The sequence below is a fragment of the Cuculus canorus genome, chromosome 1, assembly GCF_017976375.1.
Source record: "Cuculus canorus isolate bCucCan1 chromosome 1, bCucCan1.pri, whole genome shotgun sequence".
NCBI lineage: Eukaryota > Metazoa > Chordata > Aves > Cuculiformes > Cuculidae > Cuculus > Cuculus canorus.
Genome location: NC_071401.1, coordinates 51,872,585 through 52,004,811, shown reverse-complemented (window position 1 = coordinate 52,004,811; position 132,227 = coordinate 51,872,585). Strand labels below are relative to the sequence as shown.

Sequence of the window (132,227 nt, the reverse complement as noted above, 5' to 3'; positions counted from 1 at the left end):
TAGGGTAAACCATGCAAAATATGTTCTCCCATATATGAGCTGTCAAAAAGTTCAGCTCTTACTCAATGACAAATTATTTTATGCTAAAGCTTATGAACTACACATAAAACATCAAGATGGAATATACATACCATTGGTTAATTCAGCCTAGGGAACATTTGCTGGATAGTTTGTAAGAAAAGAAATAAGTGACAGACTTCAAGAAGGGTTGTTCTCTTTCTAAAACTTCTTAATGCAGTATGCCCTGCTTCTTGACAAAGAATAGTTAATTGTCACTCTAGAAATTACTCTGTTGTTCATGTTTTATGTATTTCTGATTAGAATCTCATTACACTCTGCTTATGTAAACATGCAATCCACCAATATTCATCTATGAAACTCTAAAAGAGCTAATTACCCAAAGCTTAGACTAATTGTCAGCATAAAGAACACAGAACACGGCTTTGAAGTAGGAAGCATTAAGAAAAACTGCCAGTTGTTCAAAGATAGCCGGTTGGATATGTAGGTAGCCTTGATTTCATCAGCATGTAAAGCTTTTACTGGGCAGAAAGTCGCTGAGGTTAAAAAACTTAAATGAGGGAATGACAAAATAGAAAATAGTTTGTAAAGACTGAGCTGGGAAACAAACAAACTAATGACAGGGATTAAAAGGAACAAAATAAAAAGTTTATTGTTGGAGTACTAGCAGGCAGCTGGATTAAATGCAGTAAAGAGTGGTGTAGTTGCCACACCAGAAGGACAGGATGTCATCCAGAGGGACCTGGACAGGCTGGAGAAGTGGGCCTCTGAGAACCTCATGAGGTTCAACAAGGCCAAGTGCAAGGTCCTACACCTGGGTCGGGGCAATCCCCATTTTCAGCACATGATGGGGGATGATGTGCTTGAGAGCAGCCCTGCAGAGAAGGACTCGGCGGTGCTGGTCAATGAGAAGCTTGACATGAGCCGGCAATGTGCGCTCGCAGCCCAGAAGGCCAAACATATCCTGGGCTGCACCAAAAGAAGTGTGGCCAGCAGGTCAAGGGAGGTGATTCTGCCCCTCGATTCCTCTCTTATGAGACCTCATCTGGAGTATTGTGTCCAGTTCTGGAATCCTCAACATAAGAAGGACATGGAGCTGTTGGAACAGGTCCAGAGGAGGACCACAAATATGATCAGAGGGCTGGAGCACCTTCCCTACGAGGATAGGCTGAGAGAGTTGGGTCTGTTGGGCCTGTTCAGCCTGGAGAAGAGAAGGCTGTGAGGATATCTTATAGCTATCTTCCAGTACCTGAAGAGGCTACAGGAAAGCTGGAGAGGGGTTATTCATAAAAGCTTGTGGGGATAGGATCGGGGAAATAGATATAAACTGGAGAGGGGCAGATTTAGACTGAACATTAGGAAGAATTTCTTCACCATGAGAGTGGTGAGACACTGGAACAGGTTGTCCAGAGAGGTTGTGGATGCCCCATCCCTGGAGGTGTTCAAGGCCAGGTTGGATGGGGCCTTGGGCAGCCTGATCTAGCGGGATGTCCCTGCCCACGGCAGGGATTTGGAACTAGATGATCTTTAAGGTCCCTTCCAACCCTAATTATAATATGATACTATGAAGAGCACTTTTAATAAGCATTAGGAGGAAAAGAAGGGAAGAATCCTACATTAAGTGTACGTGGAGTATGATAAATAAACAGTACAAGAGAATTCTGTTTGGTATTTGGAGCAAAGGGATTATATATCCATGTGAAAAAGACACAAAAGAATAAATACTACCTGCAAGAAAGCAAGCAGGCCAGGATCTGTTCCAACTAAATTTCAGTCCTAATAGAGCTAGATGAGTACCTGTCTTCAGCTGCTAATAAAGTGTTTCCCTAGGTTGTGGGTAATTCCAAAAGTGCATTATAAAAGTTGCATTGGTTTCGAAAAGCTTGAAAGGACCTGTTGAATAACTAATGATGTCCTTCCTAACCATAGCAGAGAGATTGCTCATTTGAGATCTTATTAACAAAAATCAGAGGTTAAAATAGAATTAAAATCAGTCAACACAGCATCCCAGGAGGTAGATCTTGCTCCTGTTCTGCCAGGGAAGGTGTCTGTGCCCCTTTGCTGGCTTTGAATAGTATGTAATTCTGTGCACTGAAGAGGACTGTGTTCACATAACAGCCATTGATTTCTTCAAAGCTTTTTAGTCAATACCACAATAACACTGTGATTTAGAAGAACTTCCACGATATGAAATTAACATTACATGGATTAAAAGCTGACTCACTTGTTGATTTTCAGATGTCACTGTTAATGAAAAGACATAAACAAAATTACTGTGAAGAGGATTTTTTGCCAGAGACACATTTTTTTTGCCTAACACTTTTATTGGTCATTTAGACAACATAAAATGCGATAGTAAAGTTTGCAAATTATAGTCAATACTGGAGAGAGTGTACTACTTTTCCCTGTGGGGCTGAATCATCTCACTGAGAGTCACAATCCAAGAAACAGGCAAATTAAAGGGCCAGATACAGTGTACTACGCATGGGAAGTGACAGCTCTAGCTGTATGTACAGGGTAGGAGACTTGGGATCAGAAGAGTTTTACAATGTGAGGTTTGACAAATGCTGTGTGTGTGACAAAAAGTGAAGAGAATTACATTGACCAGTAGGTACAGCAACAAGGTCATGGCTCTTCAACCTGGATATCAAAGGTTCAGTGCTATTTGGTGGCTGGAAATTTGAAGTTGGCTAAAAACAAACTTGAAATGAGAGACAGTGTGCTAGTAGGAAACATAACTGACAGAAATGGTTACTGGGGAAAGTGAGGACTCACTAAGTGGGTGAAAGCCTAATCAGAATTCTTGTCCACACATATAGTTTAGCTTACTTTCAGGATGGATTGTCATAGTACTGAACATTCAGTTTTTAAGAGAACTCTATGAGGTTATGCGTATACAAATAAACTGCACAGGGCAAGGGTATGGGCTCAGCATAGGCAACTTGGTCCATACTGTTTAATGGCTACCTAATTCATGCTATAGTTATGCAACAGCTAACACGCTTTCAGACAATATTGAACATGCAGACACCACTATCCCTTAAGCACAGACAATAACTCCTTTGCATCTGTGCTGGAGGACATGAGCACTGTGCTGCCCTGAGCATGTTCCTTACATTCACAGCTCTTCATTAAGAAAATGAATGTATTAAAACGTGGTATGTCTGGACTTTAGCCGGTTGGCTGTCACGGTAAGGAAAGGCTCCTCTCTTGTGCACAATAACTCAATTATGTCTTGAGCACAGGGGGTTATCACCCTCTGATGCACTGGAAATCACTCTCTCCTAGAGCTAGAACATCAGTGGGAAATAACTTGTTTTCTGAGATTGTGTAGAGACCCTTCCTAGATGCTTGTCTTCTACGGCTTTTCTGCACCATGAACAAAATGCCAAAGTGTTCAACAAATCTATAAATAGGAAAGGATGTGCTTCCAAGTCAGGAGGATTCTATCTTCTATTGGAGCACAGGGCATGGATCACCTGGAGATATGGCACCACTGCAAATTAAAGATGCCAGCCCTTACCAGGCACTTGGTCAACCTTAGTTTCTCCTTTTCTTTGAGTATAGCATGCAAAGCACATCTGCTGTGGAATAAGACAGCTTCTGCTGTGGCTGCTGAAGATGAATAACAAAGTCATTGGACTGGCTCTCTGTGGCTGTCTTGAGAAAATGTAATAGCATGTGGTACATGGTGTCTGCAATATACTGACCCACTATGGCCTTAAGTGCTGAAAAAATGAAAGCCTATGAATCATTGAATCATAGAATACTTTGAGTTGGAAGGCACCTTTACAGGTCATCTAGTCCAGCCCCCCAGCAGGTGCAGGGACACATTTAACTAGATCAGGTCACTCAGAGCCCCATCCAATCTGACCTTGAATGTTTTCAGGGATGGGGCCTCCACTACTTCCCTGGGCAACCTGTTCCAGTGTTTCACTACTCTCATTGTAAAAAACTTCTTCCTTATATCCAGCCTAAATCTACCCTCCCTTAGTTTTAAACTTCCTAATAAATATATTGTGAAGATATTTGAAGTATTATTTCCAAAAATCATACTGAACAGATGGAGCAGATGCCCAAATCATCTTATGAACAAATTTAGTGTTGAACACACGAAAAAAAGCATTGCAAAACTTGTGCAGAAGCAGCAGCTTACAGATTTAGTTTCTTTGGATGATGGCATTGCACAAATTTGGAGGAAATTCTTTGTAGAAACCTGATGCTCCAGCATTAAATATTTGTTCAATTAACTTGCATGAGTTCACAGGTTAAGTTTCATGCTCTCTCTTTACTATATGAAAAAAAAGGGAAACACAAGAACAAGTTTTAGCACTGGCCATGAATCCTAATGGCCTCTGTATGTACACATAGGTGTCCACATATACAAAAACTTCATACTTACCTAAATTTTTCTGTGCTTTAAAAAAATGAGATAGAGCCGAACTGACTTGACTGCCTTCAAACAACAATTTAATCTCAACTTGTGTAGACAGGCATAAGGCAGTGAAAGCATGCCAACTTTCCCCAGCTGCAGCATGCAAACATATAGATACTAAAAAGGATCTTTATCAAAGTTACCCTTTGCTGGTAGCCTTGCATGTTAAGGGGCAAAGAGGATCCATGTCTGAACTTAAGAGTTTGCCACGATCTAAACCAAGTCATTGGATTTTATTGGCACAGACATTTTTTTGGACAGGATGTAATCCAGAGGGACCTGGACAGGCTGGAGAAGTGGGCCTCTGAGAACCTCATGAGGTTCAACAAGGCCAGGTGCAAGGTCCTACACCTGAGCCAGGGCAATCCCTGATTTCAGTACAGGATGGGGGATGACGTGCTTGAGAGCAGCCCTGCAGAGAAGGACTTGGGGGTGCTGGTTGATGAGAGGCTCAGCATGAGCCAGCAACGTGCACTCGCAGCCCAGAAGGCCAAACGTATTCCGGGCTGCATCAAAAGAAGCGTGGCCAGCAGGTTGAGGGAAGTGATCCTGCCCCTCTATTCCTCTCTTGTGAGACCTCATCTGGAGTATTGTGTCCAGTTTTGGAATCGTCAACATAAGAAGGATATGGAACGGTTGGAACAGGTCCAGAGGAGGGCTACAAACTGGAGCACCTTCCCTATGAGGACAGGCTGAGAGAGTTGGGCTTGTTCAGCCTGGAGAAGAGAAGGCTCTGACAAGACCTCATAGGAACCTTCCAGTACCTGAAGGAAGCCTACAAGAAAGCTGGGGCGGGACTGTTTACAAAGGCTTACAGTGACAGGACGAGGAGTAATGGCTATAAACTGGAGAGGAGCAGACTTAGAGTAGACATAAGGAAGAATTTTTTCACAATGAGCGTGGTGAGGCACTGGCACAGATTGCCCAGGGAATTTGTGGATGCCCCATCCCTGGAAGCGTTCAAGGCCAGGTTGGATGGGGCCTTGGGCAGCCTGATCTAGCAGGTGGTGTCCCTGCCCATGTCAGTGGGGTTGGAACTAGATGATCTTTAAGGTCCCTTCCAACCCAAACTATTCTGTGATTCTATGATGAAAAGCACAGTTTATGACAGTACGGGCTCAAGTTATTTGACTTGATATATCTTCCCTTGTATGACATTCCCAAATTGAGACTCCAGAGAAAGGGACTGCACAGTGTACAGATGGGTTACACCAGATTTCCCATGTCATGTAAAAAATGGAACAAATTCCTGGAATCCAAATGTTTGAAATTCACATGTGGAGACACATGAGGGCACCACTGGGTGGTGGACAGCTACTGGTGGAAAATTGATGTCTATGGGTACCTTCTGCAGACTAGCCCATATGACCTACGACACTCCTGTACTTCAGGCAGGGGAAAGGCTGATGGCCTCAGGGCAAGCCTCTGAGGCAGGTGGTGCTGTAGGGGAGCACAGAGTGGAGATGCCAAGAATAGGGTCTTAGGCTCTTTTAAAAGATTTGACAGATTGATTTAAGTGTACCCAAAATTTCTGATTTTTTTTCTGAAATTTCTGATCATGTTATCTTTTTGTAAATTATGAACAGTCCTACTCATAGAGCTTGTTTTACTGGCAAGATGCCTTGAGTCTTTGTGGCATGCTCTTAGTAAAAAGCAATAGTACAGATAAGCCAAGCAACTCTGCATATATTAAAGAGTTAATGGTATTTAACTTCATCTTGCTTTCTTATCAGTTTTTCTAGGTTGCACCTTTCAAAGTAGGATAATATTGACTAAGCCTCATTAAACTAATTTAGAAATTATTTTTTAAAGAAAAATGCAAAATTAACGATCCATGTTCTAACATCAACATGCCACTTCAGAACATACATTGATAAACTACTGCTACTAAAAAATACTCTCCACTGAAGGAGAGTATCCAAAATTAATAAGATGAGGACAAGTGCTGGGTAGACACTCAGGAAGGCATGAAATTCATACAGGGAATAGCTGGTGAAGAACGGGTGCTGTTGGCACTGACCCTCTATTCCAAGAGTCAATATGAAGTTGCCACTGAAACAAACCCAAATCTAATTAAGGGATTTATTGGGAAATAAGCTATACATAAGACTGTTAATTATTGTACTTTTTTCATTACTGGTGAGGCTTGGCTGGTCTGCAGTGTCCTACTGTGGATGTTACATTCAAGTGTCCTGAGGAGAGCAAAAAAATGATAAAAGTTTTGGGGAAAATAGAAGTTTGGGAAAATATCATGATTTTAATCAAAAAGTGAGGTTTGAATGGGACATACACCTCGTATTACATTTACACTTACATGTAGAAGAGTGTCGTAAACAGGATAACACTAGCTGTCTTCCACAACCACAAGAAGAAGAAAAAAATTAATCGGATTAATTTGCAGAAAGAGGGGTTGTGCAAAATAGAGTTAATGGGAACAAGAAGCTGCCTGAAGAGAACAGGAACTTCACTTGAGGTTCTTAAAAGCAAGTTAAAAAAACATCCTGGATTTGGCGTGAAATATATTTAATCCTGCTTCACTATGAGTAGATGCTTAATAGAAGGCCTCAGGAGATCCTGCATGATATCAGCTGTGTATTAAAGCTTTATTGATGGAACATCCTGTTGAGGCGTTTTGCATATTTAACAAAGTATTTTTCAGTTCTACCTTCTCTCACTTAATGAAGATTTAAAAACAATGTGTCAGGATTTTTTTCCACAATCTCACTTATTTTCCCTCACAGAACTGCCGTTCACCAAGGCCAGAATTGTATACAGGGAGGGAAGGAATAGGTAGAGATGTGCTGCTGCTATTCCTGGTTGCCTGGGGACTACTGTCTTCAGCGGTGGGTTAAGCTGGAGCAGAAACAGCTGATTTTATTATTATTATTATTTTTGCATCTTTTCAAAGCCATCCTCTCCTCCTACGAACTGGGGAAGGGTGCTTATTGTACCTGGTGGCATACTCAGCTAGGCTTTGGCTGGGCTTTGTATTTATTCCATTTACTATATTTCCCTTTCAGAGTAGAGGAACATTAACATACTTCTCATTGGTTATATTCAAACACCTTTATGCCCAGGGTCGCCTTGAACAGACCGGTTAGAACTGGTTTCCAATTAGTCTTAAAATATTAATTCATGACTTTCCTCATTTCTTTAGAGCAAAAAGGATTTTCTTTTTATGCCTTTTTAGTCTCTGAAGGCCAAAGGAGGTGGCTAAGTTGAAAAGCTCACCCTTTTTCTCAAAACATAACACATTTTGTGGTAGCAGAAATCTGAAAGTTCAGTTACAGATTGTTGCAGAAGACCTCAGGTGTAGACTAAAGGAATTTAGTTAAAACTGAAGTGCAGATGCTTTCTGATTTATCATGCACACGCACCCCTTATACTGTGATTCTGTAGCAATTTAGGTCCACTAAGGCTGAGGCAGCTGTGGCCTTCCTCCCTCCTGGTGGTGTCTGACCATCTCCTTGTTGCCTGCCTTTCTGGAGAGCCTGCTCAAGGACCTAAATTGCCTGGAAATTAATTGTGGGCTTTGTCAGACGATGCTTCATCCCTTCCAGCCAATAGAGCAGAGGTGAGCTGAGATTATGGGGAGCAAAGGGGATGCCAAGGGACGCACAGCTGGAGCCAGCAACGCCACTGAAGTCCACTTTTAGCTTCATCTGGCACAGAAGAAGAGCAGTTTGATGGCAAATTTGGAACAATTACAGCTTCCCCTTCTCTCTGGCTGGGGGTATTTGGTGAGGCTTTAGGGAAAGGTACCGACCCCGGCTCACAGGGAGCTGGTTGCTGGAGGACTGAGCGGCACCACGGGGCGGCGCTGGCTGCTGCGGCCGGTGGGGAGGCTCGTTCGCCCGTGAATGTCACTTACGGGGCACAGAAACTATTCAGGGTTTCAGGTCAAATCTAGGAAGAATGAGCTCTGGGAGCCAAACCACGAGTTCCTTTCCTCCAGAAAAAAAACCACCTACAGCAATGGTGTTGACATGCCGTGGCTCCAGCAATAGAATCATAGAATCACCAGGTTGTAAAAGATCTCTTGGATCATCAAGTCCAACCATTCCTGTCTGCCACTAAACCATATCCCTGAGCACCTCATCTACCCATCCTTTAAATACCTTCAGTGACAGTGACTCAATCACCTCGCTGGAGCAGCCTCTACCAGTACCTGACGCTACCTCCTTTCAGGTAGTTTTAGAGGGCAATAAGGTCTCTCCTCAGCCTCCTCTTCTCAAGGCTAAACAACCCCAGTTCGCTCAGCAGTTTCTCATAAGACTTGTTCTCCAGCCCCCTCACCAGCTTTGTTGCTCTTTTCTGGACACACTCCAGAGCCTCAACATCCTTCTTGTAGCGAGTGGCCCAGAACTGAACACAGTATTGGAGTTGCAGGCTCACCAATGCCAAGTACAGGGGCAGAATAACCTCCCTAGACCTGCTGGCCACACCGTTTCTCTTACAAGCCAAATGCCATTGGTCTTCTTGGCCACCTGGGCACACTGCTGGCTCGTGTTCAGTCGGCTGCCAACCAACACCCCCAGGCCCTTCTCTGCCAGGCAGTTTTCCAGCCACTCTTCCCCTAGTCTGTGGCACTGCATAGGGTTCTTGTACCCCATGTGCAGGACCTGGCATTCGGCCGTGTTAAGCCTCATACCATTGGTTTCAGCCCATTGGTCCAGCCTGTTTAGATCCCTTTGAAGAGCCTCCCTACCACCCAGATCGACACTTCCACTCAGCTTAGCGTCATCCGCAAACTTAGGGTGCATTCTATCCCCTCATCCAGGTCATTGATAAAGACATTGAATAGGGCTGGACCCAGCACTGAGCCTTGAGGAACACCACTCATGCTCACTCGGCTGTCAATCAAAAATAAAAAGGAATAAAAGGGAAGCAGAACATCATGCCACAAATCCCGGTATTTTGCCCCCTCCACAGCACCCCTGCTGCCTGCTGTTTTGCGGAGTAAACACTCCCATTTGTCCCCAGGCTGGGATTTCATCAAAACACCTTGATACGGGTAAACTGACGGATGTGATCTACATAGACTGCTGTAAAGCCTTTGACATGGTCCCCCACAAAATCCTTCTCTCTAAATCGGACAGATATGGATTTGATGGGTGGACAGTACGGCAGATAAGAAACTGGTTGGATGGTCGTATTTGAAGAGTAGTGGTCAATGGCTCAAAGTCCAGATGGAGATCCGAGACAAATGGTGTCCCTCAGGGGTCTGTACTGGGACTGGTGCTGTTTAGTATCTTCATCAATGATATTGACAGAGAGATTGAGTGCACCCTCAGCAAGTTTGCAGATGATACCAAGCTGAGTGGTGTAGTTGCTACACCAGGAGGATGGGATGTCATCCAAAGGGACCTGGACAGGCTGGAGAAGTGGGCCTCTGAGAACCTCATGAGGTTCAACAAGGCCAGGTGCAAGGTCCTACACCTGAGCCAGGGCAATCCCTGATTTCAGTACAGGATGGGGGATGACGTGCTTGAGAGCAGCCCTGCAGAGAAAGACTTGGGGGTGCTGGTCGGTGAGAAGCTCAACATGAGCCGGCAATGTGCGCTCACAGCCCAGAAGGCCAAACGTATTCTGGGCTGCATCAAAAGAAGTGTGGCCAGCAGGTTGAGGGATGTGATCCTGCCCCTCTATTTCTCTCTTGTGAGACCTCATCTGGAGTATTGTGTCCTGTTCTGGAATCCTCAACGTCAGAAGGATATGGAGCTGTTGGAATGGTTCCAGAGGAGGGCTACAAATATGATCAGAGGGCTGGAGCACCTTCTCTACGAGGACAGGCTGAGAGAGTTGGGCCTGTTCAACCTGGAGAAGAGAAGGCTGTGAGGATATCTTACAGCAACCTTCCAGTACGTGAAAGGGGCCTGCAGGAAAGCTGGAGAGGGGCTATTCATAAAGGCTTGTGGAGATAGGACCAGGGGGAATGGGTATAAACTGGAGAGGGGCAGATTTAAACTAGACATTAGGAAGAATTTCTTCACCATGAGGGTAGTGAGACACTGGAACAAGTTGCCCAGGGAAGCTGTGGCAGCCCCATCCCTGGAGGTGTTCAAGGCCAGGTTGGATGGGGCCTTGGGCAGCCTGGTCTAGTAGGATGTCCCTGCCTATGGCAGCGGGGTTGGAACTAGTACGATCTTTCATCTCCCTTCCAACGCACACCCCACGCCAACCCCGCTCCCAGCGCCGATGGGCGGTGCCGGGTGGGCGGAGCAGGAGAAGACCCGGGGCGGTGCTCTGCGGGGCTCAGCCCCGGCAGGGAGGGGTCGCCCCGCCCCTACGGGACCCGCAGCCGCCGCCGCCGTCGCCGCGATCGCGGCGGGAGAGGTGAGAAAGCAGCTGCGCGGAGCCGCCCCTGCCCGTGGGGGGAGCAGCCGGCGTCCCGCGCGTTCCCCCGCCGTCCCGCTCCCGCTCCCAGGTAAGGCGGCTGCCCCCGCCGGGCGCGGCGAGGGGGGGACACACGACAGCGGGTCCCGCGGCGGCTCCGTGTCGCCTTTCCCGAACCGCGGAGCCGGGCGGGAACGCTGCGGGGGGAGGCCTGTTTCCTCGCCGCCCCGGGGAGGAGCCGCGGCGGTGCCGGCGGAGCCTGGAGGCGGCGGCGGCGGCTCCCGCAGCGCCGCCCTGCGCGGAGAGTTCTCGGGGCAGCCGCTGCCCGTCCCGTCCCCCCGAGCCCCCCCTCGGCCTCTTCTGCTCCCGAGACTGCTGCCCCGAGCCCCTTCCCTCCCTCCTCTGCTCCCGAGGCTGCTGCCCCGAGCCCCTTCGCTCCCCCATCCTTCTCGTCCCGATGCTCCTGCCCCGAGCCCGGCGCTTGTTCGGGTTCCCTTCCTTCCCTCCCCCCACTTCTCTTCTTCCCCTCGATCCCCCTCCTTCCTTTCTCCTCCCACTGCTGCTGTCCTTAGCCTGGCACTGTTTCGGGTGTCCCGTCCCCTCGTCTCCCCGTTTTCTCCTCCCGATGCTGCTGCCCTGAGCCCAGCACTTGTTCGGGTGCCTTCCTCCCTCCTCCTTTCTTTCTTCTGCTTCCCACCAATGCCCTGAACTCGGCTCTTGTTCGGGGTTCGGGTTTCCCTGCTCTCCTCCTGATGCGGCTGCCCGAGCCTGGCACTTGTTTGGATCACCCCCTTACCTCCCTTCCCTCCTTCTTCTCTCGATGCTGCTACCCCGAGCCTGGTACTTCTTCACCCTCCTCGTCCCTCTTTCTTGCCCCCCTCCCCTCTTTCTTACTTCCCCCCTCCCCTCCTTCTTTCTTACTTCCCCCCTCCCCTCCTTCTTTCTTACTTCCCCCCTCCCCTCCTTCTTTCTTCCTTCCCCCCTCCTCTCCTTCTTTCTTCCTTCCCCCCTCCCCTCCTTCTTTCTTCCTTCCCCCCTCCCCTCCTTCTTTCTTCCTTTCCCCCTCCCCTCCTTCTTTCTTCCTTCCCCCTCCCCTCCTTCTTTCTTCCTTCCCCCTCCCCTCCTTCTTTCTTCCTTCCCCCTCCCCTCCTTCTTTCTTCCTTCCCCCTCCCCTCCTTCTTTCTTCCTTCCCCATCGCCTCCTTCTTTCTTCCTTCCCCATCCCCTCCTTCTTTCTTCCTTCCCCATCCCCTCCTTCTTTCTTCCTTCCCCATCCCCTCCTTCTTTCTTCCTTCCCCATCCCCTCCTTCTTTCTTCCTTCCCCATCCCCTCCTTCTTTCTTCCCCCCATCCCCTCCTTCTTTCTTCCCCCCCCATCCCCTCCTTCTTTCTTCCCCCCCCATCCCCTCCTTCTTCTTCCCTCCCCCCTTCTTCTCCCCCGATGCTGCCCCGAGCCTGGCACTTGTTCGGGTTCCCCCCCTCGCCCCGCTTGTTTCCCCATGGCTTTTCGGGGGAAGCCGGCGTGGGACGGGGCAGGAGGAGGCGCTGGTGCCGCTGCCCCTTTGCCTCTGGTTCAGCGGTGATTTATGGTTTTGTTAACTCAGCGTTTGGCATGGCGCGCTCGCGGGGAGCAGCCGCGAGCCGGAGTCCTAAGTTTCTGTGACTTCTGGAAGGGAGAAGGAAAAAGGGCTCCCTGGGGCTCCCCAGCGGGTTCCTCCCAATCCCTCCCTCTCCACACCCCCGCCGTGTTCTCCCCACTTCAGCGCTGCTGCCGGGGGCTCCTGTGGCATGCGGGGTTTGCCACAAGTAGAGGTCAGCATGGGAAACCAGTAGGTCCAGGGAGGTGATCCTTGCCCTCTCCTCTGCTCTGTTGAGACCTCGCTTGGAGTCCTGTGTTCAGTTCTGGAGTCCTCAGTGCAGGAGAGACATGGATCTGTTAGAGCGAGTCCAGAGGGGGCCACGAAGATGATCAGAGGACCGGAGAAACCTCCCTTAGGAAGAAAAGTTGATACAGTTGGGCTTCTTCAGCCTAGAGAAGGCTCTGGGGAGACCTTATAGCAGCCTTCCAGTACTGAAAGGGGTCTACAGGAAAGTCTTTTTATCAGGGATGTCTTTTTACCAGGGATAGGGTGAGAGGTAGTGGTTTTTAGCCAAAAGACGGGAGGTTTAGATTAGACATTAGGAATAATTTTCAGGTTCTTAGATTTAGATGAGATATTAGGAAGAATTTTTTCCTGTGAGAGTGGTGAAGCATTGGAACAGGTTGCCTGGAGAAGTGGTGGATGCCCCATCCCTGGAGGTGTTCAAGGCCAGGCTGGATGTTGCTTTGAGCAACCTGATCTAGAGGAAGGCGTTGCTGCACGTGGCAGGGGGGTTAGAACTGGATGATCTTTAAGGTCCCTAGGTTTGTGCAAAAACCCTGTGTATTTTTTTCCTTGTATGTATATGTGTGGATATTTATATGTACTTGGAAAATAGAAAAGTATGTTCTGAGCTACAAGAACATTGCCTATAGGCTTCTGTTTCCAAGTGTTTTGTTTTCTGTTTCTTTTAGGCATATTTGCATTTCTACTGGGAGGAGAATGGGCAGCAGTAACATTGCTGAATATGTATTTGAACAGTAGCATGGAACAACTTGTGTGCCTTTAATTCGGCAGCAGAGGATATCCATGTGGGATTAATGTACTTCAGTGATCATGTCATGCTGACGTATCTTGTTCAGACTTGCAGATTTTTAAAGCAGTGTGCACTTCTAGGTAGTAGCGGAAGTGTAATTAATTTTAAGTATGTGACTTGGCCTAGTGCTTTATGATTTTAATGTGGTATTCATACCTTGATAAATAGGCATATACTTAGTCATCTGTCCTCCCTCTTCCCTTTGTGTGTGCATAATACTACACCGCACAAATGGAAATGGTACCTGTAGTAAGCTTTAGGACCAAGTATTTATTTAAACCCTTCTGGGAAGTGCTCTAAAGTTACTGTCAAAGACTAGTTGGAAGTTTCTTTAGTATAGCTTTTGAATGTAGTTTTTAAAAAGAAAGTTGTTTCAGCATCAATGATGCCAATTTGTAACCTGTATTTGGAATTAATGCTATTTGCATACATATCCAGTACAGCTGATACTGCTGCTGAGAGGCATGTAATTCTTCCTGCTGTGGACAAGGCCCTTTTGTATAGTGTCAACTTTGTATGCTTTTAGAGGGTGTATGAACTCTGGGTAGAGCCCTGTGGTTTCTCTCCCCTGTGGTGAGGTTGTTGGGGGGTGCAGATGATATTGCTCCTTGGAGATACTAGCAACAAAACTTCTGACACAGGCTGGAGCTCTGAGTTGGGGCATGTCAGTCTTTGGTACTTGACGTAGTTACTGGTGTGTGCTATGGCTTGTGCCTACCTGTGAGTGGAGTTTGGAATAGCAGCAGATTACAGTAGTGATTTGCACTAGTGGAAGGATCTGCCTGTCTGTCCAAGATAACTTGCAGGACAGTGGCTATACGGTAATGTTTTCCTTCAGCCAAAGAGATGGGCTGTTTTGTGGTGGTATCCCTGCTGTCACCACAGGAGTGGTACTTTGGTATCATGCAGGTAGGTGAGTGGATGACAAGTGCCACCTCAGCATACTTATCCCTTTGAAACCAATCTCTGTAATCATTTATGACCCTTTCTCGGCAGAAATGGCCTGGTTTTTTAGTCATGAGCAGACCTGCCAAAATCTCAAATCTTTGGCATTAGTATGCCTGTGATTGTGAGTCTGAAATCTTCATTTGAGCATCACTTTCTTAAATTTGGCTTTTCCAAAACAGCAGTTGTCATAAGAAGATTAAAAATAAAATCTACTTTCTGCTCACACTTGGTTGGTAAAATTTTCATCTCTTCTATTACAGCTCTTCTGTAGTTTCTCTGCTGGTTGTAGAGTCTCTGGAATTGTAGTGTGCAGTACTAAATAGACTATTTTTTCTACTAACCTAGGGATTCTGAAACTGTGGTATACTTACCTTAGCAAAAGTGGTATGTAAATCTTGCCACCAGTGGCATGTGGCTTCCACTTTGGGACTTTCTCAGTTAGTCTTCCTTTTTATTGGGTTAATAACTCGGCTGCAAGACACTGTAAAAAGTTCTGTTAAAAATTTATGTCAGGAAGAAGAAAAAGCTTATTAAATCGGTATTCCCATTGCTGCCTGATGGTGTTAGATGTTTTTGCATCCTCTGGGTAGCTCTTGGAAACTCAGCAACACTGCATGAGTATTTTACTCCTTGCACTGCTGAGTAAAATTATACAGCCTAATTTATTTAGGTTTGGCATGTTCTCACTGAAGCACACGCCACTCTAGGTGAATGAACAATCTGCTTATTTATATTGCCTTTCCCCCCCCACTTTTAATAGGCCCTCGGAGGTCTTATTGTGGTCCTACTGGAAGGTTTCAGAATTTGGTCCAACCTGCCAGTAAAAACAGAAATAAAGAAATATGAACCATGTTAAATCTGTTAATGAAGAAAGTATTTTCAAACTGTTGATTATCAGGGTAGAAATCTCACTTCAAATGGCTCCAGCCAGTCCTACAATCACATTTACTGCTCTTCTATAAATTTTTTTCTGGCAGTTTATTGTTGACTGTCTGGGGCTAAAGTACTCAGGGTAGATGTGAATGCCCTACCTTCATCTTTGCAGAATTACAAAGTAACCTAATTGGCTTCCAGATCTCACTGTACTTTCTTCATGTCCCTCTGTCATAATTCAGACTCTTTCTGTCTACTTATTGTCTTTCCAGATGTCTTTTACAGTCAAATGTTTGCTGGATCACTTTCCCACAGATGAACTGCTATTCATTTTCTTAGAGGTATCCAAGATATAAAATACCTGATGGAATTTCCTTCTCCCCACTTCCCCCCCCCCCCTTACCTTTCTTCAGTATTCTCCCACATTCATTTGCAACTTTACATAAGTAGAGCTTGTTAGAAGGTGTTCATTAGAATGTCATTGGAGTGAAAGTCAGGAAAAGCGTTGATCAAAAATACTTTTCAGTTTTGAGTCATTCATTTCTGGTGACTAAACCTTTAAAACAAAAAACAGTCTCCTTTTCTGCTACTGGTGATATTTCCTCTGCGCTTTTTGTAGTTGGATTATTTCTGATAACTGGGTTTGACACCATAGATTCGCTTACGGCTTCAGAGAAACGCAATACTGAAATGATCTACTAAATTTGGAATAAAAATGTACTCGGTATGGCTCAGTAAACTACAGGTATGAAGGAAAAGTTGACTTCTTCAAAGAGCTTCAAGTATTGACTAACTCAACAGTTTGTCCTGACTTGCTCCACACTGACATTTTTGGCTCTCGTGTGTCTGATGATGATTGTCAGGGACTGTTCCTCTGCAGAACCCAAGCTAGAGCTTTTGCTGCCCCAGGCTGAGGCCAAAGAGAGCAGGCAGGTGTTTGAGCACTGTGAGCATGCAGCATGGAAGATGAAGAATGATGGTATGCAGATGTATTACCAAGGAAAGACATAGCATGTTCTGGAGTAATCAAATTTTCTAAACTGTATGAGCTGTCTGCAGTGTACTGGAGACGCAGGTCACTTTTTGCCTTCATAGAGCTGAGACAGCAGCGCTGCCATTGAGTAATGTTTCAGTACGAAAGTATAATGTCAGTTCAAAGTCCAGAAATACTTCTGACCTATGACCAGTTGGGATCATGTATCTTAAAGCAACAAAACCATGGCATGTCTGAGGCTGCAAACTCTTCATGGTTTTTCTCTGCTCACCATTGAATTCCAGGTTTAGATTTAACTTCAGCTACTCCTTCTTGTTTAGATGGCGCTTCAGCTGTTTGTGCTGAAGGATAAATAGATATGTTGTATCTCCTCGTTGAGAGAATTTGAGACTTTCACCTGGTGGTTTGACACTGACGATAGAAAGCAGTGTAGAAGGAGTTGAGCTTCGTAGGTCTTTAGAGGGGAAGGATTGAGTGACAGGGGAGCACCTTCCCACTGTGACTTAGATTGTAGTGCTGCTTGTTTCCCCACTGCTCCTAGTTTATCCAGGAAGCCCTCAGACTGTTAACCATATTTTTGTGGGCCCTTATGAAGTGTCCCTGCCGCCCCCAGTGAGAGACAAATATTTCATGGCCGATGGTATGAAAAAGGAGTCTGGAAGGAGAGAAAAAAAACCAACCCCACACCTGTTTTACTATACAGGGGTGTCTAAATGTACTCAGCTTAAGTTTGTGTAAGGCTGCTGGTGGTGCATTCTTCTTCTTAAGTGAGAAGGCTTTCTGAGCGCACAAGGTTTTCACAAAGCAGAACATTTCCATGCAGTGCAGTATGTCTGTATGGACGTTATAAGCTCTGAGCATTGAAGGTCTTGGCAAAGGTTTTGATGCATTAATTATTTTGGCTTTCATTTACCATTCTCAAATATGGAATTAGTATTGTGTGTGTGTGTACGGAGAAATGTGAAAATATCAAGGTGATTTTGAAGTGTATTACTGGAGCAGTGGTTGTTAGGAGCTGACTGTATTTTTGGTCATTGCTGATGGTACCAGTTAGTGGTTCCCTGAGCCTCAGCCTCCTGTCTGTGAGCTGGAAAAGATTGTTGAAATTCCTCAAATTTATTATACTAAGATATTTTACTGTCATCCCCTAAAAGGTATTAGTGCTAACCTTTCTAAATCCATTTGTTAATTGTTGTCTTTAAGTGAATAAATGTTAGCTTTAGCTTTTCAAATGAATGAAATCTAATAAAGATGCCTTACTAGAGGTACCTTAGATTTCATGTTTGCAGAATAGGTGAACAGGATTCTTCCTGCCATCTGCTTACGCCAGAATCTTTGACTCAGTATGGATGGGAGGGGGAAGTGTGGGCAGGGAAAGACATGGGATTTAGATCTCATCTAGACAGCTTTGGGTGATGCAATGCATATCAGGTATTTCACTCTTGGGATTGTCTGTTGCCTGTTGGCAGTTAGAGGTAGGCCTTATGTTACTCAATTCATTCACCTAATTTCATAACACTTTATGCTTTCTGCTTCCTGTTTGTGGTGGAGCGTATTTCTCCTGCTACTTGCAGCTTTTAGAGGGTATTTAATTTCTCTGTTTCTTTTCCTAATTCACTGAACAGCCCATTCCCATTTATACGATGGCAGATGAAGTGGGCTGTGCCATTTGGATTGCTAGATGCTGCAGGAGAGGCATGGACACCCTGTGCTTCTTTGTGGAGGTGCAAGCTGTTGAATCCTGGGAATGGTTAGAGCTGGTTGTGCATCCTGTGGGGGCAGTGGTGAGTGTGGACAGGAAGGGTGAAAGCATAATAGTAAGATTAGGGTGCATTCCACGAGAAGGTGGTGTTGATGGAGGCTTCAGTTAGTAATTTTCTTGAAATAACTTGTCATTGCTGTTGTGAATTAGAGGAAGGGGTAAGAAAAATCAATACACTTTCTGAGCTGCAAAGAGGCCTTGTGACTAATATTGTGGCAATAACCTGAGGGCAGAGCCGGGTGGAGCCCAGTACTCCTCCCTCATGAAGCAGCACAGCAGTTTGGTCATCTGAATTGTGGCAATGGCCCTAGGGTTGGCAGGAGGATTATTATAGCATTGTTCTTGCTTTCTAGAAAGCTTACTTCATTCTTATTTACACATTTCAAAGGTGATTGAAGCACTTTTTCTTATGTGGTACCAACAGTGCCAAACCTGCTAGAGCTGGTCCCTGCTGCTGCCGAGTCCCTCGTGGAGTCTGCTGCTGGAAACAAACCAGAAAGGGGAAGAATGTCTGTTTGTGTAGAACTCTACAGAAGGCTTTTAGGATTGAGATGATGAGTTTTCTAAACGAGAGGAATGATTGAAGCTGTTGTAGTTTCACTTTGCTTACTTCAGCAGGATTTTGTCAGCGGGTTCATAGTCATTTGTTGCTTTCTGCATAATAGACTGAATAAAAGAAGCAGGAAGAATGGGGTATTATTAAAGACTGTGAGTTTTTTTGGAGCTGCCAATACACTTGGAAGTTACATTGTCTTAAAAATAAATAGTTTGAGATGGCCTTAATTGAAAGCATCTGTGTCAAATTTTGGACTTTGAAGGATCTTCTCTTCTAGAAAGGAAGCACTGGTAACTTCATTTTTGTTGTTAGGTGGATTGGTCATAGATATGTTTGTAAAATGGAAGTGCATTCAGTACGCAAAATATCCAAGAGAACTGAAATAGTAAGGTCTAAAATTCTGTGAAAGATCCAGACCTTTTAAGTTATCCCTTCTGTCATCAGTTCAAAGAAAAACCAAAAGAAACAAATGCAAAACATCTGAGTGATATTCCTTTGTATATGTTTCCAATAGTAAAGGGAAGAGATAAAACTAGAAATGTCTAGTTCATCCATGGGGAACTGAGCACATAGTCACTACTTTTGTAAAAGCAGTGCTTCTAGCTCTGACAAAGTCATGTTGTCGTGTGTAGACCCAGTGAAGAGCTACTGTTATGAATACAGTTCTAGGTTGAGAGATCTGGGCTTCTTCAGCTGGATGAAAAGGAGGCTAAGGGACAACTCAGTAGCTGTTCACAGCTACTAGAGGATAGCTATGAAGATAAATGGGGCCAAACTCTGCTTAGTAGTGCCAGACAGTGGGGGGACAATGACAATAAATTGTTGCTTTGAAGATTGAGGTTGGACTTCGGGAAAAATCCTGTTAGTAGAAGGGTAGTGCAGCACTGCAGTGGATCATCCAGAGAAGCTTTTCAAGACTCATCAAGGCAGAGCTATAACTGGTCTGATCTGCTGGTGGTGATAGTCTTGTTTTCAGTCAGAGGCTGGAGTGGGTAATCTCCTGAGGTTTTTTTTGGTCTTTTCTTTTTTGTTTGTTTGTTTGTTGGTTTTTTTTTTTTAAAAAGTTTATAGGCCACTGGCTCATATCCCTCTAAAATGAACTTCGAACAGAGCTGACCAGCTGCTGTGGGATGCTTTGTGGTAAACTCAGTTTTGTGTCCTCAATACAGCTTTTGTAGTTCATACAATAATGATTCAGTGACCAATACTGAGATCAGGTTTGTTGGCCTAAGTATTTATAACCAGAGGACCTGCAGGTTGTTTTTGTCAACAGGTTTCTTTTGGTCTCACCTGGCTCAGAGGGAAGGGGCATAACTCTCTGGTTAATACCGCCCAAACAGGCAAACCCTTCCTTGGGGACCTGCCAAAGATGGCTTTGAGGGATGAGATGGCATTACAGTTGCCAAGAGGGCAGGTGGACTGCAGTGAAATGGCCTTATGATCTCAAGTTTATGAATTGTGTAACCCACAGCAAAGGATCTGCATAATCTTCATCTTGTACTTTTCCTCTGCGGTCCCATTTGCCTAGTACAAGCTTTAAGTAAGCAAAAAGTAGCAGTCAGGATGCCTTCCGATCTTCTTTTTTTTGCTCTACTAATATATATTAGTGCTCATAGTTCATCTTCATTAGAGTTATATTATATGGAGGGAATAGCCAAATGAATGGTTTTATCGATTTTATAACACTTTTTTTTTTTCGAGAGAAAGAGAGGAAGGGAGAGGAGAGTCAGAGGAAAATACAGAAGATGTGAAGTATGCCATGTTAGAAAGCTGTATGCTATCCCGTTACAGACTTTTTCTCTACAAATAAACTCTCTGTTCTATCTTTGGACCTCTGGTGAATGAAGACCTGTGTGCATTTTATTTTTGAGACATTCTTTCTATAATTTACTTAATCTTTGAGGTGATGGGATTAAATCTTGATGTGCACTGCTTGAAACATGCTGTTTGTTGTAAGAGATCAGGCTTTTGGATGCCATTTTTTCCCACACTTGGTGCTTCTGCTAGAGCACCATGTTTCTTGCCCTACATTACTCTTACTTGTTTGCTTATTTTTCTGGAGTGAAACCCATCCTTGTTTCTTTCTGCATATACAGCTACTTATTTTTTTGGTTTTGTTACATGACATTAGGAAAAATAAAGGTTAATGATCCTGTTTATAGTGTTATGTGGCAGAGTGATGGAATAAAGATCCACATGTAATGTTTAAAAACATTATAAAGATAAAAGTATTTTTGACACTTCACGGTCATCAGAGAGCAAACTGAAACAAAACAACTTTTTTTGAGGTGAAGATGGAAATTTGATGCAAAACTCATGCCTATTTGAATGCATGTAAGGCTGATGTTTAAAGAAAAGCCTGCCTATGCGAACGCAATCTCATAGACTTCACAAAACAGAGCTGCCGGCTAACCAGCGGACTAGTTGCTTGCCAGCAGTTCACTTGGCATAGCTTTGTCCTACCTGTCATCTGTCCTTCACTGAAAGAAATAAAACCCTGTAGTTACATACTCCAGGCCTTCCCTACTTGCCAAAGTAATGCTTTGTTAATTATATGGAGTCCTCTGCTCTTACATGTGCAGGTTCTTAATTGCTGTAAAAGGGCGAGAGATTGAATCCTACTCTTACTGATTTTAAAAAACAAAAATTATCCAATTGGCTTTCCTTTTCTGTGAAGTCTCCTGGAGCCTATTTTCTCTGCTTACAGTGGAGAGTGCTGATTTTGCTGCATACCCGTGAGCATCTACCCTGAAGACTCAGGCTGTTAAGTAGCAGCTTGTAGGAAAGCAGCAACTAGTGTTACCTGTTAAATAGCAATGGGATGTTTTACACCTGTATTGCAGTGGTGTGCAAAACCAACCGGATAATTTTAATGGACTTGAAAGACTGAGTTGGATTATTTTTTTGTTAATTGAAGGTAGGAAAGCTCAAACGGTAGCTTAGTTTCGGTGGCATCTTTTTCCTGTTGGCTTTATAACAAAGCAATGAAATAAAGCTTTTTGATTTAAGGCATAATTAGAGAGTCCTCATTACATCACAGGTCAGAAGATTCATTATTTGCAACCATTGCTTGAATTACATGCAGGACTTGGGATACATTAGAGACTGATAACTGAAGCTTCGTAGGAGATTAAAAAATATTTGGTTTACCTGCGGAAAGCATAGTTGGAATACTTTTCTCATGCAGTTATGTCAAATATTGTTGTGGTAGTTTAGGAACTTTTTAAGGGACAAATATGCTCCCCGAAACACAAGAATTTTCCTATGCCCACGTGGCTTTGTGGCTGAGGTTAGTAGGTTCTCTGACAAGGTGATTTATCAGATGGTTTCCTCCTGTTGTGCTTTGAATAGGAGCTACTCCAAGTCTGAGGCCAGAACAATAGCTATGGAGGAAATTAGTCATGGAGGGATCTGAGGAGGAAGGAGCATGTTTTTATCAGCGATGGAAGAACTTCCCAATACACAGGGATCTCACTGGAGATAATTTAGGCATTAGTGAGTGCTGGTGGTTTGTAACTTTGCAGTGGATATTAAAGACTTTTCTTCTTAATTTGACACATTTTGGAAGTATTCTTCATAACCGCATGGATTCAAAATACGTTTTTATGGAGGTTTAAGCAATTGGTCTTTATTTCAGCTGGAATGAGGGACTTGGGAGACTTCCATCAGAAAATTCCCTGGTTGTGGTGGGTGCTGTACAAAATAGGGGACATGAAGTTGGGTAGCAAAGAGAAGGATTTATCTGGAATTCATTATATATGTTTCTGGCTTAAAATAGTGCTTGTGCTTTTTACCCCATGATTCCTCATGATTCATAAAACATCTATTCTGAGTTGGACTCAGCAGCTGAAGAGAAAGAGTTTGTTTTCCATGTAACCTCCTTACATTCTACTAAAAGAGTTGGGAAGATCTATACTGATACGTATCAACGAAGTAATTTACATTTTTGGATGGGTACAGGTACCCAAATATATGGCATCTAAAATGACACTAGATCACTGTATATCTGGGACATCTCCACAGGGCTGGCAGATGTAAGTAAGGACATACCTGTAACACAGTCTTTCTAGCAGTGGCCACTGGAGGACAACAGGAGTTCTGTAGAGCATCTAAGAAGGCACTGAATATCTGTATTTGGATGGCTAACATTTACATGTTAATATTTTTAATACCTCTGTGATCTGGTATTTCAGATCAGCGAACTGCAAACAGCTTTTCTTTTTTTTTTTCCTAGCTCTCATGAAGAAAAATAGAATCACTTTCCTGAAAAAAAAAAACTTTTGCATAAATCTGTGTTCTAAGAGAAAGGCAATACAGGTGGTTTGCCAGTTTATTTTACCTAGTTTATTATTTTGCCAGTTTATATAACCTAGCTTATATAGACAGAGTTAGCAGGATATCGGTTGTTTTACCAACCTTCTCTTCCCCCAGAACTGCTCTGCTCCAAAACCAAAAAAGGAAATCAGGAGGAAGATCCCAGTCCAATTCCTCTTAGGTTAATTTGGTGTCAATCAGTTGTTCAGAGGAAGAAAGCGTGAGTGAGTGCAAGCATTGATGTTCGGTCAGGGGAAAAAAAAAAGCCCCTGGAACATGTTCAGCATAGCTTAGAGAACAAGCTTATGTAGCTTATATAGCAACATAGCTGGAACATGCTTATGGCTTATGGCATGGATTTACACCAAAGCTATAACTGTGCATTGTCAAAGTACAGATGTTCTTTAGCAATATGTTAAAGTCTGCAGTTATTGTAAATTATTTTGAAAATGAAAAGTTCAGTGCATGTAACTTAAGTGTCTAAGTATTTATGTTCCTAATAAAGCTTCTTCTGTAGTAATGTTTCACCTCTTATATGTTTAATGAAAGACATGATAGAAGGATCCTGAGGGTGATCATCTCAAGTAACCAACAGAGAAACGCAGATGCTTTTAGGATATGATAGAATCTCTTAGAATAGCTACTTTGGGAGAGGATGAATCACAGCCCACAAATGCCTATTTCTCTTCAGTGACTATGAAGAGAGAGGGGGAGTAGAGTGACTCAGTGAGATGTGGTTGTTTATATTTGGTCAAATATATTTCAAGCTAAGTGCATAAGGCTACAATCCAGAGGCAGCTCAGCTCTCTGTGGCACCCAAGATGTGTCTCAAACGTTCAGCTACAAAGTCTGTTTGGAAGGTACTGAGCTCTCCTCTGCTGGTGCTTTCATCACCCTTCCCAAATGGAACCACCCCATGAAGGAACAGTGCACGTGTACTCAGTTGTCATCCTGATGGGGAATTGGTGTCATCCCAAAATAAAGTCAGGATGCAAACTGGATGTGTGCCTGAACCCATGTGTTCGGATCTCACAATTTAGACATGGCTTAAATTCCTTGTGCAACCAGTGGAAGAAGAGTGGGGATTTGGAAGGCCTCCAGAAACCACCTTAATATTGGTAAGATTGAATCCTTTCATGTAACTTGAATATATGCTTGCTTCTGTGGTGTTTTCATATTTCTCTCAGCATATATCATGAAAATAGAGTAGTCTTGTTTTCATGTCTGTGCACAGTCAGTCTCAACTTTTCCTAGGTTAGGGAGATGCTGGGTGCATGGAAGTTTAAAAAAGCTGAAATCCTGGACTTATGAGTTCTTCTGATAAGCATATTTTTATAAGCAAAATTTAGACCTAGCAGTGTCCTTTCAGAGCAGCATACCTACTTCCAGTTAGTAACTTGGATTTTGGCATTCCTTTTTTTTTTTTGTAACTTAATGATTTCTACCATCACTTCAGCCCCAATAGAGGGAGAAAGTGAGGTATTTTGCAAAGCCTGGCATCAGTGGTGTTATGCATGAATACTGGCAATCTTGGCAGCTGCCGTCACTTTTCTTTATGCTGTTACTCAGAGCATAGCTACCAAGGTTGGATTGCTGCTAGTAGCAGTTGTGGGAAGTTCCTAAAGGGAGAGTCTATTACTGACACAAGAAATAGTTTTGAAATTGTTCTTGCCATTGCTGAACTTACCAAAATGTCACTGTTGCCATAGGTCATCTATACAAGGCTCAAAATCATCCTTCTGCTGTAGTGAATGTCACATAAGTTGCTTGGTGTCTTCAGTGTTAGTGTTACATATATTCCATGCTTCTTGCAAAACTCCCTTCAAATTGAGAAGTTTTGTTGTTTCTGTGATTAAACTTAATCACTGTGATTCAGGATCAAAGCGGAAAAGCAACTGTGCAGGTTCTGCCTGTTCTAGTTCTCCTCCTCTTTCTTTCCAAAGCAGTGTACTTTTGGAGAAAAGTTGTATCTATACCCTTCAGGAAATTGTGTGTGATAGTCTCTTTAGCAGCATTTTTCCATTGATTCCTTAACTATAGAGCATGTCAGGAGTGCAGATGACGTTTTTTGAGTTGGGAATTTACCTTTATTTGTTATTCTTAGTTGTGTTTGACATCTGAATTTCTCTGTGTCTATAAGATGATGTCACTTTGCAATTAAATATATAATACGATTGTATAAATTGGCCTGAAATTACAGAAAGGGTCGTTGGGCACTGGAACAGGGAGGTGGTTGACTCACTTTCCCTGGAGGTGTTTAAGGGACGGGTGGACGAGGTGCTGAGGGGTATGGTTTAGGGAGTGTTGGGAATGGTTGGACTCGATGACCCAGTGGGTCCGTTCCAGCCTAGTCATTCTATGATTCTATGATTCTATGAAATTTGAAATCCTGGCCTTTTTTCTTTGTAACTGGTATGAAAAATGAATGGGCTCACGGGCACATCTCAATTTGAGATCTTTCATTTTGGAACCCCTCACTTCTCAGTGTACAGAGCAGATATTCTTTAAAATAGCTTTTTCTTCAGTCCATGAACTCATGCTTTATTTGCTGCACGCTATTCAAGCACCATTTTTGAGAAAGATCATGTGTTTTCTCTGGAGCGTCTTGATGGGGCCCAGCTGAAGGGTTCACAAATGTGACATGATTTATTTTTGGCATGTCTTCTTGAGTTGAGTGATTTCTGGTCCTTTGGCAAGGGAGGAACTAAAATGTGATAACCCGCATGAGGAGCTGGGTGGGCACATGGTTGCTGGTTTTATGTTCCAGATTTGCAAGTCCTAGGAATGAAGTCTGGGAGCACCTTAACCCTGTTTGAGTGCAGTTAAAGCTCTGCAGTGGTTGAAGACTGGCATACGCATGGTGAAGCGGTGATGCTGAAATAGGGTTGTGCTGACAGTGCTGAACCGTCTCCTTTTAGGGGATTGTGTTAGTGACTTGTCTTGGGTTTGTGGAGATTTCTCTGAGGTAACTTGCAAGTTTCTTCACCCTTTAGAAGCAAACTAACTGACCACAAAAGCCAGTTGGGGTTAGGCCATGATAGCCAGCTCTCAGCATGTGTTGTCATATGAATGTGCATATGGTCTGTGGGGAGGGTAGCTGGCTCCTGTTGACTGGTGATGCCTGTGCCGCTTACTCTCTCCAGTTCCTCCTCCGGCTTTGGCACTATTTTCTTCCCTGTTGTAACCTTCTGCTCGACGAGACCCAGGATTTCCAAACTCTGGCTGTTGTCTCTTCTCCCCTCTCCCTCTCATTGCCTTCTCTCCCTCTTCTGCCCAGCTCTGTGTCACGTTTTGGTCCACCTGACCTTTCTCGCACCCACTCTGCAGTGCACTCTTGAGGGCTTGTCTCCTGCACGTCCATGAGGCACCATCCGAAGGGTCATGGAAGCAACAGGCGAGTTTGTCTTCCTGCTGTCAGCTCCAATGTCTGGTCTCTGGCAGATGGGAGCAGCAGTTACAGGGGAAATCCTGCTAATCTCCTGTAACTTGAGCCCATTACATGCTCAGTCGCACTGTAGGGTTGGTGCCTTTCCAGCCGCATACGGATGGATGGCTGGAGGAGGCGGTGTCCACTGACTGCAGAACATTTTCAGGTTTGCACTGTAGGGATCAGAAAACAAATTAAAAAGATGGTATCTATCAGCTGAACTCCAGCAGGTTTTAAAGCTTTGTCAAAAAGGAACGTATTTTCATAAGTATAGCAAAAAATGTAGCCTTGATTTAACAAAAAAAGCGACTGAAAAAGCAAAAGATCAGCCCTCTGCCAAGTTTCAAGACTGCCCCAACATGGGCAGGGGAGCCAGTGCCCTGGTGAGTGAGTTACAAGAGTGGCAGAGCAAGATGGTTTTGTCTAGGCTATCTCAAAAATGGGCAAACTGCATTTTGGCAGGGAAGTAAATAAATCCTGTAGCAGATGTCCAGCATGGAAAATTTTAACACAGGCAGCTCTAGTTTGGCAAAGTCAAAAGAATGTGGAAAATACTGTCTGATGCACCAGGCCGCTTTAATAACAGATGAAGTTACCACCTCTGTCCCCGGAGTCTCCCCAAACCCACCAGAACCACCTATTTAGGGTTTTTTTTGGAGTGTGTGTGTTTTTATTTCTTAGATAGGACAGAATAGAGCGTAGCGGAGGGGCTGACTGAGCAGAGAGTGAGGGCTGGTTGGCAGGAGGCTCCTCTGCAGGAGAGCATTTCAACCATGCCAGGGAGGGGAGGGTTTTCACAAATTGGATGGGAGATGGTGGAGCCCAAAGGAGAGTTTTTGCTTGCAAGGTAGAGGAATAATGGATTTTTGGGAAGCTGCATTTGTAATATGCAAAGCAGTCCATAAGAAACAATGGGGCCTTGGGACAGAGCTGCCAGTGAATGAGAGCTTTGTTTATCTCTTGTCTATTCATATTTCTAAACTTTTAGTGGCATTTAAAATACACTTTACACATTTTTCTGTAATGGCTGTCTAAAGGAGTATTGCACTGTGATCTTTATCGCTTTCTAGGTAAAGATTGACTTTCAGATTAAGCTCCTTTTTGTATTTTTCTTAATTGCAATTTGTGTTCAATAATCCTTGGCAGCTTTATTCTCTTGTTTTAAAACTCCAGCAAAATTTTGGGGAAAACTGATTGACAGAGCCTTGTGTACCCAGCATATCGAGCTGCTCTGACATGAAAACGGAAACTGGTTATTATAATCCTTATGCCAGAACCTTGGTACAAATGAACATCAGTTCTGAGCTAATCACAGGAACCACAGCTTGGATGCTGCTGAAGTGATCTGTGTGCCAAGGATATTAAAACACCATCATACAGATTGTTTTCATCAAGAAGCATCCCATACCTGCAGTCCCTAACAACTGGTTTCAAATATTTGGGAAGACATTATGTGTGTATTGCTGTTAAATGCAAATGCTGCACGATAAGATTATGCGGTATTAAAATGAGATCATTACTGCCTGAATCCGAGTGTGTTTCGGCTGTGTGTGTGTTGAAATAAAGGATGGATCGTTTGGTCTAGGGTACACAGCTCACCTCTGCAACCAAAACGGCATCATTGCAGTTCAACAGTTTTGGAAATGTTGTTTGTGCAAGCATTTATGATTAGCAAAAGCTTCAAAAAATCTTGTGCAAGAAATGATGTGGCTGCTGTTGCAGTGGAGGGGAAGGGGGTTGTTTGCTTTTACTGCATATCTTAATTCATGGAGGTATCGCTTTACCTCATCAGGAAAATTACTTCCCTGCGCGAGGGAAATTCCTAGTTCATCGTTATGGATGCATTGTTTTTACACATTAGAAGTGCCGTGTTGCCATGTCAATCATCCTGTTAGGATCAGTTTAAGAGCAGTAGGGCTGACGAAGCTGGGTGTGATTGGTTGCCATATGCTGGGAGGGCTCTGAGAGAAGGAAGGGCTGCAGTCAGCAACAGAGTTTAGGCTGTGTCTTTGCTTCATCATCTGAGGAAAAATCCCCAGATAAGGCACAAGGCTTTCCGTGCACCAAAAAAAAAAATACTGGCTGTTCATTGTTTCATGTGAAAATCACTTACCATGATGCGATGGGGAAGATATGGCTGTTTGTTTATACTGGATGTTCCCTTTTACATTGGGAATGTGCCGAATAGACAGAGCTAAACAAGGTAGGAGGTTCGTTGTCTTTTATTGAACGTTTAAAGAGTTTGCTGCAGTGTGCTGCATACCGTATGTGTTGCTCTGGGGAGTCAGGGAAACAATTTTTCTCTGGTGAATATATTCTGTTTGGGAGCAGTAGGTGGATTTTATGGTAACTTATCAAAGGAAACTAATTCCCAACATAAATAGCTCTCTTCAGAAATAGAATGTGAGTATACACGTATTAAAATAACGCAAGTTAAAAAAAGAAATAGGTCAGTGTGTTTCAGAAGTGCTGTTACCCTAATTGGATTTTTAGCTGGGTTGTTGTCTGGTAGTGCTTCCTCGCTTTAAAAAAGAGAAGGAGTCAACCTGGAGATCTGTGAAATTTAGAGATATTTGAAGATTTAGGTGAATTAAACTGGCTGATCTAAATAATTCCCTATTGGAGGCTTTAAAGCAAGGGCTGCCTGTCTTAGACTTGTAGGAGCCATGCAATGAAGTTACGATATTTTACCCCACTATTAAAGTATGGGCAATTTTGACTGCACCATGATTCCTTGTGCTCTTGAAAGCAAGTCAGAAGAGTTTTTTGTATTGTAATTTAGCTGAGCGTTTCCCCTGCTCTTTCCAGGTCTTTGTCTTGGTAGCAAAATAGAATCCTTACACAAACCCAAGGCAAACAAGGTTAATAATATGTGCTGCAATTATCTGATCTTTATATTTTTTTAATGAGAGAACACACAGCTAGCAGAATAATTTAATGAGCAGTCTGGCTTTTAGAGCTATGACTTCACTATGCTGAGACTCATCAACTTTCTTGCTGAGGAAAAGCCTCAGGAAGGAATGGAGGAGAATTATGTCGAATGCTCTGTAGAGAAGAGAAAGGGTTATTTAGGCAAAAGCGTGTAGAATTCTGGAAGAATAGAGGAGTTATTAATTATTGTTATTTATTAGATTGGAAGCAAACTGTATCATCATATGGAAGGGGGATGGTCTGAGGACATTGCCTCATCCTGTGACGTGATGAAGCCTTTTCAACTTTCTTAGACTGCCATATATATTGATGGTGCTTAATACCTTTCAGGATCCCACCCAATTAGCAACTGAAATTAGCATGCTATCTTCTGTTGTGTGATAGCAGCATTGTGTGTATGTGCAGTATATAATATAGCTTTCTTTCTTCTCTTTTTCAAGACTAACAGTGAAACAGCCAGAAAATGTTATTATCTTATTTCTCCTATAATAGCCATGAACATTGTATGTAAATATGTGTATTCAGATAGGATGTGGGTAGAAAAGCTATGTATATGAGCTGAGGAGGACTAAAGATCAATGTCTTAAAGGAGAAATTAGGTAAAAGAAACTTTCACTGCCTAGAAAAGCGTTCAATGGTGTAATTTTGGGGAATGTTTTAAGACTTCCTCTCTTTCTGCTCCCCCCAGGAACAAGTTATGCTAGTTTAAAAAGTATTGCATTAAATAGGCCCTCTTAGACCAACCGGCCTTCTGCATTTCTGAGGAGGAATACAGGGCATAGGCTCAAAACTCCCAATGTCACCTACTGGCTCCTTGCAGGTAATTCTGCTCAGAAGAGGTTGATTCAGATTTCCTCCTCCCCTGGCTGAATATTTTCTGAAGACCTGTGGCTGAGTTGTTGGCACATCTTCAGTTTACGAACCAGTTATTTTTAAAAGCTATGCTTTACTCAGTAAAATCAACCTCATGTCTTCTGAGAATCTCAGGCTCTGCTAACAAGTTAAAATAAACATGTCCCTGTATAGAGCATTATTATTAAAAAATCCTTGGGTTATGTATGTTTAAATCCTAGATATGTATGTTTAAATATCTGTCACTGTTAATGTTTAAATGTGGTGTTAAAATTCAAAATAATCTTTTTCCAACCTATAAATTGTGAGCTCAATTTTTAACGTTTGCAAATAAAATCATTTTCATGCGCAACTTACAGAGGAAACTTTTCCATCTCATGTTTGGAGACTTGTCTCTTCTTCCTTGCGGGTAATTAAAGTGAGATTGTTGATCTAGTCATACGGACCATAAAGCTATACATTTCGAAGTGAAAATCTGCATTCATCACTCAATCAAATAGTTTGTCTCCAACTATTGACAGACAAATCAAGTGACAAAGGGATTAAAAAGGTTTTCTTTCTTGAGGAATGCTTTCTATAGATTGGTAGGTGCGCTTTTGTTTTGGAGGGCAGAGGTGTCAGTAAATATCCTGTATTTACAGTTGTTATATAAGTAGTTGGAAATAAATGTATTTTGGACTAGATTCTGGTACCTCTTTTCTTGTAGTAGTATCTTTTCCTCTTAATTGCTCTGTGGATTTCTTTAGAGCTATTAGTGCCGTAAGGTCTTGCTGTGTGCAGTCTGTCCATTTTTAAGGAATAATTACTCTGTTTAGAATTAATTTTTGTATTTTCCTAAGGTAGGATTTACTAATGAGTTACTTATCCTGAAGTATAGTGTTGTGCCTACAGAGTGTTTGTAAAGCAAAATCAATTTCTTTATTTGGAAGTGTATATTTTACAGAAATATAGAATAATCATGTGCTACTTTTTTAAAAAAATATTTTTCTGCTGTGCTTACAAGTATGTTAGGAATAATCTGTACTGTGTTCGTTAAAAGCTTCAGACTGTTCAGTTTTTATAGTATTGAGAGATTAGAAAAAGACTGTGTTCAAATGAAATTCCTCATTAATGATATCACATATGTTTTTAATTTCCTAAATAATTAATTAGACATATTGCAAAGATTTAAATTTCACATAATAGCTATTAATGATACTTTGTTTTCTAGTGTTACTAGAAAATTCTGACTTGGAGGGCTTTTTGCACTTTCAGGGAAGACACGCTATTTTTTTTAAGCCGTATTTTTTTTCCCCCCCTTTTTGTGGATAAAAACACATGGCTGTTACAAAATTGTAGCAAAAGAGAACAAAATCACTTGCTTTAGAATTTATTAGTATATATTTTCTTTTTAAAACCATTTTCCAGCCTTTTATTTTGAAGCTAATTCAATATGATTATTACAATGTGTTACGGCTAACTAATGTGAACCAGTCCTAGGAAACTAGTCTGTAAACAAGCTGAAATTATAGCCTGAAGAAAATAAAACTAATTTCAAGAGGATGTCAGTGCTGAAAACTAGTTCAAATAATAGTAGTATTAACTGCTTGACTAATTAAACTAATCTTCTTATACATTATTAGCAAATGCAGTGACAGTTGTTGGTTATTGATATACAAAGTCCAAAGTTGTCTTTGAAAAACAAACTTTTCAGCTGTATTTGGGATAGAGGGTGAGTCAGGAGAAAGAAATCATGCATCCTTGTTCTAGAATCTGCCAAATTCTTAATCTCTCCGTTTTGAAAAAATTATTAATAAGGCCATTAAAATGCAGCGCTCTCTCTTACAACGGTGGTGATATAATGTTCTTGTTTTAGTATTTTGGGCACACTAAGAAAAGGAAAACTTTGAGGCTTTGAAAACTGAAGAGGGTACACAACAGGAGGTTAAATGGAAAATCCTTATATCTAATACAAAGAAATACAAATTATGTACAAGTCTTTTCGTGCTAGTGATGGTTATTAAAGCTGTTGAGAATTGCCAGCATGCAGCTTGCTGCTTCTGCAGAAGACCTGTAGGATTCCTGGAGCTGTAAGTCTGGCAAAGGAGCTGATGGGCTTGTGAAACCCTAAACTTTGCAAGTTAGAAGAGCTCAGCTGTAGTTCTGGTCAACAAAGTGGATAAACACACAGGTACATGCTCTTTCTTCCCTCACCTCATTTTTACGCCTTGATGTATGTCCACAAATGCATACACACATGTAATATACACACACAAAAATATCTTTTCAGTTTTGTGATTTTTGTAATACAAACCCAATAGCTAATAAAGACTGTAAGAGGGATTTAGTGGTACAGTTGCTGCATAAAGAAACGGATCAAGAAATAAGAACAGATGGTCTTCATAATACCAGTCTATTATGTTTTTCTGTTTTAGATCAATTTTTTTTTTTCTGAGTGGATGATAAACAGTGTTTCAGGAAGGTCTGGGTGTTGCATGTTGCTGAACTTGCAGAGACAAGGTCAATCTGAAGGTTCAGGTGCTGTAAAACTTCTCTCCTGCAAAGAGTACAGCGCCTCTGATAGAGGACAGAATTAGATAATACAGTTGGGGAAAAATACAGAAGTGTTTTTGCTCTGTCGTTTTAGGGAAGGAAGCTAGGACTCAGAAATGCCTTTTAAAATTCTTTTTCTGAATTCTGAAGGCAGTTTTTCAGTATGCATTTATCTATGATCACTTTTTAGAGATAGGCCTAGCCAATATTTCTATTTATTTATTTATTTATTTTAACCCTCTAGTGTTCTCTCCTGTCCAGGCTGAATACTTTTTTTTTTTTCCTTCATTTTTTTTCCTGGGGTTTCTGAGGATTTTTGTCATGGTTTTTGTTGTCTTTTTTGGTTCCCAAACATTCTTTTATATGTGCTTCGGGTATTCTAAATGGCCTAGCCCCCGTTTTTTGATTGTCATGATTTTTGTACTTTATAGATATTATGTGCAGCGTTCTGAACTTGGTCTAAAGCAACCTTAAATTGTGAAGTAGCAAGACTTCGGTTTATTTTCAGTATGTTTCGTTTTTCAGTGTTGAGTTTCAACATGTTAGATTTATGCCTCAATGCTCTCTTCCAGCAGCTCTCTGCGGGGCATTTATCCCGATATCGAGGTGGGGCAAGTGGCTGCCTTGTAGAATATCATATCCTAGTTTTAATCCATATTTATCCTTTTTTGGGTACTCCTTCCCATTTTTCAGGTGGCCTATTTTGCCATTACCAAGCGGCTACATGCCCATTTCAGCCCTACAGCCACACTGGTTTGTCAGCAAACACCTCTGACTGTGCCTTTGGCATCCCATTGCTGGAAGGAGCATGCCTCTGTGCCCAGTTAATGATTCAGGACCTCAGCACTGCCTCACTTTTATTTATTTAAGAGGCTGTGATAACATGTACGGGATTTCCTTGATGTCTGTGTTGCCCGTGCCACAGCACCCCCAGCTAACAGCGTCTTGACGGTTGTAAAGAGACCAACACTGGCTTTCTCGCTTTCCCCTCCGCACTCCGCAGCCCAGAAGCAGTGGGCTTGGGGTCACCTCCTCCGTCCAGCTGGGGTCACCTCCTCTGTGAGGCTTTCAGAGGCTTTTGCGGAAGAGGAGGACGCTGGTGTGTGGGCAGCCTGTGCTAGGGATCGCAGTGCTGCAGTCCTTATTGGCATGCTGAACATGCGCCAGCAGCACGGCGCGCCGCTCTCCTAGAGCTCCAGCACTTGCGTTTCAAAACTTTTTCTCTCGATGTGTATTTTATTATTCATTTTTTTTTTTTTACAGTTCCCTTGTGTATTTTAGTCCCTCTCTGCTAATCCTGGGACATGCTTTGGGGCTGGATTGCTTTATTGCCGTAATTTTCAGGAGGTGGGGGGAAGCTGAAAAACCCTAAGATTATCTTTGCAGCAGTGGGAAAGGCATGAAAGGCTTTGAAAGTAGCTGCACTGATGTGTTATATAAAGCCAGTGCAGGGAGGTTTTTGCCCTCCTGCCTTTTTCTTTTAAAGATCTCATTTAATCCTCATGACTTCGTGTGGCTTTAGTATCCACGGTAGCAGCTCTTTGAAGTGGAAACACTAGCAAAGGACAAGCCCATGGCTTAATCGTTGGTGTAAATGGTCCTGAGGGTAAGAAGCCCACAACATCCATCTCAAGGAGTGAAGATGGAGAGCAATACCTCGAACTAAATTAATCTCCTGGACCTGAACCTCACCCTCACCTGTGGAGATGGAAGGGGTTGGACATTGCTGTAAGATGTGAGGGATCCAGTCCCCCTCTTCTCTCTCTGATTTCTCAGTCTCTTTCTGTCCCCACTTCTCTCCCTAGTATCTTGAGGAGCAGTACACAACCACTGAAGGGCAAGGGAGTGAGGCCTGAGAACAAACACATGTTTCTGCAAGGGTTATTTTGCCTTCTTAAGTTGGCAAATCGTTCCTCCAGAGTGTAGAGCAGGTGACACAGCCGCTTGTGTGATCTGCCGGTCCTTATGGGCCTGTGTCTGTCCAGGTAGGTTGATGGCTTTGTTGGTGGCCTCAGAAGATAAAGCTGTGCCTTCATGTTCTGGAGGTGCCTGTCTCCTCTTTGGCATGATGAAGATTGTGCTTTTTGGTTGCCAGTGACAAATTTGAGTGCCTGAAGATAGCTGGACCGAGTCTGCCATCTCTGAAATCTGTTTGTTTGAAATACGAGATGAAAGTGTTGAGTTTCTTATGGGGAGGGCTTGAGGATCAGTGTGTCCCTATGGATCTGTAGTTAGCTTGTAAGGAGCTGCTGTCTCGAGGCAGAGAAGGCAAAAGGGTAAGCTGAGGACATGAGTACATGCCTTGACTGGCGCGTGACTCTAGCTGTTAATCGCCAGGAGTGAGAGGCTTTCTGATGAGGACTTTCCTTCTCAACCATTGAATTTAGTAAGCTCTGTTGACTTAATGACTATTTTTGTTGTATGCAAAGATAACTTTGTCGTATGGCTTCCCAACTGGTAATTCACCGAGTGTCCCCTGCCTCCATGTCAAAATTTACTGGTCCTCGTCATCAGTCTGTATGAATGTTATATCTTTCTGTTGTCAAAAGCCTTGCCGTAAGCCTTTCTGTAGCACTGATGGTGCTGCTGGTTTCTCTCTCTTTTCTAGCTCTGCAGTGATCCCTTTGAAATAGGGGGATTGATCTAGCATTCAGTAATTAACACGCTCCATGACTGTACGTAGTAATTCCTTTCTGTTTTCCTTCGATATTGCTAGATGTTCTCTTTGCTTTATCAGCTCATCAGCTGCTGAGTGTTTGTCTGGAATTTTCATCAAATTGTCCATAATGTCCACAAGATCTTTCCCTCTGTAGCAGTATCTTGTTTGAACCTAGTGTTTTGTCTGTACTGTTTATTACTTTTGTTTTTTCCCCCCCTCATCTGTGTTATTTTGCCTGGTTTTGTGTTAAACTCTTAGGTCATTTTATCATCGAGTGTACTCCTTATCAGTCATAAGATCTTTTTTGTAAGTCTTTACAGTTAGCTTCAGATATGACTTGACAAAAATTTTTCTCTTAGCTGTGAACTATCTTTTATTGTTTATGGCTCTGCTGCAAAGTGGAGGATGACAACTTTGTTGGTAAACTTGATTACGAATATTACAGCAGATTATTAGAAGTAAAGGCATGACATTTTACCGTGTGAGTTTGGGTTTGGGGGGCTTTTGTAGAATTTGTTGACCCTGAACTTGTGCTCTGATATCAGTCTATGCCATCTGCAAATGCTTAGCCCTTTTAGCTATCCTTTTAAATTAAATGTAACATCCATAAGACTTGTCATTACGAGAACTAGGTCCCACAAAAACCATCAGCTTGCAAAGGTGAGATGTTTCATTTGCTTTTATTTCACTTAATTTTGAGCTTGTAGGCTTTGTATTTTATAGCTCTTCTCTATCGTTGGCAGGATTGTAGTCAATGAAAACTGACAGTTCCTTGTAAACATACTTGTAAATAAGGCTTTATGAAATGCACTTGATGTTTTCAGACTGCCAGTAAAATGGGTGGAGGTGCTGCAGTAGAATTTTGTAGTGGGACCTTTAACTTGAAGTTTCATGTTACAGGAATCAATGTAAGTGTTTTTTGTTTTTTTTTTTTCTTGGAGAGAAATGAAATTAAAACTGACATAGTAGTAATGGTCTGCTTTGGTAAAGATAACCATCTGTATCTCAGCACTCTTGACCTTCAGACACCAAAACATCAGCAAACTTCACTTAGGGGATAGGTAAAGTGTTCACCTTTGGAGTGCTTCACTGCAATGCAAAACTTACTGCCCTGGAATAGGACTTTACAAACAGCAGGCCATTATCTATTTTTCTGATTTAAAAATACTGAACTTTATCTGTGCCTGTATTAACTCTACTTCTGCAGTTACGAAATTTAGATTGCATTGTGCCTTCTGCATCAGCAGGATTCTTCTTTAAAATTTTCTTGATGGGCCTTGCATGTCTGGTGAATTATGATAATGAAGCCACAAAAAATCTGGAACCCTAAATTGTGGCTTTCCATCCAGCTTTACAGAACCATAATAATTAAATTTAAAAAAACCCCAAACCTCTCTTAATATGTAAATTAAGTGAACTTTTGTTTGTAAGAAATCCTGAATGCATAAAACTCTAATATCATTGCATTTTTTATTCTATTTTAATTCTATCTTCTTTTTTCTTTTTCTTCTCCTAGCTTTTTCAGAGCATAATAGTGCTTTTTTTTCGTAGTGGACAGGCAGTTCTGTTCAGTTGCTGTAAAGTGGTACCATAGTTACTACTATTTCAGATGATGGCAGAGAGTGATAAATATGGAGAAGAGTCTTTGAAGTAGGTTTTCTAGAGTCTGTGTTTTGGATCTCTCTGTGAAAGCCAAATATTGGTCATGTATACTTTGCAGCCCATAAAGTTGCAGAGGATTACTGGAGGGTGTAACTTTGGCTGAGAGAAAGTTAGTTAATTTGTTTGAGGTTTTGGGGTTTTTTTCTGGTCTGATTTGTTTTGTTTTTTTTTTTCTCTCCCCTGCTGTGTTCTTGAAATGCTGTATGTAATGGAGAAGTCCTATCAGATGTCAGGGGCCAGTGTGTGTACCTGGGCTAAAGATTAGGAGATTTAAAATCTTTTAACTACAAGCTAAGCAAATATTGCATTAAAACGAGACACATTCAACACAGGAGTTCAAGTTCTGCAAAGTTGTTTTTTGGAGTAGAAATATGGGTAAGCATAACAGCAGCAGTCTACTTATGTTTATACATGGATATCTTTTTATCTCTGAATCTTGTTGTTGATGTTATTTATTTGGCCAAATCCAAAATTTTTTTGTGCTGTTTATTGACTTTGTAACACAGCCACAAATTAACACAAATATGTAACACAAATTTGACATTATTTTTCAAGGTGAGATTTATCGAGGGTTAAAAGAAGTTTTTGAATTACGATTTAGCACAGAAGTTGTGCAAGACAATATAAATCCTACAATGCCAAACAAAATGTGGCTTTTAATACCCATTTGAGACTAAGCCTGAAGTACAACAAATGAATTAAACCTTTGAAAAGGACAAAACTGTCGAGACTTATTTTGACCAGTCTAATTTTTTTCCACTGCAATGTGAGCAGAAAACTCTCTCTTGCCAAAAGCCAGTTGCTCGTGCTTAGTGTCACAAGCATATCCATTGCTTTGGAAGCGCTGGTGAACGCCAGTCTGTGCTTAGCAGTACTGCTGTCCCCAGCAGGAGGGAGAAATCTCTGTGGTTACAGGTAAGCAGAGATATTAGAAAAAGGTCTGGAAGAGCGCTCTGTCAAAACATTTCTAGGAAATGTATTCATTTTTCACTGCAAAACGTACTACAATTCATTGTGTCAAAGGATGAAAGAATGCTTTTTCAGCTTTCCTATCAGAACACAATTTACAGCGTGTTTCTGACTGTGACTGCGTGCTTATCCATGATATTTAAGTTATGATCAAATGATTCAGCCATATGAAAATAAAGTATTGAGGCAGAATTGTTTTAGTATTCCTAAAATACTTCTACTTTTCCCCCTAATAGTTTCACTTTTTAGTCAGTGGAGACATTGAGGTACTGAAATTTCTTCCAGGAAAGTTTTCAACAATACCTAGTGGGAACAGGAAAGACTTCTCTTTCCTATTGCTCTCTTTTGATATTAAATAGCTGAGTTGAAATAGAGAGGGATTGTCATTTAAGTATTGAGGAAATTTTTTATTTAAGGCAGGGATGTGCCTAGGTCTGGGATGTGGAAGTACTAGACCAATGCTGCCGAATCAGTCAGTATTGCTGCCCAAATCCATTCCCTTTTCAGCTTTTAATCTAAAAGAAATGGGGAGGAGGGCTCTGTATGTTAAAATTGCTTTGGCAAGATAATGAGCGTGTTTGGTTTTATTCCTTCGAGAAATCTTAATTTAGTTTATGTCCTATTTTACTGTTGCAGACGAACTGAACTATGCACATGGCAGAAAAAATGAGTATGAACTCTATTGATGTCCTTCCCATAGGCGGATAAAACTTCTGTTTATTTCTGTGTATCCTCTCTGTGCCTTATTTTAAGTACTTTGTCTCCTGTTACTTATTTTCCAAAGTGAAATTGGGTTAAAAAGTGACTTTTTTCAAGTGGCAACAGGTGGTGATCTTTTTGGACCAGGGGAGACAGGTTGCACAAATTAAAACAACAGATCAATATGTCCCATTTTTATTGGGTCACTGCTTCTTAATCGGAGCTCCAGCAGAAGGGAAAGTCGGTAGCAGTACTGCACACCAAACCCAGTCCCAGTGATCACAAAAAAAAAAAAAAATTAAGTGTTTACTCTAGCAGGAAGTATCTGTGGACAGTTACTGTGCTTTCCGTCCAGTTGTAACTCCATTACTTCTCTCAGGATTAAATAGAAGTTTTCAAGATTTTCAAGAAAGCAGAAATTTACCAGAACTTGCGAGTACTCTGAGAAAAGCTCGTCCATGTTTCTCTGCCACCAGCTGCAAAAACAATTTTAGCTGAAAAGCATTCTCTTTCTCAACTCGTGATATGTATTTGACAACAGAATAGTGGTCCACTAAATGCAAGTTTATTTTGTTCCAGGGACAAAAATAATCCTTTATGTATTGTCAAACACAACACAGGTAGCCTCTGAAGTTTTAAGTGTTGGTTGGTTTGGAGTTTGGGGGTTTGGGTTTTTTATGACAGAAAAGTGGTGTGAGTTTTGAAAAGAAAATCTTTTACTGTCATCTCCACATTAAGCTTGATTAGATGTTTTCATTTACCTTGGATCTCCACATTAAGCTTGATTAGATGTTTTCATTTACCTTGGAGGATCAAAGATAATCGGGCAGGAAGCAATACCTGTCCAAAACACAACAAAGCAACCTACCTTCAGAAGAGACCAAAAACCTCTTGAATACTACCTTGTTTCTTTTTCTCCAGAGCTGTACAAAAAAAAAAAAAATAAATTACTGGTTTCTTCTTGGCTGGGGAAGGGTCTTTGAAAAATGACTTTTAATGAAAGAAATCAGCTTCTGTTACATAAAACACTGCTGTCTGAATGTTAGGTTAAAAACATTATTTAAAGAAAAAATTCCTTTGAAGGTAGTTGATAACAATCTGCTATTTCATAGATGACTTTATATCTTACAGGAGTTAAAGTTAGGTGGACATTCTGTCCTTTTATATTCTGACATACATGCTTAATCTGGCTTTGCAGTATGTCCCGTGAGATGCATAAGTAGTAAAGCACTTGCATATGTTCTGCTTCATGAGGATTTCTTTAGCTCTGGATGTAAATAAAATTGGTGTTGTGTGTTACGTGTGCACTACTAACTGAGGAAAAGAAAGGGGAATTGAATCTGTGCAATAAAATGGATGCTGATGAAGGCTCGCTTGGGCAACCCTCTGAGAAGTAAAGAAACTATCAGAGTTTTTTCTGCCCTTTTGGAAGCACTTTCCCATTGTGATGAGTTGCTACTTCCAAAATGTGTTGGAGATGCCTGTGAAGTGCTCTGGGTGTGGCAGAACGTGATCGGATTGCCTTAAGAAGCCTCTTTTGGGCACAGTCTTGGGTTTTCCTCCTTCTTCGTTGGATTGCTAAGAAAGCATTGCTTCTAGGAACACTCCTGGGTGATGCAGCTTGGGGTGCAGAAGAGGTTGTGGTGTTTCTCCCTCTTCTGATAGGTTTTAAAAGTTTGTTTTCCAAGTTCTGCTTTTGCTGGAAGGAAAAGGTATGTTTTCTCTTCTAGTAAACCATTCAAGGATAATAAAAAGACAGTAACAACACAGATTTACTTAAGGGGTTTATAATCAGTCGTCTTGCTCCCCAGCTCCATTTACTGGTTTCAGATTTTTGCAGATCTCCAAAGTCCTGAAGTGTTTCTTTCCATATCCACACTCCTCTCCTGAGAGTCCAGGCTTTTGTCAATGATGTGAAAACCATTCAGGCTCCCTTTCGGTATCTTACTTTCTATGCACATGTTGAAAGACACTTCTGACAGAGCAGCGTTCAGAAAGGAGAGTGGATGAATCCATGGAAGAAAAATCCAGTGAGGCATATTAAATACAAAGACATCAGTTACAGGTTGCTGGGAGAAGATTCATGGAAATTATCATGCTCTTCCTGCCCTGGGTTTGCACTCTTCTGCAGACATCTGGTATTGGCTGTGATTGGAGACTGGATATTGGGTGAAGTGGACTTTTTAGGTGACCTGCTAAAACCATCCTTGTGTACTTTGGTGTCCTGTTCTCAAGTAAAATGCAAGTGGAGAGGACAGCACAGAAATGCAGCTATTTTATCTCGGAACAAACAGCAATGCTGCTTGGATTTTGTGCAGAGAATCTGTTCAGAGAATGGATTTAGTGCTTAAGAGGCGGTCGGAGTTAATAGCATTAGGTACTGCTCTTGCTGCCCTCGCCTCAGGAGCTTTGTTTGGATGTGTGTGCAACTTCCCACAGCTGGGTAATATGTTGGAGTATATTATCAACAATGCTCTTGGCAGTCTTAAACACGCTTTCAGCTTGCAAGTTCATCATATCTTAATTTACGTGGAGTCCTTGGTTTATTCACACCTATCTTTGTCATTCACTGCAGAGGGACACTGTTTGTTACATAAACAAGTACCTTGGTATGATTTCTGCCTCCTTGGCTTAGTGCAAAACCAGAGTACAGAAAAAAAGAAAACTGACAACAGCCTGAGCTCATTTAAGTTGTGCTCCTGTGTAACAGCATGTTATCGGTCCTTTGGCAGGTGAGAACAGTTGTTTGATCACGTGTTCCCTCCATACTGGTCTATAAAAATTTCACAGTACGTAAGCACGCTTTTCTATAAATATTTTACAGCACTAAAACCACCATAAATACAAAACATGTCTGCAGCTGAATGTGAGTAGAAGCTCCTAATGCAGTGGGGTACCCTTCCCTGGGGAAATGGGTTTGATTAATAGCTCTTACGTGGTGCCCTCTGCCAACAGCAAAACATTTGTGTCCACAAGAGGCCAAGTGATAACGTCATTGCTGCTGGGGATGATTAACTCTGCTTGCAGAGGCACAGAAATTGCTTTCATCCTCTTGTCAAGGTGAGAACAGAATTTCGTTTACGAAATTCATACACCTAGAGGGTAAATTCAGTTTTCTTTGGACTTAGAAACAAGAGGTGTTTCAGTTACAAACTATGAGAGAAGGTACAGACCAAGAGGGGAGGAGAAGGTTCAGTGGAGTGGGATCAAAATAATTGTTTGGTTTTGTAAAAAAAAAAAGTTTGCTGAAAGAAAAACTGTTTTCTGCAATTGCATTTTAACTGAAGCATGAGCATTAGCTTAATCAGCATGACTTTGAAGCACTTTGATGTTAGAAAATACTCTTATGGGCCTCAGTCATCTACAGTCTAAAAAAGTTCAGCAGAAATATTTCATGGTCCATTAGCATAGTACAGTGGATCACTGAAATGGTCCCAAGCTGTGCCTGTTGTTTTGCAGTTGGCAGTACACCTTCGTCCTCACTCCTCACCTGCTTCCCCGAGGACAAAGGACATAAGCATTATGATATTGTAAAGCCAGTTTCAAAGTCAGATAGTAGGTTTTAATAAGAAGCTCATTGCCATACTGTAAATAGGCTTTTTAGTATGTCCCATGCTGAATCTGGCACTTAGTGATCTTGACAAGGAGAATATGGCTCTTTCAGCAAAACTGATTCTTGGAGGTCATGCTCAGTTTAAATGAAACAGACCAGTGTTTTCTAACCTGTCCTTGGACTTCTTTCATCTTAGCTAAAATAGTTAGGATTGACTGTGTGTAAAGTGGTCATCTGAATTACAGTTGACAAGTGTTCATCTCTGGTTGTATAACAGGCAAAGAGAGATGTTGCAATAGTTATCTCCAAGTCAAGCAAATAAAATAAATAATCTTTCTCTTGTAAGTTGGGACACTTTTCAATTCAGTAGGGTTCAGGTTGAATTATAATTCAGGAACTGGAATTAGAATTTTAGTATTTTTGGCTCCTGGCCGCCTGGTCAGAGCTAGTGGGCTGCTTCTCTGATAGGGCAGTTCTGAATTTTTTCCTTGTTTGAGCAGTACTGGTTTGCTTGATGCAAAAGAGAAGCTGCTTAACACCTTAAAGTGAAACAAACCCTCAAAATGATTAAAGAAGTTCACAAGTTTCACTTGATATTTGTGGGAGAAAATTCCATTTGTCTACTTTAATTGATTTTTTTTAATCTTAATGTTATGGTGGTAGAAAGGTTTTTCCATTCTTGTTTGCTATCAAAGAATGGATAGTGTTTCATGGGAAGGAAGTCTGTCGCTTTCCTCTTGTTTCTTGAATACAAGGAATATTATATTTTGTAGCTTCACAACAGTTTAGAAAAGAGCCAAAAGCCTGATTCTGGGTTTGATGGCATAATTTTGCTGAACTACACAAACACATTACTATACTGTACATTGTTTAGTCTTATCAGATATCTAGTTTTAGGTTGCATATCAGAAATACGAATGAGATGTTAGAAATTGGTACAAGAGAAGATGGTGAAATTGGTATAGTACTTACTGATGAATGGTACCTCTGTGCTGTTGCATCACTTTCTGGTCTTGTTTCTTAATTTGGTGGGCTGGTGGAGTGAGAAAAGCCTATCCACCACACAAAAATCTCTTGCATTATTCTCTCTTAATGATATTTGAATAAATTACATTCTTAAACAGACTGTCATATTTTTTGTCTGTAAAACTAATTTTTTTTCTCATTCATGCTAGCAATACTTGAAATAAGATCATCTCTGTATTGGTTACCTGGAGATTCTGCATGATGAGGCTTAAGTTAGCGTGCAATGACTGGGTCAGCCATGCTTTCCAAGGACAGGGAGCATGTACCATGGGATACAGCCTTGTAATTACAGGTGATTGCAACAAGGAGCTAGGCTGGCTGCAGATGAAATGCAGGGGAGGGAGTGGGGCTGCAGCCTGTGCTGTCATCCCCTGTCACACCTGACTGCTTTTTACTCTGTCAGGTGTGGGGTGCAGACACATGGGTACATCTCGGTTGAGTTGGCCAGCACATGTGATGTAGGGTGCTTTATGCTGCTGTGTTGGCTTTATTCTGCACCCAGGGAGGCAGATCATAACGGATCCAGCTTTAGCCTAGGATTAAGCTGTAGCCTTGCTTTCCTCGGCAGGGAGTCTGGAGGAGGGCGAGAGAAAACAGTGTGGGGGAGTCAAGGAAACGCAGGTAGCTGGGATTGAAAATGATGCTGGGGTGTGCTTGTGGGGTCGTGGTAGACCTTTGGTGTGCAGCTTCTCTTTGTTTTGGAGGCCTTGAATACTATTTAAAGCACAAACAATGAGGAAAAATGACACTCGAAAGCTTGTAACGGTGAGGTTTTGTTGAAAGACTGAAGCAAAGTCACGACATCTTTGGATTAAAGCAACTGTGTGTTTGTGTTCTGAGGACTTTGAAAGTGGAGTCCACTTTGCAACTCCAAACAAGAAGTATGACCTGGTGGAATTTGGATACCTTCTTCTGGCCTTAAGGCTTGAGGGTTCAGTAGTTGTCAGTCTTCAAATATCTGTATTTCCATAGCGAATGTTCAAGGTATTTGATCTCGTTATAGAAGGATTCCTATGTATCAGGCTAATACTGGGAAGCTTTCCACTAGGATTTGGCTATAAACGTAGTAAACTGCAAAGCAGGTTTCCTTTGCACATGTGGTAGCGGCTGAAGGAGCAGCAGCTTTTTGAAGGAACACAGTCCTTGTGAATAGTCTGAAGCTGCATCTGTAGAGTGGGGCACACTTGTTAATCTTTGTTCTTGGAATGTCCTGGAATATCTGGGAATGGCTGTATTTTGTCCCATGTTTTGTGTCTAAGGTAAAATCACTGACTCAAAACTAGTAAGTCAAGGCTGAAGGAAGTGGCTAAACCGAGGGTATTATAGGTGGGTGTCTCTCCTGGACAAATAGAAACATCACGAGAACCTGAGTTAAGGTACAATGTCGTTAAGATATTGCTGGTTTGTGAACTTGTATTTGTGAACTTGTATCACGGATGCTTATGGTCAACCGTGTCTAAGGGTAGAGAGCTCGTTTCCCGTTGTTTACAATTTCCAGACAGAGCTTAAAATTTCAAGCTGAAATTCTTTGGGCCTGGTGTCTGCTCCAGGATCGTTGTTTTGTTTCTTTGCTAAAAGATTCTCAAAGTGAATTTAAGACCAGGGACATGATTTTTTGGAAGAAAGCAATGTTAATGTGTTTACATGTAAATGTATAAAGCAATGTGAATGTGTTTACGTGTAAGTGGATAAAAGTTGCAGTAGCAACTTAGTCAAGGGCTTAAAATAGGCTAGTGCCATTTCCCTGGCATTAGAGATGTGACTTTGGTCCTCTTGAAAGTCTTCCCACATTTCTCTCTGAAGAGTTGCAGTATATGCATATCAGATTTAAAATATAAGTTCTCAAAATGTTCTCTTGACATTAAAGTATCAAGCAGGCAATTTTTGGTAACTGTAGCTGGTTCCTGAAGGTGAGTTTGAACTTACCAGAACTCAGGTGTTTAACTGAATCTGGGCAGCAATCTATTCTGACAGTCAGTAGGATTCTGCCCTGCTAGTGACCTAAAGGAGGAACACACCGCTTCCACAGCATAGCAAGTCTTTGTATTTTTTTATATTTTTTTGTATAATTCCTTATTTTTAAAACAGACCATTATAATGATCAAACTTGTAAAGTTGTGTATATTTAGTACATCTCTTCTGGCTTGCTGGGAAAGAAGAGTTTGTCTACTTTAAACTGCAGTCCCTTTTAGTACAGCTGAGGGTTTTCTCAGTTCTTGAGTTGCTGGTGTATATGTAGAAGAAAAGTGGATCATTTTGATAAGTTTTGACGGTAGGAGCAACAAATTGAGCCCCTCTCTTGACATCTTCTACTGGAGATTTTAATGTGATGAATAATTCAGAGTGCTTAACTCTTTAGGAGTAAAGTGAAAAAAACATTTTATCACCTTTTGAGTTATCTTAGTGGTTCCACTAGAGCTCTCCGTTGGGACCATGTAGAGGACTCTGCTTCCTTACTGGAAGTCACTACCTGTGGAATTGACTTGTTGAATTGCGGTCTTTGCTTATTACTACTTGTTATCTACTGAAGCATAAAAACATCCTGTTCAGTAAGCCTCAGCTTCTCCATTAGACAGATACTACAGAATTCATTGCCATATGATCTATCTGATAAGTAAAACCACTGTACCAGAGCAGCCCATATTTTGTATTTAGCAAGAGCTCCTATTTTTCAGCTGAGTGATCCACCTGGTTTGTAATAGGGCAGGGCTTTGTGCCTCAGAATGAGAACCTTTTCTCAGGGCTCTTAGCACCTGTGTGTTTTGCTTTGCTTAATAATGAAAAGGAATTTTTTTTTTTAATGAGGATTTTTTTTTTTTTTTTTTTGCTTACTTGTAGAAACTGTGCAGAAAGAAGATCTGGAGCCTAATGCAGGCTCTTTGCTACTCTCTCAGGGGAACGTGAGATTGGCAAAAGCCTCCTACTCCTCTATGCCTGGCTAGCTTTCCACAAAAGGAGAGTGATGCTTATCTGAAAAAAGGAGTCTGAAGCTAAGTAGTTTTTACAAATATGTGGCTGAGAATTTATTTTACTTAGCATACGAAAAAGAATGCATTTGTACATGTGTATTCTGGATCAATTCCTTTGATCCAAGTGTGTGAGAGACTGAAAATAAACAGCAATAGCTGTAAACAAACAAAAGTAGTTCTTTTACACTTATGTTGAGTGTTTCCTTTAGCTGCAATAAGAATATTTTGCGTCTCAGTTGTCAATGTGTTAAGTTTTGGTAGTTTGTTAGCTACAGTGGAGAGTGTAGGCTCAAGTTGGAATCATTAATAACGATAACAAAACAACTAAACAAAATCCCCAAGCAAAGCGAAAAACAAACCTTTTACCTGCATAAGGGAACCTGTTGGTGCTGAGGGCTCTAGGGTGGTGAGATCTCATTGCTTTTGACAGGACAGCTGACTTTGCCTGATACCTTGGGACACAAATAGAAGTCAGAAATGATGGAAAGGAGAGTTCACACTTGCTGGACACCTCAGTGCTGTCCGTATGGGTGGGGTTTGCAATATGCAACATCAATGTGATGATTGTAGTGGCCTGTAGCCTGGAAGACATTTTATTGAATCTTTTTTACTCTTGTTTTATATATATATTTTTTCCTTCTGCAACTGGCCTATTCACTTTCCTTGCCTTCTCTTTTTTTATTTCTCTTAAGTATGGTACTCAAATCTTGAATTCTGCTTTCTTCGGTTTGTTCCATAGCTGTTTTTCTTCAGTTTCTTTCCTCTCCCTTCTCCTCATATTGCTTCCCATTCACATTCAGGTTTTCCTAGTGGCATCTCTTCCTTTACTCTCCTGGTGAAGGTGATGGGCAGAGGAGGTATGGCAGCCACCTAGGATGTGGCTGTGAATACTCAGGCTGTGTCAGAGATGAAGTGCTCCAAATTCTTCTCTCCCCACTGTGTCTGTGCTTGCCTTCTCCTTCAGAAAGGTCTCGGCTCTGTGTCTCCTAAGCCCCGTCATAGAAACTGCCGAGCACTCGATGTCTCTGGAGAAATCAGGTAGTGTTGCTATTTTTTACAAGATGCAGATTTGTGAGATGAACTTTTCATGCTTCCCTTTCTTCAGAAAATGTTCATGTAGTAAAATGATAGGGAATAGGATGATGCTATATTTCACTTTTCTTCTACCTTCTGCACCTCAAACGCTTTTCAGTGTTAATTCTTGCTGCCACCTAATGAATCTCATATGTGATTCTGTTGTGCGCATTTTTTTTAAAGCCATGGCTATGACCTTTTACTTCACATGTGCTGTTTGCTTTGCCACCATGTGCAATATCTGGTTTTCTTCAGTCTTAACACCTACTACTTGAGAAACAACTTTGTCATTTTTAGTAGTATGCAACTCAGCAGAGTATTACTACTTGTGACTTTCAGCAGTGTGTGGTTAGAACATATACCCTTTTCCCAAAATTTCCGTCTGTCTCCTACATCTATGACTGAAAACCGTTACTGACATTTCTGAATTGGGATGGATGGCTCTATGGAGAATATTTCCTCTTTTACATTTTGCCAGCTAAATCATCAGCCCAACAAGCTATCAGCTCAACAAGCTCTTACAGAGAGTGTCTCCTTGTCTTTCACTCTCTTTCCTTTTCATCAGTTATGAGCATTTTCTCACCTCTTTGTACGTTTTCAGCTTAACCTCACTCTTCATGGATGCAGTGGGACAACACTGATGGAGTATTTAATTTGAGGAGTATTTAAATTATGTACTGTACCATCCTGTGATTGTGTAGAATTATTTGAAAATGTACTAATTCTCTTGCAGCTTGTTATTCTTGATGACTGGGTAAAGCTAACTAAATATCATCCAGACATATCTTGTTGCGTGTTGGTCTTGAAACTGAATTTTTGAGCAATTAGCATAACTTTACCTTTATGCATGCTAGCAGTAGCAAGTTTTGGTGTAGGTATCAGTCACCTAGTAAAACCCTTTCTGTGGTAGCATTGCTAAGTAATAGAAAAGCCATTTGATATGAAAACCTGGAAGTCAGAACTGGGATCTGAAACAGTGTGAGTAATTCTTACTTGCATTACTAACAGTACTGACTTCAATTAAATCAGATGAATCCAGGCACAGAATGGTAATTATTCTGGATGGGAAAACTGACACTGTTTTTGGAGCTATTTTTATTGATGTACTCACTTTAAAACCTCACTTATTCCAGTCCTTCCTCTCTTTTCTTTACTCTTGCACAAAAATAATCCGTCAACTGTTTCTGAGTGGTATCTGCAAAATGAAGGTTGTGTTTCTTTGAAGCTAAATAGAAGGAAACATCATGTCTGTGGTTTCACCATCTGCATATAAGATACATTCATTTATTAAAACATATTTATAACATCTAACACTTTGATTTTTCAGATCTGTTTATCTACAAAATATCCTGGGTACTTTTTAGTCCTTAGATAGCTTAAGTTCCATATTTAAGTCTTAGATTTTGATGCTGAGCCATGTATTTATAAAGGAATATGAAAGCTAATTTAATCAAAAGAAAATTTAAATAAAGACTACTTCTTATTAGAAAGAAGTCATTAGAGAATGATGACTTAGGGGTGAGCCCTTCCATGAAGCTTTTAGCTTAACAGAGGAACTAAGTCTGTTTTCTGGATATGGGAGGATTTATTTTCCTGTGACTTTGGAATGAGAAATTTTGGTGGGTTTTTTGTTTTTTTTTGGTTTTTTCCCTTGAGGAACAGAGGGAGGGACTAAAAATCTGAACAGGAAACTACCGTTATCATTTCTAAGGAAGAAAAAAATAATAAGTAACAGCTTATAATATAGTTAGACAATCTAAAGGGCCAAATGATAAAATAATGGAAATGGGCTCTTGTATATTGTTTTGGAGAGTAAGCACATTAGATTGAATTGTTTCACAACCAGCATGCCTAATTATTGTGTCTGCCACATTCATCTATTTAAATCATTCCCAACTTTTGGATTGCTGCCTAGAATATTACGTCAATACGTGTTTCAACTGGTTATTTCCTTGTCATACCTAACTTCGCGAAGGAAGCTGCTTTTGTTTGGAAAAAAAGAAGAAATACAGTGAGCATTGGCAGTATGTTTATAATATCTGATAAAAAGGGATGATAGGTTTTGTAATGTGGAATTGAGTAAGTTGCACGTGAACTGATACTGTATTTGTTTTGTCAGGTCAGTGACTTAAAAAGTGCCTTTGCCAAGTCACTTTTATGAGCGAAGACTTCTACGCCTGTGTTCTCAAAATCCTGTCTTTGCCAGCCAGACATTGCCTTCATCTTACACCTGGCAGAAGATACCTCAGCTGTCTCCATTTGCCAATTAGTTGATGGGAAACTGAAAGCAGAAAAAGAGGAAGAATAATTATTGTTATTCCTGGGACATGAACAAATGACTGCATTGCTTTTCTTCTGTAATCAATACCAGCAAGCAACTGTCAGAGAATTACTATTCTGTCAAGGAGTGCCATTGCATTGAAGGACCTTGGCTTAAAACTGGTGCATCTGTGATAAAATCAAAAAGCCCACGTGCTTTACAGACAGAAATGCAACTGAGCATGTTTTTTCCCAGCCAAAAGTCTACAAGCGGGACTTAATGATTGATGAGTGACTGCTTGCTGATAAACTTTCTCTGTTTATTCTGCTTTGTGTGCACTGGACATCATTAATCGTCCCACCCACTTATTTTTTTAAATTTCTTTTCAATTGGAATTGAAATTATTTTTTCTGGGCTTTTTTTTTTTGTTGTTGTTATTGTGTCTATTTTTTCTTTTGCTCTCCCTTCCCTTTGTCATTATTTTTGGAAATTTCTTCAGCAATTCACTTGACAACAATTTACCAGTTTGAAATCAGCTTTTCGTCATGGCTTTGAATGTTGCTCCTGTAAGAGATACAAAGTGGCTAACATTAGAAGTGTGCAGGCAGTTTCAGAGGGGAACTTGTTCACGCTCTGATGAAGAATGCAAATTTGCACACCCCCCTAAAAGTTGCCAGGTTGAAAATGGAAGAGTTATTGCCTGCTTTGATTCCTTAAAGGTAAGAAAAAAACCCAAAACTACCATGTGTAGTGAAAATGCTACTATATTGTACTGAAAGTAAAATGTGAAATGACAAGTTACAGCTAAACCAGGTTAATCAGAAAGTGATTTGTTCTGGGTAAGGTGTGTATTAATACAAATGTTATTTGTCATATCTTTTTATTTATTGAAGATTTGAAAATATTTCTTTCTAAGGATTTTCCTTACCAGTATAAATGTTTACAAAAAATGCATATGACTTTCGAATCCAGGATCTCTTGCAGCTAGTGGGACAATTGTATTCTTCTGAGTATGTTTTATAAATTATTGTCATTTCATGGCAAATAAAAATACATGGTGGCACAGTACTAGGCTGTTGTCAGAGTACTAATAAAATAAATCATGCAGAAAGAGTGCAGATTCTTTCGTTTAAATCATCAAAAGTAAGAGAAGTCTGTCCATTACTTCAGTTTTGACACAGCAGATTATTTAACGTTGGTATTGGGGACTCTCAGGTAAATTAATAGTAATGGTAATTGCAGGTAAGGATAGTGCAAACAGCAGCATAGATTTGGAACAGAGTGAAGAGATTCTCTCCTTTGGAGAATATTTAGCAGTTACATTTTTAGGCCCTCAACAACTTCTGACTTCCTAATGATATCAGGCATGTTTTAGAAAGCTATTTTAAAAGTTCTGTGAAAATACTTTGTGTACTGCATAAAAGAAGATTAATGACCCCATGGGATCTGGGAGGAGTACACAGTGTTTTATGTGATGATACATTTGTGTTCTCATGTCAACAGAAGGAAAAAAGCTTATTTCTGATAGATAATTAAAGGAAAAAATTGAGTATTTGAGATTTTACTTTGGAAGTTGTAGTTGTGGTTTTGTCTTTTGGGCACGAGAGAATGTCTTGCTTTTCTTTTTAAATTTATCTCTGTAGATCAAAATTTGGGTTACTCGCCAAGTGCTCTGTTACTGCGAAAACATCAGTGTGAATGAGAAGAAAAATCAGTGTTATTTGGAAATGTTTATTTACTTTAATTATAACTTTTTGGTGTAATGCAAGAGGTTGTGCCACGCATCTTTCTTTTGGGTTTTTGCTGTTCTACTCTTCTTCTAAAAATTTAGAAGAACGCAACTAAGAAGAAATGTTTGTGAGGGAGTTATGTTCTGTATGTTCTGCAAGCCAGAACAGCACTTTTGGTGTCATGGCAGTATGTCACTAAGTGCTATTAATGACCTTAATCCATGGATTACTGCGTGATAAACTGTAACAGCTTCTTTATAGATGTTCTTGTATGTCGGTTACCTGCCAGTGGGATAATTTTTTCTTTCAAAAGGTAATAAGCAGATTTTATGGAAAATAAGCAAGTCAGTAGAAGTTTTTTTAAATGCAATTTTTAACTATTGTAAAGACTCAGGGCTGTGGCTGGGAGGTTGGAGGCAAGCAACAGGGCTTGGTCACTCCTGTGCTGGCAGGGCAATAGGCTTGCAGTGCAGAGGTGCTGCCGATGCTGCCACTGCATCATCCTGGCCAAAGCAGTGATGCATCTGTCCCTGCTGCATGACAGCATTGCTCTCCCTGACAGTGTAGTGCACTTGCGATGGAGATGCCAACTATCCAAGCTGGAGACCTTTGTGCGGGGATGGTTTTGTCCAAGAATTGAAACTGGAGTCACAGCCTAAGCTAATAAAACGGTGAAGAAAAATCCTGAGGGATCACTGTGGATAACTTACTGACAACCAGCATCATTGCTCAGTGGAGAGAAATCTAAAATAACTTTAAAAAAATGTAGTCAAAGCAAGCAGGCACGTTTTGTCATAGTGTCAGAAGGCATCCACTCTGAGTCCTGCTTGGCTCTGGTGGCTGAAGCGGTGCTGCTGCTTTTGGCTGCCCATCATTGCCCTCTTCGCCGCTGGCAGAAGGGAATATTTACCTGGCCCTCCCATCTTGCATTTTCTAATTGAGTCTGTTGGGTTAAATTGCTGGTAAAGATGGGATTATACCAGGAAGTCAGATTGTGGCCTGTAACAGCAGAGGCAGAGATGCAGGGTTTTTTCCCCCACCAATCTCGCTACAAGCAGAAGGAGATCCAATAACAGAATGACAGTGTCTTCAACTCCTTGCTGCTGAGCATGAGTTGAAGCTGTGTGTTTTGGTGAGCTGCTTGACCCTGCAGTGCATGAAAAGTGCTGTTAGGGATCATTGCAAGTGCATGGCTCTTGGCTGTATGAACTGGTATCCTCAGGGTCATTATCTGTGTTATTCAGAAGAGTGTCGCCCTATGTACAGCAAGAATGTGCCTGCTTAGCTCAATTTGCTTATACTGCTGGGGCTGAAGGACTTATGTCATTAGTCACATAAATCTATTTGATGTGTAGCTCTTGGCAATGCTGGTGTTAATCATACAATTTCAGAATAAGGCTTTGGCACTCAATGAACAGGATAGCTTTTCATGTAAATAAACAAACAGAACAGTCTAGAGTTACAGATAAAATCAGGATTTAATTAAAAAAACCAAGAGCTGTTTTCCTTGCTGAACACTGAACTACATTTTAATGCAGGCAATTATTTAGGGTTTATTTACATAATATCTAGAGCTTTGGAGGCTTAGCATTTTAACTGTCTTGATTTGGTGTACCTGCTGTAAAAATAAACAGTAGCATCAAGCCTCTTTGAATAAACATCTTCCTACCCAGAGAAGACAGAATTTTTTTTTTTTAGTTTCAGGTTGAGGTGAGCATTACACTTAGGTGGTGCCTGGTAGTCACAGCTGCTCCCTGAGAAATCAGTCAAACACAAGATACAGCACTCTGACACAGGCTCTCCTTTGTGTGCTGATTGACCAAAAGAGCCTCTGTTTTGGAAAGGGACACGCACTCTCTTGCATGCCACCTTCTTTCCAGATTTCCAGGGTACATGAGGGAACACGGTTTCAGTATCCACCAGCTGGATCAGACTGCCAGAACAATGGTATGGAGCTATGGGAGAAAGTCCAGCAAAGGGCCACAAGGATAATGAAGGGTCTGGAGCATCCTTCCTGTGAGGAGAGGCTGAGGGAGCTGGGACTGTTCAGCCTGGAAAAGAGAAGGCTCAGGAGGATCTCATCAGTGTTTACAAACACTGAAGGAGGGGGGGTGCAAAGAGGACGCAGACAAGCTCTTTAAAGCGGTGCCCAGTGACAGGACCAGAGGCACAGTGGGTACAACCTGATGCGTGAAAGGTGACACCTGTTCACTGTGAGGGTGACCGAGCACCAGCACAGGTTGCCCAGGGAGGTTATGGATAATCCATCCTTGGAGATATCAAAAGCCATCTGGACATGGTCCTTGGACAGCTGGCTCTACATGGCCTTGCTTGAGCAGGGGATTGGAAAAGATGACATCCAGAAGTCCCTTCCAACTTCAGCTATCCTGTGAGTGTGTAACCAGAAGCATTGTCATGCTGACTTGCTTGCAGCCTCAGGGTTGTTCTAAGCTAGCAAAAGCTGGCATTGGGACTGAAGGAAATAATGCCAGCCAGGAACACATGCCTTCAGGCTGTGCCACATCCCCCTTTGTGTTCCCACCGATGTCCTTTGTGTGGTGCACCAGTTTGGGAAATTGATTGTGGTTAAACCTAAGTTGTTGTAGCTGCTGCTGACAGAAGGGAGAGGGGTTATGTGGGACCAGCAGAGCTCTGGGTTACTTCTGCCAGTGACAGCGCTGTGGCCTTAGGCCAGGCTTCTGGAGTAACATGATTGCATCAGAATCCAAACTTTCCTGTATTAAGGGAATATATTTGTAGGTCTGTTGGTTGCCAGTAAAAGATCAACAGAATTTAACATACACTGTTTGCTTTTAACTCGGAAGGGATTTTTTGGCTCTGAATACCTGTTCTTGCTGCAATTGAGTTTAAACCCAGCAAAAGTTGCAGCAACAACCCGTTAGACTGATTACAGTTTTGAGGATCTAAAATGTTCACTGTTCAAGACTGTCTGGGCTCAAAATATCCTTCATATGTGAGATGCTTCAGGCTAGACAGAAATAGCTAAAAACTAATGAGCCTGGTTCAGATTCAGGCCAGAAACTTGCTGATTTCAATACAGGTTCTGCTGCATGGGCTTCTGAGATGTGGCTTAGCATTCGTTTCTCTCTTTGGTGAAGGACAGAGCCTGTCTTGTCCTGAACAGGGCACTTTTCAGAGGTTAGGAGAGGTTGCAGATGGGTCATTCCTGTGTACCTGATAGATGATGGATGCTGTTGGCCAAGTGCATGCCTGTTAGCTGGTCATAGCATTGTCTCCAGCAATAGGTCTCTCTCCAGCAGAAGCCCTGATAACTCGGTCAAGTCGTATAGCCTCACAGGCACACCTGAAATGGTACCAGGCAAGTGGCCTCAATGAGCTTAACGTGAGGATGAAAGTGTCGCTGGGCTAATCCGGTTGACTGTGCTTGATATGGATGATGGGGTACTTCCATAGCCAGGCGCATTGTCCTACCACTGGGTGGAAAGTGAGAGGATGCTGAGGAAGTGGAGAAGAGGAGGCTGAGGGGAGACCTTATTACTCTCTACAACTACCTGAAAGGAGGTTGTGGAGAGGAGGGAGCTGGCCTCTTCTCCCAAGTGACAGGGGACAGGACTAGAGGGAATGGCCTGAAGCTCCGTCAGGGGAGGTTCAGGTTGGATATCAGAAAAAAATTCTTCACAGTAAGAGTCATTGGGTACTGGAACAGGCTGCCCAGGGAGGTGGTCGAGTCGCCTTCCCTGGAGGTGTTTAAGGAACGGGTGGATGAAGTACTTAGGGACATGGTTTAGGGAGTGTTAGGAACGGTTGGACTCGATGATCCAATGGGTCCTTTCCAACCTTGTGTGATTCTGTGATTCTGTGATTCTGTGAAGTGCTGCCAGAGCCAAAGCCTAGTCTGTTGCCTTAAACCCTTCCAAAGCCTTTTTGGGGGCCCTTACAGGCTCACCGTTGGGTGTTGCAGTGTTTTTGCAGTGGGAAGGGTCTGTGAAGAGGCCTAACTGGAAAGGTTGTATTTCAGGAGCTGCTCTGTTTATATATTGATACTTCTTGCTGGGTTCAAGTAGCTTAATTTAAAAATGAAGAACCTGGATATATAACACTTAATATGACGTTTAGATCCCTTCAAACTGGACACTATATGCAGACCTGCTTTCAAGGCTTTCTTGTCCTGCTGGTAGTAAAGAACAAAATCCTTTCAAGTGAATGTTAATATGTAATGTCTAGGGATAAGAACACACAATACTTTGCTATATTTGAGCTGGATTAAAAACAAACAAAACAAAAAAAAAAGCATTGAAATGAATGGTGATGTCTATGATGGGGAGAGGAGAAGAGCATGGCAGATAAAAAAATATGATCATGAGCGTTTTAGTGGAAGGTTGCAGGCAAGTCTGGGTTTTTAATTCTGGTCTTATTTCTCTTGACTCAGATTTATACCCTTTCTACAGATCAGCTACTGGAAAGTTATGTAGTCTCAGCTAACACGGATAACAAAGGGAGCTATCTTGAAGATACTGTCATTGCAAGTTTTATGGTGGTAACAAGAAGACGAAAGCTTCTTTAGGGCTACAGATGGCTTTTTCTGTATTTTTTATCTGTTTACTAGTGTCGAAACACTTCAAACTGTTCTATTTATTGAGCCAGCAGACTAGTGTGAACTGTTCATTTGCATTTTCATAAAAGCCTCTTAAGAATATGCCTATCTGGTCTCATTTGGCACCACAGAATAAAAGGTAATTGAAAGCTGTATACAGGGACCTGTTTACCAAGTTAAAAGGGTTCCAGGAAGGAAGAAAAAAAGGAATTTTAGGAATATCCACTTTGTTGAAATATCTAGAACTGAAAATAATCTGTTTGAGATAGACTCAGCTTTATTTAGAAAGGGAAAAAAGTCTTTGTAAAGTGAGCAGGCTGTTTGTAAGAGAGTGAGCACAGAGTTGGGATGCAATAGGTAGTCATTTGCCTTCCTGTAATTCCTTTGTGGATCTCTGAATGTTTTACAAACATCAAGGACTTGGGATCCTCTCTGACTTTGAAGTAGGTTATTCCTGTTCTCTCTTGGCAGGCAAAGCAGTCTGGACAGGCTGTAGATGGGTACCATACGCTGAGGGGATTGGCTAGTTTTGTCTATACTAGAAAAATATTTAAATGAATGTTTATAGTGTCCTAGTTGGCTGAATTTTTACCCGTCACCTAGTTAGTTGTGTGACAGTGTTCAAAGACGAGGTGAGTTCAAGGGCTGTGCATGTAGCTGGTGGGGAAGAATGAAATAGGCAAACTCATCTCTCTTAGGTGACCGAATGGCATATTCCTTCTAGGCCCATGAATTTTGCCTGCTTTGCTGCACAGTGACCCAATTTCAGCAGGGTAGGGGAGTAGGCTGTCCTTCCATTCAGTGGACTCTGGGGATGTGGAAGTTGCAGGTTGAAACTTCCCAGGCAAGGGATGCAGAATCCCGATATCCCTCCCCCTGCAATGCAGGGGCTTTGGTCAAACCTTTCTTTTTCTCCTATCTCCCTTTTTTTTTTTAAAAAAAAAAAAAAAAGTCCAGTGAATTACAGGTAGCTGAAAACACCACCTGGCTGAACCTTCCGTGTTTCTGAGTTGCTGCGAAGTGTGGGCATGCAAGAAAGTGTCAATCAAGGCCAGTTTTAGATGACTGTGAATTAACTCTGTAGGCTCACTCTGTATACAGAATAGCAGTGGCCACTGTGGGTCAGACCAAAGCCCCATTTAGCCCAATGACCCTGTAATGGCCAATATTGACTATCTAGGAGCTGGTGTGCAAACATGCGATAGATTCCTGGAGTGCTTTCTTAGCTCCTAGTGGTGTTTTGCTCAGGGCCACTGAGAGACAGGTAAGATGTGATTGTAAATAACCCTTGGTGACCATCCTTCACCTGGATTTGTCCCACTGCTTTTTGAACCATGCACACCTTCAGCACTCACAGCATGCTGCAGCAAGGATTTCCACAACTTCATTACACACAGGCAGGAAACCAACTTCCGTTGTTCATTTCAACCCTCCTCATCTCATGGATACACCTGGATCTTGTGTTGGAAAAGTAGAAGAGAATGTCCTGTAAATTTTCTTAAGGATGAATCTGGGTGTTTTTTTTCCACTTATCTCTGGAAGGGGCATATGTCTCCCAGTGAGTTCAAAGGAGTCTCATGAGAGAAGACTTACTGTTTTAAATCTACCTTTGAAAATACTGTTCCCAGGACGGGTGTGATTCCTGAAGGCCCTGCTCTTTCAGGCAATAGGAATTTTTTGGCTCAGAATGAAGTGCAAGGGGCCAGATGTTGCATGAAATTATACCCTTCTATTTCCTGAGACAACATTTCACCTCATACCCAACCTGTGCAACCATGAGCTGCTCTTAAAAAGCGATAGTTACATCCAGTCTGTGTCCTATCACCCTAGCTACCCTTTTTTATCTCTGTTCAAGTGATTGTTCAGCCGTGTAACTTTGTTATAGCTGTTCCAAAGGAAAGGGAAGAACAACATTAAATGTAAGATGAAGCTATGAATTCAGGCAGATAATCTAGAGTAAGCTGAAATATAGTGAGGTTTAGAAAAGATAGTGTCTTTCTGAAGACCCTCCTTTTGTCTGAGTTTAGGGACTCTCAATATTCCGTGTTAGCAATCATCAATTCTTCTTTGTTTTCTGCAAAGAAACTCTATTTTTATTTTCGAGTTGCCTCCTGTAGTCCTCCCAGCATGCTCAAGTGCCTTCAACATTTCTATTTTCTTGTTTGCCTTCCTCCTGTCTATTCACATGGCTGTCTCTGTGCCGGCTCTTCTGGCTTAACTAAAGGGCAAGGTTAAAAACCAAGTTGCCAAACTGCTCAGATTTTTAAGACCTCCTTAAAAATCTGTGAGCTTGGCTTAAATTGGTTGAGAGAGTAAAGAAAAGTGAAGCAAGTCTTTAACTGCTACTGTGTTATGTGGTGTTTAGGGTTTTTTTTTTTTTTAAATAGACTTTATAAAACCAACAGACACTGCCAAGGGGGCTGTGCCTCTCGCTAGGATTTGACCCTCTTTTGAGAGGGACCTTTCTGGTCTCTTTCGGAGCAAAATCTGAGCATGTAGCTGAGCCTTACCACCTGTGATATTTAGCCTGTGGGAGCATGCAGGGGCAGGAAACCCAGCGAGCTGCCAGGGCTGAGCCGAGGGCTGGCGCTGGCAGCAGAGGGGCACTATTTGTCAAGTCCATGCATAGGAGCAAGTCCTAACCTGCTGCCACTGTCTCTGCCCTTAAACTCAAACTATGAAAAGCAAAGAAGTTGAACCAGTTGAAGTTCATTATGTAGGCTGTTAGAAAAGCTGGGTGTTGCTTCAGGCCCTGTTTGGTTTCCTCATTTATCTCCCTCAGCAGCACAGAGAGCACAAAGCTGTCCTGGTTGTCACTGGCATCCCCCATCACCACCTGACCTGTCAGATTTTAAACCTGGGCACCTCATTTTAACTTGCTGTAAGTTACATTCACAAAGGAGAGCCCAGTTGGGCACGACCACTGAGCTACCCTAATCCTTCCCTCTCGAGTCATGGGAAACGCCTCTTCCCAGTTGCACAGTCCAGCGACAAAGCATCTTGGTGATCAGAGCAGATGCCTTTTACAAGCAGGAGACCTGTTGCAACAGCTTCTGCCTCCTTTGGCCTGTTAGGACCGCCTGACATGAGTGGGTGTTTACTGGCAGTTTTCACTGTCTTTTTCAGTGTGGTAGAACTTGCTGAGCAGGTCACCTGGCCCCCAGCCTAGGGAGAAGGATGAGCAGAACAGTAACTGAAGGATGTAATAAAATACATCTTTTTGTTCACTGAATCGTGTCATCCTGAGGGACTGACTGTAAGAGTATTTAGTAGTTTGTGGGCAATGGTCTTGCTGGGTTGAGTTAATTCCTGAAGCTTGCCCCTTACAGAAGCCCCAGTGGATATACTCATGAAGAGTGTATCCTAGTAGTGTGCCCTACCCCTTTATCTCGGATGGAGCTGCCGCTCCATTTTCAATCTGAGTCTTACTACAGAAAGAACAGCAGCTAGGCAGACTGGTTAGAGCTGCAGGAAACCTTGTGTAGAAGGGCACAGTGTTTGGCAGATGTTCTTCAGATTTTCAGGCACTCAGGGGTGCTTCATATGCCCATTGATTGACTGTCTAGTTTTTGTTGCTGCACCAACCCATGCTTGCTTAAGGTTTATAATAACCAGTCTGTGGGTGTAGTGAAGGCAGAATTCAATCAGAGTCTCTGACTCATCCCATCACTAGGATTTTGAACACAAGAGCAATTACTCGCTGCCCACTCCTCCCCCATGCTCCCTATTAACTCAGGTCTCTGTTCCCACAGGCTTGCTCTCTTCAGGTCTCCCCACCTACTCTTTCTTTTTTCTGGCAGGTGGTTCCTTTTTCATTCCAGCCTTTTTTTTCCCTCAGCCCTTAGTATGTGCCTTTCTCTCAGCTCAAGCATCAGCTGTTCTTCTCAAGCTGTTATACTTCAACTACATCATCAATAAAAAATATAGGGTTGTACTCAGGTGCCAGGAGCTTCCTGATATGTGGTGATGCTTAGCAGAGACATGACTTGTGTTCCTGTTAGTCCAGGTCATCACCAGCAGTGGAAAGATATTTAAAAAAAAACAAACGCAACAAGAATTGGGGAGATTATTTGCAAGTCTGTTTGGCAGCTGTACCCGTCTCCTAACTCCTATCTCCTCATATGAAGGCTGGCACCTTGTTTTTGAGGAGGTGGATTGTATTGGAAACTCACTGCAATAAAAGGAAAGCTGTTGTGGTTTTAGAGATGTTGGAACATATCATTGAAAGCCTGCTGTGAGGTACCAGTCACGCAACTGAAATGCAAGAGAAAACCATAAGCATATCTTTCCTTCCACATTGTTTTTCTTGTGGCTGTGCGTATGCTGTGCCACCCCAGATTAGATTCCTGCAAGTTCTTGACCTCAACAAAGAAGAAAGTAATAATGGGGAAAAGAAACTGTCTTCTCATCTGCTTCGTCTGTTAGCTGTATGGCAAGGTGTTGTGAACAACACCTTAAAGTTCAGATAGCCCCAATGCTTGGGGAGACAGATCATTGAGCAGTAAAAAGAAAGCAGTAGACAATCAGTAGGAAACTGCATGAAAACATATAAGACACATAGCAATGGTGGTGCAGTGCCCTTGTGTGCGTTTGATGACTGAAGGGGCCAATGGAGCCATCCCAACCCCTGGAAGCAGCTGTAACCCTGCAGGCTCCTGCATTGCCCCCAGTGCATGTGGTGCCATGCTTCTGACTGAAAGATTACTTGGTGCTGTCACCACAGTGTAGATGTACCCTTTTTCATGAGATGTTGCAAGTCTTCAGCCCTTGAAGTCCAATTTGGGTTGAATGAGAAAGGAACTGTGGGGCGCAGCATTGTGGGAGCTGCATGGATGGCTAGGGCTAGCACCCCACCAGGTGTGCTGCTGCCATCTCACCTGCACGTGCCCTTGGCCAGATACCTTTTAGACTTTGTAAAAAAGCTAATTTATTTGCTTTTGTTTGAAATTCAGTTTTGGCTTTGAGCAGTCCTTGGTGAAGATGTACCTCTGACTGAACGGGCTTCTTTACCATCTTATGCGTTGCCAGGAGAGGAGAGGAGCTTACCAAGTGTCAGCCTGGTGGCACCTGTGAAGATAATGCAGTGGCTCTAAGAAAAGCTCAGTTGTAACTGAGAAGCTAACAGAGCTGCTGGGATCTTCTCTGTTGGTTCACAGTAAACCAAAAAAAAAAAGAAAATCCCCCATGTCAGACACTAGACTAAGCCACACTGGCTTTTGTCACACATTCCCCCCAGCCCCCACCACCGGCCAAGTGAAAAAACTCAACGTGAGGCAGCTTTTTTAAGCTAGATATGGTGCAAAAATCAAGCGGCGTGTAATGCTTTTTTCCTAATATCACTTTCTAGATTAGGCCATCACATTAAATTTAATTAATATGCATTTATTTGCTGTGCGTGGGACCTGAGTCATTTGGCTTCATTCAGTTGCCCAAACAGAGGCTTCTGATACTATTTGAGATGCCCTAGAGTGCTCTTGATGGTTTTTCAGTGACATGTTAGAGGACTGTGTCATAACTGCTGGCACCGTGCAGAGGTCCAGGATGTCCCAGGGTGCTCCAAATGGTCCTGCTGATTTCTCTATGGCAACAGAGTGAAACCCTTCTTGGCAGGCAGGGTTAGCTGTTGAGCTGATTGGAGACTCTGACGTCAAGTGCTTTGAGTAAAAGGGCTGGATGCTGCATTTGCCACAGTGATGACCTGGCTAAGAGGAAAGCTGGGGTATAGGCCAAACCCAGAAGAAACTGTCTTCTGTAGCAGAAGAATGCCCTTGCGAAGTCCAAGAGGGGAGATGCACATTTTCAGCGTGTTTTATAGTTTGCTATTAGTAACGCTAACAGCCAATGTAAACTAATTAATTTGAAATAGGTGTGACCCATGTAACTGGCCTCATATTTTGCTATCTATGACAAGGAAGAAAATCTTTCTAGGCACGGGGGTGTTATGACTGTGGATTCAGTCTGTTTAAAAATAAAAAGATGGGCAACCTTTTGCAAATTTCAATAGAATAGCAACCGTAACTCTCTCTTAGTGAAGATTTTAAAGCTAGAAATTAACGACAATATGGTCTATACATTTGAAAAACCATGGAAACAACAGCAAAGAAATCCCCTGAAGTGTTCTCCATGACTTCATTTGCAGATGTGAACATATGTTAAGTGCCATCAAATTTGCATGTTGTTGGTTTTTGATACAAAATGGCAAAAAATATATGCTTTTTGAAGAGTATCATAATGGTTCTTCTAAGTTAGTGGATAATAATGAATGTTATGAAAACGCAGGCTACATTTTGTCTTGCGTGTGTGCTTCATTGCACTGCTCCTACATTATATGTCAATGTTATTAAGAGTGGAGGTGTGTGGATATAGCTGTGGAGATACCATGAGCATCTGTAAATCATAGTGTTGGTATGAAGGTGATTTTGTGTTTCATTCTGAACACATTGGTGCCATTAAAGTTAAAGCCTGTGACAGTCCTTTGTATAAATCATTACAAATATTAATTTGCTGCAAAATTCATTAGTTCAGTGAGAGCAGTTTCAGGTGATTAGTATGCATGAACCAGTTTGCGTTCCAAGTGCAGGAAAAGTCCACGGTTCTCTGTCTTTAATTGAACCTTCTGGCTATCATTGTTTTTAGCCTGGGTTCTTGAGGAAACTAGGCTTATGCAGTCAGGCATGCTACCCTTCCCTCCTCCCTCACTAACTTGTGAACCCACTGGCCTGTTTCAGCCAAGTTTGACAAAGAGATCGTGCTCTCAAGGATAATTACGTTCCTGCAAGTTTGGTAAAAACAAGCAGCCAAATAGTAGTGCGAAGAAAGAGAGCGAGACCTCTAAGCCCTCACAAATGAAAGAAGACATTCTCAGAGACCGCAGGCAAGAGGAGATCTTTAAAATGCTGTTAACGACAAGGAAGCTGGCTTTGGGGATTTGCAATCAGATGTGTAAAACTCCCACTTTCATTTGTGCAGGCGCCAACAGCACTACCTGTTTAATGATGCCAGCAGTCTTTGTACCGAGCAGCAGCTATTACAGAGGGCTGCTTGAAGTCATTCCCTATCACCTTTCGCCTTTGCGTGCTTGTTAAGTGTAGTTTTCATTATTTTTTTTGTTTTTCCAACTTTTCAAATTGCACAATTATCTTACTGAATTCTTCATACTTACCTTTACTTCTTTTTCTTCAGAGGGAAGGGAATTGCCCTTAGTAATGCAGGTTTAGGTCTTATTTTAGCTCGGTGTGGAAAGAATCCTGGATGATAGATGGGGAAGGTCATCAATGACAGCTCTCACTGAAGCTGGAAAGCACCACAGGAATTGCAGAAGGCAGTTAAGAGAGAGCAAGAAGAGGTGTAGCTCTCTGTGGACTATGTGGTTAGAGCTCATCTGGAAGGAGGGAGTTTGCAGGTTGCTATCACTGCTGCTAGGTTTCTTGAGGTATTTTTTTCTTTGGAAAGCCACTTAAAAAAAATCCTGAAAACTGTCCTGGGAGCAGAGGTGACTACATTTTATGTAAGAACCATATGCCATTTTGTCCTAAGCCCTTAGCATCTCATTTTGTTTTCAGGGCAGCAGCCTACAACATTCCTCCTGTGTCCTGGTGCAGGAATAAATTGGTCTTTGGCGTTACTCAGGGCTGGCCTAAGAGATGTTTGCTGTGCGTTTCTTCCCCAAAACTTGATGTTTTTGTGATGTAATTAAGTCCTTCACTGTTCCATGCATAGATATTTCAAACAAGTGCAACAAAAGCAGATTTAGCCAGCTTTCCCTAAAGCACCAACAATACTGTAAGCAAGTTTTCCTTTATCAGATATTTCAGCATGCCAGCTGTTACAATATATGCAGTGTGTTTAATGAGCAAGAGTTTATTATTAGGTAATTAAATAACACTATTCATTCTAATTAGTTATTTGCCTTTCAGTCCTAGATGTTGCAAAAAGATCCACTGTGATTTGTGTCAATTGTGTCTTGGTGTGCTTTGATTTGCTATAAAGCAGCTGTGCATCTCAGCAATGCATATGAGAATCAGGGGTGTGAAAGTAGTCACTGAGGCTTCTGTGTGAAATAAGAAATATTATCACTGGCTAATTAAGTAGGAAGCGAAGGTCACATAATTCCTAACATGTCTGTGTACATGGCCAAATTCTGCTTTGTGAGTTTGCTTATTAATATAGATGTGGAAATATTAAATGAAAAAATAGTGCCGTAAGGTAATAAATATGTAGTTTATTTAGATGCAATAGAGAAACGATGGCAGATTGATTTTTGGTTCAGTTCAATGGATGTTAATTAGCTGATGCACCAAATGGGTTTTGTTGATCTCCACACAAAGCTTGTGATCTTAGACTGCTTTATTGCTTGAAACAAAGTGTGAATAGAGCAGCCTGAAAGGAAAAAAGTGGCATTCCTCAGGTAGTGTGGCCCAGTAGTAAATAGTGGTGCCCTGCGTCGCTGTGCATGCCAGGAGGGGACCACAGAGAGGACAGCGCAGTTTGGAAAACACTGGGCTGGTTTTTCATTGATGTTTGTAAAAATAAAGCAGGTGCCTAGAAAGGGGAACACTGCAGGTAGAACTGTGCACTGCTCTTGCATGAAACATGAAGGAACTTAATCTCAAAACCCGTTTTCTTCTGGTAGGATGTTAAAAGCTAGCAGGTGTACAAAGTACAAGAGTGGCAATGTTGCTATCATGGTGTTCAGGCAGTACCATGTGTTCCCTGGCTTGGCTGTTTAGTTCAGACTGGCTTGCAGAACAGTGTTATCACATAGAATAAAAATTTGCTCTGCAGCTGTAAACAAAGGCAAATAAAAAATGACCTTAAGTGATCTGAAAGGAGGACTGAAACTTTTTGATACAGCACCTGCAGGATCATTATTAAAATGGATTAGTCTGATTTTTTTTTTTCCATTTTGCATTTCCTATATGCATACTGTGTGCAGTTAAGACTCTATTTCAACTAGATAACCATAATTTATCAATATAATAGAATGCCTTTAATGTGCTTTCTCTTCCCCAAAGCAACTGGAGGGGGTCATGCTTAAATTTTATTTAATTACAATTTCTTAAATATACTATTTTTTTTTCTTATAAGGCATTTGTGTGATGATAATTTAAAAATCTATGTAAAGTTTACAGTATTTCTAGGTCTTTCCTTAATTATACATCTACTATGGGTATGCCTTCCTCATATGCCAATCTTCAAATTAGTTAGTAGTATATCAGAAGATACCAATCTTTATATATATATTTAGGCACACCTCTGCTTTCAGAATACTTACATCTTCCTGTTTTGAGCTGAAATAGTAGGTCTTCGGTCTACAAGTCATAGTCATCACTTACATCATAGCAGACCTCTACTGGATAACAAATTGATAACCTTGAATATTGGAAGATGTTTATTGAAATGATGGCTTTTGACATGAAGTGCTGTGTTATTTCTGTGTTATTATATAATTGTTATTATATAGCAAATTATTTAACATCCTTTGGCATTTTATCTCCTTTGTGAAAGGGATGTAACTTTTTTTTTTCACTTAGTCTCTCTTTTTCATTTAGAAGTAGGAGAAATTAATAAGCTGTTGAGGGTTAGTAGGGAGAGACAATACTTTCTTTTAGACTTGCTGAAAAAAAAGACAAACTTTTGTGCTCACGACCCTTCCTTTGGGTCATATTTATAGATAATTATAGAGTGTCTTGGAACTACAAAGCATGCCTGTCGATGCTCACTCATGCAAAAAAAATAGCATTTTAAAGCATTAGGGAGACATTGCATCTATAATGCAACTTATTATTCCCTTGGTAGTCCGTGAATGCATAGATCACATATGTGTGTGTATATATATAGATGTGGGATATTTATGTTTATATATATGCTTATGCTGTGCACCAGAGTTGGTGGATTGAGAATGCACTGGATGTAGAGTCACTCCTACAGTGCAATGGCAATTTGTCTGTGGGTTCCTCACAGCCCTAAACTTGGTATATTACGGTGAAACAGTAGAATTAAGAGGAATTAAGAATACCGTAGATTTGCTCCTGCAGCTTGGAGAACAGATTCATACCCAAGATGTCAGAATGACCTTTGTGTACCTCTGGTATTTTGGTCATTGGAATCTGATGCTCAGGGGAGAAATAAAGGGTTAATTTAAATCTGTTGGACATAGTACCTAAAATTTGGTGTCTTCCTTTTGAGCTGTTTGCTGAGGTATTTAAATTTGGGCTCCCCAAGGTGGAGGCAGGGTGTATGAAAAGCCCCTTCAGTGAGGGACATCTCTTAGCTGCCATGCAGCTGCACCCACAGCCGGGCGCTACACCAAGGGCTTTGCTAAGAGAGGTTAAAAATGCTGATTTGCACTGGAAGAGACTAACATCTGCTTCTGCAGGAAGTGAGACTTCACTTCTTGTGTTTTTGGGGTTTTTAAAAATATTTTTATATATATGTGATATCTATCTATATATATGCCTCACCTCGCCTGCTTCTCAGCAAAGGATTTCCCTGCGGCATCCTGCTGCAGCGTTTTATGCTCAGCACTTTCTTAAGGCCAGAGAGACCTGAGCCCATACGAGTGCTTTGCTTATTAGTGTTCTGTGGAGCAAGGGCTCCTTGAATTCCTGATACCATTCCTGAACATTACCAGATAACTTATTTTATCAATAAGAGGTTAGAAAGATAGCTTTGAGGGAGTTGTGGAAGTCAAGAGATTTCTGTCCCTTTTTTTTTTTTTTCATGGGCAGCCACACTGCCTCCTTGTTGAAGTTATTTACTATCTCCATACTACATGTGGGTGTTTTTTTGGTAGAGTTTTTTTTTTCCTGCTTCCATCAGAAGTCTTGCCTAATCCTTCACTTCTTGTGTGCATTCTTCTAATTTTCAACGTGGATTTATTCACTGCCAGTTTACTTCCATTCAGCTGAATGCCACTGATATTCTGCAGCTGAAGCAATGACATTCCACCTTGCCGCCACTCATCCTCTACCCGGCCACCTTGACTTCTTGCAGGGCATTCCCTGGGAAGAGGCATACCCCCTAAATAGGCATGTTTTACCTAGCCAAAAAAAACCCCAGCACATGCTATTTCTGTGCTTGTAAGATAGGCTTTCCTTTCCTTGGGTCACCTTGGCAGCCCTTGCCTGTGCCCACTCCAGGCCAATTCCATCTTATTTGGATGTTGGTGACCAGAAGTACGTGCAGCATTGCAAGTAGAGATTTGCCTTGAGAGAAGAAGCCTTGCCATAGGAGCTTTCTGCCTTTCCTAGACAGTCCTTGCTTGATAGATGCTTTCGATTATGATTGCTTTTTCCATGGTTTGTCACAGTGGTGTCTCCACCACCAGTCAAAGCATCCATGATCCTCCATCTCCTCTGGAGCAGCCAGCTCTGTCCCCAGATTATGGACAAATATTTTTCTGTCTGTGTCAGAACTGATATGTGGGCTTCATGTCACTGACTGGAAAGACTTTGTTCTTTCATACTGTTCTCATTCTCTCGATTTCATGGTCGTCGTCTATCATACCATGATTATTCTCTCTCCGATTGCTAAATGAGCTTGAGTCATTAGCACATTTTATTAGCTCATCTGGAGCTTCTGAAAAAACCCAGATCTGCTGTCCCAGAGGTGTGAAGCTTAAGCAGTGTAATCAAAGTGGCTGGTTCCTGCATCTGTGGCTTTGTAGCTCCTCCATCCTCTGTCCCCATGGATGACTTATCCTAGGAGTGATCCCATATCCAACCAAGCTGGTCGTAAACCTCAGCTGATTACATGGGACCCTTAATTGTTGAACCTTCAATACCGTGTTCAGTTTGCGACCCCTCAGTACAAGAAAGATACTGAGCTGCTGGAGCATGTCCAAAGGTTAGGGAAGAGTCTGGAGCACAAGTCTTGTGAGGAGCAGCTGAGGGACCTGGGGTTATTTAGCTTGGAGAAGAGGAGGCTGATTGCTCTTTAGTACTTCCTGAAAGGAGGTTGTAGCTGAGTGGGTATTGGTGTCTTCTCCCGAGTAACAAGTGATAGGATGAGAGGAAATGGCCTCAAGTTCTGCCAAGGGTGGTTTAGATTGGATATTAGGAAAAATGTCTGCACTGAAAGAGTGGTGAAGCATTGGAACAGTCTGCTCAGGGACATGTTGGAGTCACCGTCTTTGGAGGTGTTCAGAAGATGTGTAGATGTGGTGCTTCAGGGCATGGTTTAGTATGCTTGTTGATATTGCATTGATGGTTGGACTGAATGATCTTAGAGGTCTTTTCCAACCTTAATGATTCTATGATTCTAGGGTTGTTCCCTGTTACAGAACAAGTTTTCCCTCTGCCTGAGGTATATAGTTTTTGAAGCTATATTTATAAATCCATTAATTTAAATACTTTTGGAGCTATCAGCTGTGATATCACAATATAAAAACCTACCTCTTGATTTCTTTGAGGACCCTTTTGCAAGAGAAAAGCCACTGACACACATAGTCAACGGTTCTTAAAAATTACCTGGCCAGTGCCAGTGATGTGCTTACACTGTTTCTGGGAATAGCAAGTGAGATTCTGTTTTCCTTTTGCTCCTGTGGGGTTTTTTTTTTTTTAAAAAAAAAAAAAAGGAAATCTGTAAGATTTATCTTCCCCTCAGTTCTCTTTTTATTTTGAAAGGAATGTTTCATGCTTTTGCAAGGGGTGTGTGTATTGGGCTCTTTGTTTACTTTTGCTTTTTTTCCCCTCTTCTGTCAAAATTCCATCTCTGTTTTCCATCAAGTATATGTGAAAAATATTTTCAGTATATATCATTAAATGGTTTCCTTGTTCTTATACTACTCCCTAGGCATCTGCTGCTGGTTGCTTTTGGAAACAGGATACTGGGCTGGATGGACCTTGGTCTAACACAGTACAGCTGGTTTTATTTTTGTAAACGCTGAATCATTTGTCAGAAAAGAGTGATTTTTATTTATTTACTTGTATGCAGCTGCAGTGGCTCTTGAGAAGTCTGTGGTTTGCTCTTGAGAATAAGAAGACAAATTCAGAGGTGTACAACAGCTCATCTAAGTAATTCCAGAAGTGTTCCTAATTGTAACCTTCTGCCAAATGCAGAGGCAGTAAGTGTGTGTTGCAATGAAGTATGCAACTTGCAAAAGGTCTGGATGTTTGAGGAGGAGAAAAGCGGGAGCCCCAGCATCGGGGAAAGAGAGGAGCTACCCCAGCCTGGACTCTGGATGGACGCAAAGGGTGCCAGAGGGGAACAAAATCTGCCTGAAACTTGGTGCCTGTTACTGCCGCTGCTTGGGGAAAGGGGATAGGGGAGAACTAGTGGGTGGATGGTGCCCAAATTCCATAATACCTTACGAAATGTTGGGGGTTAACGTTTTAGTGAGTAGTCAGTTTAGCAAAACTTCAAGGGGCCCACAACTACAACCTCTCGTAGAACCATAGAAAGCTTTGGGTGGGAAGGGGCCTTTACAGGTCATCTATTCCAACCTAACCCACCTGCCATTGGCAGGGATATCTTAAGCTCGATCAGGTTGCTCAGAGCCCCATTCAGCCTGACTTTGAATGTTTCCACAGATGGAGCCTCCACTACCTCCTTGGGTGACCTATTCCAGTGTTTCAGCACTTTTATTGTAAAAATGTCTTCCTTATATCCAGCCTGAATCTACTCTTCCTTAGTTTAAAACTATTATTCCTTGTCCTGTCATGATCCACCTTGCTAAAAGATGTGTCCGCATCTTTCCTGTAGGCCCACTTTAAGTACTGGAAGGTCACTATGAGATCTCCCTGGAGCCTTCTCTTCTCCAGGCTGAACCAAGGCTACCTCTCTCAGTCTTTCCTCATAGAAGGAGAGGTGCTCCAGCCTTCAGATCTTGTTCATGGCCCTCCTCTGGACCTGCTCCAACAGCTCCATGTCCGTCTTGTGCTCTCATGCCTTCTTTTTGAAACTTGTACATTTTAACATTGATTTTCATCCATAAATACTTTTCCCTTATAATATGTATAATAATAGATTTGTGCTCTGTTGCCTTGTAACGTTCTTTTTTTTTTTTTTTTTTTATTCCTAATTCATATACCACTGAAGTCAGTAACAGGTTTGTGGTATGCTGCAGTGAGTCCAGATGCGTCTGGGAATCATAGAAATACTGTTATTAATGACATTGGACTAATGAAGATGGTCTTACAATGACAGCCTCAGAGTGAGCTCTTTTGAGATTCCGGGGCATTTAATTTGCATTTGCAGAATTTCCAATCAATTTCTACATTTAGACATCAAAGTTAGTCTTTTATTTTACTTTCACTGTACTTCTACCCATTTAATCATCAGAACTGATTTTATAGTTAAGTGCACTATCATCTGATTTAAGGATTTTCCCCAAAGTTAGTGTTTTTCACTTACTGTTTTTTGAAATTTCATTGTTTGGTGCATTCACCTTCTACTTGTATGTTCTCCTTAGTTTTTTAAAAAAGAATGAGAAGTTTTGGAAACCTTAGTCCTTATTTTTATGTTATAAATTGTCAGAGCATTTACAGATACTGGACTTCGTTGACTTGTTGCTCAGGAGTTAGTTAAAGTTGGCTGAATACCTGTGCTAAATACTTCCTGGCAGTGGTATTTGGAACAGTGGTTTTCACTTCTCCAGTGACGGTGGACTAGCCAAAAGGCAATGTATTTTCATCTGACTCAAGTGTCTTAGAAGCACTTTCATTTTAAGGAATGTCAACATGTATTTTTATTTTAGGTTTAAAAAATTAAAACTTCTGGAATATGAATTTATTTATTCTAACTGTACAGCAGCAAAAGAGTCATGGAAAAATTGGACCCTAATTTATTCATGAATACGAGCAAAAGAAAAGACCAGATGCAATTTGTTTTGTATATTACACTTACCTTTCCAGATGGAAGATGGTGTTTATCTGAAGACCATTAAATAGGTGCTTATGTGTAGCTAATTATTTGAATACACAAGCTCAGGCTGGGCCACTCCATGTTTTGTGGGATCTGCCAGTGCTAAGGTGAAGGGTGTTGGGTTGAATAGGGTTCTTTGCTGTCTTTCCTTTTGGGCCTTTGGAGATGGACATTGGCTTGTAGACAGCACCAGCAATCCTGCACCTCCCAGTGCAGCATCCTGGATAATCCCTCTGTCTATATGGGAAGAGGCAGTGGGAACTGGGGTTATTGAATGCTCCTGCGGCGTATGTTTTGTTGTCCAAGAGCTAAGGGACTCCCCTGGCCACCGTAAGCAGCTCACGGGCCACAATGCCTGCTTGGGCCATGCACAGGCACAGAGAAATGTCACAAAATAAGTCTCTCATTCCCAGACTGGTGAATTCTCAAATTACTCATACTCCCCTATCCCCTACAGCATTGGAGGTCTTGTGGGGTTTTTTTAGAATGTCGGAGAGCAGTGATAGCCATCATAGCAGGGTTGTCGTCGTGCTTTTATCTGCAGAGAAATCTGAAAAATACTTAATTGTACATCTAGGATTGAGTGTGTATGTAAGTTTGTTTTTAATAGCAAGCATAAAAGGTAGATTTAAAACATTAGAATCATGTTTTAGAGGTCTTCATAGGTTACCAGCTCTTTGTGTGTCTGCAAGAAGTACATGATAAATTGTCAGACAGCTGTTTGATGATATACAAGTAGTTGTCTGCTACTCAAATAGCTTCACATTTTCCAGCTGTGATCGGATGTACCTGAAATTATTTAGCTTTAGTCTGAGAGACCTTCAGTTCCTTATAAAATCTTAAATTCCATGAGTAGTTAACTCTGTGTAAGGCTTTATATTTCCAAAGAGCCGTGTTTAATTACCTAGTGACTGGCCTTTATGTTGGCCTTTATATTAAGCTTTTTTGTTGGGCTTTTTGTTAAATGCTGAGAAAAGGTCTTTGTATCAGACTTACTGGTGGGTTTGTATTGTTTCTCTACAGTCTCCAAACTGGTAATTCCAGTTGTTAAACTGGGTTGGCTTTTGCAATCTCCTTTGTTGTGGGATTCTCCTTTGCTTCCCTTAGTGCATTCCAGAAATTGTTTGCTTGCAGGCAACTGTATTTATAAGCTTGTTTCATTTCTGTTTGATGTTTGAAAAGGTTTTTCATAGCTCTTACCTCTTTTTTTGGGTTTGCTATGATATGCTAGTCAAAGGTTTCTTAAATAGTTAATACCAAACACTTTATTTGTTAAATACAGCCAGCCAATGGAATCCTTCCGGCATGCATCTCCATTCTTTGATGCTTCTCTCTTTCATTGTTCTCAGGATTATAGCATGGGAAAACTAATAAAGCGTGGTCTACAGTACAGTGACTGGCTGTACATATGATGAACATTCTGCTGAGGCCTCAATACCTTTAAAATTCACTGATTCTTCTTCTCAAAGCAGATCTGACATTTCAAGCTAGTTTGGCATTCTCTGTTCACTGAAACCTTGAGACTGGGACTACCATTGCTGAGAAAAACTCAGAAAAATACTTGCTGATGAAACACTGGGACGGTAAAGTAAACAAAAGCCCAGTTGACATCTACTGAAGGAAACAATTTTCTTTAAAAATCTTAACAGTGCTGCTGTAGTCTTAATTTAAAATTCATTAAAAGATTTTTTTCCCTGTTGGCAGTTGCTTCCTTTCTACTAAAGTTGCTTGCCAAGGAAGATTGAGATCATTTACTAGATTCTACAGGATCTGCTGTAGAAAGGCAAGATAGTTCTAATCAGTGCATTTCATCTTTCACTCATCTCCAAAGCAATCTTTGCATCAGAGGCTGTATCTTTAGAAATATAGAGGTACCCTTACAAAGATCTCGCGTTTTGTATGTGGTTGGTCTGCCTATATATATATAATCCCTATATCCTGTACTGTGTGGCTTGCTGTATGAGGGGAGATGAGTGCAGTCCTTCCATCCTCCTACATCTTTGATCTGTGTGCTTGCAACCTATTTGGTGGTGCCTAGGGTCGGAGCTTTGCCCTTATATGAAGATGTTCCATCTGGTTCATAGGTCTTCCAGAGGATCCCTAATGAGTTTTTGATTCCTATACTGTGTTTGTTGTTACCCTGAAGATATGAAAACTTCTTTGAAAGTAGATCTATTTGCTTTTATTGTTTTATTTATTTACAAAGTAGTATAGCACAGGAATTTTATAGCCTCAAGAGTCGTGTTTTGTAGGCTGCCTTGTGAGTGAGCAGTAGGAGGTAAATAACGGCTTGTTGCAGTAGCTGTATCTTTTGAGCATGATTTTACACTACATTTGACAAAGAAAACCTAGGTCTAGCCTTTGCCTTTTAACGTGGCAAAATAACTATTAGTGCTACATATACCGGCCTTTATATGGCCACTATTGATTGAGAGAGTCCTCTCACTGCAGCACTGGAAACTCATGATGAATATTACTAGGTACTACAGGCTGGTTAAAATGGTTAAATGTTTTAAAATGGCTTTAATGCATTAGTGTTAAATTTGTAGAATCCTCTATATTCTCTCCTCCCCTATCTCCGTCCAGACACTGAATCCCCAATGATTAAACAAGGGAGTTGGTTAAATTCTGTCTGGATGCTGGTTAGTGATCTCATATTTTGACTATTTCTCCTGATTAATGGTACTCATCCATCACATTTTGTTTTTCACTGAAAAGCAGCAGGATAGGAAAAAAACCACCAATTTGGCCATTTAAATACTTCTTTTCCAGACTATCTGTGATTACAAAAGCTTTTTGAAAAATCTGAATCAAGATTTGTTTCGATTATGATTAACAGTTCATACTGTGCTACTTTTTAATGTGAATGTCACTTAGATTGAATTTGACGTGCCATGGCAATCGTTACCACTTTATGATGTGCATATCAGACAAATAAAAATAGAAAATACAAACAAATACTTCATGGTTCCTGGCTGGGAAAGAGACGCTTTTGTGAAAAGCATGAGATCATTATGGGTTTTTTACTTCCATAAAACTTCAGTTTAGTTTGTGGAGTTTTAGTCTCATATGTTCTTCTGCCTTGTGACATTTATAAAGAATATTTAAACTGAAGTCCTGCATCGTGGCTGTGATGAATGATTCTCCTGGGAATGATTAAGACATGGTTCAGCTTTTCTGCCAGACCAGGTGGTGAGCTGGATATTTTCTTGAAGTCTGAGTATAATTTTGAGGACTTGGTGGTTGTGGTCATCTACTCCACCCTGTTCCAGGAAGTTCTCAGCACTTATGTTCTCTCCATTGCTGCTCAGGACTAGAGAGGGAGAAGGTCTGTCAACCACAGCTGGTGTAATATTCACCTAGAGTTTCTCACTTGGTTGTTGTTGCCACTTTGGCATAAGAAGCAGTGACGGAAGCCTTGGCTGTGCCCTTGGCTTTTGACCGCATCCTGCCTCTTCCTTCTTGGCATCCAAACAAAGGGAAACACTTGACAAAAAGTTATTTGATGGGAGTCTCTGTCTTGTGACTGCTGCTTAGATAAGATGCAGGCAGTGAAAACACTTTACCCACAAAGGAAAGCCATAAATTATGTGATCATTTGGTTCGTGTTTGGAGAACAGTATTTCAGACCTTGTGTTAGTTTCTCCTGAGAAACAGATGACAGTGGTGCCAAACCTGTGAAGGCTTCCAGGAGATAAACACTGAATGCAGTCAGTTTGTCACTGTTGCAGGGGAGCCTGCTTGTCTCCTGTAGAAACTTTAAGGGAAACGAAGAACAAGTCACAAAGGGTGCTTCCTTCATCCAAGTGAGTTTGCACATTTTATAGATGATCTCGTGATAGCCTATCAATAATTGATAAATTTCTTTTATCTGTTAAGAGTGTGGGTGGGACGATATCATCTTCAAAATGCTGAAGAAAACAAATCAGAGGAATCCTTGTTCAAGTCAAATGGTCGTGGTTTTCTTTCTTTCTGCATAGATTATTAGGGCTTTGCTGTGATACTGGAAAGACTTGGTACACTGAACCATCCCTTTTGATGCAATTTGAAGTATAACAAAGGGTTTGCATTGTAATGAAGTTTACATGCTTATAGGCATTGTATTCTCGAAAACATTTGGTAACTCTTACTCTGTCTGTAGAGTGCATGAGCTGGGTTGTGATGGCTACTTGCATTAAAGTATTTCTGGACAAATGGTCCACCAGATTTCATTTTTAACATGTTACCTAATCTTTTGTTTACTGTCATGTTTAAATACTTCCATTTTCTTGGAAGTTCCTGGAGTTCCTGCAATCATTAGCCTTTGGTTGGGTGTGTTGATGAGGTGCGCATGAGTGTGCCAACAGTGTGCTATCGTCATCACTTGGATTTAATCTTGCCCACAACTTTCCAAATAATATCCTCTTTTTCTGTGGTTTGTAAGTCTCAAAATGCAATTATCTGGGCTGAAACATGTGAGTGACTGACTCAGAGTGTTTATTTAAAGTTTCGGTGAAACACTTCAAGCATTTTTAGAGAAACAGCTGAGACGCAAATACCTTGTTTTTCCTTCTTAACTGTTAAAACTGGTTCAATAATGAGCTTGGTTTCTCATTGTTCACAGCTGAACCTCGAGTTCTACTAGCAGAAGGGTTGCTGTGGTATCAAAAATTTGCTTCGTGTTATTTTTGTGAAATTTCACCCAAATTTGGTTATTTTATAAGTGTGAAAACTTACCATCTATGGATGCCTAGCAGAGGCTGTGTGCGGGCTGGCATGTAGATCAGACAGGCTCTGTATGCACTGAACAGGCTTCAGACTGGGGACCAAGCATGGTTGTCTCTGTGTTTGCTCCATCTGGCATCAGGTGCTGGTGCCAGAAGCAACGAAGAGGTGGTGCTGAAGGTGGGGACGGGCAGAGGAAGAAGAGAACTGAGACAAGGTGGGAGTCACTCAGGGCAACTGAGTGGGAGCCAAGAGTTGAGGAAAACATATTGGAGATGTGCTGTGCAGGTAATGCTAGTGTGCACTCTCTTCCAGTCTTGTATTTTCCTCTGCCCCGGTGGGTGCACATCACAGACAGCTTTCTGGAGAGGGGATGGCGTGTAACTCCATCCAAAGGATGCTGGTGCAGCAAGCAAGGGGGACAGTGGCAGAGTTAGCAGGAGTTGGCCTCCAGGTCACACGTCCACTGCTCCTTTGTTGACCAGTGACTAAGTCCCTGAAACTGTCATCATCACTGCTGCCCTTACATGGTTGAACTCCCAAAACCCAAGACCAGCAGGAATCTGGTGGAGCACTTGCATGTGCCATGTGGATGCAGTGGTTAAGTGGGAAGAGGGCAGAGGTCTACAGCCAAAAAAGGCAGGCATTTCTCAGCCCTTTAACCACATTTGATCTCAGTTTGTTCTGTGTAGAGTGGGAGTATGCTGTCTAGTCTCACAAGAAGACCGAGAACTCCATTGATAGTTTTAACGGAGCCATTCATAGAATCATAGAATTCCTATCATGATCTTATACAGCCAGCCCTATGGATAGGCCCAAAAGGAAGTGAATATCTTGCATTCAGGCCAGGAGATAGAATCATAGAATAGTTTGGGTTGGAAGGGAACTTAAAGATAATCTAGTTTCAACCCCCCTGCCATGGGCAGGGACATCCCACTAGATCAGGCTGCCCAAGGCCCCATCCAACCTGGCCTTGAACACCTCCAGGGATGGGGCATCCACAGCTTCCCTGGGCAACCTGTTCCAGTGCCTCACCACTCTCATGGTGAAGAAATTCTTCCTTATGTCTACTCTAAATCTTCCCCTCTCCAGTTTATACCCATTCCCCCTCATCCTATCACCGCAAGCCTTTATGAATAGTCCCTCTCCAGCTTTCTTATAGCCCCTTCAGGTACTGGAAAGTTGCTATAAGATCTCCTCTGAGCTGTCTCTTCTCCAGGCTGAACAACCCCAACTCTCTCAGCCTGTCCTCCTATAGAGGGTCCTCAAGATAGGTGGACATGCATTAGAGTGCTGCTACCTACTGACTGTCAGCAGTAAAAGAAATGCAATGGCTGCCTATTCACTGTCTGGGGAAGAAGGCTGTGTAGAATAGTAGATGCAGTCATGTAATTGAGGTTGGGATCACCTCATCTGCTCACGACACTGATGAAGACATGTACCATGAACATCGGAATACACTGGTGATGTTGCTGCAGTATAATAAATGATAAGGAGTCTGGTGAGTGCATTCCCCTGAAAGTCACAGGTATATGCCTTGAAAAACCTAGAGGAATTATTTTAATTTAAGATTAACCTAGAATTTTATTTAGTTGGTGCTGAATCTGTCTTAAGGAAGAAAATAATTATCTCTCCTTCAGCACAATATTGAGAAGGTATAAGCACTCTCAAGACCAGTCACATACTCTAGTACTTAGATGAATATAGCATTTAAGGAAAATAATGAGACATCCTAATGTGTCTTATCTTTCTCATAACTGTGATTTAGCTCCTAATTCTGTAAGCTACCATTCAAGTTAAATGTAGCTGCATTATACTTCTTGCTATTTCTGCTAGATCTGGAAGCTTCTTAATACAGGATGGAGGGGGATAGATAACCCTTCAGCAAAAAGAAAAGGGGCTTGGGGCATTATTACGGTGCCAGGGCTTCATTCTTTCCTCTTGCCTGAATTTCTGGACCTCTTGGCACTCTCCTCCCTGGTTTTAAGCTGATCTAGTATATTCTCTGGGTATTTCTAACTGGTAACTCTCATGTCCTGCTGCTTCAAAGCAGGAGTCTCACTGCTTCTCCTGCTAGTAGTGCTGTTTTCCCATTCCTTGAAGAGAGAAATTTGAGGTCTGTCAGACTACAGGAAAAGACAGAAACTGAAATGTATCACTGATGTTAAGAAACCAGTTCCCAGAAGAGGAGGAGCATGGTCTAGGTGTAGAAAATGTAGGAAAGATGCCTGCTTACTTTTTGCCTTTCAGGTAGGTCACACTTGGTTGCTGTCTGTAGGTGATCCCATAGTGATACAGTGTCCTTTCATCTCTATAATATTTGCCACTTCTCATGCGTTTATAGGTAGCTCGGGGGATTTTACGTGTCATTCTTCTTTGGAAATGCAAATATATTTTAACTTTTAGGTTTTTGTTCTTTAATTTGTGCTTTTTAATGCAGTTCAATACATGGAGTTTCTAAAACACCGAGAAGTTTCTCTGTCTTTTCAGCAACTTTCCAGTGAATTGAGAGCTGGTGTCAGACTCCATCCATCCCTGGCTCATCCCAGGAGCAAAGCGGATGATTTATTAATAACGCAGCTGCAGTTCCAGCACTGCTGCTGAAGGCGGGTAAACACTCCTCCTCTGCAGAGGGACAAGAGAGTGTACTTTTCACCTCTGCAATTACATAAGGTGTCCTTGGCCATTTGTGTATTTAACTTGGCCCTTGTTTCTTCCATATATGTGTAAAGCAGTTGGTCAAGAAAGTGTGAAAACCCCAGCAGGGAAGATGCCCTGTTGATCCAGCAAGCCCTGGCTGGATTGGGAGCGCTGGTGCATTGTTCATCATATGCATGTGTGCAGGATGCCCTGTCCGGGGTGAAATTGTCCCTGCAAGAAGCAACAGAGGGACTCACTGATGGCAGATTAGATCACCCTTGTAGCAGTTCGTGGCTGCCGGGCATCCAGCTCGAGAGCTGGAGACTGTGACACAGTAGTGGCCAAGGCGATCACTTGCTTCTGGTACATTAGGTCAGCCCTTCTCCTCAGCACACCAGTGGGGTCCATTGGTACACAAAGGACTTGCTACACCATGCTGATGATCTTTCCCATATGGTGGGACTCTTCCAAATAACGGGCCTCTTCCAAATCTCTTTTCATCCACTGCAACTCTCAAATAAAGCACCATCTCAAGGCTTCCTTGGGCAGATGACTCACTGTAGGAGGCTAACGTGGTCGATTTTATAGTACTCTCCTCCCATTTACTTCTGATCTGGTCAGCCAGGCTCCTCATTGCCAAGGCACGTCTTCTGCTCCTTTTTAATGCAGTGTAACTGATTTTATGGCTTTTTTGAGGTACATTAAGATTCCCACTGTGTTGTTGAGGGAACTGTTGTCAGTGTACTGGCCCATTGCCTTGTCCTTGCTGGGCTGCTCACCACTTGGGCTTATGGGCATCTCAGCAGCAAAGACTTTTCCTCACGATTTGCTCTTTTCTAAGCTGGTTACAGTGAATGACATATGGTATTGATGTTGGAGGGTGTAGTCAGTATGCTGAGATGTGGTGGCTTTCCTTCACAGACCACCAAGAGAGAAATGAGGTGTCTCAGGGCTTGACTATCAGTTCTGCAGTTATCTTTGCGTACCTCTTCAATGAAAAGTCATGTTTCCAAACCAAAGGAGGTTAATCTCAGTCCTGTTTGTATGAGCAAGCTTGCATTAAAGTCAGCATATGTCTGCTTGAAGGCTGTTATGGGAATTTTAAAGGATGTGAGAAAAGAAGTACATCAGCAAATGACGCCATGCCATGCCCGTCTTCTTGCTTGATCTTCTGCTTTTCTTCTGCTACACCACTGTTCCCTTTTCTCTTGCCAGCTGACCTGCAGTCAAACAGCTTACCTTCCTTTACTGGTATTACTTCTGGAATGTCTTTTTTTGTCTGCTCTTGAGATGCTGAGAAAAGTGAAGAAAATTGCCTCTTTCCAAGCTCTTGTCTTATTTTATAGTTCAGTTAAGTTAAACTTAATGGTGGAGTATGGTGTTTACCAGCAAAAAATCCATATCACCTTGAGTTACTGAGTGGTCCCACCTGCAATTTGCACAGCTCTCTTCTGTCTTCCACAAAAACACTCAATCCTCATGATGAGTGGGTGTGTTAAAGCTGCCCAGCCATCAGTTACCTGTGTGTAATGCTGTATTATGAAATTCCATAAAGGGTTTTGACTTTTTGTCTGTGATGCAGGGAAGTGTGAATACATCAACTTCCTCAAACCAGGAAGAGTTGGAGGGCTTAAATTACTGCTCTGCTACTGCAACCCATTTTGAGTCACGTGGCAGGCTGCATCTAGTCCTTCCATGGAAATCACGGAATAGAATCATTAAGGTTGGAAAAGACTTCTAAAATCATGAAGTCAAATACCACCATGCCTACTGAACCACGTCTACAGGTTTTTTGAACACCTCCAAGGATGGAGACTCCACCACTTCCCTGGGCAGTGTGTTCCAATGCTTTACCACTCTTTCAGTAAATAAATCTTCCCTAATATCCAATCTAAACCTCTCCTGGTGCAGCTTGAGGCCATTTGAGGAGCAATATGTTTGTTAAAGCCCTGCACAAGGCACCTTCACATCCTGTGAGACTCATGTCACAGAAATCAGACAGTTGAGGAATTTTAGCTAAATGAGGTCATGCTTCCCTCTCCTTTCTTTATGTTCATTCCATAGGGGTCTTCACCTATACTATGCATTGCCTGCCTCTCACTCCATGAAAGTTGCCTGTGTTCATTAGAGTGAAGATTTTTTTCAAGGGTTGTCCACATTTGCTTGTGACATACAGATCGATGCTGGTAGCCAGACATGAAGCTAAGAAAAATAACTGGTTTAGATTTTGAGTGATAGTGAGGGGGAAAAACTGGGAACAAGCAGGAGCTACGCAACTGGAGAAGAAATAATCTTTATTTCCCTATTATTCTCAAATTATTTGCAAGGCAATAAACACAGAAATAAAATAAATTGATATTAGTTTAAATTGCTGTTTCCTTATCTGAATTTTCTTTGCCTTATTTGTTAGAGCAATCTGGAGGATGTTTGTCAAACAACTTACAATTTCATAAGTGTCTGGGTTTTTTATGTGTCTGCAATATCTGCTTCAGTTCTTTCTCTTCTGAACAATTTAATATTGAGTACACTTCCCTTGATATTGCAAGGCAAATTATTAAACCATTCTCTATAGCCATCCTTCTCAACATTTGTTTGAAAGAGCATCTTGAGATACTTGGAGCTTTTTGTGCATTGCAAATGTGCTCTTCAGTAGAACATTTTGTCTTTTTCCATTTAAATAAATATCTCCTATTAAGTCTTTAGTGTTAAGACTCCTACATCACTTAGACATTCCACCTTTTTGTATTCCACCTTTTCCATTATTCACTATTTTTCCATTTTTTCTGTCGATTACAGGTGGTTCTTGTTCTCTAACTTTATGAATAAAATGATCATTTTCATTCTACCAGTTTTCATTTTCTTACAAAGAATTGTAATCATTAGAAGAGCAGCTAATGGGCTTTCTTAGCTTGTTGGAAACTGAATCAAGCTGAAGTCACCTGAGAATTTTTTTCCTTCTTTTCCTTTTCTACTTTAAAGTAAGCAAATGCATTTGCCTTCTACTTTTTCCTGAAACGGAAATGTGTAGGTGCGTATAAATATGTATGCACACTCACTGACTTTGGTGGGTGGACTTGCAAGGTAGCTTTAGAATTATGGAATTAATTTCTCAGCAAAGTTTCTAAGTTGTTTCTGTTGGTGGCTTTTGTTTGTTTGTTGTGTTTTTTTTCCAGGGAAACAGATCCAACAGCTGACATATTTCAAATATAACATGAGATGCTTGTGGATATTTGAAATACAATTTTTTCTTTAGGTCTTTGAGCTGGTAAGGTGTATAGCAACACGTGGAGTTTGAGGCATTCACACTCTCCGTCGAAAGCTTAATATTCTGTTACTAGTACAATTTGGTCCTTTTGAAATGATTTTTCTTTTTCTTAAATAGTTCAAGTGTGTCTCATTTTCAAGATAAGGCATCTTATTCTGATCTCTTTTTCTATAAAACTAGATATGATTCTACTTAGGCTAAAGGAATTGTCTTTTCATAAGCATGCATATTTGCAAGTCAGCGTACTCTAGATGTGAAATTATGTAAAATTCAAAAAACGCTTGGAGCTTTTTTGTATATCTTAAGGAATAAATAAGATGCTAAGTTACATTTTTAAAAATCTCTGACTAGTCATTCTTAAGGCTTAACTAAATCCCATAAGTCCTTGCACATATGTTTAATTCTATGGGCATGTGTATTCCTACAGATTGCGTGAGATGGTACATAGTCACAGCAAATGCAAAGGGAATACTTTAAGGCAGGTGTGGTATCTGTTCTTTTACTTTCTGAAAGAAGTTAGGAAGCAGATAGACCCTCGCAGGAAAATTGAATTCCTGCATTGTGGTCCTAGATGGAAAATGATTTTTAACTCAGCCAAACTGAAGCCTAGTGTTTTTCCTTGAGTGATGAAAATGCCGTTGGTGATTGAGGGCTCATGTGCTAAAATACGCAGGGAAATGCATAAATGCAAGTCCTGTAGAATGAGAGGAATCATCCCTCTCTGCATATGCATACACAGTCTGTGTTTTCCTTAGATTTTTTTTTCCTTTTTGGTATTTCTGCATTTGAAAAATAACATTTGAAATGAATGTTTTGGGGTGGGAGAGTTAGCGTGGCTGTCTATGGAGCAGAAGCTTAAGTATCTCAGAATACCCTGCCCTCCTGTTGACTGAGTCTATTTTTAGCTGCAGGGAGCCCAGGATTATTGGAACTGAGAAGTTCCTGATTTATGCAGCGGTAAAATTGTTAAATTGATTGGATGAGACCACACATGTTTCCAACCAGAATTTGCTGAGGGGCTGCTGAGGAGGAATCCCAAAGGAGAAGAAACCGTTTTCTGCTCTTGTCAGAAACTCTGCCAGAGGAGTATTTACAGCTTAGGTACCTCCACTGCTGCTGACACTGCTGTCTCTGTGGCTATTCTTGCCGCGTGCCGCCACCACCCCAGACAGTGGCCTGTGCTAGATTAGGCTCTGCCAAGGTTTGAACAGCATGTAATAGCTTCAGGTATCTAATATCAATATCAAACAGGTGATGTCTAGCTAACCAGCGTGCCTACAGTGGCAAGTGCATTAGTTTGTTAAAATATGATTTGATCTTTACCAGCATGTGTGAGTTTGCTGAAGCTGCACAATACAGAAATTTGCAAATTATCTTTGCCAGTAGGAGAGGTGGTTGTGGCAACTCATGATTATTTCTTTTCTTTAAAGAAATTTTGGTGTGGCTTCTCTAAATCCAGCAAATGTTTGGATCTCAGAATGTCTAGCTGGAAAACAGAAAATCTTTTTGCCCTTGAAGAACCAATTGCTTAGATACTTTCTAAAACTATTCATGCCTTGGAAGTCATTTACTTCTTTTGGCTTTTTTTTCTATAAGACTGTATATTTAATCCTGAGAGATCATACAATTTCATCTGCATTTTTCAGTTTTAGCTTATTTTCTTAATGAAACAAGTTTTGCATAATTGCACTATCCTTTTTCTTTTTTTTTTTTTTTTTGCCAGCATCATCCTTGCTCCCTAATAACTTTTGAACACCCTGGCCAATTTTGAGCGAAGTTGCTAGAAGGAGAAATCTCAAAGACATATTGCAAAGCTCTTACCAGTTATGCAAAAATCACTGTCTGGGTAGAAGAGAGAGGTACAAATTATTACCCCGTTAAGGAATAGGCAAAAGCGTGCACTGAGCTGCTCCTGAGCATGATCTGCCAGCCACGTGCACATTTTGACTGGCCCTTCAGGACATGCACGGCCTGAGCAAGTTATATTTATCATGTGAGTTGTTTCCTGGTCTATAGTTGGGCGAGGTGGGAGGGTGCTTTGAGGGGGAAGAAAGGAGGGAGGTGGGGTACAGGAGGAAGCCGAGAGTTTAGGGGGAATAGAGGCAGGTGGGGGAAACTGGAAGCACCCTGGGGAGCAAAGTTAGGAATAAGGGCCGGATGTCTGCAAGGAAGTAGGCCTCCTTGTTTCTGTTCTTCATTGAATAACCTGCCTTTTAAAGGTGATGGGATGTCTCTTGTCAGATATTGGGCTATTGCCTCAATTACCTTTGGATTTGTATGCTCAGTTTCAAGGTGGACTTTCCCCATTTCAGCTATTTAAGGGAAATATAAATAATTTGATTGGTTAACACTGCTGCTTTGGTAGGATGGCAGGTAACCATGGCTGCTGCCTTCCCAAAGTATGAGGTAAAGGGAATTATAGAGGGAAAAATAGAGGGAATCTTAATTTAGCTGGTATGGTTTTAAAAAAACCTAAAATGTATCTCTCGTCAGGGTTAAAACCTCAGACAGGCACACTAACAAAAGACAACATGACAACATTGTCCTGAAGAGCAGCCTTCAAGGATAAGGAGGTTGTCCACTGGTGCAGCCCAGCTTCTCACAGCTGTGCATGGTGGGAGGACATGAGGCATCCAGCATAAGCTGAAGCTGCAGGGATTCAGAGCAAATATAAGGAAAATAGTCTTCATTATGAGGACAGACAAGCAGTAGATCAGATTGCTCAAGGAGCTTCTGCAGCCTTCACCTATGGAAGTTTCCAAGACCTGGCTGGAGCAACCTGGCTGACCTTGCTCTAAGCAGGCAGGACTGGGAAACCCTCAAGGTCCGTTCCAACCTGATTTAGCCTCTCCTTTTGCCAAAAACCCACCACCACATTGTGTGGCAGAAAAATGTCTTACAGCAGATTTGGATTGACTTTATAGATTGGGGCTGTTACATTTACTAGCAGTACTTCTATGATAAGCGTGCTAAGAATATGTATTGACCCCTGTCTTAAAAGCAGAATTCAATACCTGAATGAAATCACAGAATCACTAGGTTGGAAAAGGCCTCCTGGATCATTGAGTCCAACCATTCCTATCAGCCACTAAACCATGCCCCTGAATATCTCATCCACCCATCTTTTAGATACTTCCAATGATGGGGACTCTACCACGTTCCCAGGCAGCCTCTGCCAGTGCCCAATGACCCTTTCTGTGAAAAAATTTTTTCTGATGTCCAGCCTGAACCTCCCCTGGTGGAGCTTGAGGCCATTCCCCCTTATCCTGTCCCCTGTCACATGGGAGAAGAGGCCAGCACCCTCCTCTCTACAACCTCCTTTCAGGTAGTTGTAGAGAGAATGGTTGTGAATGCTTTAGTTGATTCTCATCTTAAGAGACGAAAGCAACATTGTTTTGCCTTTCCTTTAATTGAAACATCTTATATTTATGGAAGATAAAGGTAATTTTAACATGTAAAAACTAACTTATTATGCGTAAGCAATTCCTAGCCTGGGCCTGGAATTATTATTATTGTTTTTACTATTATAGCAACAGTAAAATTCTGAAGAAAGCTGGATTTATAAAATGGTCAAGACAGAGATGTGGCCATACAACTTGTAGACAGGGAATGGATTCCTAGTTGTATAATATGCAAAGTTATGGAGTGTTACTTCTGCACTTGCCTCATTTTGCTTACTTTAGAATTATAATTCTTAGCACATGCCTGGCTTTTTAATATACTCCACTCTGTGGGCTGTCTTCTGCCATTGATTGTAGGCAAACTGCCTATTGCTCTTCATAGGGAAATCTATTGGTTTTAAACAAGAAATCGTGTGACACAGCTTGTTAAGGGATGTGGTTTTGTCATTAAGACAGGCAGATAGCAATTCCCAAAACCATTGCCCCAGCAGAAGCGGACCCTCTCATTGCTGTGCCTGGGTGATGAGCACTGGAGTCTTCTGAGTTCCCTGCTCCTTAGTGTACCCTTTCCCTCTCCCACTTTTTCACTGTAATGAAGCCTGTGGCACACCGCTGACACAAGCCACAGCATGTTCCCAGTCTGGATAATTAGCAATAGAAAAGGAATTTTTCTGCTAAAACTTTCCATAACCAGCTTGAAAAGTGGCCTTATGCATTAGTTGTAGAGTACAAAGGCAGAGAAATGAAACATCAGAGGTAGGTCTCATCCTTGCTATGTGAAGGGAGTAACAGAGTACTGGGAATGTAATCTGACATCTGTTCATCGTTACTATCTATTGCAGATAAGGAGACAGATCAGTGGGATAAACTCACATGGGAAGTGCACAGCAGCTTATGATGTGCTTGTTGATAACCTCCACTCCATGGGTGACAGGAGTTTCTAGAGACCAATTTTCCAACCAATCTGTCTGCACCCTGAGTTTCAGGACTCTGACTCATGTGGGAGCAGATTAAAAGTCGTATGAAGCAATTTTTTTTACTGCAAGGGTGGTGACACACTGGCACAAGTTTTTCAGAGAAGTAGTGGAAGCCTCGTCACTGAAGGTGTTCTAGTCCAGGTTGGATGGGGCTTTGAGCAACCTGATCTAGTAGAAGTTGTCCCTGCCCATGGCAAGGAAGTTGGAAGTGGATGATCTTTAAGGTCCCTTCCAACCCAAACTGTCCTATGATTCTATAATTTTTTTCCCTTCAGCTGGCTTCATCCTGCTGACAGAGTTTGTGCTGTCGTGATGTGCCGGAATGACTGAATGTTTGTGGAGCAGCTCCTGAACTTCTGCTGTTTTAAATGCTGTGATGAACCAAGTCTCACTTCGCAGGCTTGATACTGATGCATTCTAAAGTTAGAGCACTCAGTATTTGTTACGAAGTGGCTTGCTAGTTTAGTAGTTTTTTGCAAGAATCCAAAGTGGACTCTGCCTGTAGGTGTTGACCCAACCAACATGTTGAACACCCCTGCATGCTGTGTACAGTTGCCTGTTCTGCTGTTTGGTTGGTATGTGCTGACATCTCAGTTGGACTTCATAGTTGACTTTTGAGTAAACAAAAGAAACAAGGGTTCCATTTGATTGAGATGATGCTACAAGTTTGAATTTTTATTCATGCAATGATCTGTAGCTGGGAATCAGCTCAGTTCCTCTCTGAAACTAATCTCATCAGGAGTTCACAAAGACATGGAGCATTTATTTAAAAAAAGGAATGAAAAGTTGCTTATAGACATTTTCCCACAATCCAGAAGGTCCAAAAGTGAAAGCTGGTCTCAGAATTTATTTAATTTTGGTAGCGAGAGCTGGATGAATCTGCGCCCTATTTTCAGTGTTCATTCCACTGCGGTTTATTTTGGGTCATTTAATTTCAACAAGGCTTGATCTGTTTACAGCGCTTTCTATAGTAGCGTGACGGCCACACAGTTCTTTTATAGTACATTCATTGCTAACCAGGAGCTCGAAAATCTAGTAAATGAGGCACAGACATGAATAACTTTAGAGGGGACAGTACATTTTTGTACGGTTGGATTATTTTGGAAAGCTTTCTGAAATAACCAGTCTTTTGTGCACTGTGGCTTGCTTTGCAGAGCTTGAAGTAATGGTATATGGTAGCTGTGTGCTTTCAGAGGTGAGAGTAGAGGGCTTGCTGAAGACGCTCTTCGGGTTTAAGGTACTTCAAAAGCCACTGTGGTTGAGAGTTGCCCTCAATCCTTGTTTGAGGAGCACTTTTATTTCCATAGGTAGATATTTCCATCTGGTAGAGTAGTTTGATTTCATTTTGTTGTTTTTATTTTCAGATTTGCTGTATGAACCATTCATGTACAAAATAGATTAAGATTAAATACATCTCTGTTAAAAATATCTTAATCAGTTGTCCTCATCAGCCAACACAAAAGTGTACGGTAATTGACTGCACTGAGCGTGCTCCAATTTTACATTATGAAGGCAACGGTGGCCTTGTTCCCCCCAAATGGAAGAGCCAGCCTTTTTCTATGCCCATCAAATCATGCCTATTTCTGGTTCTGCTCATGCCAGCTAACAAAGTAACATTCCTTTTGTGTACTCCGTTTAACCAGACAGCATTAGTGACTCGCGCAACAGAATTCAGAAGGAAGGCATGATGTCCTGAAAATGGCTGCATCTATACTAGCAAGTTAAGGCAGCTTCAAGAAGTGTTCCTGAGTGCCAAACCCAGTTTCTTAAATTTGTAGCTTTCTTGAACTCTTCTGCCTTCTGCTGTTTAGCATACTCCTGAGTAGTGGCCAAGTGCTGTTCTGTTCAACAGTGTGGAAATAGGTGTTTGCATTCCCTTCATCCTCAGTGCAGGAGAACCTTCCTGAACATGTTTAACTGACTCTTGTGCAGGTAGTTATTGCATCCTTATAGCAGATAAGGGGCAGAATCAGCAGTGTTTTGGTGTCAGAGTAAAGAAGTGTAATGTTAGTAATATTATTTGGGGATTTTTGAAAAGTATTGAAAGTTTTGTAGCATCTGTTTGTGTGCATATGCTTACACGGAGTCAGTGTATGTGTGTACTGTGTGACGTTCTTGCATAGGGATCTTGATATTTTCTTGGCTATAGGAGGGTATTTCTGCTTTACTACAAGTTGTAAAGCCACTATACCAGTGAATGGAAAGTTTAAAAAGTCTCAGTTTGGAAACATACCTTTCACAGGCTGTGTGTGTCAAATGCAGTTTGACTAATGCTTTAGATCCTTTGGTCACAGCTCTTAAAAATTCATGGCTGTTTGTGAGCTGTGTCATCGAGGAGCTTCTGGTCGCAGCAGGTCCAACCCTGCAGCTGCACAACCTGCTGGTGCACCCAACGATTGCCCTTTATGAGGGAAAACATATCAGCATGTACTGCTTGTAGAGGTGTCCTCCATGTCCATCTCTTCCAACTCAAGACACCTCAGAGGTGACTGCCCACCCATATTTTTATTGTCTCTTCTTGTCTTATAACTGTCTAAAAAATCCTGCTTTCTGATGCATAGAGAGCTCTCCTCTTGCTGTATACCTTCAGATTTAGCTCTGTGCACTGCTTCTAAATTTAGGTTGCAAAAGTACCAGCCTGACTTCTGTTCTTTTATACTTGAATAGAAATAGTTCAAAGTTGTGCTGATGTAATAAAAACAGGAGGCCAGAAGGCAGTGAACCGGAATAGGGGTTAATGTATGAGAGAACAGAAACAGAGACTGGCCGCTTTAGATCCTTACTGCCATGAACAGGCAATTATTTTTTAATATAATGTACTTAAAAGCTACATTCTCTTAAAGAAGGGTTGGATTTGTTATTCATAATATGGGGTCATTTATAAAAAACATTTATGTTATGGTAACCCCAGATACTCTGGGCAGCATGAGAGGCAGTTTAGGCAATCCGGATAATACTCTGAGTATAGCAGTGATCTATACTAAACAATGAGAATGCTGTTTCAGAACCTTTCTCTTTTTTACTGTGGTTAATAACCTTAATGATCATTCAGAGGCAGTGAGCTGAGGGAGAGCTCAAGGCCATCAGCTCCTCCCAGCCTGCTACACCGTTCCCAAGAAACACCCTGTATTTCTTTAGTTCTTGCTTAGTTTATGGTGTAATATTTTGCTTGAAGGCATTAAACCATCATCAAAAGCAGCAGACCAATTAGTGTGACTTCTTTTTCCAGGGTCGTTGTACAAGGGAGAACTGCAAGTACCTTCATCCACCAACGCATTTAAAAACTCAACTGGAAATCAATGGCAGGAACAACTTAATCCAACAAAAAACTGCAGCAGCAATGCTTGCCCAGCAAATGCAGTTCATGTTTCCAGGGACACCACTACAGCCAGTGGTAAGTATATTTCTCTGATGGTGTCAATGGTAAGTAAAGTTGAAGCTGAAAACTGTATTGACCTGCAAAAGTTCTCTAAACTAGTATCAACAAAAATAGCCTCTGTCTGTTGATTTAAGGGATTGCTTCGATGCTAGAGATGTGTTTGTCTGTATTTCTATTTGAAGACATAATGGAGTGTTGTTGGTATAGATTTGATATATTTTTTTCATGCCAGAGTAATTTGCATTTTTTTTCCCCTCTCTATTTTTTTTTTCCTTCTTTCAGTTCCTGTTAGGTTTAGTCTAGATTCACAAGATTTTTACCTGTAATTCTGATGGTAAAAATTTGTATAATACTAATAATTTGCTAGTAAGGTATTTGAGTTGGAATGCAAGTTTCTCAGGAGTCCATGGATTTGAATGGCCTAAAATAGTCTTTAATCCTGGTACCAGTAACAAAGGTTGATGTCATTCTGGGTAGCGTTTTCTTACTCCCTTGAAATCTGAAGTGTCCCGGAATAAGACAGGGAATCACTGGTGCATGCAGTTTTAATCTTAAGGTAATGCATGTGGTGCCTGGGACACTTCAAATCCAGAAGGTGACATAAAACTAGAGTTTTGCATGCATGCACAGCTTCTTTGGATGTACATCAAAGTGATCCGTTGCTCTCGACTGCCTTTACAGTTGAGCTTCTCATTGTACCAGACTTCCAAAGCATCGTTAGGCAAGTAATCTGAATTAAACTTTTCACACATGGCTGCTAATCATCTTTTCTCAATCTGCATGCCTAGCGTAAGGCATCCCACTGGAGTGGGAATTCTTTCTCTAACTTGAGGCATCTGGAGTGTTGGCATCAACTTCTGCACTGGGCTTTCAAGGCCCATTTATAGTTTACCAAAGACATAGGCGCTTCCAATTACTGTTTACTTGGCTGGTTTAGGTGTTTTGGTTTTTAAAGTGCCTTTGTCTTTCCATGGGCTATCACAGGAGCCAAATGTAAGCATCTCAGAAGAAGACATCTGTATTTGGTCACAGGAAGCTCACCCCAGATGCCTTATTCAAATGTGTTTTACACTTGAAATATCTGCTGTAAGGTGTGAGGCATGAACAAAAATTTGGTTTCAAGAGTCCCTGAATTTCTGGTACACGTTCATCAAAATGTATCTTGGTATATTGACATAAAGTGGTTTTATATTTCCTGGGGTTTTTACTGCTTGAGTTTTCACCAGAAAAAAAATTTTGATGAAGTAATAGATTCCACCTCTTAGTATTATAAGAAAAATTGAAATGGTAGTGTTATACTTTTTTCTACTCACTCATTTCATCATTTGAACTTTACAGTTTCATTGACGCAATGCCTTCTGTACTGATTGCTGTGGCAAAAGTGCTGAGGTTTATTTCTCTGTCTTGCATAAATTGCCAGATTAAGATGACTCAGCCTTGATCAAATGGATAAAAAGTGAAATAAAATTCCATAGAAGTCGTTTGACATGTGGATTTATTCTTAAAATTATATCTGATACAAAACTGTTATTTATATTTTACATAATGCATGTTGTTCTCAACATAGTTGAACCATTGTTTCATATAAATGTTCATTATTATGCTCTAAAGAATTTAGCTCACATTTGGCATATAAACTGGGCTGTTTGATATCAAGCAGTTTTCATCTCTGGTAAAACCAGACCATTATTCACTTTCAACTCTCTAGGGCAGGTAGATGACATTTCTGTACATCTGGGTGTCCTGGCTAATCTGCTGCTCAAAACATCTTCTTGGTACTAAGTCAAATTCTTTTATAATTTACTAATGGGTTCCAAAGACACACAAAAAAAAGAGACCCAAACCAAAATAGAAATAAAATTTCTAGCTCATATGCTTTCTCTTGCATATTTTCTACCTACTGTGCGTGGCTGGCTTCCCTTCTCCAACAGAGGCCATGCAGGCCACTTTGATGAGAAAGACATTCCTCCTTCATTGAGTGTTTTAAAGTCTTCCCTTAGTGTTCTGCTGTTGTGTGATTCATTTCTAGCTGCTGCCTTACTTGAGAACACAGTTCCTGACAAAGCTTATCTGCCATTCATCCAGTTTTTCTCGATAGCTTTTCCTCACTTATAATTACCGCTTCTCTCTCTAGGATAAGCATCAGCACTTTACAGGTCTGACCATAGTCAGACCATGGTGATGTTCTGCCTCTACCCCCGATGGAGCTGGTGGTAACAAACCCACCATTCTACCTTGGTAGGGTTGCATTTTAGCATCACACAAGTGGTCTTTCTTCTGGTTGTGACTTCACCAACTCACTGTAGGAAGGCATGAAACAGATTTTTAGACACATATCATTCCTTCCAATCAAATTTTTTTCATAAGATGAACTCTAGCTAAGCCTGAATAATCCCTTTCTAAATACTGTGTCCAGCTGAGATTATAATATTTATTCTGCTTGCTGCTGGTGACAGCTGAGCACACAAACATTAGCAAAGGTGAGGTTTCTCAATGTGTGAGCCATAGTGATATATAGTTGTAAGAGATGGCAAAAACCAGCATGCAAACAGATGGAAGTTACATGCCAAAGAGCTCGTTATGTATACTTTTATTGGAAATATGGCTTTAATATAGTTAAATAACACTTCACCTATGAAATCTGGTACTTTGAAAAAATAGCCTGTTTTCCCAAGGAAAACAGGTTTTGAGAAAAAGCAATAAAATCTGTGTTATTTCTACTTTTATATGTGTAAATAAGCCTGCAATGCAAGCTGCACCTCCATAGAGATACAAGTTCAAAGTACGACTTCCTTTGCGTCAGCAGCCTCTTTTCCAATAATGGAGCTACAAAGACGGTTCTTCATATGCCACTGGAATGTGTTACATCTTTAAAAGAAGAAAGTATGCCATGTGTTTTGCCAGCTGTTTGAAATTTTTTCCTTAAGACAATGAAGCAGCACCAGAAAGAACACACAAAAGACAACTAATAAGCTCTTGATTAAGGGGTTGGTTTTTTCATATTGGTCTGTATTTTCCTTTTTGCAGCCCACATTTCCAGTGGGTCCCACAATAGGAACGAACACGGCTATTAGCTTTGCTCCTTACCTAACGCCAGTAACACCAGGAGTTGGCTTAGTCCCGACTGAGATCTTACCCACGCCACCTGTCATTGTTCCTGGAAGTCCACCGGTTTCAGTCCCTGGTTCAACTGCTACCCAGAAACTCCTCAGGACTGATAAACTGGAGGTACTGTAGACACCGCCATGACTGTGAATATAATCTTCTGCTAGGCTGTGCTGGAGGGAAAATCTATTGTTTTAGAAACTGTGAGTAAATTTAGTTGCTGTGAATACAGACCTTGTTATCAGGCAGAATTTCTACACTACCAGCCAGTGTAATTAAACACTGTTATTTTTAAAGTAGTGTGTTTGCTCAGATTTAATACACAGGCATCAAGGTGAGCTTTCATCTTTTATAAAGCTGATCTCCAAAATACCTTAAGCATACATGCCGGTAAAGGTATACCTTGATGAAATATCTGACAAACACATTTGTATTGCAGTATTAATTCTGTCCCAGTTTTTATGTATTGATATTAGGGGAATTTTATAGCCTTATATAGTGATGTTAGAGGACTGGTATAACCCTTCAGCCTCGAGCTACAAATGGAGACACTGAATGTTACCGACCCTGCAGGAGGCTGAAGGGGCAAGTCCCAAGGTATGTGCAGAGCCTCACTGGTGTTGATGGATCTGCACATGGCTGGGCTCAATGGAATCTGTGATCGAAGTACACAAGAAGGCCAAACAGCTCTTGCAAAAATGAATGTCCTTTCCTAAAAGTCTAAAACTGCTGTTTAGAGCGCGTTTCTTCTTAGGAAAATTGGTATATTTATTCTGCCCATTTTTGAAAATTATTTTTAGGAGGCTTTCTATTTGGTTTGTAGACTCCATAAAAAATACAGAGCATCTGGTGCATATCTTCTCTGAGTCTCAGCAAGAGAAACTACTTTCCTACCAGTGGAGCTGCAAGAATATAAAGTATAGTCAGAAAAGGACTGAATATTTTGTGATTCCCAGGTAGTTTTGCAGAGACAGTTACTTCAGTTAAGTGTCCTGCCTGGATGTTTTCTAGACAGGAAGAAGGGAAAGAACTTGGGAATGCTTCTGTTGCATGTTAAGTTCATGTAACTGCTGTAGTGCTGAGCTGCCGGAGGAACCAAGCACCTAAGGGTAAAATAGATGCATTTCCCTCTTGCAGAAGATGATGAAGGATTTATTAAACTGAATTTGGTGAAAAAACTTGAACTAACCAGGGAAGGGGGCAGGTCTGTCTTTTAGGGGGTGTGGGGCTCTCCCTGCACTTTCGTGCTATGCCAAGCTTTTCCCCTGCAACGCATGTTGTTTTGCACATAGGTTTGCAGGGAGTTCCAGCGGGGAAACTGTGCGCGTGGAGAGACTGATTGCCGCTTTGCGCATCCAGCAGACAGCACAATGATTGACACAAACGACAACACCGTAACCGTGTGTATGGATTACATAAAAGGTCGTTGCATGAGGGAGAAATGCAAGTATTTTCACCCTCCTGCACATTTGCAGGCCAAAATCAAAGCGGCGCAACACCAAGCCAACCAGGCTGCAGTGGCAGCCCAGGCAGCTGCGGCAGCTGCGACTGTGATGGTAAGTGCTGGCATATATGGCTGCCTTTTTTTGACAGAAGCTCTTTGATGCCTATTTTGCTTCAATTTAATGCTGTTTGCTTATACTTTCTTTTATCTTTTGCCTCTTTTTTTCTTTTTTTTTTTTTTTTTTTAAAATATAAGAATTTATAAAATTATTACTGTTGCTTGATGGGAGGAAGCACTTTTTTCTTTATGCCCCTGTTTTAGTGCTGTATTTCTATCCAAGACAGTGAAGCAAATAACGCTCTATACCACTTCTGTTCTCTGCCTTGATTATACGTTAAATTTGCCCCTAGCACTTCTGACCAGCAGTAAAACTGATAAACTTCAATGTCTATTGGCAAACAAGGGCACATACGCTGTTTTAGCTCTTTGATTCCATATGTACATGTAGAAATTTGGAAGAAAAGGAAGAAAAGCCAAGACAGGGCTTTTGCCTCAGAGGTCAGTAGGAGAAAAAAAAGTCTGTATTACAATTCAACTTGCCTCACTTTATATGTCAGACAGCTGGATACCTGAGCCTATCTTAGCCACCTTGGTCTCACTCTATAGGTAGTAGAGAAAAACCAGCACATTCATTTAATCTGCTACTAGTGCCTGCCCGAGGCTGAGAGAGAACTTCCTTCTGTAGATACACATCTATCCCAAATGACTAAAAAGTATTAACTGTATCTTTTTGAACTTTGTTTAGATGATTTCTCTTCCTTTTCTCACTGTCTTGGGCAAGGAGCTTGATTCTCTGCGATGCATTTTTTCTGTTAGAAAAGCAGGGCTTAAAAGTAATGAATAAAAATGGGAATCATTAAGAAAAAGCATAGTAACTGTAGTCAGAAAAAAAGATTGAGGGCTTTCTATTTTCAAATATTTTAAGATCTTTCTGAAAACTGCTTGGAAGAGTCAGCCTATCCATTTACCAGTATTGGATGTCTCATATGGTTGCTACCAGCAAAGCTGATAATTTAAAACACAGTGGTATTGATAAAGTTAAATAAATTGAGCATGCTGGATCTTCCTTGGGAAGCAAAACTGCTGGCAACAAATCAAAGAATCATTGTCCTCATTGCTGGTATTGGACGAATAATTAAGCAGATGTGGTTTGTGGACTTGTGGGCACTGCATACAATAGTTACAGACAATACAGTTATTCTCTGGGTAGAAAGCCTACCAGAAACACAATACTGTACAGTATATAACTACCCCAAGCTATTGTGTTTAGCAAATACCAGACTTTTTGAGAGGCAAAGGCTAAGTTATGCAAGAAAGTAAACCTCCAAACTGAGTAATGTTTCTTAAGTTTTAATATTCTTTCTCTTACGGTGTCCCCAGTCACTGTTTTCAAACTGGATGATTTTTAGCTAAACTTCTCTGTGCGTGCAGAAATTGAATACCGTCTGGAAATTAAAGCAGACTATATTGGTTTTTTAATTCTAATTAGCTTCTATAGTATAATATTTATTGTCCATTTAGAGAACGTAATATTTCAAGGCAATATTCTAAAGAAGAAAGGAGAGTGTTGAGGGGATTCATTTATTTTTGTGCTTCGGCAGTGGTTGGATATATATCCTGCATTTTTTAAGTAAGCTATAATTGGAATTGCATTAGCCTCAAAGCAAGATGAAGCATCTTTGGAAATAGAATTGAAAGTTTAGCATTCTAATGTCATGGGAGAACAGGGCATGAATCTATAAATCAGGGTAACTTTTTGCAGAAAATTATGTACAAAATATTTTAATAGCATATTTAGACTACCAAACAGAACAGATTCTTTACCATACAACTATTTTTTGTTTAATAACTATTGAAACAATCAGATGGAGTGAACGAAAAGTCACTGGAATGGCAATGACAGCAAAATAGTGATAGAAAAACACATGCCCGCAAAGCCACCCAAGAATGACCAAGAATACTCAGTTGGGTCTAGAGAGTAAAAGTAAGGCAGAAATATAAATGCTTCCTTGTAGAATTCACTTTCAGGTTGCACGCAGATTGAAATTGTGTCCAAGAGGTTTGTCTTCCTGGGGAAACTGTCTCCATTGCTCTGTTCCAGAGGGTGCTCATATGAGTGAGCATTGTGGATAGAGTTAAAGCACTATAGGCAAAGTCTGCAAGACCATCAAAGGTCAATGAATTCTACAGTCTGAGACCTTGCAGAAAATGCCCAGTCTATATTTCTGTACACTGAAAGTTATGAACTTTTACTTGAGTATCTTAGGTGACCCCATTATTTAAATAAAAAGAGGAAAGACGCTATGAAAGAGGCCATGTACAGCTTAAATGTGAAGTGCATTAGAAGACAGCGTCATCTATCATTGTGCTTGGGGAACTCCAGAAATTCATGTAGTGAATCAGAGGGTATAAAAAGTCACTGAAGAATGTACAGCCTAAATTCAGTTGTGAATTCCTGTTGGTGTTGGAAGGGACCTCTGAAGATCATCTAGTCCCACCCTCCTGCTCAAGCAGGGTGAGCTGGAACAGATTGTCCGTGACATGCCTAGACAGCTCTTGAAAGTTTCCGAAGATGGATACTCCACACCTTTTCTTGACAAGCCACTCCATGCTTAAATGATTCTTACAATAAAAAAAAAAAAAAAAAGAAAATTGAAAACTTATGTTTAAATGGAGTTTCTTGTATTTAAATTTGTTCTCATTGCATCTTGTCCCGTCATGGGGCACCAATTAGAAGAATCTGGCTACATCTTTACCCCTAGGTCAGGTGTTAACATACACTGGTGAGATTTCCCCTGCATCTTCTCTTTTCTAGGCTAAGTAGTTGCAGTTCTGTCAGTCTTTCTTTGCATAAGAGGTGCCTCAGTCTCTTAATCATCTTTGGGGCCCTTTATGGCACTGTTTCCTAGTATGTGCATACCCTTATTGTACTGGGGTGCCCAGACCTAGACATAGCCCTCCATATTCGGCCTTGCCAGTGCTGAGTAGAGGGGAAGCATCACTTCCCTCGACCAGCTGGTGAATATTTTTTTAATGCAGCCAAGTGCGCTGTTAGCTGCCTTTGTCATAAAGGTGTGTTGCTGGCTCATGTTCAACTTGGTGTCCACCAGGACCTCAACGACTTTTTCTGCCAGGCTGCTTTCTAGCTGGATAGCCCCCAGCTTGTACTGGTTCCTCTCCAGATGCAGGGCTTGGTATACCCAATCTAAACCTCTCCTGGTGCAACTTGAGGCCATTTCTTGTCCTATCACCTGTTACTTGGAAGAAGAGACTGACCTGTAACCTTGCTACAACGTCCTTTATAGAGAGCAATAAGTTCTCCACTTACCGTTCTTTTCTCCAGGCCACAGAGTCTCTATTCCCTCAGCCGCTCCTCATAACGCTTGTTCTCCTGACGCTTCACCAGCCATATTGCCCTTCTTTGCATGCACCTCAGCACCTCAATGTCTTTCTCGTAGTGCAGGGCCCAAAACTGAACACAGTATTCAAGGCACGGCTTCAGTAGCACTGAGTACAGGGCACAATCACTTCTGTAGTCCTGCTGGCCACACTATTTATGATACAAGCCAGGATGTTAGTGGCCTTCTTGTCCACCTGGGTACTCTGCTGGCCCATATTGGCTGTCGACCAGTACCCCCAGATCCTTTTCCGCCATCAGCTTCCCAGCCATTTGTCCCCAAGCCTGTGGATTTGCATGGGGTTGTTGTGACCCAAGTGCAGGGCTCGACACTTAACTTTATTGAACCCCATACAGTTGACCTCAGCCCATTGATCCAACCTGTATATCAAATGCTCCTCCTAATTTTACACCACTAGTGACTGGCCTCCAGCTGAACTTTGTGTTCTGATCACAACACTTTGAGCCTGGCAGTTGAGCCAATTTTCAGTCCACCTCACTGTTTCCCATTTAGCCCATACTAAATATGTTTGTCTCTGAGGATGAAATGGAAGACAACGTTGAAAACCTTTCTGACGTCAACAAAAATAACATCCATTGCTCTCCTCTCACTCACCAAGCCAGTCTCATTGTAGAAGGCTGTCAGGTTCATTAGGCACAACCTCCCCTTCGTAAGCTTATGCTGACTACTCCCCACCACCTTCTTTGCTTTCATGTGTTTGGAGGTGGTTTTCAAGAGGATTTCCTCCATCAGTTTCCCAGGTCTGAGGTGAGGCTACCAATCTGCCATTCCTCAGACCATCCTTCTTGCCCTTTTTGAAGATAGTAGCATCATTTACTTTCTTGAAGTCTTTGAGAAATTCCCCCAGTCACAGTGACCTTTCAAAGATAATTAACGGTGGTCTTGCAGTGACATTGGCAGGCTCCGTCAGCACCCATTGGTGCATCCTGTCAGGTCCTGTGGGTTTATGTACATCCAATTTGTTTAAATGTTCCTTAGCCTGATCCACCACTTCTTGGCTTAAATCTTCACTTCAGACTTTCCCACTGGTCTCCCAGTGACCTGAAAGCCAGCCTTACCAGGAAACACTGAAGTGAAGAAGATGTTTAGTACCTCAGCCTTTTTCATTCTCTAGGTTTCCTCTCCCATTCAGCAGTGGGTCCACGTTTTCCCTAGACTTCCTTTTGTTGCTGTAGAAGCTCTTCTTGCTGCCCTTCACATGCCTTGCCAGATTCATCTCCAGGTGGGCTTTGGCTCTCCTAACTTATCCCTGCACACTCAGGCTGTGTTCCTATTTATCCTGGGCCATCCGTCCTGGCTTCCACCTCTGGTGTACCTTCCTTCTTGTGTTTGAGTTTAGTCAGGAGCAACTTGTACATCCATGCAGGCCTCCACTGTGTGGTTCTTGTTCGTATTCCAAGGCGCATTGTAGCATACCAATGTCACATGTGGCAGACAAAATACTATGCCTCAGAATGTTTTATCATTTTTGTTATCTTTATTTCATTTCCAACCTATAGCTGTTGATTTTTTTAGTTGTCAATTATGTAGGAGATCAAATGTTGAGCAGCAGATTACCTGATGGAACAGAAAAAGGAGAAGAATGTTTTACTAACAGGGCAGAATGAAAGAAGAAATTAAGGTGGGAGAGAAAAATGGACAGTCGGTCTGAAAGCCTGAAAAGAGAGGGAGGCTACATGGAAACATGATGAGTCAGTCTAGAAATAGATTGAATTAAAGCCCTCAGGTTGGGAAGACTGTGAGACTGAACTTGCTGTGACACATGAGAGGAAAGACAGCAAAAATCTTCAAAATAGTCAGGTGAGGTTAAGAGGAGCATGGAGAAGAAGTGGAGAAAGGCAATCATAACACATTAAGTTAACAAGTAAGACTAGAGATGATCTTAATTTGGATAACAGAGATAATTAACTGAAATGCTTTACTCTTAATGGTGTCGATTTGAATTTGTGGTCTTTATCATGGCATAATGCTGAGTTCAGTTGTAATGCTTCACCTCCATATAGGCTTCCATCTGTGGTGGATGCAGAGTGGATACGAGGCTGTGCCTCGGGCAGTCAGAGTGATATCCCTCATGGGGGTGCCCATGGAGGTTACCACAAGTCAGCTGCACAACACCCTGCTTAGACACAAGAAGGCTCTCCAGATCCTCACTTTGCAGCAAGTGTTTCTTGTTGTGTCTGAGTTCTGGACCCCAGATGAATTAGGAGATCCTGTAGATCAGAGTATGCAATCCAGAAATGTGTTAAAGGAGAGATGGAGAGGGTGCTGAGAAGCCTCATGCAACATAGGTGCAGCAGAGCCAGGAACAAGGAATCGGCAAAGCAAGAGCTATCCTGCAAAATACCCTCTTGGCGCTAACTGATCTTGTGGCCATAAGCTATTTGTAAGCATTTAGTTTCTTATCCTCTTTTTTTCACTTTTCTTCCCTATTTCTACATACTAATGACAAGATAGACATAATCTGCATATCCTAAAAAGAGCTAAATTCAGCTTGTGTTTATATAAGAAAAATCTGATTTCTAAGTAAGTCTGCCTTTCCTTTCTAAAGGTTTGTAAGAATTATTTATGCTATAAGATTTGAAAGTAGTATTTTATGAGAAGATTTTACATAAACACATCAGCCATAAATTTGATCTTATTATGGAAGTATACATAAATGTATATGCTTATGTACGATGCATAAATATTTTCTTCTTATAAAATTAGTAATGCTGGACTAGTATCGTAACTCGTGTTAATGTTCACGTACAAACTGAGAGCAGTATTTTTACTCCCTGCTCCTGATTGAAGATAGTACTGAAGGTTTTAGCAAAATTTAGAAATATGTTTTAAATCATGAAAGACTTTTTTTTCCCTCTCAATGTAACGTGGTAAGTTACAAGGAAAAAAAAAATAATACAGAAATGACCCACCTGTAGGGAAAAAAAGAAGGAATTAATGATAAGTTAGTGTAACTAGACGTATTATTTATTCTGCTTTTTATTGCCAAAGGAAAACCTCTCTCATTTTGAACCCATTGGTTTCATCTATTGAATGATGTACTTCTCTTAATTAAAAGACCCTCACCTTGCAAGCACTGATACTTAATAGCATTTGTAATGCATTACAACTTTCACTAGTGCTTTGTATTTGAAAACGTAGCCTTCCAAATTGATTTTTCTGCTTTAAAATGTGACTTAACTAACTTATCAGGAATTCTTGTAGGCGTATCCTTAAAACTTTCTGCATCTCTGTGAAGTGTTTATACGATGCTTAATAGTGTCTGCAAGCTGCTGTTTTACTCAACTTTCCTGAATTTCAAACATCTATATTTTACTCTCTTATATGCTTTTAACTAAGGTATAGTAGATGCATTTTTGCTTCGGTACTAATTCGAAATGTAATATTCATTTCTTTAGAAGACATTTTTGTTGTTGTGCATGCCTAGTGTTTTGTATGTTGTATATTGCATTCAGAATATTTTTTTCCTTCTCACCTATCCACAAATGCAATGCCGTTCCCATGATGCACCTCTGCTTGCTGTTTACCTGTATGTTAATTCGCTTGAATCCCATTGGCCCACTGCCATCATGTGCTCGCTGCCTGTTATTAAAAGACTCAGTCGACTGCCAAAGCAATGAAGCGACCTCTCGAAGCAACTGTAGACCTGGTACTTTGACCTTTCACCTTTTGCTTTGCATGTAGCTTTGGGTTTTATTTTTTTCTCAGAGAAGCAACTAATGAAATTTGTATCGCTTTACTTTTGAACATCAACCGGAAATGATTTCACATACTCGTTAATTTACCGGAAACTCTATTTATCCATCTCATTCTCATACGTAATAAACGCAGACGATTAAGTTTGGTTCCTAACATGGTTTCATTTTTTTAAATATCCTCTCATGAAAAGTTGAATTGAGATAAAACTGCTTCTGTAATCGAAAATGCTTAACGTAATCCATTAATCTGTGTAATAATAGGAAACAACATTTAAATTTAAAAAAGAAAATACTTGGCAATGAAACACAAGTGGTTTTTTCTCCCTGTAATATTTGAAAACCTATTTAAAGGCAATGCCATTTTCGTTGCTTTAAAGGCCTTTCTTTTCAGTAGTTGTGCTGCTGCAGTTTTAGGTTAATAGTACCATGCTTTTGCTATCAATAACAAAATTTCACTCATTTTACATTGCTGTGCTTTGAGTTAATATGCATGGCGAGGCATCTTTAGCTGCTTTAAAAAATATTAAGTTTTTGTATTTATGTATATGTTACGGACAATGTCTTAAAAATTATGCCATTTTAACTAACTTTGTTATTTACAGGCCTTTCCTCCTGGTGTTCTTCACCCTTTACCAAAGAGACAAGCACTTGAAAAAAGCAATGGTGCCAGTGCCGTTTTCAATCCCAGTGTCTTGCACTATCAACAGGCTCTTGCCAATGCTCAGTTGCAGCAACATGCAGCGTTTATCCCAACAGGTATGTTTTTAACCACATTGAACCAATTTTATGTTCCTTGGGTAGCCTCCATGTCAGGCAGTTGCACTTCACAGAAGGCTTCAGTATAGTCCCTGCCCTACTTGAGGTGAAGTCTGCACAGATATTTACAATTTTAATTCCTCCTGCAAAGTATGAGAATTCGAGCAGAAATTTCAACATGCCATTAGGCTGCTTTTTGTGCTCATGGCCTTGTTCATCATTGTTCGGACTTTGCCTCTTTTTTTCCTACTTTAAATTGGCTCTATTTTGACATTTATCAGCCAGTGCTCTCCTAGGAGACGAGAGGGTAAAGCTCTCCTAACAAAAATGCTGGGAAAAGCGTCACGCTTCGGAGATGCCACAGGAAGTGTGTTGTGGTCAAGGCATATCCTGCTGCTCCCTTGGGTGCTGTTTTGCAGCCGTGGGGATTACCCCAGATGCACATGAGCGGAGCAAGAAGGGGAGCACCAGCCATAACCTTCCACTCAATACCTGCACGGAAGCACTGGTGAAACATGCAGCTCCCCGCAGCTGCACTAAAGGGCTTCGAGGCATCAGATGCATTTTTGTGGGTTTCATTTTGGAACTCCACAAGTACTTTTCCTAGCATTTACAGCTAGTAGCTGGGGTTGTAGTTCTGTATCGGGGTGATCTGAAGACAACCGAACGTAATTTGCATTTCAGTGTGCCCAGCTCTGTAAAAATCAGAGCATTCAGAGATGGCTTGAACCACGCCGTGGCTGGTGGCAGGGCTTCACTTTAACACTGCGAGAGAAAAACTGTGCTAGGTGTTCATGTAAACAATAACACCGTAATGCTCTAAATTATGTCAGTCACCTCCACTCCAGACTCCCCAGAGGTAAATAACCTGCCTAATGAATTCTATGATTTCATCTGTAATTAACAAATTACATATTTTAGTATAGTATTTATGTTATCAAATGTGAACTTCCAGAATCATTTAAAGCTATGTGTATGCAAATGCACTTCACGTTTCAGCGATGTTATTTTAGTTTATAGAAATAATGTCAGTTAAACAAGGAATGAAACGCAATATATGATGATTTCCTGATCTATCAGAATTCCCATATGTTTTTAAAGACAAAAACAAACACAGATGGCTTTGACTTCATGGAATTTTGCTATAAGGCCTGAGTAACAACCTTGGAACCTACTCCTATATTTATAATAGCAAGTTATAGCATTCTGTATTTTCAGCACATTGGTGCACCAGAATATCTGTAGCAGAAAACATACTGACATTTATATGAGTGTTTGAAAAAAATAAATAAATAGTGAGACCGCATATTTGGACATGATTGGAAGACTGCCCTGCACTTACAAACATACAGAAAATTCCACAAATTTATTTTACACTCTAACCCTGAGAATTTACAATATGATATGCATTATTCCTTTTCTTAAGAACTCCCTTTCAGGGCTTATGAGTATTATTTGCAATTTTTAAAATTAACTATGGAAAAATACAATAGTTTAAACCTTTTTTTCAGTGAAATAGCTTTTGGATATTTGCCAGACTTCGGGAGTGCTCATGCTTCCTTAAGTAGCTCGTTCTTTGTGCTTTTTATTGTCCATCCCTCTTTCCAGCTAATGGTTGTAATGACAGTTTTATCTTACAAATTTCTGATGGTAGGAAGGGTGTATCTTGGAAACAAACCTGAAGGGCCAGGCTGTTGGCAAGCCCCAAAACAGGTGCATGAAAAAAGAAGAAACAGAGGGATAACATAGCAGATGGAGCCCAAGCCTGGAGTAGAAAACCTTTCTCGCAGTGCTGAACCTCCTGCTCTTTGTGAAGACCATCAGCACCTAGAAAGGATGTTAGAGAGAGGAGTGGGGTTTGGAAGGAGGTTAGGAAAGGGGAACCCCACTATATGAGTGGGTGTCATGAGCTTTTCATTAAAGATGTCACATCTGATACTCCCATCTTTCCTGGGAAGGCTGGATTTGGTGGATGTAAGGCTTGTCATGCCACCCAGGTCTAAGGAGGAACGCGTGACATTATCTGTTGAATTTTAAATGACTATGTAATATTTATCTGAATTCGTATAATTTTCAAATGTGTTCCATGTGTGTGCGTGTGTGTGTGTGTGTATTAAGTTAAATTTTAAGACAAGTTTTGCTGCTGGAATATATATAAAACTTAATTGTTTTATATAACTTCTGCTTTCTTAACCACTTGCTCCCCTAATAAAAAGTGTGGGGCTTGACTTAGCATGGCTTACTTCCAAAGTTCTGCATTTTGTTTGTTTTACATCAGTTTGATTGCTTTGTCACCTTCTCCTTATTGTTTGGTGAATGATCTTAAAAACAACAGATCTTTTCTCTCTTCCCATTGCTGTTTGTTAGTGTTTCTATAGCCTCTAGAGGAGGAACTTCGCGTATTCTCCAGGAACTGTTCTTGGGTAGGGTCATTCATAGTTACACCGTTACTGTGATGGTCTGATAAGAGGCTGTGGTCCTAATCAAGAAGGAACACAGGAAGCATATTGGACTTGGTGTCAAATATGCATGTATGTGGGAATAGTCTTCTTACCTGCTTGCCTTCACCAGCTTGCTGTATGCACTGTACTGAAAATGCCCTATATCTTTTTTTTTGTATTTGGTCTTCCCAGAAAGGTTAAAGGTGGACCAGGCACCAAAACTTAACTGCAGTGGGCGAGCATTCTTTCCAGAGCATCTTTGAGGTGTGCTGGGAGCCTTCTGCCAGAACACTGCACACTCGGAGGTGTTTAGCTTGGGGACTTGTCACTTATCTTTGGTCAGAAGCACTTCTCCACCTCAGGTGTTGTGTTAAGAATGAGTACATTAACTTCAAACACAAATTTGTCTAAGCCCCTGCAGAACGCTATTGAGTAATTCCACTTTAACTTTATTCTGTACCGCACTTCAAAAAGCCGGTGAAAGCTGATCTGTGCAAGATTGAGCTGAGTTACGCAATGACTTCTAAAATCATCAATAATGTGATATTTAACCAGAAAAGTTTCTCTAAACAAAAACCTGTTGCTGTAAAAGTACCAAGTAAAAGGATAAAAGTACTAAATAAAAAAGTTTATGAAATGTCTTGCATGTATACAGAAACATGCCAAAAGTCACACAATGTACTCAGGTAAGAGTTTCATAAGAACATAATCACCTTTTTTTGTGTTAAAGCAAAACTATGAATGACCTTACAGTTTCATTTAACTAACTTACTTCTCTGTGGTTATGCTTGAATCTCACTTTGAATGTTAACTCTAAACGGCTAACCTGTTTCTTCCCTTTATCCACTTTTTTCACCTATCATTGCATGACACGCAGGGTCAGTTTTGTGCATGACACCCGCTACCAGTATTGGTAGGTTCCAAATTTCTTTATTGATCTCTTTTTATACTGTATATTATGTATATTCGCTGTTTCAAAAATCCTAGGCAAGATTTTAGACACTGGCTAGAATTAAAGGTTCGCTTGCCCTTCTGGTTGACTTTGCAGAGTGTTTAGATTTGTAGATGGAAGCTGCAGTTCAGATGTGATATCACCTGCTATAACAACTACACTGCAAAAGCATAATACCATAAATTCTGGTCTGCTTTTCAGTTTTTAAAGTTTTATTTCTCTTTATATTTTATATTGTCTAGTACTATAAAATCATAAAATACTGGAAGAAGCCAGCAAATTTCATCAGTGTTTTAAAGTTTCATAGTGGTGTGCCTATTTCTCCTTTTTGCTGTGTGTTAGAAAGTTTTATCAGCGTTTCCCAGAAATGCTTACTTTGATCCACAGAAGTTCTGTTGAAACCCACAGACTGAATCCCACTCCTCCTTCAAAATTATTTGCAACTTGGAATTAACACTTTGGGCATGCAAAATGGAAGCCCAATGGAACAACCTCTAATTTTTTTTTCTATTCTGTAGCCTTGTCCCATTGACTTTTTTTTTTTTTTGTGGGACTACTCAGATAAGCAGTAAAAATATCAAGCCTTTGAAACATCAAGTTAATAATTCTCCCATGAAGGTGCTGATTAAAATTCATTCTTAAAATGAGCGAAAGCAGCGGCTTTCACAAAATCAGCTTTGTTTTTTTTTAGATCAAACAAAATAATATTTAAATCTGGAAAATTATGATCATCCTTCTCCTGATTTTTGCCTCAAAGCAGATGGTAATTTAACTCTGGTAAAGTCTAAGAGTTATGCAGTGCTAGTAGAAGAAATGCATAAATGGCATTATAAAGGAAGACAGTGAGTGTCTGGCTTACTTCAAAATGAAGATATATGAAAGTAATTCCTTTTGTAATTGTATTTAAAAAAATAAGATAAACATTTACCAGTTTACTTCCCAGTACAAACCACTGGATTTTTTTTTAGTAGAATTTTATTTTGGACTGCTTTATATCGATACTTGGAGAAAGCAAATTGTCCGTGTAACAATTCTCAGGTAACAGGCTATTTTGGTAGACCCCTTGTTTGCACAAGTAATCCTGTTCTAAGAGATAATGCCTGCTTTTTCAACGGTCCTTGCTCTTTTTTTCTGGGAATCGCCGATTGTGTTGACAACCTTCCTTTAATTGTACTTGTAATAAGCTATTTTCCCTTTTTTTTTTATTTCTCCGCCACGCTTTCTCGCTTTGCACTGTGATTGCATGCCATCTGCCGGTTTAACCCATGACGATGGCTTGCCGCTCTTGATATTCACCATGCCAAAAATACCACTTCTCTTACCATAATGCTGCACCCTCCTGTTCATTGCTTCCATGGTTCCCCTCCTGAAAGTACCCATGATGCACAACGCTACGGCCGCCACTGTCTCTGCAGCAACAACTCCTGCAACAAGTGTTCCCTTCGCCGCAACAGCCACAGCAAATCAGGTTTGCTCCTTTTAAAGCTTTCTTTCACAAGATCCCGAACTCTAAATGAGTGCTGAGATTTTTATTTTAATTTTTTTTAACAAAAAAAATTCTCCCGGAGAATTTTTTTTTTCTGTGTTTACCCCATCAAATTTTACTTTTATTTTTAAGTCGTTTATAGCAAGTGTTTGTGGGACAGGTTGCACTTATTTAGAGTTAACATTTGTTGCAAATAATGATGTAGCTGTGTTTTGTGTTGCGATGTTTGTACCTAATTACTGTGTAATTAACCCAGCTGGAGTTAGAATCACCATAGTACTGGACTACTTACAGAAGTCTATTATTAACTCCTAAGTTCAAAAGGAATATCATCACAGGTTTCAAACGTTCAGGTGTGTTAATGTAGTCTTCTCCATTCAGTGTGTGGAACTGACTAATTAGTAAGCATGGAAGCTGTCTAAAATCACAAGCGGGACAAAGTAGCTGAAAAAAAGAAAGGGGGAAACCAAACTGAAAGTTTTCCATAAATGCTAGTGATCAAAACAGCACCTGAGATATTTATGGCTATGCCTGCTTTATGTTTGAAAATGTATCTTTAACATGGGAATTATATTACCTTGAGGAACGATGCGGTTACAAAGAACCCCGAGGGTTATTGGAAAAGCAGGCTAGGAAAGATGATACTTTCTCCTTTTCTTCTGTAGTTTGTTATGTTAAAGGCAGTTTTCTTTTTGGTAGGGTTTCCCCTTCCCTTTATAGGACAGAATTTCCAGAGAGGACCTATCTATTACAGCTCTGAGCGTTAAGCTTTGACTCTTTCATTGGGGCTGTAGAGATTCCTGCCGTAGTGCACCTGGCATCTGCCTGGAGAGGGGTTTGCACAGCAGTTGGGTCACTCTGGCTTTTCTGTTGCTTCAGGACCATACTTGGGCACTTCCACCTGAGAGCTGTTTTCCCTCAGGTTTTGAGAGGCCAAAGTGAGGAGGAGCAAGCAGATTTGCACACCAAGCAAAAGTGAAGGGCTGTGTCCCCGTCACCTTTCCTTGTGTTGCTCCTGGCCAGACCAACAAGCTGCTGCAGCCTGAGTAGGAACGCTCACCCATTGATCCATTCTTCTCCACCTGCCAAGGAATTACAAAGAATTCAGTTGAAAATGTTTTGCTTAATAATGTTATACCAGCAGATTTATTTTTTTTTTACTGTTGGCCCCAAAAGTATTCAACTTTCCCATGGAAAAACAGAAGTTACTGCAAGAGTTTATTGATAATAATTTAGGAAAAATATACTACCTCTGAAATACACTCTACTTTCTGAAGAAACACAAGCTAGTCAGTTTTCTTTATTTTTTAAAGGCTCATTTGCCAATGTTGTGATGTTTGTGCTTCTAGCATTTTCATCAAAAGAAAGTTGTTGCTTTGTGCATGTTCTTTTCTGAGAGCAAGCTTGTTTTAATGAAAAAATGCTTGGGACAAAGGAGGAAAGGGCAGCAGGCAACTGGTGCATTTCCTTGTTCTTTCCAGAACAGCATCTGCAGCGGAAAACTGCTTGGTGGTCTCCAGTGTAGTTTTGTGATCCCAGGGTGATGACAGAGGGACCTAAAGGTGCCAAAGGGCCTATGAGAAAAGGGAGCGTTTTGGGGAGTGGGTTGGCTGGAGACCCTCTCCAGCACGGGGAAAGCCGCTGGGGCAGCTCTGCCACCCACACTCCTGAGCACCACAGGGGCTGGCTCTGCCTGAAGTAGAATAAATACGTGTACACCTACAAAAGGACTAGCTAGCAGTCTTTCTTGTAGGCAACATGAATACTTTCACACGAGTAACTAGTGCCACTGAGGAGACATAGGTGGGCCTTAATGTATTTTCTCATCTGGCAGAACGGCAGGCTGAGCCCCTCCTTTCCCAGTGCAGGTTTTGTTTGCGCTGGAGGAGTAGAGCATTTTAAATTTAACAGGAGTCTTCAGAAGTGTCTGTCTGTATTTATTTAGTTACATATATTTATGTGTGTGTATACATATAACTCCATAATTAAATTAAAGGATGGTTTAACATGGGGATGGGTTTCCACTTGTTTAACTTAAGCCGTTTGGAAGTTCAGCATCCAGTTCATCCACTTTTCTAGAAGTCCATGTTAGGGAAAGGCAAATTGCCTGGAGAGTCCTGTCTCTTTCTCTTGCCTGAAGAAGGAGTGTTGGTGCATAACTGAAGCTCTGCACCACTGCACATGGAGGAGATGAGTCCCACTCCAGCAGTTCTTCTTGTTGGCTTCTGTAGTGTGTGCCATTGCCATTTGTTTCTTCCCACAGCTGTCTTTGTTTTAGTCACTGCAAATCTTCATAAGCTACTGTAAAACACTGTGTATTTGAAAGCAGGAAAAGTAGTAGTAGTTCCTACTTCTTTATAGGAAGCAAATCTCCAAGTCTGCTGTTTATTTACAATCTCCTAAGAGTTGGAGACAAAGCTACGGCACTGGGAAAGGAGCCATAGGAACTTCTTTGCTCCTGACTCTCAGTGTTTCTTTAGCCCAAGAAACAGAAGGAACGCAGGTAATTAACTTCACTTAAGGCTTTGTTCATGGTCATAACATCCTTTGTGTGTGTTCCCTTTTGTTCCCTTCCTGAGTTGTTAAACTCTCCTGTGTATTCCAGAAGAGGACTTTTTTATTCCAATCTAGATAAAATTTCCTTTCCTGGTCTGTGCCACACAGCTCTACATATCTATGGGATATGATTTCCTCTTTCCAGTGTCTCTATCGCAATTTTTTAGTCAACTGCAGCCATCAGCCCATCCTATTTCGACTACCATGGCTTCGCCTCTCAATGCCAGGCATGATAAGAAAGTTGTAGCAGGGCTTAATCATTTAACTCAATATCATCTAGCTTAGTATTCTGGCCTGTAGAAGGATTGCTGGACTTCCTTGTGTTGAGTGTGATGATCCAAGTGTCCTTGAAATATCAGCAGAAGGAAAAATCAACATCCCAAAAGTCATGGACTCTCAGCTGACAGCTTAAAAACCTAACAACTCTGTAAGGTCCAGTAAATTATTTAGTATGTGCTGTCAGCTTGTATTCTGAAAAAAAGATGAATTATGCCTCCTCTCCTTTCTTTCTAAAAATAACATGAGTAACAGCTCAAAATGTGCCTGCATTGACACATGTGCAGTTGGTCATGGTTGGCCGGTACCTCTAAGCGTTGTATGTTCCATGTATGGCACGAGGCACCTGAGAAAGTTGTGTAGGTTTAAAGGCTGTACTGTAGTACATCCATGCAGGGTGACACCATATAAGAATATATAGAAAATTGGAAGTCTCTCGCTTTTCCTGACTTCTGGAGGCTAGGTTTTAAAAACCAAAATTATTTTCTTGCAGTGTACTTCAGAGGGGAGGAGAATCACTTTGGCTCAGTGCAGTGAAACCAAGGTGGAGCAAAAGTGCTCTTAGCAAACTCTGTTTTACAAATCCCAATTAAAAACTGACTCAGTTGATACAAGAGCTGATGGTGTTGCTGTTCACTGTGTGTGGACATCTTATGAGGGGGTGTCCCACTTACTCTAGCTGCCAGGCAGTGATGTGAGGGGAGAAAGGGAATACCTCGGCTTGAGATTTCCAGTGAAAGGCGGGTGGATTTCCAGAACTACGTGAGGAGTCCAAAAGCATGACCTGTGAGAGGTTCTTCCCCTTTTCCTTTCACACCTTCACTTCTCCAGCCATTCCCACCACAGTGGGGCTACAGGTGCTTAACCTTGCTTCAAAGCTAGATCCTTAATGAACTTACCTTACATCGTTTGAGGATGCTGACAACGTTTTTCTGGAGGATGTAACCGGCAAAGTTCCAAAAAGTGTGAAATGATGGTGAGAAGGCAGCGTTAGGCCATGTATACAGAGAGTTTGGTCCTAGCTCCCTCTAGTGCATACAAGTGGGCAGAGATATGCAAAACATCTTATTTAAACTATTAATACAGTAATTGTGTGTAATTATATTTTTCAGAAGTCTGTAAAAAAGATTTTAATTATTACTCCTGGGGCTGGTGCACTAGCAGTACTCGAGCAAAGGAAACTGTTACTGACTCAGCTCTGCTCACAGGTAGCCATAAGATTTCACAGGGGATGATCTATCCTAACACTGTTTGAAAGAGGTATTATTCTGAATTCTGGGACCGAATTTCAGTTTTGAATAACGCCAACTCCTGTTTGGGGGGACTTGAAATTTCTAAGCAGAAAGTCTTACTATTGCCTCTTTTACATATATGCATTGATGAGTCCTACAAGAGTTAAAAGGTTAGGACTCAGCCCAAAATTAAGACATCTAAGTAGTGTTGGTGTCTGAATATGGGTGTCTACATGCAAGCTAGAAGTTTAAGTGCCCATCATAGACTATGAAGGTTGTTATCAACACAGACAGATGAAGTCTGGAGAATAGTATGGCTCACCCTTCGAAAGTCATATGAGGCTCGGTTCCGTTCCCTAAACACGTGTCTACTGATGTTTACAATTGTCCTAAAATAACCTTGGATGTCCAGATTATCTAAGACATTTTTACAAGCTTAGAAGATGCAACTCAGGACCCACAGACTGCATGCTTCTGAACTGGCAACTGGACAACAGGCAGGAGACCTTAGCCCCAGTGATACTAAAATCGTGGTAAGCAAATCGCCTGAGCCTGCAATGGATGATCACCTGAGGTGATCTCCAGGCTCTGCTGGCTTACTAACTAGGTTGTATCACCCCACTGACTGTGACAAGAGGTTAGACGCCAGAGTTTCTGTGCCTTTATCTATGTCCTTAATCTCCCTGGGCTCTTCCTTAGCTCTTGGTCATTACAGGGCAATTACCAAATTTCAGATTATTTTAAAAAAATAGTCTTACTCGCATCACTTCAGTGCAGAACAGTACGTGGTTTTCTTTTCTGTAACAATGAAAATGGGCCAAGGACTGACAGTATAAAAATAGCATTACAGAGAATGCTGCTTAAAGATTTTATTTAATGACAACATTATTCTACTGGTTATGTGCCAGTTCACCAAGAAGGAGAAATTAAAAGGCAGATCCAGTAGAAAAATTAGATACTCACAGGCCGTGCCTGCAAAGAAATATAAGATCAACAGGCTTTCTTGTGCTAAGGCTTGTGATTATCTAGCACAGCTGTTTTAAATTATGCATCAGTGTTCACACTAAATTAGGTGGCAGTTATGCAGACGTTAATTATGAAATCTTTCGGTAGCCTTCAGTTTTGTCAAAATCTGTAAAAATACAGTGAAGTAAAAATAAGAATAGTTACATTACATTTGAGTGCCACAAACAAAAAGACAAGTAAAATATTTGCCTCGGAGTTAAAAAAGTAGTTAACATACCATAAAATACAAACTGAACATTTAGTGGGAATTTGAGATGCTGTGTGTAGCATCTCCCTCAGGACGGAGGGAGGGGAGCCAGGACGTGCAGCAACAGAACACCTCTGCTTGCCAAGCTACCTGCAAAGGCAGCTGCCACTCCCAAAGGACTGAAATGTCATGTTGCACCTACTGAAGCTAATTTCTCCTCCTGCAGAAAGCGGAAGCAGTAGTTGCTCCCTCTTGTAAGTAGTCCCTGGTGTCCCCCAAAAGGGCTTTCTCTCTAGTCTACCCATCCAACCCCAGAAAGCCTTCTGCTAGGGCAAGATGGCTGTCTTCAGCTCTGCTGACAAGGCTTCTTCTGTCTCACAGTCTCTTTTTACCTTGTGGAAACCTGCTGAACTTGTAAATGGCTAGAAGAGTAGTAATATACTGAGAGAGAATGAATTGAATAGTCTGGAAGGTAGTAGGAAACGGCTTTATTTGTTGGTTAAAAGCAAGCTTTTGAGAAGGAAGGTGAGAAGGGGAAATAAATGTTATTTCCATCTTTAGTGCCAGTATAAAACATTACAAATAAGAGTGAATGCAAAATTCTTTTTAGTGATTTGAAAAGAAGTTTCTAAGGGAATGAGAGAACAAGTAGGAAAGTTCTTCTGCTGTGAATAGTAAGTATCTAAACAATTTTTGTCTTCTTTTTTTTGACTGAAAGTTTTGGTCTAAATATTCCGTATAGTCCGAAGTCAAATACTCCAATAGAAAATTATATTCTAACGACAGAAAGAGAAATTTGAATCTGACATGAACAAGTCATAAAAAGGAGATGGAGGAACAGGTTCTTTTCTCAAACATATTATCAGAGGGGATGCTTGCAAGCCCTCAACAGAACAACGTTGAGCATCTGGCGAGCCCATGGATGGTGCCAAAGAGGTACTGGCAAGCCTTTGCATCTGGGATGCAGGACTGGACATCTTACCTTGTACCCACACCAGACTGGAAAAATTAATCTAAACAATCCTTGATCACAAAGAGTTGTTTCTCTAGAAAAGGTATTTGAATAGCAATAGCTTGTCATGGTGGGAAAGGCAAACTTACTGCTTGCTGGGTCTTTCGTGCTAGACACACGAGAACCACAAGCCTCAATTCAATCAAGTTAACTTGTCTGAAGACACAGCTACTTAGTAGATGTAAGCAGCTTCAACTTTCAGAATTAAGAATTTGACTCAAGAAGTGAGAGTTTCCAGTCTTACAGCCCACAACAAATCTCAAGCGGTGTCAAGAAAAGACCCTCTGAATTGCCTTGAAACAACTAATGTTACAAAATATGTGGCAAAACTTTGATTTCTTAACCTTTAAGGCAGAAAAGATGCAAAAGCAAAAGATTACCCTGACAAATTCAGAATAACCCCATTTTAAGTCTCATGTGAACTTTACCTGAGTCTTTGTTTTACTTTTGATAACATTTTTTGATCTATCAAGATAAGAGGGGGTTTTCTGTGTAGATGATGAAGACTTCTGGCAGGCTGGCATACAGAGTTTTAGATCATATGTTCCCATACAAGAAACCAGCGGGAAGAAATTGAAAAATCTCTGTTTAGGTTTTGTTGTGTTTGTTTTTAATAGAAATTCTTCACACACTGAAGGACTGAAACCTGACTTCCCCTGACAGCCTGCTAGATGGCAGCATCACATAACGTGAGCAGCCAGCAAAGGCAAACTCATTTCTTTTATATAACGAAAGTCAAGGCATATTTCCCTTTCCTGCCATAGACAGTTTTAGCTTTCATATCATTGCAATTAAATAAATGTATTTGTGTTTGATGTGATAACTTCCTTTTGTGCTCTTGCTTTCAATTATTCAACAAATGATACTGTGACAAGTTGAGTAAAAATCTTTCAGGGCATATATTTATTACTTAAACATAGGAAATTTTTTCTGAGGTCAACTGATTTTGTAGGCATTGAGGAAAAATGACTTTGTTTCATTCTGCTTAGCATGTATGCACAACTCACGTGAGTCTGTATTTTTCCATCATAAAATTTTAACAACACAGTGCAGAGCTCCAAATGTACTTGTTTGGGATTCTGTTCTTTGAAATACTTGTATCTGGACATCTCTAACTCCTCCAACTATTTTCCCTTGAATTAAACACATATATTTTTATCTCAGTGTATGATTTATTGCCCACCAGAAATGCCAGTCTTTGAGTGTGCAGGAGGCTGCTGATGTGACCGCAGTGGAATGGAAACATTTATTTATTTGCTTGCTGTACCTGTTGTGTCTTTCAGCTTGAGGCAGAGATTTATCAGCTTTGACTGACTTAATTTTGACACGCTATTATCTGCAGTGACACACAATAGTATATATGTCTGTTTCTGTGAGAGTATTCAGATAAGAAGAAAATTAAAGAAGCAGTGAGCAGGTAAAAGTCAGGAATATTAAGATTTCCTCAGAGAAGTTTTGAGTATAGTGAGTTTCATAAACAGACATGAACATGGTGTCAGATAAGTAACCTTGATTAACATCAATTTGGTGCCTTACTGTCTTTGAATTGAGTTCTGGATGTTGCAGTGAACCATCTCCTGTGCAGAAGAGGGTCTGGATTGGAATGCCAGGTTTTGGGAGAGGAGGAGTTTCAGTGTGGTGATTACTGGAGAAGTGGTAGCCCTGCACTACATGCAGTGGCAGCGTTCACTTAAAAGGATGCCACATGCGTAGTGACAAACTTATATTGCATGATTTGGGCATGCATCCAAAAGGAAGGTATAAAGCTGGTTTTGTTAAAAAAAAAAAAAGCAAAAAAAAAAAAAAAAAAAAAAGGCTGGGTGAGGACACCTAAGAAAATGCAGATTTTGAAAAATAGCATCCCTACCAGAGAAATACAGGCACGTTCACAGGTAATGTAAAACTTGTGCTTGGCCTTTCATTCCTTTGTGATGTTGATTCCTCTGCAAAAGCCTATTCTGGCAGTTTCTAAAATTCAAGAACAGAAAGAAAATGACCTAAAAGTAGGAACTGAAAACCACAGATGACTGCAGTAACTCAGCCCTGCCAAAAGATAAAATTGAGTGGCTATTCAAAACAGTCACTGTATGGGTGCTCCTAAAAATATAACAGCCATGTTTTTCTCATTTCTATGTAGTCCGTCTGCTGCCTGTGTGATTAGTTAAAAATAGATTTTGGTAGAATATATTAAAGTATATTATGATCAATTTTTAGTACTGCATTATTTATTACTTGAAAGAAAAGTAAATAAAGCCAGATTGCTTTCATTTTTAAAACAACTAGTCCTGTCTCTTCAGAGTGAGTAAATACCTATTAAGTTGAACCTAAATATTATATGTTATTACTTGAGTAAATATGTATTGAAGGTCATAAGCATGCTAAAGAGTTCACAGCACAAGTGGCTTTGGACTCTTTTTCGGGACCTTGTGAATATTAAATGAGAATAATGATGCTGCTGAACCTTTGAGCCCTTTGGGATCCCATAGGTGCCTTGATCTTTTCTTCAGATCATCTTGAAGAGCTGTATTCAGACAACGTCTTTGTCAGCTTTATGGCCTTGATGGCCAACAGCTTGTGCCTGATGAAAAGAAAATGTGCTAGAAGACATGTCCACTTCAGCACGGACATCTGACCCTCACCCATTTCCAGAGGAATGTTAGCAACATATGGGACAGGCAGTACTGGGCACACTCAGATTTAGGGAAGAAAAGAGGAGAGGATGGAGCAGGTTACCAGAATTGCTGTGTCAGGAGATGGGCTGTGAGAAAGCCAAGCAAATAAGACCCTCACCTCTCAGGAACCAACCGCCTAATGCCCACTACGTTAGTTGCTGTATAGGAGGCAGCCAAGGACATCACCTGTGGCGCAGACATCTCACCTTTTATACGCAAATCAAAGGTCACCTTATTAATGAGCAAACTAGACAGTTATATTGGGGATTAATTGGATTAAGGGAGAAGCAATAAGATAAAAAATCCTCCTCCATTCCTGAGTTGAGGAGAGGTTCACAGTGAGAAAAACAAAGCGCATATACATTAAATCATAATGTGCTGGAAATGGGAATGAGGTTTTTGGCTATCAGGAGAGGAGTGGTAGCAAAGGAAGGAAGCCAGTGACACAAGATGGAACTCTATGTTTATGAAAAGTGATGAAGTGATTGGCAGAGATAGCAGGGGCAATGTTGCTTTCAGCAGGTCCCTCCACCACTGTTAGTAGTTTCTTTAGGTTTTGTTTGGGGATACATTCTTGGAGGTTTTTTTTCTTTTCAGTGTTTGTAGAAGACTGTAGAAAAAATGCTACCCAGTCAATATTTTTACCAGAGTACAAACCGATGACCATGGATTTTGAAAGTGGAAAGGGGCAGATGAGTGAGGCAGGCCTGAGGCTGGGTGACGGGTGGATGAATGTGCAGATGTATGTGGTAGAAACAAGGAAGAGAAGCTTTTGCAGCAGCGGCAAGACCTGCAATGTGGTATAGAGAGTAGGTGGGGAGAGGACTTCAGCCAGGGGATTACAGCTAGTGCCGGAGCCAGGAAAGGGGGCAGGACCACAGCTAAGGTAGGAGAGGTGAGGCACGTGTACCCAAACACCTTTCCACCCTCCGTGTTGGGAGCAGACAGGCTGCTTTTAGTGCAAGCGAGAGTTGGAGCCAGCTCAGCTTTCAGCCAGTTGGGGACAGGGCAAATCCCATCCCTTGGGAGAGCGTCGGTGGGAGTTCTAGGGTGGCGGGCGGATTGGAAAGCTCAGGTTAGTGCTTCATGGAGGAGCTGCTGCTGAAGCCATGGAGAAAGAGGAGGTAAAAAAAGTCAGTCTGTAATGCTGTGTAAAAATTAAGACCAAGCATAACTTACACGATAGTGAATACTCTCAGTAATTCTCTGGATATTTACTCATCGTTTTCCAATTTGATTAAGAACTCAGCTGATTTTTTGTACAAGGCGCATGCCACAAAAGAGCATTCTAAGAGAAAATGAAAAATAAGGAGATGGAGGCATTTCCCAAAGGCACGGAGAAATATAAATAGTCTTGAGTTTCATGTCAAAGGGAAGAAATACTTGGTGTTAGTTTTATTTTTAGAAAGCAGGAGAAGTATGAGACAGCCTGATGTGAGTCGGCTGTCTGAAAATATCTATCATTTTTAATATATACCCTAGCTATATCTGACCAGTCTGCTGCTCGTGTGAAAAACATGAAAATAGAAATTGTCACTTTGGTGGGATTCATCTGCCCAGACCTAGGTGTCTAAAAGCTGAATACCTCAGTGTGAACTGCTTGCCACAGAATCTTGTATTTGGCGGAGAAGGAAAAGAGTATCATGAGTTGATAATCTGTCTCATGCTAAAATAAGTTGCCGTAGGTAGGCTAGGAAGATGTAAAATAAGGTGATTAGCTGAGGTGTAAGTGTCTGAAATCATCTGAGATTGATCTTGTCTACAAGAAACTCCTATTACTACATTGCACTGAAGGTGAAAAGCTGAGCAGTCTAAAATGTTTAGTGTGTATGAGCTCATTTTTGGAGGAATAAGTGCTTCACACAATGTGTATGAAGGTCAAATATGATCTTAATCCCCTCTTAAAATGTATTAACGCTTATAGAGCAAGTGTAATTTGGAGAAATAATTTCAAAACTTCAGAAAGAGAAACATCGCAAGAGGTAGATACAAAGTCGTGTTCTCCAACTGATCCGCTCTGACAGGTCTTTGGTTGAACAAGAGTTCATGTATACTGAGTTCATGCAGCATGGTAAATTTTCTGTACTCATCTTTGTATAATAAATCTGCAGCTGGAAACAGAATTTAAGGCAGAAGGAATAAAGAAGCCTTACAATTTGTAGTTTCAAAATAGAAAATCTCAAGTTTGATATGATGATATTCTTAAAATTCATAGTCTGCAGTTGTGATTCTAGGTAATTTGGTTAAATCTGTGAGCGTAAAGCAGTGCATATAGTAACCTGGGCGTCAGAAAAGAGTTCACAAGGGTGGAATTTCCATTTTAATTTAAAAGAGATTCTCAATTTTACCTCATAAGTCTTGAGACAATAACTGTTTACATCCATCTTTGGTGAGGAAAATCCCAAACTGATGTCCATCTGTCTGCCGCGTGCCATGGGTTGGTAGTTTGGTGAGAAATTGAAACCACTGGAGTAACATCTCTCTTGGTTGTCATTCCCATGGACCACACCACAGACCTGTATCACCCTTAGGAACAATCCTGCCTGAATTGAGGGATGTTCTGTGATACACAGAGGGCTTAATGACCGCTGTGGTCATTCAGAGGTCCCGAAGGTAGAAGTCTAAAAGATTCACGCACTGATAGAAAAGAGAGAAAGTCATGGCATTTGGGAGCTGAAAATGCCACCTCTGAAGAGCTGGAAAATTTGGAAGAGTAAATATATCTTGGCAGGTAGAAAGTAGTTTGCAGAAATTTAGGTTCACTCTATGTATCTGCGGTTTCAGTGAGGTCTAGTAACTAATGTCAGCACAATTTTAGTGATTTTAGTCTAAAGGGTAGCCAGCTTTCTGGCATTTCTAACAGGTACCAAGCAAGAAGGCAAGGGAGAGGGTACCCTCTGTCTGTGATTGCCTCAGAAAAATGCCCTTTGCTGTTATTAAATCGTCTGTGCATTACTACCCCAGACTGTAAATGCTGGGCCATTCAGCTTCTGCTAGAAATAGTGTTCTTATTAGATCTCTTACTGCACAAGGTGTGTTTTCTGGCATGTCTGTATCCATACCTGTGGATCTTATGCATACAGAGCATGAGAAAATGTTTTCCTCATGCTCGACCTGTAGACCTTTGTACATCAGACAATGCACGCTAATTGTGTCGTCTTATTTTTCAGGGGTTTGTGCTTATATGTACCATGTTAAAATGATATATTAGTATCACTGCAAATATAATGGGTCATACTTATGTATATTTGAGAAGTAATTCTTCAAACAGTAGCAGTCACAAAGGTTGTTGGACCTATTTACAATAAGGAGGGAGTGCAGACTCTGTAATAGCTGTTTGCAGGGCTGTTCCTTGGTCAGTATGTTCTGTGCAGCTTCTCTTTTTTCAGTATGCAAATGGTGGAGCAATTAGCAGTGATGCAGACTTAGGTAGCCTGTGTCTTCCACCACAGCGTATTACTTTGATTGTAGATTAAACAGGAGAATTTCACAGTGTGTTTTCCATGTAAAGTAGTTTAGTATTTCGTGTTTCTGTCAGACACAGTGAAAAAAACATTTGCAGAAGCTGCTACATGTGTATGTAGCTATGGCAGGGTTGTGATATCTTGTGAGAAATAAGGTGTGAACGTACAATTAAAGGCTACGGGATACATTTTAGACTTTATGGCTAAGGTTAAAAAAAACCCCAAACCATAGCTCTTCAATTCTGCATTTCCACGCTGGAGAAGGTTCATCTGAAGGAGAAACTTGAGTTTTTTTTCCCTAGGACTCCTACGCGTATTAGAAATAGCCAGGGTGCAACATGCCCTAGTTATATCCCTTGCACAAGCGGCGGCACAGCAAGTACGATGCAGTGGGAACAAGCCAGCTCCGTTGCTGCTGGTGGTGGGAGAAGCCCACAGCGCAGAGAGCTCCAGCTGCTCCTCCTGCACCCACAGCCACATAAACAGGACGTGCTCATACACAAAAGGAACAGTGTTTACATTGTCTCCGCTGTTTCCTGAATTTCAAGAGGAGGGGAGAAAAAGGCAAGAGTAGGGATGAGGTGGTAGAAGTCCTAACCTGGGCTCTGCTGCTCTCCAGACCAGGGTAGAGAAAGGGTCCCTGCTCTGTCACAGTGCCCAGGGCCCCTCCAGCCTGCCTGGCACACAGCACAGTGAGTTGCGCTTAGGTTATTCAAAGCACCAGGAATAGTCCTACCCTTTTCCCAAGAAATAGCCTGAGATTAGGCTGTCTGCTTTCTCTGGCATGCATTTTGGGGGAACTGGGAGCATCAGTCTTGTGGGAGTGTTTGACCTTTTAGGACATCTCAGCATAAAGGACAGTGATATGTCTCCCTATATAGGAAGAAAAAAGCTATAGGAAAAAGCAAGTTTATCCCTTCAAAACTTGGCAGACAATGTAGGCAGCTGCACTGTCTGAAATTCTGGGGTTTTTTTTACACTGAATAGATTTCAGGTTGTCCCTCATTAAATTAGACCTTAGGATCCCTTAAATATACTTGTGTGATTATGGCTAACCCAGTGTAGCTAAAGCTGCTTTATTAATTACATTGACATGTTGGGTTGTAACATGCTAAAAATATCAGTGCTGATAATCTTGGTCACTTCTTATTTTCAGCACGGCTACATTTTTTTGTACATACTGTCCGATTAGTGTTCTCTAGATCCACCAGGGTTATCACAGGCAGGGCTTTATTATTTCAGCAAAGGTATTTCTTTGTTATTTCAATAGGAAACAGAAGATAGGCGATAAGCTAACAAACTCACAATGGGTGGAAGTTCATTAAAAATATATGCCCTTGTTGTATGTATGATGTATTTAGATGTTAAGCCCTTTGGAGCAGCAGGTGTTTGTGCAGTGTCATTACAATGGGCCCTCGCGTGTCGCCGGTTTTTCAGTGCTGATGGTAATCAAAGATGACTTTTTGGCATGGCAGCAAGTTTAGGTGGGGTCAGAGAGCTGGTACCTGTGTACAAAGAGCAAATAGCAATGAAGGCAATCCCATGGCCTCCCAGAGCGACAGGAGGTGTCATTCCTGCTGTGTCAGTCAGGTCACAAGCTCAAGAAGGGACAAGTTGTAGGTGCTGCAGGAATTGAGGTTCAGAGTTTTTCCGTGTTGCACCGTGTTGTACGAGAACTGGGCTCTTCCCCTCCTCCTCCGAGAGAAGAGAGGGCAACTCTCAGGTGTGACAGCATTTACATCTCTCCTACAAATGCTTCATCTCATTGGCCATGTTTTTGTTGAACTGAAGTCTCTGGGCAGTTGTGTGTATAAGTCAAGAGTCTTGATGGCGTGTTTTGCCATGCCCTACCTAGAACAAAGCAGTCCTCTCTGCTTTCAGAGCAGGCTTCATGCAGTAGCTGCAGGTGTGATGAGGCAGGCACCGCAGTGTGAAAAGGATATAAAGCGACTGGAGAGTGTCCAGAGGAGGCCACAAAGTTGGTGAAGGGTTTAAAGGGGAATCCATGTGAGAAACAGCTAAAGTCACTTGGTCTGTTCAGTCTGCAGAAGAGGAGACTGGGGGAGACCTCATTGCAGTCTACAGCTTCGTCACAAGGGAAGGAGGAGGAGCAAGCGCTGATCTCTTCTCTCTGGTTACCAATGATAGGACCCAAAGGAATGGAAGGAAAATGTGCCAGGGGAGGCTTAGGCTGGATATTAGGGAAAGGTTCTTCCAGAGGTTGGTGAAGCACTAGAACAGGCTCCCCAGGGAAGCAGTCATGGCACCAAGCCCGACAATATTCAAGAAGCATTTGGCTAAGAAGCCTTCAGACACATGGTGTGAATTTTGGGGTTGTCCTATGCAGGGACAGCATCTTTGATGATCCTTGAGAGTCCCTTCCAACTCAGGACATTCTATGATTCTCCTCTATGATTCTTCCATGCAGAGTTGAGCGTGTTTCTTTTTGGCAATCTGTATGTCAGAGGTAGTATGTTGCTGAAGTTATTTTCACAACATTTTTTTTTTTCTTTTAAAATAAATATTGCATTAAGCAGTGGTCTAGCTTCGTAATACACAATTAGGTCAAAGTGCTGTCATGGCTGTCTTGCATGCCATGTACAAATACAGCTTAAAAATACATCGAGTGCCAAATTAAACAGGAAGAGCAGGGGATGCACTCTAATTCCTTGACTTGTGCTTTAGTCTGGAGTACAGATTAGCAGTGGCGTGATAAAACATCACACCCCTGGCTTTTGACATCACTTTCACCAACAGTCGTTTCAGACAGGTGATGGAAATATGGACTGTTTTCCAATTCTGTAGGCAGGTTGAGGTGGTTCCTGGGCACTTTGTGCATTTAACCTTCGCAGCACTGAAATAGTAAGAGTTTGCATCTGTAAAGTGGTTGCTTCAGCCTCAGTTTGAGACATTGTGGAGGTAAAGCAGCAAGGTTAGTGACTAGCTAGGTGCACAGAGGTACTGTTACAATCATTCCCCTGGGTCCCCTGGCATAAGGAAGCATGGAAAAAAAACATCAAGTACGCTGACCTGCAGATAATTTTCTCAGGAAATAAGTAGCTGCTAAAAGTACATTGAAAAGACACTTTAGGTTGTTGAAAACACCCAGCCCCATACATTTTTTTTTTTTTTTTTTGCTTGTTAGGGGCAAGAGGTCCTGCCTCCAATGTTTCCCCTGGTTGTTCCTGACTTTGTGGGAGCAGGGCGGGAGCTGGAGAATGACACCAGGCGCCGATGCACTTTTGAGCTTTCTCAAGAGGCGTGGGGCTGCTTCCCCATGCGCTGACAGCCAGGGCACCGCGAGTGCCCTTCCTTTGTGGCTTCAGCGCAGTCTCCAGTATTTTGACGCATAAAATACCCCCTCTGCGTCTTTTCCCACACGTGAGCACGTGCGCATGGGAGGAGGACAACCAGGTTTGTGAAATGCAAACACCTCCCAGGCAGCGCGAGGATACGCGATTGTGTCCCGTATGAGCAGTGCCTGAGCTTAGTTAGTCCAGCGCCAGCCGTCTGGGCGAACGGTTCTCCACGCGTCACCTAAAAGCGTGATCACGCTTTCCTTTCTTTTAACAGATAATCCTGAAATAGCCGGCAGGAGCGGAACAGAGTGTCACGAAGCCTCCCTGCGGACGGCCAAGCACGGCTACTGTACATACTACCCCGTCTCCTCCTCTCTAGAGTTGCCACAAACTGCATGCTAAGTCAAGAATTTGTTCTTATGGACAAATCACAAACTCGAAAAAGCTAGTGCTGCTATGTCATATATGAATATTAAATATGGTATGCTTACTATACTCCAACCCAAAATAGTTAACTACCTGATACCAGCTGTGATGTTTCCAGACATAAAGGGTAACATTTAGTTTAAAGATTTTCTAAACATAGTTTAATTCTTGCAAATACTATCTTTTCTCCATAACTATACCTAACAAAATGGTCCAGTTAAGTTAGTCTCGTGAGATTCAGGTTTCATGAGTCTTTCGAGCTCAGCAATAATTAAGTTGTATTGGCTAAAAACTTATCCCAGTTGCAGGTTTTAATTTTCACCCAAACTACAATTGGGTTTTTTTTTCTTCTCGGTTAAAAGAAAAAAAAAATCTCCTTGGTTTTGCTCCCCTAGTGAGTCGAATCCAAGACAGAGAAAGTGAAACGCAGCGCAGTGTCCTGCACATCACCCTGCCAATCTGAATATTTTTAGCCAGAAGTCCAAAGTAAAGCACAAATTCTTTAGATGCACATGGTTGGTGTCTGACTTATATGGAGAAGTTGCATTCGAATCATAGCAGAATAGCAGAGGAAAATTCAAAAAGATTTGCACAGTATGAGCTTCATACCCCTTTCAACCCCCAAAAGAAGAAAGTCTTGAGAATATTATTTTACGAGTATATTTATAATGTTTTTAAAAGAGACTTTGCAGAAGTGCCTAAATTTTGTCACATCAGACTTGATGGAAGTGAGCCTGATGCCAACAGTCAAATCTCACCGGAAGCGAATAATCCTTCAAACTCCTAGTCAGGTTACCAAAAAGATCCAAGCTGTTAAGAAGTAACTTCTAGAAGCGTAAAATCAAACAAACAAAAGACCAAACTAACACAAGAAAAGGCAAAAAAAGAAGGCTGTAGATAGAGAGATTTGTATGATAATCTAATTTAATGAAAATTCAGTTGAGTCACTGAAAAGTCATCGGTGACTTTAATCTAGGCTATTAACTGAACACTAAGAATGTAGAATGAGATTCAGTTTAATAAATCATTACTGTATTTGCATTTTTTTTAATTGGATTATAAGATTGTAACCAGATTAGAGTGGAGAAAAAAAAATAGTTCTTTTAATTGTTTTTCTTTAAAAACATATTTTATGTCACAAAAGTATGAAGATATCTTTAATACAATTATATACATATTATATATACATACATACATATATATGGATGAAGCAGATTTTAATGTTGTTTACTTTTTTAAATACTTTGTTGATTTACAAGGTAATTATATATGTATAATTAAAATTTCATTTGTTTGAGTTGAAAATTGTTTCAAGCACTATTGTACCAAATATTTCATATTTCACATTTTATATGTTGCACATGTATCACATAAATGACATAGTTTTTAAATTATTGTTTAAAAAAAAAAAACAAGACAGCTGTTATAAGTGGATATTATGTATAATTGTTTGCAGCATAAGTTTTCTATGTGGACATTATTAGTGATTGCAGTATTTTAACTTAACCTCTTCAGATTGATTGTAAACTATTTGAAACTTTGGCAGCACTGCCTGTTCTGAACGACTGAAGGCACTAACGATATAATTATTTGCCTTGGAAATTATTGTCCAGGCTAAATCTTGTTTGTCCGATGTCTAATTACTATCTATTTATATATAAAGCTGGAGATTTGATCATCCGAAAGGAAAAAAATAATCACAATTCGATTGTAAAATTAACATAGTGCTTGTAATGTTGCATTAGTTTTAATTTGTGGAAAAATACTGTATCTTAACTTGTTACTCTAGCAGTTAAGGTATCACCATTATATACTATTAAAACACTAATATTTGTAGACTTTCTCAGTCATTATAACTAGGTAGTTGACACTGCAACTTGCCTATATCTGTCAAAGTTGTTTTTATTTTTTTATAATAGTTAATTTAGGCATTTGGGTAGCTTATTGTATAATACTAAATGGTAAATTATCCATGTTGTTTAAATATTTTATGTAGATAACTCTTCAAGACATTGTTTTGTGTGAACTTTTTATGTTTCAAAATAACTGTTATTCTATGTTTTTTACAATTAATCCAATACTACTATTTTTTGCCCATGGATGCCGAAGCTTCAGATACATCAGGTCTTTCATCCAGATAAACTGACAGACAAAAAGAGAAAAATGTATTTTTAATAAGAGATCCACTTTCCGACTTTATGACTTTGTAATATTCCTAAAAACTGTACAAGTACAAATCTATACTAACAGTAAGGAGGCAATTACAGAGATGTGCAAATGCGTGTACAACAGATTCTGCATTTTATTTATTTATAAAGTAATTTTATAGACTATTTCAAAATTTGGGAAGATCTAAAACTATTTTTCTGTATAAATATTATTTGCCAAAACTTTGTTTATATTTTAAAAAAAAAAAAAGTCTAATGAAAATGGTTAAATTTTAAATGCTTTGTTTAATTAAAAAAAAAAAAAAACCACCTCAACAAATAAAACCCCCTAAAAGAACCATGAGATGGGCCAACACAGAGACGGTGAATACTGTAGCTGGGACATGGTTTCAAGTTACTTGAGATGTCTCAGTATTTATTTTGTTCAAAGGATACAGCACCTCACCAAAATACCTTTTCGTTTGCCTCTCATCCAGCATAATTGATGACGCGTACGATGAATATTTCGGTAACAGTTAAAAGCAACCTCTCCATTCACTCTTTTTCAGCATATAACTACTAGTGGTCTGTTAAATAGCCATTCTATTTCTGTTGTAACGTTAAATTTATTCACCCAATGTACAACCACTGAAATAAAAAGAAGCATTTTAAAATGAGAGCGGAGTGGGGATGATCCTTTCTTGTGCCACAGCTCTGGGAAGAGGGACGTGGGGCAACAAAGAGTCAAAAGGAAACGGATTCTTTAAAAATTATATTTTTTTTTTTTATTTCAGTCTAGTCTAGTCCAGTCTTTTATTTTTCCTTAATTTCACGTTCAAGTAACAAAATCCTTAAGTGCAATCCCCTCATGCGGAACACACACAGATGGCATATGAGGAAGCACTTACTCTTCTCCTGCTGGACGTAATGTGCTGAGGACACCACACTGCACAGCATCGTTTTGTGCCCTTTCTGCCTGTCCGTGCTGCTGAGGTGCAGGCAGGCAGTGGTTATCTCAGCAGTTTGGCTCACAGGTAACTATTGGGGGATTTTATCACCGCCGCATCCTCTTTTCTTGCCTGCATCTCAAACAGTATTGCACCATCAAATAATCCCTGTTAGCTACTAATTCCTCGGGGAAGAGTGGCGGAGTTGCACGCCCAAGGGCAGAGGTTGCGCGGCAAGCTAGTGACAGAGAAGGGATTAAAACCTTTGGCTTGCAGCTGCATGGTTTCTTCACACAATATTCTCTCATATTTTTATTTATTTATTTTTTTATTAAATGTTTTAAAGAAAGGAAATACAATTCCTGCAAAATGAAGAAGAGTTTGTGTCATGAAGTTGCATCCATTGCATCCGCACAGGCGTGGTTTGAAAGGAGCCCAAGGTCACAAGGGATGTGGAAAACCACCGGGTCAACCAGTCAATTTGGCTGCATCACAAACGTACTGAGCCAGAAGCCTGCTGAGAACAAGCGGCTGAGGTGGAGAGGAGGTACGGGAACGACTCACAGAGACAGAGAAGAACTGCAGCGCTGGAGGATAGCAAGGGCATGTAGAGTAGAAGCAACAAAGGATTCCTATTCAACTCCTAGGAATTCAGGAGCAGAATCCTTGTCTGTTCACGCTCTCATGTGTTAGACCCCACCCTGGACAGTTGTCAGCTACCAAGAAGGGTCAGGATATGTCGATTTTCTTGTCTAAAAGCTGCTTTGTTTCTTGTCAGTTTTGCCCTTTTTTGGCAGTGGAGAAGCACTCGTGGGAGCCGTGAGCTTTGGGAAGCCACACCAAACCAGGAATCTTTATAAACCTCTGTGTGCAGGGTGTACCCCTTCCAGATAACAGCAGTGTTTCCCGAATAAAGCAAGATACTTCTAGAGAAGAAGCTTTAGAAACCTTTGGTGTTCCCTCCGCCACACGTGCCATCATGGACAGCCGCTGGCCGCAGATTTGGTGCCAAAGGCTGCTCCCCTCAGGGAGCCGAGCCTCACCCCAGCCAAGCGCTGCAGCAGCCTCGCATTGCTCAGCATCAACCTTCTCTAGAGCAGACCAGCCAGGTCCACATTAGCAGCGTTTGGCTGTGTATGTCCTCCGGCCACACAGGGTGTAGCTGTCACCATAAGGTGTAATTATTCCTTTTGGTGTTTTCCTTGGTTTTCAATTCAAAAGCCTGAAGTAATCTGAGGGCTGGGAGTTTTGCAGCCCACTGGAATTAATAGCGTGAAACAAAAGGGGATGTGACATTTGAGGGAAGAGAGCCTGCTGGGATAGCTTTACACGTTTACGTCTTACAGCAAAGGAAGCCAAAACTGGTTTAGCCTTGTCCACACTGCATTTTGGGATTGTCTGTTGAGCAAGTTACCGGAACAACATCTGGCTTTTGTTTCAAGAAGAGTTGTTTTGCTCCAGAAGAGAGCCTAGGAACAACCTGACATTTCTGTGTTGTGGGTGATGACGGAATAAAGTATTTGTGGGCAAGGTTGCTTGACAATGTGGGTATTGAGTCTTCTGCTAGTGGTATTTATTACATGAATTCATGGAACCCAGAAGAAATGCCTTCCCTAGAATTGCCAGAAACCTTCCTTGGAACCTTGTCGTATGCATACTGTGCTTTTTATGATAAAGCTTTTTTTTAAGCAACCTCCCTATTTAATGTCATGTAATTGACAGTTGTGAAGGCTTTTTGTATGGGTCAAGATGATTTTTATTGCTGGGGGCACGGGGGTGAGAACAATACCGTCTCAGCTGTTGCATTAAAGCAGTTATCATTGCTGGTATGGAATGGTAATGGGTATATAGTTAGATTATCCATGAATGCATAAAGTATAGAAATTTCTTCTAAATTCTTATTCGTCTAATTCAATAATTATAGAAACCACAGAAATTTTAGAAAATACTCTTATGAGACCTCCTCACCTGGAGTACAGCGTTCAGTTATAGAGTCCTCAGCACAAGAAGGACATGGATCTGTTAGAGCGAGTCCAGGGGAGGGCCACAAAGATGATCGGAGGGCTGGAGCACCTCCCATATGAGGACTGGCTGGGAGAGGTGGGCTTGTTCAGCTTAGAAGAGAGAAGGTTCACAGTAGACCTTATAGCAGCCTTCCAGTGCTTAAAAGGAGTCTATGGGAAAGTTGAGGAGGGGCTCTTTATGAGGGAGTACAGGGTTAGGACAAGGGGTAAAGGTTTCAAGGTGAAAGAAGGGAGATTTAGTTTACATATTAGGAATAAATCTTCTCCTGTCAGGGTGGTGAGACACTGGAACAGGTTCCTCAGAGAAGTTCTGGGTGCCCCATGCCTGGAGGCGTTCAAGGCCAGGCCGGATGGGGCACTGAGCAACCTGATCAAAGCTGGGAAGGGGCAGGGAAGGTGCCCCTGCCCGTGGCAGGGAGAGGTTAGAACTGGATCATCTTCAAGGTCCCTTTCAACTCAAACCATTCTGTGATCCTATGAAAATACCTTCTGCTATAGCAGGAGAGGGAAAGACACTCAGAGATGTGAAAGGCAGAGACTGGTCTGAGCTGCTTATGCAATGTTGTGTTGCAGTTGCATTATTTCCACCAAAGCTTCTTACGGAGTAAGGAAAATACACGTGACTTTATGATTTAGGAAAATCACTACCGGAAAGACGCCCTGCTCCTCTCATCTTCAAAGAGCTGGATTTGGATACTACTTTTAAGGAAAACAAATTCTGGTGTCTGCCTCAGTCTAATTGTCACAAAACAGTCAGGGCGTAGCCTGCATTGTAGGTGGTTCCTCAGAGGGCCGTAGGACCAAGTGTATGCCAGCATGTGGTGGTGATGAGGTTGACCACATTGGTTTGAAGTTCGTCTTGTAGGAAGAGCCCCCAGGGATGGTCACACAGGTGTGTGCCTACACTAAACCTGAGCTGTGTTTATGTGTGCCATGAATGCCCCTTCTTTGCATTGGGGGGTAGAAGGAAGAAATGCTTTTATTTCCTTATTTTATGGTTGTAGTCGTCACGCTGAATGCCAGCAGAACATATTCAGAGACAGTAAAGTTGGTAGCTGACACCGCAGCTTAGGACTGCAAGCAAACAAGTTTTTCACATGTGGAAAGCTATTAGGGTAGGATCCAGCTTTCTCTCTGTAGCTGCTGAGGACCATTTCAAGCACTGCAGGGTTCCCAGCTGGCTTAAAGCTGCTGCTGTGGAGGAGCACAGGTCTGGATGGATATCTTAAATTAAGTCTGCCAGCCCCATGCAAGTGTCTCAGATATGCTACAACACCTCCAATGAATTTAGTCAGTGAATCCCACCTATTTTCACAAGGGACTGTCAATCGTAACAATGGTTTTGATGGATTTTCAAGCAGTCATGCACAAGAAATCACAAAATCCTGAATTTGCCTTGATAGTTAAAAACCATGTTAATCTCTAGAGGTATTTGGAGTACATTCAGCTTGCATATTTAAGCTTTTTCTCTCCTCCCATGATGCCTAGGAATTTTTTCATGTCACCTAAGGTGCCCATGTGCTCTTGGAGGTAAAGAGCTGCCCATAACATTCTTGGAAAATGTCTCCAAAATTGATAACACCTATTTTACAGACGTGGTGAATTCAACCTGTTCTTATCTCTTACCATGTTACAGGGAGGAATGAAGAAATAGGGTAACCCTTTGGCATGTAATAGCTTTTCTTCAGGCTTAATCTTCACATGGGCTTTATTCAGTTACTATTATACCGGTAGAGGTGTGCTGTTATCAGTGTAACTTAGTCTGAATGCAGCTGCAATGGGATAGACTGGCCCTGTATGCAAATAAAGTGTTCTGTTTATATGTTTCACATGAAACAATGATACCCTTCTCTAGGCAATGTAGTTATGTTGTTTTAATTTCTCTCTCTGTAAGGCTTGACAACAAGCTGTCCTTTGATAGGCGTTTGGTAGAGCCCACACATTCATTTCCAGGTTTGAGATAAATGGTGAAAGAATCCTATTTTAAGCCTAATATATTCAAAAGAAAAAAAAAGCTATGTAAACAACTATGAGTAAAGGAAGACTCAGTGGTTAGTCTTGATCAGATGTCAGTAGGCTTTCTAACTACAAGATGTGATCGAAAGCATTTTCCCTTTCTGCTGACCTTAAAAGTGATTACTTTATAGCCATCCTAAAGGACATAAATGAGTTGAACTCTTCTAATAGGGAATTGGTGCCCTCCTCCATGACTGTGAACTTTCAGATCCAGACCAATCACCGGAGAAGTCCCTGGGCTGATGGCACTGTCCATTCCTCAGCTGTCATCTTGAAGTCCATGGTGGGTGCTTATGGGCAGCAGCAGAAGCGCACTGGCAACTCCTGCGGTGGCCTGTGGCCTTTGCATTTTATTTCCTTCTAAATCAGATGATGGGAGAGGCTGAACTTCTTCTAGTCCAAGTTTATCTGGAAATGGCGGTATATAAAGGGATTTTTTTTGCTGGTCTTTTTCTCCCCAACTTATTTGTTACATTGAGCATGTGTCTTTTGCAGCTGTTAAGGGCCAGGCTACTTATATTTCAAGTTTGTCTCAGTCATCTTTAAATGCACATTTCAGATGTGCTCATTTGTCTTTCAGATCAGTTCCTTTTGCTCTTCGCAGAACTGACTCTGCAGCAAGGCATTTCAAATATTCTACTTTATGAAGGACGATCCGAAAAATAATTTATAATGACACACAGAGAGTCTATAAAGCAAATGAAACCAAATTACATTAAATTATCAGCTGGCTCTGCAGTTTCTTACTTAGAATCACAGAATCGTTTGGTTGGAGAAGACCTTTCACATCATCAAGATCGACCATATCAGCCCACTACTAAACCATATCCCTGAGCATCTCATCTACCCATGTTTTAAATACCTTCAGGGATGGTGACTCAACCACTGCCCTGGGCAGCCTGTTCTAGTGCCTGATAACCATTTCGGTGAAGAATTTTTTCCTGATGTCTAATCTGAACCTCCCCTGGTGCAATTTGAAGTCACTTCCTCTCATCCTATCACTTGGTACTTCGGAGAAGAGACCAGCACCCACCTCACTACAACCTCCTTTCAGGCAGTTGTAGACAGTCATAAGGTCTCCTCTCAGCCTCCTTTCCTTCAGGCTAAATAGCCCGAGTTCCCTCAGCCGCCCCTCATAAGGCTTGTTCTCCAGCCCCTTCACCAGCTTTGTTGCTCTTCTCTGGACATGCCTCAGCACCTCAGTGTTTGTCTTGTAGTAAGAGGCCCCAAACTGAACACGGTATTTGAAGTATGGACTCAGTAATTCTGAGTACAGGGACAGAATCACTTCCCTGGTTCCTGCTGCCCACGCTATTTCTGATACAAGCCAAGAAGCCATTGGCCGCGTTGGCCACCTGGGCCACTGCTAGCTCATGTTCAGCTGGCCATCAACCAACACCCCCAAGGACCTTCTCTGCTGGGCAGCTTGTAGCACTGCATGGGGTGGTTGTGTCAACACTTGGCCTTGTTGAACCTCATATACAACCACTGCATTTGCCAGATGTAGCACAGTGTTTCTATGCATTGCCTAAACAGTGCAATTGTTTTCTTCTTAGCAACTTTTACTGTATACAGGCAGAAAAAAAAACATAAGCTTTTGCTGAACAGAAGTAAGGTGTTGCCACACAAAATTTAGGCCTTTTGCATTCAGTCCCAGGCTTCCTGTATAAGCAAACGGAGAGTGACCAAAGCTTTGCCAGAGAGTAACAACATTCAGCTTCTGGGCAAGATTGCCTCTTTTGGAGCGTGCCCAGCCCAGCTGCTTACAGAGTTGCCTAGGGTGACCCCTTCCTATGTAGAGATGCCCATTCCTGCCCCCAGAGAGCCACATCCTCCTTGCTTTGTCTTCACAAAAGCTTCTCTTCTGTCTATGTGCACCATGCCACCTGCCAGCTTCTGTACCTTTATTTTTGTCTGAAGGTCATTTTTCTTTTAAGGATTCTTGTTCTTTTCTTCTTTTCATTCTAGACATGATGTAGGGGGTTTTTTTGCCATAACATGGTTGAGGAGCACATTTCAGTTCTTGCACCATCACCGTGCTTTGAACAGGTCATTTAGGCCCATTAGTGGCAATGAATTGATTGCTCTTTCCAGCACAGTTTGAGCATGCTGTCTGAAAGGCGAGGGAGTGATTTGTGTGACCTGTTCTGCAGTAATCAAATACTCCACCTCACCACTACACACACACATTAATACAAATCCCTCACCGCACAGAGTGGCTTCAGGGGGAAAATGTCTTCTTGCCACTTATAAGAAGTAGTAGCCAACCCTGCTATAATCTGTGTGCAGAGGCTTCTATCTTCACCCATTTGATTCTGCTGGCCTTCCTTAGGAGGCCCTTGGGTCCAAATTAAAAGCCACACTGTTCTTGACCATGCAGAGAAGTTCCTTGCAAGCTTACAAAAGCCTGTGTGAGAGTCATTTCCAGTGGAACCGACCAGACAATCTTCCTTTTTGTAACTAAAGCAGGAAACCACAACAGTCTAAGCATTTAAAGCATCATTTAATTAAGGATTTGCTTT

General features: G+C 41.3%; 1 protein-coding gene across 12 annotated transcripts; it reads left to right on the top strand.

Moving 5' to 3' along the window:
• The first annotated feature begins 10,701 nt into the window (after positions 1 to 10,701).
• MBNL2 (muscleblind like splicing regulator 2) lies at positions 10,702 to 125,399 on the top strand. Of its 12 annotated transcripts, none has more exons than XM_054056967.1 (10): positions 10,702 to 10,789; positions 49,383 to 50,242; positions 88,911 to 89,075; positions 92,088 to 92,288; positions 93,458 to 93,721; positions 100,684 to 100,737; positions 101,389 to 101,542; positions 104,861 to 104,896; positions 106,309 to 106,403; positions 122,420 to 125,399. In XM_054056967.1, the coding sequence occupies exons 2-10, from the start codon at positions 50,069 to 50,071 to the stop codon at positions 122,432 to 122,434; spliced, it is 1,158 nt and encodes a 385-aa protein (XP_053912942.1). In that variant the 5' UTR covers positions 10,702 to 10,789; positions 49,383 to 50,068; the 3' UTR covers positions 122,435 to 125,399. The 12 variants fall into 12 exon arrangements, with proteins under 12 accessions (XP_053912942.1, XP_053912940.1, XP_053912947.1 ...); XM_054056965.1 differs by having other exon boundaries at positions 10,721 to 10,880; XM_054056968.1 differs by lacking the exon at positions 10,702 to 10,789 and adding an exon at positions 23,728 to 24,028.
• Positions 125,400 to 132,227: the final 6,828 nt, after the last annotated feature.

What these genes read in the sequence shown, in the direction of transcription:
- MBNL2 (XM_054056967.1), top strand. Translation starts at nt 50,069, where the DNA reads ATGGCTTTGAATGTTGCTCCTGTAAGAGATACAAAGTGGCTAACATTA. An exon ending in CGGCAGCTGCGACTGTGATG is followed by an intron (nt 93,722 to 100,683) that starts GTAAGTGCTGGC and finishes TGTTATTAAAAG; the next exon opens with ACTCAGTCGACTGCCAAAGC. An exon ending in GACACCCGCTACCAGTATTG is followed by an intron (nt 104,897 to 106,308) that starts GTAGGTTCCAAA and finishes CCCTCCTGAAAG; the next exon opens with TACCCATGATGCACAACGCT.